At 35.5% G+C, this 101,647-nt stretch overlaps 9 protein-coding genes and 3 pseudogenes across 9 annotated transcripts; 4 read left to right on the top strand and 8 right to left on the bottom strand.

The window, feature by feature from the left end:
• Positions 1-9,058: 9,058 nt before the first annotated feature.
• On the top strand, positions 9,059-10,003 carry LOC125362204 (olfactory receptor 5I1). The gene has a single exon (XM_048360912.1). It carries the CDS (start codon positions 9,059-9,061, stop codon positions 10,001-10,003), a length of 945 nt encoding a protein of 314 aa, XP_048216869.1.
• Positions 10,004-14,639: 4,636 nt separating this feature from the next.
• On the top strand, positions 14,640-15,572 carry LOC125361711 (olfactory receptor 5W2-like). Its single transcript, XM_048360290.1, has one exon. It carries the CDS (start codon positions 14,640-14,642, stop codon positions 15,570-15,572), a length of 933 nt encoding a protein of 310 aa, XP_048216247.1.
• Positions 15,573-20,129: 4,557 nt separating this feature from the next.
• On the top strand, positions 20,130-21,068 carry LOC125361817 (olfactory receptor-like protein OLF2). Its single transcript, XM_048360420.1, has one exon. The coding sequence runs from the start codon at positions 20,130-20,132 to the stop codon at positions 21,066-21,068; it is 939 nt and encodes a 312-aa protein (XP_048216377.1).
• Positions 21,069-26,925: 5,857 nt separating this feature from the next.
• LOC125361695 lies at positions 26,926-30,358 on the top strand (annotated as a pseudogene).
• A 4,578-nt stretch (positions 30,359-34,936) lies between these two features.
• Positions 34,937-36,800, bottom strand: LOC125362532 (olfactory receptor 10AG1-like). The gene is made up of 2 exons (XM_048361357.1): positions 35,838-36,800; positions 34,937-35,035 (listed from the first exon to the last, which is right to left on the bottom strand). Exons 1-2 carry the CDS (start codon positions 36,798-36,800, stop codon positions 34,937-34,939), a joined length of 1,062 nt encoding a protein of 353 aa, XP_048217314.1.
• A 10,536-nt stretch (positions 36,801-47,336) lies between these two features.
• Positions 47,337-48,275, bottom strand: LOC125361893 (olfactory receptor 10AG1-like). The gene has a single exon (XM_048360503.1). The coding sequence runs from the start codon at positions 48,234-48,236 to the stop codon at positions 47,337-47,339; it is 900 nt and encodes a 299-aa protein (XP_048216460.1). The 5' UTR covers positions 48,237-48,275.
• A 4,743-nt stretch (positions 48,276-53,018) lies between these two features.
• LOC125361777 (olfactory receptor 10AG1-like) lies at positions 53,019-56,714 on the bottom strand. The gene is made up of 2 exons (XM_048360380.1): positions 55,788-56,714; positions 53,019-53,036 (listed from the first exon to the last, which is right to left on the bottom strand). The coding sequence occupies exons 1-2, from the start codon at positions 56,670-56,672 to the stop codon at positions 53,019-53,021; spliced, it is 903 nt and encodes a 300-aa protein (XP_048216337.1). The 5' UTR covers positions 56,673-56,714.
• A 5,483-nt stretch (positions 56,715-62,197) lies between these two features.
• On the bottom strand, positions 62,198-63,157 carry LOC125361743 (olfactory receptor 10AG1-like). Its single transcript, XM_048360322.1, has one exon. The coding sequence runs from the start codon at positions 63,137-63,139 to the stop codon at positions 62,198-62,200; it is 942 nt and encodes a 313-aa protein (XP_048216279.1). The 5' UTR covers positions 63,140-63,157.
• Positions 63,158-70,385: 7,228 nt separating this feature from the next.
• Positions 70,386-71,356, bottom strand: LOC125362533 (annotated as a pseudogene).
• A 5,602-nt stretch (positions 71,357-76,958) lies between these two features.
• LOC125362534 (olfactory receptor 10AG1-like) lies at positions 76,959-77,927 on the bottom strand. The gene has a single exon (XM_048361359.1). The coding sequence runs from the start codon at positions 77,925-77,927 to the stop codon at positions 76,959-76,961; it is 969 nt and encodes a 322-aa protein (XP_048217316.1).
• A 4,979-nt stretch (positions 77,928-82,906) lies between these two features.
• On the bottom strand, positions 82,907-83,863 carry LOC125361787 (annotated as a pseudogene).
• Positions 83,864-91,192: 7,329 nt separating this feature from the next.
• On the bottom strand, positions 91,193-92,149 carry LOC125362535 (olfactory receptor 10AG1-like). The gene has a single exon (XM_048361360.1). It carries the CDS (start codon positions 92,147-92,149, stop codon positions 91,193-91,195), a length of 957 nt encoding a protein of 318 aa, XP_048217317.1.
• Between the last annotated feature and the right edge of the window lie 9,498 nt (positions 92,150-101,647).

The raw sequence follows: 101,647 nt of genomic DNA on the forward strand, positions 1-101,647 counted from the left end.
TGCATTCAGAGATATAAATTTTCCTCTGCCTTTGCTGTGTCCCAAAGGAGCTGATACTTTGTGTCCTCAACGTGGTTGAGTTCCATAAACATTTGAATTTCCATTTTAATTTCTTCAATGACCCACTGATGGTTCAGCAGTGTGTTGTTTAGTCTCCATGAACTGTAGGATTTTCTGTGGTGGCTGTTTGAGTTGAGCTTTAATTTTATTCCATTGTGGTCTGAGAGAATGCAGGGAATGGTTTTGATACTTCTGAATTTGTGCAGATTTTCTTTCTGACCTAAGATGTGATCTATTTTGGAGAATGTTCCATGTGCTGCTGAGAAGAATGTGTATTCTGTCCTTGCTGGGTGGAATATTCTGTAGATGTCAATTAACTCTAGTTGGTCTATGCAATTGTTTTAACAATTTTTGGCATGTTGATCTATCCAGAGGCGATAGTGGAGTGTTAAAGTCCCCAACTATCAATGTGTTTGGGTCTATGAGTGTTTTTAGAGTCAGTAGTGTTTGTTTGATGAAGTTGGGTGCTCCTGTATTTGGTGTGTAGATATTTAGGATGGTTATATATTCCTGTAGGAGAGATCCCTTACTAGTATGTAGTAACCTTCTTTGTCTCTTCTTACCTTTTTTAATTTGAAGTCGATTTTGTCTGATACTAGGATTGCAACTCCAGCCTGCTTATGGGGGCCATTTGCTTGATAGATTTGATTCCAGCCTTTCACTTTTAGAAGATGTTTACTTTTGCTGGATAGATGAGTCTCTTGGAGGCAGCAGAAAGATGGGTCTTGATTTTTGATCCAACTTATGAGCCTATGTGATTTGATTGGCGAATTAAGTCCATTAATGTTGAGAGTTAGGATTGAGAGCTGACCATTTGTTCCTTTCATTATCCCTATCTTGTTAAAGGCTGAGTCTTCCCATTTGGTGATCTGATGTTCTGGTTTACTATTTAGGGTTCATTTCTCTGTCTGCATTGGCATCTTGATTCTTTTCCCTGTATATTACATCTTTAAGGATATTTTGTTACACTGGTTTGGTGGAGGTATATTGTTTCATTTTTTCCTTACTATGGAAGACTTTTATTTGACCTTTGGCTATGAATGAGAGTTTAGCTGGGTACAATATTCTTGGTTGGTAGTTATTTTTATTTAGGGTGTGGCATACCTCATTTCAGGCTCTCCTTGCTTTCATGGTTTCTGCTGAGAAGTCTGGGGTAATTCTGATGGATTTTCCTTTCATGTGATTGTTTTCTTCTCCCTAACAGCTTTAAGGATTCTTTCCTTGGACTCTACTGATCCTGTTTTGATCACAATGTGTCAGTGGGATGTCCTATTCTGGTCTGGTCGGTTTGGGTTTCAAATGCTTCTTGTATCTGTATAGGCCTACCCTTCTGGATATTTGGGAAGTTCTCGGCTGATATTCTGTTAAATAGGGTGCCTATTCCATTAACTTCCTTCTCCAGGTTTTCCTCAACACCTATTATCTTTAAATTGGACTTTCTGATTGTATCTTGAATCTCCTGGAGCGATCTGTTTTGTTGATTGGACTAGATTTGTATTGATTTTTGATCTTTCTCCATAGAATCTAAGGAATCTTCAGCTCCAGAGATTCGATCCTCTGCTTCAGTTAGTCGAGACTGTAGGCTAGCTACTTGATTTCGAATCTCTTTTCCTTCTGACTGGTCTTTCCTTATGATTTCCATGTCCTTGCTATAATTATGTCTTAGGTCCTGTATGGACTTCTTTACTTCATTAACTTCATTAATTTGGTTTTGAATGCTGTCTCTCAAATCTTTTAGCTGGGTAGCTATCTTTTCATTTGACTCTTGAAGTTCATTTATCTTTCTATTTGTGGAGGTCATGAAATTCTCCATTAATTTTTGCTTTGCCTCCACACGCTCTAGAATAATTGACTGAAGAGATTCAAACTTTTCATTTATCATGTTTATCAGTAATCTTTGTAGAGCATTTTGAGGGTTCTCTTCTATGTCTTTGATTGACTGCTCTGCTTCCTGCTTGTTTTGAGTGAGAGATAATACTCCATTGTTTGCCATCTTTCTTGTGTTTCTTCTGCCCATTTGGATTGGAAATGCCAACTTACAAGCACCTGTGAGCACCATTTAAGACCCAAAGCAGACCTTACCAAGCACTGTTGTGTAAATCTTAGAAGTTCACAATTATATATGGATACCTTTTATACGTGTGTATAAAATTAGATTTGTTGTTCCTAAAGAATACAATTTCAATATAACAACCAATCCTGAGCCCTGTATTCAGTAGTTACTTATTTACTGTTACAACCCTATGAGCAATTCTTGCTCTTAGAATAAGTTCTTTTAGGACTGGCTTTCTCTAGGAACCCCTTTGATTCACCTGGAATAAGCAGGGATACCCTCTATCCAGTAACCAGGGGTCAATGGAATCTGGAGGTCCTAGAAGTAAGTCAGGAGGGTAAGTTAGAGGTAGTAAAGAGAATAGAGTAAAACATATGGGGGGTTGATGATTTTGGTTTAGTTTCAGTGATGTGGAAATGTGGAGGAGAGTAGAATCAGTAGAAAGAACAAGGTTAAAATGATAGACAATGGAGAGTTAGCAGTAAAGAGAGGAGGTGTTATTCATAGGATAGTAATTTTTAAACAAGGAGAATGAAAAGAGAGAAATAAAGAAAAAATACTGGAAGACAGATGCACATAACAGAGAAAAATTATATTAAAAAATAAAAAGGAAAAAAGAAAAAAATCAGAAAAAAACAAACAACAAAAAACAAACAAACAAAAAACAAAAAAGAACTTGATAGAACCAACAGGTAAAAATGAAAAACAAAAACCAACCAATGACGTTTCAGAAATGAAAAAAAAAAAAAAAAAATATATATATATATATATATATATATATATATATATATATATATATATATATAAAAGAAAGCTTAAAAAATGTTTGAGAAAAAAAAAAACAAGCAAAAGGATTCCTTGTTTGGGTGGGCTTTCTATAGTCTCTGGTTTCCTTGCGATGATCTGCAGTCTATTCTGCCACTTGGCTGGTTTGACTTGCTTTCAGTTTGCAGGGGTTGGATCTGCTCTGACCCTCCTCCCCTGTTATTCTGTGGTCCCCATAGCTGGCAGGTAAGACTTGGGCGTCCTCTGCAGGTGGCAGACGTGAACAGTCTTGGGAACTGTGGCTCCTCCCATCTGCTGTAGGGCTGGCTGCTGCCTTTAAAGCCTGGCTTTGAATAGCCTGTGGACTCAGCAGGAGTCTGATTTGACCTCTGGTCTGGTTTACCCAGCTGAGAGTTGCTCTCTTGGGGGAGGTTCCTCCCTCCTGGGCGGGGTGGCCTCCTGGGTAGAGCAGGGTATAGAATTCAGCTCCGTTTCAGGCTGGGAATTGGGCTTCTAAACGGGACTGTTCTCTGTCTCAGGAAGTGTTTGTTCTCCCGTGTGGCTGTTCTGTGCTGCTGGTATGGTAGCTGCTCACCACTTTTGCTTTTAATTGAGGAATTCTGGCGGTCTGGGCAGGCCACCTCTAGCTGAGCCTAGGCCCAGGACAAGCCCTCTCCTCCCCCACATCTCCCCGCCTGGGCAGGGGTCATACTCCTAGGTTGAGCTGGCTCTCACTGGTCGGTCCCTCTTGCCCTTCTCAAAGATGGCCGCTTTTCCCTCACTTTCCCCAGGCGGGCTTTAACTCCAGTTTGGTCTGACCCTATGCCAGTGTCACAGATGGCACTTTGCTCTGGCGGTGGGGGAGGAGCTGCTCTGTGGGCACAAGTGAGAGTGTCTTTTGTGGGAGTACTCATGCTTTCTCTGTGATTTTGGCCCATCCGTGCTTAGCTTGCAATCTGTCTGTATGCCGTCTGGAGGATTTCTCACCGGTCTCTGTTGAGTGCTTTAGCTGCAGGGAGAGCTGGGCGCTGTGCCAGCCCTGGCACTGGTGTGGCGGCAGGATGCTGCCTGGAGCTCAAATCTGTGTTTTCAGACCAGCAAAGTCAATTTTTCCTTCCTGGCCAGAATCCATGTACTGTTATAACTTACTTTTGCTATCTTTCTAGGGGGAAAAGTTTCTCTGGGATGGGAAAACTGTGATGTCGGAGGGAGCTCAGCTAGGGCTCTGCTGCTCCTCTGCTGTCTTCCCAGAATTCAGTGTGTACATTTCTTATCCAACTTGTTACCTCCTACCTCATTTTCCACTGCCTTCCACCCTTCCCATATCCACCCCCCCATGAGCTGTGCAATTGGTTTATACCACACAGTTTTGTAAGTATTGCTGTTACATTAGTTTGTCTTTTTATCCTGTGTCTCTCAATTTTGACATTCCCTTTTCCTTCCCTAGTTTCAGTACATGTATATACAATATCCACAGTACCAAAATCAGTTACAGTAAAACCACAGGAAAGAAAGACAAAAGAAAAAGGAATAATTTCACATGGTATATTGAAAATAACAGCAACAATGATAAACCACTATTTCATATTGAACTGTTATGTTGTTTCTGTTTTCTGTCTCATCCTATCTCTTCTTTCATTCTTTGTATTTGGCATCTCTTAGATTTGGCATATTTTGAAATCACTCATTGCTAAAATATTTAGAAATCTTGATAGAAATGCTCAGAAGTGGCAACCCATTTGTGAGTATCTTAGGATACACTCTTTGAATACTAAAGCAACTATTCTGAATTTTAAAATTGCATTTTTTAAACCTATAATTCTAATGTTATTTTGAATCCCTTGTTTAGTATTTAGATATCCTTCATTTTTAATGATTCTCTTAAGGCTGCATTGTGATTTTATAGTTGATAATATTCTTTTCCTTACTATAAGTTTTGACAAATAGTCAAATCAAACAGATGCCTCTTGCTTTGACAGTTTCTTCAGTACTGGCTTATGGTTATCATTAATTTCACTTGTTTGACACATCTAGAAACTAATTTCAATTGTAATTCAATTATATTTTGTCTGGACCATCTATCAGTCCAATCTATAGTACAATTAATTTCAGAACTGTGGAAGTATAGCCTCAGAGTTTTGTATATGGTTTCTTGAAAACTGAAAATAAGGGATAAAAATAATATGGGCAAGGGGAATGGGATCAAATTAATAAACTGAGAGAAGCAGCAATGATTCCTCCATAGATACATATTATATGTATAATGTGCAGTATACACATAAACTATCGGTGCAATATATAGCATATGTATAATGAGAAACAGAATGCTCTGTCAAGTCTAAGTAAAGATTCATTACCAAGAGGATTTCTAAGAATTCATAAAGACTAGGGTGTTCTTCAGAATGCAGACTTGCTTATTAAGTAATTATGTGATTGCCTCTAGATCCACCTAGCATTTGGAACATCTAAGAGAAATGGAGTTCCTTTGTTCCTTCCTTCCTCTCCTCCTTCTTTCCTCCCTCTCTCCCTCCCTCCTTCCTTCCCCCAGTTCCTTCCTTCCTTCCTTCCTTCCTTCCTTCCTTCTTTCCTTCCTTCTTTCCTTCCTTCCTTCCTTCCTTCCTTCCTTCCTTCCTTCCTTCCTTCCTTCCTTCCTTCCTTCTTCTTTCCTTCTTTTCTTTTTCTTGAGCTGGTACTTGGGACTAATCTCAGGGCCTGGGCACTGTCTCTTAGCTTTCTCGATCATGGCAAGCACTTTGCCGCTTGAGGTATAGTTCCATTTCCACCTTTTTGCTAGTTAACTTGAGATAAGAATATCATGGACTTTGCTGGCCTGTTTGGCATTGAGCTGCAATCCTCAGATTTCAGCCTCTTAAAGTAGGTAGGATTACAGACATAAGCCCTCAGGGCCAGGCTTTTATTTTTTAATTGTAGTTTCTCTAGTAAACAAAAAACACTTCACAGTACTTCATGATCAAGCAGTACCAATTTGTAAGAACATTTGCTAGAAAGGCTAATTTCATTTTCTTTTTATTTCCATATATTAAATTGTGTACCCTAGAAGTTTCATTATGACGTTCCTACACATGCATGACATAACACATTTGTTGCCTTTTATTTTATCTTCATACTTCTTCCTCTCACCTTTTCTCTTCCCATTTTCTTCCCACTTTCCACAAATGCGAAAACATATATGATACTTGTCTCATGGAAGTGATTTATTTCACTTGATGTGAAAATATGTAGCACCATCTATTTTCCTACACATGACATATTCTTATGGGCAAATTCCAATTCTTTATGGGTGAATAAAACTCTACTAGGTATATATTCTGCATTTTTCTCTATGTGTGCAACCATAGATGAGCACCAAGGATGATTCTGTATTTTGATTGCTACAAATGGTAAACAAAACCTAATTACGTCCAGGTGGTCACTTTAGGGATATGAACTGCATTATCTTTCAAAAAGAATTTCCTGACAACCTTCTATTTCACAGTAGTTCGAAATATGAACATCCACAATACAAATCACCAAACTATTATTTGCCTTTTGACGTTGTGCTGCAATAGTGAATGAGCTGCTAAATTCATTTGATGATTGCCTTTCTTTTCAAATTCTACTATTTCTGGTTCTCAATGCTTCTGTTCTATGCTGCAGTCTGATATTATGCATTGAAGCAGAAGTTCTTGCTTGGTCTGAGTTTCCTCCTCACTCTGCTTTAGACATGATCATACTATGCAACTGCTCACTCTCCACAACTCTCCATAGCTCCACAGACTGTCTTTCATTCTTATGCCTGTAGGTCTTAGAATCACCTCTGAATGGCCATGTCTTTTCTTTTTCTGTACACATCGTAGTCTCTACAGATGAATATAAAAAGGGAGAAACTTTCATTCATAATATCATCAAAATAAGGATTTGACAAGACCAACCAGAGTTATAATTTAGGTAGCTAAATGAGCATGGCATTGCAAAAAGCTTTGGCAATGGAGGTAAAGGGAAGAAAATAGTAATTATCACAACAGTGGTTTGAGATGGGTCTCTGAAGCAGAGAATTGTTTGGGATTAAGCTAATTTACTAAGTGGGATAGCCTTGTTGTTGTTGGAATATTCTGGTGTAGGGTGCTTATGTGTTAAGTCCTCTCTTCTCTGGAAACAATTGCTGATGTCAAGTTTTACTTAAGGTTTCAGTGAATCTACTTGTCAGCATTACTGAAATAATTTATAAGTACTCAGTGCTAAAAGTAAAACGTAACATTTTAAACTTCTGTGCACTTTACAAAATTAATTTGGGTATAAAGGGTCACATCCTTACATATGATTGAACTATTTACAAAGAATTAGTTGAACCATTTACAAATAACCCCCCAAACATGAAGAGTCATTGTCAGACTTGAAGCGTGATTAATAGCAGCCCCAATATTACTGAAAGTGAAAATTACCTCTTGAAATTAACACTGACAGTACAAAAACAAAAATTACTAATGAGCCCATGAAAAGATATCCCAATGGGAACACCTCTGCTCACTATTCCCTGGGTAATCCTTGAAAGGAGTATGTCTGTAGTCTCAATTATTAAGTCCCCAGTGACAGAAGAATGTAGGTAAAAGCCCTTAGTTCTTCTGATAAAATCATCCTAGGCAAATGGAAATCAGTTTCTTCATTGGTAAGTAACCTCTGTGGGAGTCAGATGGTTTTCATGGTATGAAGAATATGTGTTGTGAATCTTAGAGCAAGAATTATGGCTTTAGTTCAAAATAGCTGATGAACACATTTATCATTTAGTTTGGCATCTACAAGGCAATGCATCCTTTATTATTCTTTCTAATAGAGATTGCACTGTAATCTTGGGTATATTTCTTGAAATATGCTGTCTGTCACAGATAAGAAGGTTCACAGGGTTGATAACTTGGTAGTTTGGATTAAATTAATTTATAATGTTATTCTCTTTTATATTTAGGAAGAATTTAGTGAAACACAGTTTGAAGTAGATCTGTGGTTAATACCCCCCTTTAAAATAAGAGACTTGTGTTCTCTTCTGTCTTCTCTTCCTTTTATCGTCTCTCTTCTTAGACTGTCACAGTTTTAAGTTTGCAAGAGTGAATATCCTGAATATTTTCAGGAAACATGGAAGTCCTTTCTTCATGCCATCACGAACTGAGAGTGGTCACACTATTAATATTATAACATCCTTAGACTTTTTCCATTTCTGTTTGACTCAGGACACATCTGACATTGGGTCACAACCTGTGCACTACTACCTTGAAGGGCTTTGAATATGAATCCTAAGGAATTCATAGTAAGATTGCTCATTGAAAACCTGAAGTTTTGAAGTCAAGCTTGGATTCTAAGCTTCTTTCCAGAACATTCTACATGTGTCCAATGCTATATTTCTTATTATCCTCATCTGTAAGGAAAAAGTGATAATGATTACAACACTATCAAAATGTTGTTGTTACCTGCTCTGGTGAGAGCTAAATGAATTGCAAGGAATCTGTATAGAACACTGTGTTACACATACTAAGGATCATGTAAGGGGTAGCTACCATTAATACAGCTTTGACAGATGACTCCAATTGTAAGGTAAAATCTTCAACAATTGAAACTAATGTTTTTTATTTATATACTACATAGCATTCTTTCCATGAAATGATTTATGGAAAAACAAACAGTCAAGTAAGTGAACTTATAATTAACTTGATTTACTTAAACCATGCACACAGTGATCTATCTGATGTCACTGTTTTCATATACATACTTTTCATTCAATTATACAAACAAAGGGAATACTAACTCTAAAGAATACACACACAAAGACACACACACAAACAAAAACACACACATATCTTCTATGTCAGGTAATGTTTGTGTTTGTAGTACAAAAATGTTGCCCACATTATTAATTTCCCCAAGCTACAATCCAGCACAGCCATTCAATGAGAGAAATAGTTATTAGTCAAATAAATAAATCAAACCATGAAACTGGATTGCCACCATCTTCTAAACTCTCTTTCTCTCTCAGGTATTTGAATGAAGTTAGAGCATTGGGGTCTTTGTATCCGTGATTATTTATTTACATTTCCAAACAACGCAATAACCTTCGGTTTCATCATTTCCTTTTTATCAACCACATAACATTTTAGGGTGCCAGAATTCTCCTGAAGGAAAACTATGCATGGCATGAAATTTGCAGATGGAAACTCTACCTTGGTCACGGAATTTATCCTCTTAGGCTTTCCATCTCGCCCTGAGCTTCAGATTGTGTTCTTCCTGGTGTTCCTGACCCTGTACGGCATGATTCTCGTGGGGAACCTGGGGCTCATGTTCCTCATTAGAACCGACCCTCGCCTCCAGACTCCCATGTATTTTTTCCTCAGCAACCTCTCCTTCGTCGACCTTTGCTATTCTTCGGTCATTGTCCCCAAGATGCTCGCCAATTTCCTCTCGAACACCAAATCGATCTCCTATTACGGATGTGCCTTGCAGTTTTACTTTTTCTGCACGTTCGCAGACACCGAGTCCTTTATCTTAGCTGCCATGGCGTACGACCGCTATGTGGCCATCTGCAACCCTTTACTGTACACAGTCGTGATGTCCCGGGGCCTCTGCATCCGGCTGATTGCTTTATCCTACCTGGGAGGCAACATGAGTTCCCTGGTGCACACATCCTTTGCCTTTATCTTGGAATACTGCGATAAAAATGTGATTAATCATTTCTTCTGTGACCTCCCTCCCCTGCTGAAGTTGTCCTGCTCAGACACCTCGGTGAACGAGTGGCTTCTCTCCACCTATGGCAGCTCCGTGGAAATCACCTGCTTCATCATCATCATCATCTCCTACACCTTCATTCTGCTCTCAGTCCTCAGGATCCGCTCTACCAGCGGGAGGAAGAAAACCTTCTCCACCTGTGCCTCGCACCTGACTTCTGTGGCCATCTATCAGGGGACCTTGCTCTTCATTTACTCGAGGCCCAGCTCCCTGTATTCCCCCAACACTGATAAAATCATCTCGGTCTTCTATACAATTATCATCCCAGTGCTGAATCCGTTGATTTACAGCTTGCGAAATAGAGACGTGAAAGACGCAGCTAAGAAGGCTCTAAAATCTAAAGTAGAATCTTCATGAGAAATTACCACGTGGGGTTCCATCGAACTCTCCAATGACTAACTCTTAGAACCAGATTTTATAACAACTTGACCAAACACATAGCTACCCAAACCAGACAGTGTATAGAACACTGTTGTTGTTTTAATGCACACAAATATGCTTTATTTTGTCAACACATAGGTAAACATTAAAAATGTCAAAAAAAAAAGGTAACTAAAGAATTAGTAGTATTTGGTAGTTCTTTGCTAGCTGGGAGAGATGTGTGTCAAAAGGGATTAGATCATGTTATCTTAAGGGACAAGTAAATATTTTATAAAATGTTCAAGTGTTCATATATATGTAGAATGTCTCTATCTAGATGTACATTACAAGATATAGTTTGTATGCTCTATATTTACCTGGGTGATGAGTGTCACAGTAAAGACATTTCTTATTTTTTTAATATTTTAACTCAATCTATAAATGAATAGAGAGTATCCATCTACATATTGAACTATGGAAGTGTTCACAGGGTCAATACAATCAAGTACTAGATACCTTATTATACACATTTTATAACATTGTACATTATTAAAAAGACACAGTGCACAATAATTTGGTGACAGGCAAGGGTGTTAAGAAAAATAATTTTTAAAACTGGTATACTTTCTAAGGTTGGTTTAATAACTTTTGATTATTGTATAATTACTCTACCCTCAATTTTTTTTTTACAAAACTCTCTCTAAAAAAGAGTTTAGCAATACAAGTTAATTTCAATGAAAGGCAAATGTATCTTTTCATCTTATTTTCACATATCCAAGTATTTCTGAAAATAGGGGACATCCTTTCCAGCATGCAGAAACAGAAGGAGCTGCTAATGTACTACAGTATTCTACTTGTGCCTTCACAGTCCAAGCTATGGTTTCACATTACACAGGGACTAGTACTGGAGGACTTACTTTGGAGTTTTATAGTCATGTAAAATGTACTCCCCAGAAGAAATACATTTGGGGTACATAATTATTCTTTCATTATCATACATCTTTAAAAGCTATTTGTTGGAAATGTCAGGATAAATGTATCTAATTTGCAATTGTTTAAAAAAAAAGTCTATATGGGGCTGGGGAGATGTCCTAGTGGCAAGAATGCTTGCCTCCTATACATGAGGCCATGAGTTCAATTCCCCAGCACCACATATACAGAAAATGGCCAGAAGGGGCACTGTGGCTCAAGTGGCAGAGTGTTAGCCTTGAGCAAAAAGAAGCCAGGGACAGTGCTCAGGCCCTGAGCCCAGGTCCCAGGACTGGCCAAAAAAAAAAGTCTATGAAATACAACAAAGATCACTTTTGTGTCACTTTTACTTTTTTATTTTATTAAATTGTTATTGTAAATGTGATGTACAGAGGGGTTACAGTTACATGTCAGGTAGTGAGTACGGTTTTATTTAACAGTACCACATCTTCCCTGTGTCACTTTTAAATGAACTGCAGAATCTTTTTTGGAAATTTCTGACACTGCTTCCTTTGCCAGAAAATGAGCATCATCCCTATGAGCTACAAAAGCAAGCAAAATACCCAATCTATGAAATTTAATTTCATCCTTCTCAACCCAGGATTTACACAATATTACAGGGCATTTAGTTGTAATCTATCTGAATGCAGTTCTATTCCCCTTTATCTATACATAGTACAGATCTGTCCACATCTGTTCACCAATACATGGAAATCTTAACCTTTTGCTTTTCTATGTTACTGCCATTTGGTACTTAAACTATCATATCACTAAATGTTAGAGACCTATCAGAAAATAGAACTATTTCCAAGTTAAGAAATTAGTCTATCATGTGCCAGTGTTTTTATGAAGGTCAATATGTGATTCTAAGAAGCAATTTGGAAAAAGTTATACTAAGTGAAGTGAGCCAGACCCAAAGAAACATGGACTCTATGGCCTCCCTTATCGGGAATAATTAGTACAGGTTTAGGCAAGCCATAGCAGAGCATCACAAGGCCCAATAGCTATACCCTTAGAAACACATAAGATGATGCTAATTGAAATGAACTCCATGTTATGGAAACAAGTGATATATCACAGTTGTAACTACTTTCAACGTCCTATGTGTATGTGTAGTTTCTATTATTGATAATGTTTTGTATCACCTTCCTATGTTTGTACCTACACTATCTCTGTAATCTTATCTGAGTATATTGGAAACCGTGTTTACTGGTATTGGAAGTAGGAAATTCAAAGGGAATACCAAATTCGAGAGACACAGGGTAAAAAGAGAGAAATAACTACAAAAGCAATACTTGCAAAACTGTTTGGTGTAAGTGAACTGAACACCTGGGGGGGGAGGGAAAGGGGGGAAGGGAGGGGGGCATGAGGGACAAGGCAACAAACAGTACAAGAAATGTATCCAATGCTCAACGTATGATACTGTAACCTCTCTGTACGTCAGTTTGATAATAAAAATTTGAGAAAAAAAAAAAAAGAAGCAATTTGGACTTAGTTTAGACCAATGGTCTATGCAGTGTTTGCTCTGCTTTCTTACTAGATTTCCTGAGGGTTGCTATAATCTGATGAGCTGCTAGATGTCTTGAAATACTAATTCAGTAGAGAATAATCTGCACTTATAACCTCAAATACACGAGGCTAGTAAAGTTCCCCTGGAGCTACTGCAACCAGTAAAGCTAAATTTATGGTATATATTTCATGCTATCAGAATTTTCTGAAGCCATGACTTTACCTGCAATTATCATGCTTTAATAAGTGGGAATGGTACAAAAAAAAGTAAAAAAGAAAGATTAATATTTGCTGAACATGCTCTACTATTCACAAGAGAAATGTAATCATATTCCCATAACAACAAAGCCTGAGGGAAGTTGAAAGTAGTTAATTGTGTTTCTGTAACAGAGGAAATGTTGGTGTTAAAAAAAAATTAAGTCCCAATAGTCATCATTTGAAAATAAATGTGACCTATGTTTGTTCATTTTCCCAAGTATGGACAAAAGTATCATGTCAGGTAAGATTAAAGAGAGCTGTAGGCAAAGAAGGACAAACACAAAATCTTATGTTGCCTCTTTGAAATGTAAGAAATCAACTTGAGAAAGAAATAAATTAATAGTTTCTTCTTGTCTAGTTTGCTAAATCTGACATTCACTGATATTACTGACCAGTGATCCTTTTCCTTTAGCCCTTCTGAATTTGAATGTCTTTCTTGTTGGATCGTAAATATATAATTATTCTAATTTTAATAAAATCCTCAAACTGTTTTTTAAAAAGTATTATTCATGCATTATCTGAAAATGTAATTGTTTTTGTTTTATTTAAATTTATGTATAATAGACACTGCACATTGCAGAAATTGATATAAGGAATTTCCAGTCCACATAGACTACACATCATAATTTACTGTAATAATAGATGACCACAGGCATTCCAGTTCTCTAGAATAATCACAAATCACAGTCCAGTTTCTAATAATAGTGAAGTGACATGTAGATTCCCATCTTCCCACACAGGATGGAAATACAAGAACAAAAGACAAAGTAACTCCAAAATATTTACCATCTCCTCCATTTTCAATTAAGCAAAACATTCAAGTCAGTAATATGAAAATATATTCATTTTAATCTGTTTTCCTTACATTTTATTTCTTCTCCTTTGTTTGGTTATTTGGAACCAGGTGAGTTAAATCAAAGGATTATATATATTACATAAACACTGATGGCTGACAGAGCAGTTCAATAAAACATGTTTTGTTTTACAGTAATCCCTAGGAACACTGCAACAAGAACTATAATATTTTTCACTTACTAACTGATACATAAGTGAAGGTAAGTAATAAAATTGTTTTAAAATACATAGTGAATAATTCAGGGAATATACTGCAATAAAAACAAATTATGTAATAAAGATTTTTTTGTTTTGCTAAGGATAAAAAGTGTTCAGTCTTAAATCTTCTGGTTTGCTTCTATAAGTCTGATATTGTCTTCCTATGGTTTGTGATCTGAAGCTCATCTACCTAACTATCAATGGTAGTGAGTAAATACAATCAATCGTAGAGATACTCAAAAGTCACATATTTAAGGAATAGTGTGCACATTTCAGTTCAGAGAATGTAAACTTCATGTATTAGAACATTTTGCATTGATATTGTCGCTTTTTCCATAATTTATTAACGTCAACTAATTTTGCAAATGGGTTTCATTTTGGTATGTCCATACCTGCATAAAATGTACCTTCTTTGATACCTTCCTTTCTCTCCCACCCTTTCTTAAGCCAGTTTCAGCAAGTGTTTTATCTTCACTCATACATGATGCATTTGGACCATATTCATTTCTCCCTCATGCAGGAGAAATAATTGATAAGTCACCCATTTCACTTTTAATTCTTATTTTACTTTTTCTTAACATAGTTGTCCATTTACAACATGTACAATGCATTTCAATCAGCCTCCAAATCTTCCCTCATTCAGTCCCTTCCAAATGATTATTCCCCCCACAGTTCTTTGCTCAAATGATCATTGGTCTCTGGTTTGGGCTGTTTTCTGAGTGTATAAACATGTAATTTATAGGATGAAATTAGGTTCTGATTGATGAGTAATAATTTTTTTGTACCTAGGAATCTATCCTTGTTTGGAAGATTTTGTGAACATTCAGACCCAGAAGGAAGCAGAATGGATAACGGAAATTGCACATATTTACGTGAATTCCTTCTCCTGGGAATTACCAGTCACCCTGAAATGAAACTAGTTCTCTTCACTGTGTTCTGCCTGGTTTATTTCCTCACCCTGTTGACAAACCTCGGCATGATCTCGTTAATCAGGATGGACGCCCAGCTTCGCACACCCATGTATATTTTCCTCAGCCACCTCTCATTCTCTGACCTCTGCTATTCCACTGCAGTTGGGCCCAAGATGCTGGTGGATCTCCTTGTCAAGGATGCCTCAATTCCATTTGTTGCCTGTGCCCTGCAGTTGTTGCTTGTCTGTATCTTCATAGATGCAGAGTGCATGCTGCTGGCAGTGATGGCCTTTGACCGGTACAAGGCCATCAGCAACCCCCTGCTCTATGCAGCCGAAATGTCCAGCAAGGTGCGCTCCCGGCTTCTGGTTGGAGTCTACATGGTGGGAACAACAGATGGTTTGATACATACAGTGCTGGCGTTCCGTTTGTGTTTCTGTGATTCTAATGTGATTAATCATTTCTTCTGTGATTTGCCTCCACTGTTACTCCTTTCCTGTTCTGACACACAAGTCAATGAGCTGGTTTTATTCTCTCTTTTTGGTTTCATTGAACTGAGCACCATCTCGGGAGTCCTCATCTCTTACTGTTATATCATCTTATCAGTCTTGAAGATCCGCTCTGCTGAGGGCAGGTTCAAAGCTTTCTCCACCTGCGCCTCCCACTTGACAGCAGTGGCGATTTTCCAGGGAACCATGCTCTTCATGTATTTCCGGCCAAGTTCTTCCTACTCCCTAGATCAGGACAAAATGACCTCTCTGTTTTACATCCTTGTGATCCCCATGCTCAACCCTCTCATCTATAGCCTAAGGAACAAGGACGTAAAAGAGGCCCTGGGCAAGCTGAGACATAAGAAGTGGCTTTAAAATAAATCTGTGATGTGAGCAGGACAGATATTTATGTTGGTGTTTGTTTTGCAAAATTTTATATGACACATGTAACTCGCATGTCACATCTTTTTAACTGTCTGAGATGATATTTGCTAGCATAATAATGCTTCAACATTATAACTCTTGTTTGTTGATTGTCCTCTGACTCTTAACAATAGCAAATATTGAACAATGAATATTTTCTTCAACTATACCTCTTTCTCAGACAACTGTTCTTTCACTACATTTGGTTCCTAAGATGATGTTGGATGGATTTCCTCTGATCAAATCAATACCTTTTGTTTGTTTTTCTCTATACACAGACATCTGGATATTTAAAGTTGTCCAGTGCTTGTCAATGGCAGCGTCAGCCTTTGATGGACTTTGGTTCATCTATGTAGTAGAGTAGTTAGTATATTCCTGCCTACTGGCTGGAGTTTACATGTGAGGACCACCTGATCCTTGATGCTTGTGATGTTGTCTTTCTTTTTGTTTCTGTGACAAGTCACCTCCTCGGTGAAAGCCTTGTGATAGTCTTGCTCAGATTTACAAGTCAATGAGTTAGAGATGCTCAATAAATTTTGTTTTCTTGGCTCACATATCATTTCAGGAGCTTTTGTCTCTTATTGCTATCTAATCTTAAGAGTCTTAACACCAAGAGAAGGAAGCAGGAGGATTTTATTGTTGTCATTAGGTTTAATGTACTAGATAAACTTTCTTTGGCGTACCCCATGTGGTTACTGTATATGACTTTGGTACACTGGATATTGTATATATGCTTACCTGAACTAGGGAAGGGAAAGAAAAATGAGGGAGGGTGTAATAAATGACAAGAAATGTACTCATTACCTAATTATGTAACTGTACCCCCTCTGTACATCACCTTGTCAATAAAATTTAATTTAAAAAGAGTCTTATTCTACTAGCTGAGAGGAAGTTCAATGCTTTTGACTCTCACTAAACTCTAGTTTGCAAAATTTCATAGAATTATAATATTTTAGCCATGTTCTTCCTACTCTTTAGAACAAGAAAAAATGAATTCATTTGTGCTTCTCAGGCTGAATGCAATGATTTATAGCTTATAAAATTAGGGTGAAAAAAAGCCCTACAAAAATTGAAAAAGATCTTTGTTTTAAATGGCTTAATTCTCAGAAATATATACATGCATGCATACATACATACACACTCATTTCCTATTGTTTCCTTCAAGTTATTTAGAATTGTCTCAGATAGTTTTAGTAATGAGTGTGTTAAAAAATAAATTACCACATGCCATTATCCTACAGTTTTCTAAAAATTCCACATGTCACTATGTGTCTTCTATGTAAATAAGCTCTTTGTTTTTGAAAAATGCTCAGTATCTACATAGCATGACTTTATGTCTTTTTGAATGCATAATATTGCACTGATTTTTATTATATTTTTCTGAGTTGTAAATGTATAGAATGTGCCTTTTCCATAGCTATGTTTCTGTATTTTATGGGATAACTTCTCTGGTAATGAGTGGCATAATATATTGCTTAATAGATATTACTTATAAATTAATTAGAAACTTCAAACTAAAGCTAAGTTAAAAGGGAAAGTATCTAAAGTTCTATGACAATATTCAAATCTAGATAGCAAAGAGGGAAATAATTATTTGAAATAAGGACTTTTTTATCAGATCCAAAGAGATCTCCCAATCTGTGGGCTTTCTATTTATCTGGCAAGCTATGTTCTTTGCTGTGCAGAAGCTCTGCAGTTTGATGCAGTCCCACTTGTCCAAGCTTTCTTTGATTTGTTGCATTTCTGGGCCTTTATTAAGTAAGTTTTGTTCCATTCCCAAATCTTTTGAAAAGCACCTACTCAAGTTATCTCATTTTTTACATGTTTAATAAAAATATATGCTTTGTGTGCTGGTAGTCTTTTCTACTGACTTGGTCGAATTCAGTAAGAGACATAAATACTTGTATTCCATTGCCTAACTAAAATAGTTGATAAAATAAATGAATAAATAATTATAATAGAGTATCCTGAACATTTTACCACAGAGAAATAATACATGCTTGAGTTAATTAGCAATGTCATAAATTGATGACTTCATCATGCACACAATTCATAACATTTTCACCACTAATTTGTTGAATTTTATGTCACTTAATATCATAAAGCAAAATTCCAAAGTGAAGGGGACCTGTAAATTTATCTTTTCTTTACTACGGTCAACTCAGACTTATCCAAAATATTTGCTTCTTTTCCTATAACATCGCATCTCTGGCTCAATGTTCATCTTGGTGACTCATGAATAATACTCTTATAAGGAAATTATTCTATCCTTTGCTCTGTTTTTGAAGCCATCACTCCTGCATGACACTACAGCATACTTAGTTCAAGAAAAGTAATTTTTCTATCTAAATTGGTATTGTGGAAAAACTAAATGGAAAACAGACAAATAATAAGTTTCAATCCACGCAATAATATTTTGCTTTCCTATTAGATACCATTACTTAAGGGTGTGGTATGTGCTTTGAGAAATTTTTTGTAGCCTCTAGAAGAGTAAACATGCATATATACATTTTCTAAGATAAGGTAGCTGTTAAGACATACAAATTAATTACAAGGGATAAAGAGCATTCACATAGATTCCTATTTAATGTACACCCACTCCATCCAAAAACAGTGATAGACATAAAAGAAAACAAACTGAGTGATTTAACTTCTGTGTACATTTTGGCCCTGTAACTAATCAATCACACTGCATGTGAATTATGTTAATGCATTGTGCAATGTCTGAAATGTTTTCTATATTTTATTTTTGGTCCAGACTTTGGGCGCAAGAATGTTTGTATGTTAAAATTTGTATTCTACCAAAACATAGGGTTACTTGAGGAAATGAAGCAATCCCAGAGGCAGAGAAATCAGAATAATTTTCTACTTCATATGTGACATATTTGGGGAAAGTAGAATGCACTGGAATATAAAATAAAATTAAAAGGTCTTCATTTCATTCTCAATTCCCATCCTTGTAGGAAATACCACATATTAAGTCATGCAATTATATATGTTACTTATTCCTGAGAGACTATTTGTTCCATCACCAGGGACTAGGCAAAGAGGTCAATATAAACCAGGTGATTCAGGAAACAATGCTGAGCCTTCATGTAGATAGAGAACTGCATTAGATAAAGATATCTTAACTACCAGATCAGGTACTACTACTCTGTTTTTCTGATTGAGATTAAATATTCCTTTATGTCTCTTATTGTTTTGCTTTCATTGGAAATGGATTCATTACCTGATCTATGTAATTGTAAACTCTCTGAACTTCATCATTACATTAAAATGTTTTTTTGTAATTTGTATGGTAAAGTTACATGAGATTACAAATTATAGTTCACTCGCTTTTAAAAATTTCTTTAGTATTTAAAATGAAAAACATTAGAGTTTAAGAAGTTAAATAAATTAAATAATAATTTAAAATGAAAAATAGAATGGATATAGTAAGCAATATGTCTTTGGGTGGTGGTTAAAGATCTTTTACCATCTATAATATTTTAACTGTAATTTTATGTACTTAAAATTCCAATATTGTTCAAGAAAATATTATTTTTGTGAAGCTGGACAGATATTTGAATACATTTACCCAAAGTTTGGAAGATCTGTACTTTAATCAGCATATTGTTAATTTGATTTTTTATTCTTTCGTTTCTTATCTTTCCTCTCTATATTTTTCATAAATCCATAGATCTGAGAGGCACATGTATGATGTGTGTGTGTGTGTGTGTGTGTGTGTGTGTGTGTGTGTGTGTGTATGTCTTTCATAGAGTTAGATGGACATGGTAAATTCTGGCACAATCCTGTCTGTCTGTATGCATTAATTATTCCCAAACACTTTTCTATCTCCATGTGCAGCCAGTACTAACTTCCTTCTCACAACAGCTTCTGCATCACCCGTTATCTTCACTCTAGTCTTGCAGAGCTCACAGATGCTTTACAGGGGTAAACCATGCTTTATATAAATGTGGTAGCAACAAATAGCTAAGCTATAGCTTGTCTACTTCACTGTTTTAGATGGGGGGAGTGGATAGCAAGAGATGTATTGATTATTGATACTTTTTAAACCATGCTCTTACAAGATGTGACAAGCATTTCTGCAAAATGGAAACTAAAAATCAATGAAGTTGTCTGAAGAGAATGTCAACATAGGTTTTTTGAATCCACTAACTAAACGATTTCCTTGGTCTCCAGTGCATCCAAAATCAAAATAAATAACAAAAATGGCAGGTTTCCAATTTTACATAGGAGCGGCAATAAAAAGATTGAATGAATGGAGGCTAAAATACCTGTACACAGCTAAGTAAATGTAAGAAATATCAGCTTCATCATATTTATTAATATTAAATTTAACATATTTACAGTAGAAACAGTTTGGTTTAAACAATGACAGTCTTCTCTATCTTAAAATAGCATCAGTTACAAAAAAGAAAAACCTGAATTCAACTATGAATTGAACAAAATTGTAACCTATGATTTCCCTTTTCTTGTTTCACTTCCAGGGAATTCCACCTCTCAGCAATGATTGTTAAGAATCATACTATGTTTACAGACTTCGTGTTTTTAGGACTTTCTGGCAAACAGGATGTTCAGCAAGGGCTCTTTGTGTTTTTTCTCCTTGTTTATGGTGTCACTGTGATTGCCAATCTAGGAATGATACTGCTGATTCAGAGGGACTCCAGACTTCACACACCTATGTATTATTTCCTGAGCAACCTGTCTTTCTCTGATGTCTGCTACTCCTCTACTGTGTCTCCTAAGATGCTGGCTGATTTCTTATCTGAACAAAAGAGGATACCATATAATTTATGTGCCATTCAGATGTATTTTTTTGGAGCCTTTGCAGACGTAGAATGTCTCATGTTAGCTGTCATGGCCTATGATCGATATGCTGCCATTTGCAATCCACTTCGATACACAGTTACAATGTCCAGAAGGATCTGTACCCAGCTGGTAGGTGCTGCTTACATTGTAGGCTTGGTGGACTCAGCCATCCACACTTGCTGCACGTTTCGATTGTCCTTCTGCAAGTCCAATGTGATCAACCACTTCTTCTGTGATATCCCACCTTTGCTAGCTCTCTCTTGCTCAGATACCTCCATCAATGAGATAGTGATGTTCACATTCATTGGCTGTGTTGTGGGATGCAGTATAGTCACCGTCCTCTTCTCCTACATCTACATCCTAGCTACCATTTTCAGGATGAAGTCTTCCCAGGGCAGATACAAAGCCTTCTCTACATGTGGCTCACACCTAATAGCAGTGGCTATATTTCATGGCACACTCCTATTCATGTATTTCCGACCTAGCTCAAGTTACTCAATGGATACAGACAAAATGGCATCTGTGTTCTATACAGTCATGATCCCTATGTTGAACCCATTGATCTATAGCTTAAGAAATAAGGATGTGAAAGGAGCTCTCAAAAAAGCAATTCACAACGAATTGTGCCCCAGGTGATATTTTCTTCTTATCCCAAATGCGTTGAAGGTTTCTTAGAATACATTCTTGTACATTGCAATAGGTTCAGCCTGTTCAACCTTTCAAATATTACTGTCTATTTTCAGTGTCCCTAAATTTGGTAAGCAGAAAAGCAGTTACAGGTATTAATAGTTGCTCCAAAAGAACAATAACATTAGAGAGAGTTTCTTTTTACACTTTTGAGGAGTGTTCTCCTCTGCCTCCCTTCTTTCATGGGCAAACAAGTTCCAGTGATAAATAATGGGATATAGCAAACCCTTGCACATAACTCAACTTATACTCATTTATGCTCCAGTAAACATGGGTTTCATAAGCATACTTATTGTGGGGGAAGCTAACTTTTAATAGTCAAAGTAATTCTTGTTTCTTTCCTTCCTATGCAATAATACCACCTATGCATGTCCAGAAAAAACTTAGAAGGAAACAACCAGCAAATAAGTTAAAATTAATAGAGAATACCCTTTTGTATAGTCTCAGTTTATAAATGTTTAACATTCTTTCTTGTCTTTTAAAAATGATTTTTGGGTTTGTTACTTATAATCTTCAAATTCAGCATGTCACTTGAAATAGTTATTGAGTAAACAAAGCAAGAACCCTTACCAAACTGAACTTACAGGGAGGATTTGTAAATTTAACAGTAAAAATCATACTCTTTTCTCTTAGTTTCATAATAATAGGTTTATCTTGAATAAAATTTGTCTCTATAGCCTAGAATGAAATAAAATATTAGAAACAAGATGTATATGATGTTAATAATTTCCTGGACCCCTAATCATTCACCATTCTGTTGAAAAAGAAGATCAATAGCACCAATAGAAATCAATAGGGTCAAGAAGTTCTGATGTCTAGCAGCTTCAGTGTAATTGAACCGTGAACGCTGAGAAGTATTCTGGGGACTTTCCATACTTTTCCCTCCCACTGGAGAGGAGATATGATGCCATCCATGTCTAGGTAGCATCTACACAAATAGAAACTAGCATCTGCACAAACAGAAACACGTCCACACCATTCTTGAAAAGTTCATAGCATTGTATTTCTTGTATTATTGTTTCAAGATAGTAAAAATACAAGCAAGTGAAATGCTCAAACTGCACAGTTTCAGTAGTAAAGAAAACATTTTACACATACAGTCCATGGTACAAACAGAATAAAATATTTTCAACAGAATTTCATTTATATGGTTCTCTGTGTATCTGGAAAATGAACAAAAACAACTAAACACAATGGTAATCTCTTATGTTTGAGTAACTGAAATATTCTTAGTGCTACATAGTATATTACAATCTCTGAATTAGTTAATGTATTTCTTATTATCATTAAAATAACATTTTGATTAAGCCATTTCTCTTATCTAGAGCTTAAGATGCTGGGAGAATATAGACAATAACTAAAGACAATGTGTAAGATGCAAGTTTTATTGACATTACCTAACAGGAGTACAAAGATAATCTTACTAACAGAGAGACTAATGTGAGAACTAAAATATAATAGGCAGTGTCCATCAGGAGAAAATAGAGGAATATCACTGCTCAGAAGATCCTCTGATGGTCCAGCAGTAGCTACATGGACATGGATTTGTGATTCTGTCTCTCTGTCTCTCTGTCTCTCTGTCTCTCTCTGTCTCTCTGTCTCTGTCTCTCTCTGTCTCTGTCTGTCTGTCTGTCTGTCTCTCTCTCTCTCTCTCCTCCCCTCCTCCCCCCATTGTGGGGCTTGAACTCTGGGCCTGGGCACTGTTTCTGAGCTCTTCAGCTCAAGGCTAATGCTTTACCACTTGAACCAAAGCACCACTTTCTTGAACCACAGAACCACGTCTGGTTTTCTGGTGGTTCATTGGAGACCAGAGTCTCACAGCCTTTCCTGCCTGGGCTGGCTTTGAGCCATGATCCTCAGATCTCAGCCTCCTGAATAGCTAGGATTACAGGTGTGAGACACTGAGGCTCGGCATTTTTTTTTTGATATTTTAAAACATATTAATTTGGTTTATAAAAACTGCTGCATATCAGCAGAGCTCTAGTCAAGTTCTTTAGAAGATATTCCAGGATAATTCAATATAATTAGTGATGACACTTCATGCATCTTGTAGGTCCATCTGATAAGAATGAAATGTGGCATTTAATGTAAAGAATTTCTGCACTTAGTCTCTCAACTCACCATTGGTCTTTAATGTATCTCAGACTCTGAGCATGAGTAGCCGTTGTCTGACTCCATAGAAATATTATATGCATGCTACTTTGGTAACAAAGATGTGATTTTTGATGATGCTTAGATAGTAGAACAGTGTTTTGTAAACTCTAATAAAAAATTTTAAGACCTAAAACTCTACATGAAGTTATGGATCCTTGAGCATGGTATATGCCTGTAGTCCTAACTATTCCAAGAGGTGGTGACTGGATAAAATTAGCTAATGATCAGTACAAGCCAATATTAGTTACATCTGGTCTCAAAGCTGGACCTGGAAGCAAACAGTCATTCTAGATTCTTAAGGTTCTAAGGTAGTAGAACAGTTTTTTCAAGGCTAGTGAGGGCACAGTTCGTACCAAATCCTATCTGAAAATAACCTAATGGCAAATGATTAGGGATATGGCTTAGGGTAGAAGTGTTTCCTATGTAGTGTGAGTCTGTGAATCCTATCATCAATATTGCAAAATAACAATATTAAAACAAACAGATAAAATAATGGGCAGAAGTGGCATTTGATTTTAAAGCAGGATGTTTCTTATTTTTCATCTTATCAATAAAGAAGCATTGGATATAACTTGTTACTAATTTTTTACCAGCTGTTAAAAGAATTATTTTGATTTCTGAAATGTGCTTATACAATAATAGCATAATTGTGGAACACAGAATTCATCTTTCATTGTATAAACCTCTATTCCATCACTGGGACCATAGACAGACCCAGGGATGTCAACTCAAAGGAATAAATATTTATCTTGTTTGATGTTACCCAAGGTTTCAGTACATAGGTGAGAGGTTTCTAGGTTTGTGGTGACATAAATACCACAATGAGATGAGTCTGGTCAACCAAAGCTACTCAAGTCATGGCTGCCATAAAGTGGAGGTGGATGATAGATGTGTATGTATGTATGTATGTATGTAGCTCAATAGATAGATGATAGACACTTGTAAGTATGCAGTTTCCTTAGCATTATATGTTTCATGTATTTTCCTTTTTGCCTGTGCCCAAACTGATAAAAGCTATTGAATAGCACACATGTAGAAGAGTGACTGACATTTCTGTTAGGATATTATGGAAGAGTTATGTCTACATCTGTGGGAGAATGCTTTCTCTGACCTGTGGTGGACTCGGCCTCAGCACAATCTTGCCTAGCCTATTGGAAGGCCATAGGCACACAGACAGATGTGTTTGCTAAGGCATTTTCTGTGTTTGCTGGCTAAAAGAAACCACTTAGTCATGATACTTTCTCTCCTGATCAGAGAGTCACAGAGCCCTGGGGAGACTTGTTTACCCAGATGCTCTGGGGACTTGTCTTCACAGTAGGTGAGAAAACCTAGTACCAAGATAGTTAGCATATGGATGCAGTAGCTAGAGGATAATTGTAACTTGGCCTTGATCCTTTGTTGTAGTGGTAAATACAGCCATGCCTTGGTATGTATATATCCTTCTGTTTGATTTCTACTCTTGATGTCTTATAATCCTATTTCTGAAACAGTATAAAAACCCTGGTTCTCCTAAAATAAAGTGTGCATTGGTTCACTGGCCTCTGCACACACACCCCCCACCCCATCCTGACTTTCAGTTGCAATTACCCGGGTCCAAAATAAAATACATCCATTTACAGTAGTCAAATAACAGAAGACACAAAGCTGGTAGACCAATGTTCAAAGAATCTGGAGAATTTCATGGCATTTGATATCTATTGTATGAAAAAAAGGAATAAACCTTCCAGTATGTCTCAATTTTTCAACAAAACTGCATCACTTGCCAAATAAAGGTATATATATATATATTACCTTGAGATTTCCACTGCTGGAAAGTTTAAGTTTCATATGGAATCATTCTTAAAGATACTGCTTACATGAACAGAAAATATCCTGAAAACTAATGTACTTCTACCTTTAGTTAATACTCTCTGTTTTTTAACAGATAAGATCAAACCTTCAATAAACAAGTCTGAAATTGTCTTGATTAGAGATAATCAATGGTGACCTTCATTCTTAGACTTAAATGTACTGCATTACTGTAAGGTACGTCCCTGGAAGGCTCCATGTAGATACCCCCCACCTCATTAAGTCTCCACCCAGTTACCACCTGGGTAACCAGCAGACCTGGAGGCAGTTACCTCTCCTTTCCCTGAGGTCACATCCTAATCCACTTGGCCACACCCCCTGTCCTAGATAAGGCCAGGCTGGGTGGGGATGTCCCTTCTCTCCTTATTACCTATCCCTTAAATTCTAATTCTCTTGCATCATTAGAGCCAAACAACATGAAAAAGCATGAAAACACAGAGCAATATATATATATATACATATATATATGTATATATATATATGAAGAAAAACAACCTACACATGTCTGGATCATCTATCTTTATACTGGTTCCATTTTTTAAAAGAGAAAATTACTTTAAAATCTGATACTACAATTTGCATTTTAATATATGAGGGATTTAACTACTTCTCATGATAATTTTTCTTTGATCAGGAGCCCCAGGCTTCAGCCCCAGAGTTCCACAGCAAATAGGTGGCAAAATCACAATTCATTTCTAGGACTAAAAATAATGAGTAAGTGGTTCCTATCTTATGAAATACTAAAGAGAAGATGGGTCAATGGCAATACAAATGATGTTCATGACTATTGTCCCTTGATAGGCTCAATGTGTTTAGAACTAATCAGCCCTGTAAGACAATCATAATTTTTAAATAGTAACAAAAATGCAATAATTACTTAGGTTCCCATGAATATCTTTAAGCTTCAGTATTTTATCTGTAGGATAGTCTCTACATAATCAGTATTTATTTTATATTAGTTTAAAGATATATTGCAATGCTAGTAAAATTTAAAAAATCCTCGTGACACAGGTAAAAAGTTATGGCAGGGAAAAATTAAAGAAATTGTAGAAAATCACATTACTCTGAAGTGGAATTTAATTCTATATTATTCTCTGAAACACTTTTTGGACTTTTTTTTCCTTTTCATTCTCAGAAAAAGATGCAATCCATTTTTTTTTCTATTGGGGCTTGAATTCAGGGCCTGGGCACTTTCTATTAGATGTTTTGCTGAATTTTGGCATTCTACCACTTAAGCCACAACTCCACTTTCAAATGTTTGGTGGTTTATTGGGTGTAAAATTTTCATAGTCTTTCCTGCTTGGTGAAGTTATGATCCCCAGATCTCAGTCTCCTAAGTAGATAGGTTTACAAGAATGAGCCACCTGCACCTGGTACAATACATTTTTAAAGACAGATATTTTTGAGAAATTATGCATTTTTCTTTTGTCTTTCTTCCCCATGATTATACCCCCTGATGGCACTGTAACTTATTTTGGTAACCTGGGTATTGTATACACCTTTATGGAACTAGGGAAGAGAAGGGATACATCAAAATGGAGAGACAAAGGGTCAAAGGTGAACCAATGCAACAACAACGCTTACAATACAATATGCTGTAAATCAAATGTACAACACTGGGTGGGGAAGGAATTGGGGAGGGGGCTAAGGTGGGTGGTAAGAAACACGTATAAAATGGTAGCCCCTCTGTACATCACTTTGATGATTAATTAATCAATTAATTAAAATCCCATTATATAACCAGATTGGACTACTCATCCATCTAAACTTATTTTCCCCCCAAATATTTAGGCAAGAACAAAGAGGAATGGATAGGGGAAATTGCTCCTCATGGAATGAATTGCTTTTCTTGGGGATTACTAATACTCCTGAGATGAAAGTGCTGCTGTTCGCTACCTTCATACTTGTCTATATCATTAATAGTCTGGCAAATCTTGGAATGATCACTTTAATCCGAGTGGACTCCCGGCTTCGCACCCCCATGTACTTCTTCCTCAGCCAACTTTCTTTCTGTGACCTCTGTTATTCCACCTCAGTAGGACCCAAGATGCTGGTGAACCTCCTTACTAAGAAAAAAATCAATTCATTTCCTGGGCTGTGCTCTGCAGTTCTTGATCTTCTGCACCTTTGCAGATGCTAAGTGCATGTTGCTGGCAGTGATGACTTTGATTGGTACAAGGCTATCAGCAACCCTTTGCGCTACACAGTGAACATGTCCAGTAGGATGTGCACCCTGCTCCTGGCTGAGATTTACCTGGTGGGAATGGCAGATGCCTTGATCCACACCACACTGGCATTCCACTTATGTTTCTGTGGGTCTAATGAGATCAATCATTTCTTCTGTGATTTGCATCCAACTTACCTTCTTTCTTGTTTTGACATCGAAGTCAATGAACTGGTATTATTCATCATTTTTTGTTTCATTGAAGCCAGCACCATTTCAGGAATCCTTGTCTCTTACTATTATATGACTTTATCAGTCTTAAAAATTAGCTCTGCTGCCACAGTCTTCTACTCTGCAGACCAAACATGCCGGGCCTGAATGTGTTCCTCTCTAGAGCTGGGCAGTTCCAGGTATGCTACAGGCTAGGGAAAGAGGAAAGAAAGCAACTTGTTTCACTATGGTCTCACTATGTAGCCTGGGGCTGGCCTTCAACTCAAAATCCAAGGGTTACCCTCTCTCCTCTCTCCTCTCTCCCCTCTCCTCTTCTCTCTCTTTCTTTTTTCCAGTTCAGATCCTCTGCCTTGTAATGGCCTATCTACTCAATCCAGGAGATAAGTGTCTCATGGGAAACCGAGAGTATTACACAAAAAGCTTGAAATCTGAGGATCCTGGTGCAAACCAGCCTGGGCAGGAAAGTCCATGAGACTCTTATCTCTAATTAACCACCAGTAAGCCAAAAGTAATAGAGCTATAGCCATTAGAAAAACACCTCAAGTTCAAACCTATGACTGGAACTCATGAAAACAAACCACGTGGCCTGGCTACCATGCCCCAGCTCCTGGGCAGCTCCTCCCGCAGGTCATCTGAGGCAGTTTCCCCGGAACCCAACCCCAGATCTCTGTCTTCAGAGACCCAGGACCATCTATGGCTTGGCCAAGGTGCACGTGGAGCTCATGGGAAAATATTATCATTACCGGTATGGCCTAGATTTCCGGTGTCTGCGATACCCTGGGATCATTTCAGCCAATTCCCAACCTGGAGGAGGAACGACAGACCAGGCAGTTCAGTTCAAATTCTCCACACTGCCGCAAAGAGTGGCATGTCGAATGTAACAAATGAGGAAATTCTTTCACCTAGAAATCGGACAGACATTCATGTTCATTAGAGAACACACAGGAGAGAAACCTTATGAATACAACAAATGACTTGGCATGAATAATAGAATTTACACAGGTGAGAAACCTTGTAAACATAGAAAGTCTTTCAAACAAAATTCACACTTTAGCAGGCCTAAGAGAATTCACACATGTGAGAAACATTAGGAATGTAATAGATATGCAATGTCTTTCACCTGGAAGAAAACTCAGTTTGCATTGGAGAACACAAACAGGATAAAAGCCTTGTGAATGTAAATCCATTTTTTAAAAACAACTTTTAAAACAGGCTTAGATTGTGTGGTGAGCAGCAACCAGAGTAAAGAGAGCTAACAAAGAATATTGTTCATAAAGTTTACTTGCACATATGAAAATACAATGTACTCATTGAAATGGCTTTGAGAGAGCAGAGAGGAGAGTAAGAGTAAGATGTTGATCAGGATACATTGTTTGCATGTGTGTAAATGTCACAACTAATGTACTACTAATGTTAGTATCAGTAAATAATCTCTTAGTTAAAAAAAAAAAGAAAAACAAAAACAGTAGCCTCCTGGGACAAATATCTGCACAACTGTGGGGCCAGGACCACATGTTTCATTTACACAGACTTAGATACAAATTGTTTTTGATGTCAAGAATTTCTAAAACTTCCTCATTGCTACTTTTGTTTCTTGACTGTATCATTTAACATCTTTAAACTTTAGGCTCTATTCTGATAACTGAAAGCACACATGCACACATACATATAGCAACTACATAATAAAAACTTAATTATGTTATTAATATGGAGAAGATAACATGACATCCTACATAATTTCATAGAAAAGTCCATTCTGTGCATATTAGGTAACATAATGAATTTTACTGAATAATCAACAAAAATATTGTCTCTAAAGTAAACATAATTGTCTGCCTACTGAAAAAATAATCAATATGTTTAATGAAATTAACAGCAAGATAAACTTAGAAATCAGACTACTCAGTAAATTTATAATTTGTCATTGAAATCAGTTATTTTAGACTATGTCTCTTTCCAAAGTGTTACATTTGATTTTAGATAATCAATCTCTTGTTTAATGTGTACTTAAAATAAAGGTAATCTTAATAGCAAAAAATGAAATGATAAAATAATGGCATTCACAGGGAAATGGTCAGATCTTGAACGAATAATTTTGAGCGAAACAAGCCTAGAGCACAGAGGACAAAGGTGCATGGTCTCCCTGATATGTGGTTGTTGCAGAGGGAGGGGAGAACAGTAGAGATCATGTCTGTAAAATAACAAAATGATTTTCAAATGGTATTTCTACATGTTTTGGTCAGCGACTTTACATCATGTCTCTAAAACCAAACAATTACTAAATAAACATAAAAAGGTCTAGGAAAGACCTGCCAGGAGCACAATAGCTCAACAGCTACATACATATGATTATATAAGATGAGGCTAAGCAAAATGAACTCCAAGAGATGGAAACAGGAGAATTTTACTGTTATCATTATGTTTAATGTACTAAGGGAATTTCCTTTGACGTACCCCTGTGGTCACTGTATATGATTCTGGTACACTGGATATTGTATATATGCTTATCTGAACTGGGGAAGGGAAAGAAAAAAGAAGGAGGGTGTAACAAATATGACAAGATATGTACTCACTACCTTATTATGTAACTATACCCTCTCTGTACATCACCTTATCAATAAAATTTAATTAAAAAAATTAGCTTTGCTGAGGGCAGGTTCAAAGCTTTCTCCACTTGCACCTCTCACTTGACTGCAGTGGCAATTTTTCAGGGAACCAGGAAAAAATGACCTCTCTGTTTTATACCCTCGTGATCCCCATGCTGAACCCTCTGATTTTTAGCCTAAGGAACAAGGACATGAAAGAGGCTCTGATAAAGGTGAGAAATAAAAGGTGCCTTTAAAATACTGTATTTAACATAGTATGCTGTATTTAACATATTGTAATACATGGTGTATTTAAGTTATTATAGCATACGTACAGAAATGCATGTGTATTAATCACCTACCTTGGATTTTTTTGTAAATTTTAAAATTACATTTAAGTAGTTGGGGCTTTAATTCAACCTGTCAGTTTATAAGTACAATGTATCTTGATCAATGTACTCCCTTTCCTTCACTTTGCCCATCTCTCTCATCCCTACCTATCCCTTAAACTTCCTGGATCGATTTTCCAATATGTACATTGAACATTATGCATATATCTGTCCATCCTTCTTCTCTCTACCTGTTTGTCCCCTACTCCCCTTCCCTTGACTTTCTTTGCCTCTCCACATGTGTTCCAACTTCCTTGTATTCATTCATTTTGTTAAACTGCCAGTTGGTGGTTTGAAAAATCTATGCTATTACAGTTTTCTCCTGTGTATACCACATGATGACATGTTTGTATACATATCCCCTCTCTATATGTTTTCATATCTGCTTTTTTATTTTTGACATTTCATTGTTCTTTCTTTTACTTAAATATGATTTCAGTTGAACTAAGATGTAATGAGGGTTTTTAATGCTCTTGGACAAACTTAAGTGCTTCATGCTTCATAGATAGAAATTAATTACTCAAATGAACACAGTAAACTCATTTTTACCAATTTTAACTTCTCAGATTTACAAGTCAGAAATTGTAATATCTGGAATAATTTTTCAGTAACTCTTGAATCAAATGATGACTAAATCAGATGATAGTGACTTTTCTTTCTTTTTTAAAAAAATACTAAACTTTCTTTGTTATTTAATTTTATTGTCAAGGTGATGTGCAGAGGTTTTACAGTTACATACATAAGATAGTGAGTACATTTATTGTCAAACTTGTTACCACTCCCTCATTTTTCTTTTTTTTTTATTATTGCAGAAACTCATACTTTTTATTGTCAAAGTAATGCACAGAGGGATTACAGTTTCATACATTAGGCCTTGGGTACATTTCTTGTACTGTTTGTTACCTCCTCCCTCATTCCCTCCTCCCCTGTCCCCCTTTCCCTCTCCCCTCATGAGTTGTTCAGTTGGTTTACACCAAATGGTTTTGCAATTATTGCTTTTGGAGTCGTTTGTCTTTTTATCCTTTGTCTCTCAGTTTTGTGAATGCATAAAATGATGCTAAGTTAATTGAACTCCATTTTATGGAAACGAGTGTAAGATCACTGTTGTAATTACTTTCAACATGCCAGGTGAAACCATAGCTTCTTTTGTTGATGATCCTCTTGTATCCCTTCCTGTGGTATAGCCGCGCTATCACTGTATTTCATCTGAATACATTGGGTACTGTATATAATGGTATTAGAACTAGGGAAGTGATAGTGACTTTTCTATCTTGAGATTCTTTAGAATTATGGGACAAAATGACAAGAAATAGACTGTCTAATTATATCCTTACTATTTCTTTTCCTATAGTCTGTCAAATTACAACTTAATACACCAGCAGCAAATATTATTTACCCAATTATAATACCATCAATGACTGTGTAGAGATATTGGCTCTCACGCCCCCCCCCCTCGCTCTCCTGACCTGCAGGAGAGATGGGGAAACATGCCCCGACCCTGCGAGCCAAGAAGAAGAAAGGGTCGTTGGACCACCCACACCCAGACCTCCCTCACCAGAGGACAAACAGAGGGCCAGTGGGCTAAGTCAGTGCAAAGTCTTGTTTATTGAGGTTGAACCCACTCTTAAATAAGGCACAGGAGCCAATCAGGTCAAAGATCGGCAGGAAGGGGAGGGCTGAACGTGAACCTATCTAGGGACTGTGAGAGGTGGCCTGAGCTGTCAGTCAAGGGTGGAGGGCCAAGGGACCAATCCTAAGAGGCAGCCTTATTTTACGTCACAGCCCACAGGACCGCCTCCGTGTTCATCACCAGGCACCATCTTGGCCACACGTGGTCCCAAGGCTGGGAGGCGGGCCCAGGTAGAACTGCCTTTCTGGGTTCAGAGTAGTAGCCACAAGTGACCAGAAGAAAGGCGGGGCCAACTAGGACCGCCCTTCCAGGTTGCAGCATAACAGCCACACATGACTCCAGGGCTGGGAAACAGGCGGGGCCAGCAAATTGCCTCTTAATGATGCAAAGGCATCAGGGCATGCCCCACATAGAGAGAGTATATATTACATATCACAGTTGTAACTACTTTAACGTGCCATATGTAACTGTAGCCTCTATTATTGATGATATTTCTGTATCACCTTCCTGTGATTGTACCTACACTATCTCTGTATCTTATCTTAGTATATTGGAAACCAGGGATACTGGTATTAGAACTAGGAAATTGGAAGGGAATACCAAAATCGAGAGACACAGGGTAAAAAAAGACAAAAAACTACAAAAGCAATACTCACAAACTGTTTGGTGAAAATATACTCAACAACTGAACAACTCATGGGGGGGGGGAAGGGAAAGGGGGAGCGGGGAGGGGAGAATGAGGGATGAGGTAACAAATAGTACAAGAAATATATCCAATGCCTAATGTATGAAACTGTAACCTCTCTGTAATTCAGTTGGATAATAAAAATATAAAAAAAGAAAGAAAGAAAGAAAGAAAGAAAGAAAGAAAGAAAGAAAGAAAGAAAGAAAGAGTATATATTACAATGTGTCTGTCTCAACACTTTCCTTCATACTGGCTGGTAAACTTCCATAATGTCAAAGAAAAAACATTTTATATGTAGAAAACAATCTAAGTCTTTTTCTACACAAAAGAAGTAAATAATCAAAACCATAGTCATTATCAGCTCACTCTAGTAACAAGAGCTATTTTTCTCAAAATGAGGAGCTGTCAAAATTTACTTGTGATGATGTAGGAAAAAGGGATGCCTTGCCTAATGTTGACTATTGTGTAAAACAATTTGATGTTTCCTAAAAATCTCCAATAGATGTAGCTTATGATCAAGTAATATTATTATGGAGTATATATTCCAGAATTTTTTTTATTACTATGGCTTTGTAATAAAGCTTGAAGTTTGGTATTTATATTCTTCCAGCACTGCTCTTTCTGCTAAGGATAATTTGCTATTCTGGTCTTTTATTATTCCATATGAATTTTTGGATTTATTTCTCTATTTCTTGGAAGAAAGTTGTTGGGATTTTGATGGATATTGCATTGATTTTGCATATTGCTCTGAGCAGTATTGCAATTCACATCTTTGGTTTCGTTAATTCATGTATATATAATTTATCTTATATATACACACATGCATGTGCACACACATACACATACACTAGAACATGCTAAGTTATGTAGGATTCTACACATTCACACACTGAGGCCAACAGAGGATATGAATAGGAGTGGATGCAAAGGTTCAATAATTATGTGCATATGATCACATAAAATGTTTTATGAAATGAACTCCAAGAAAAAGAAACAAGATGTTTTGTAGTTCTTATTGTTGCTGCTTCTGTTTTCATTTACCTTTTTATTGTTTGTTAGTCTGTTTGTATTTGGGAGGGCAAGGGGGAGTACAGAAAAGTGGAACAAAGGGTGAACAAATGTACCAGTGACAATCCTCTCTCCGTGCATATTAAAGCCACAATTACACTTCCTGTCTGATTTTTAAAAATATTTTTAGATTGTACTTGTATGATAGTGTGTTTATCTTTTTATTTCTGGCTTGTGTTCTTAGTGACATGTTCCTTAGGATCTCATATGCTTCCCCAAATGACAGGGATTTTGTTTTTCAAGGACAAATAGTTTTTCAACCTGTCTATGCCACACTGACTTTCTTTACTCAGTTGTTGCCTGCATGCTAAATGTTTTCGATAGGACTATATAACATTATTATTACAGTAGTTTCAACAAAATTATTACCTATGTCTATCCATAAAGAAAATGCCAGAAAAACCTAGCTGTGGAACATTCCATAAAATAGCTGTGCTGAATATTTTAAAATAAAAGGTGAAAATTCATAAATAGAGAGGGTAGTATTTCTGCTATGATAAGAAACAGATAAGAAGACCTGTTCTTAATAACAATAAGGGAAAGAGAGACTAGCAGAGCTTTATTTTCTTCTGGAATCAAATTAATTGGTTGATTCACATGGAGAAAAACTCTTTTCCTTGATGATGAGGAACAAAGATCTTGGTTTTTATAGCGAATGCCAGGAAAAAAGTTATTTGTTGATGATTTCTTGATATTACCATCAAAATTATGGCCCAATCAGACTTCATAGTTGGAAATGGCAAACTGAATTCTTCTACTGACTTCTTTTCATTGCCTTATTTGTCACTATAAGTCTATAACACACCTTTCTTCTTTATATTTTATTGGTTTAATGGAACAGAGAATGACAGACTACCTGAATCACCAATTCATCTCTAAACTTATACTAAAATAATTATTACATTCATATGTCCCATGAAAAAGACTTGGAGATATTTGGAGGATAGTTAGGGTGACTATTGCAAAACTCCAGTGAAATAAGAGGTCCAGTTTAAGTGATGTTTATTTAGCCAGATTTCCAACTACCACCAATCTTCTATTGCACTGATAGTAATTGATGGGTTTAGATGTGAATTTGATTGAAGATATTTTCTGGTATCCTGTGCTTTAAGAAGCCAATCATTAGAACTAAAATAAATCCATATCCACTTTTCTTATGGTACTGTGAATGAAGCACACAAAAATCACAATTTTAATACAAACATTCAAAGCATGTTTATTGATATAAAACCTTTAGGCTTTTTTATGAATGATGGGCACAGCCATATTTGTGAACCAGTTCACTCATTTAATCAATCACTTAAAACATTTGATACTCAGTGTTCAGTATTGTATTGCAGAACTTAAGACATAGTAAATGTAAGTACAAAGATGCTTGAAATTATTCAGTAAATATTCTAGTATTTTTAAGTTACAAATCACTCCTAACTGAATTCTGCTTGTATATTTTTACATGGGATAAATCACACATAATATAAATTTATTTATAACTTCTTGCATTAACAAAGAGTATTGGTTATAGTTTAATTTGTTGAGTAAATTTCAGGCTAGTATTCAAAATTAACAAAAATATGCAATAAACTGGGAATGAACACCATCTCAACTGGTAAAAGTAAAATTTACAATGTTTCCTTCTGGTGCTTGTGACTACAAGTTCAGCCATGCATGAACCCGTGTGTGTGTGTACATATATATTTCTATCTCTATCTATCTATAATCTACACACACACACACATAATTTTTGTCAGTAATGAGGCTTGAACTCACAGCCTTAGGTGCTATCCCTGAGCTTTTCTGCTCAAGCCTAGCTAGCTCTCTAACACTTTGAGCCACAACCCCACTACTGGTTTTCTGGTGGTTAATTGGAGGTAAGAGTCTCACAGACTTTCCTGTCCAGGTTGGCCTTGAACCACGATCCTCAGATCTCAGCCTCCTTAGTAGCTGGGATTACAGGCATGAGCCACCAGCATCCGCCCTTGGCATTGTATTTTAAGTAATAATTTTCTCAGAGCTGCAATCACATCCTTGTTCCTAAGGGTGTATATCAAAGGATTGAAGATGGGTGTCACGATGGTGTAGAAAAGAGACAGCAATCTGTCAGTCCCACCAGAATGGTTGGATTTGGGCCTAAAGTAGGTAATGGTAGCAGATCCATAAAATAGAATTACAACCAGCAGATGGGAAGAGCAGGTGGAGAAGGCCTTAGCTCGCCCAGTGGTGGTCGGCAACCTCAAAATAGTGGCGATAATTTCGCCGTAAGAGGCAGTTATCAGTGTGAAAGGGACTGCAACGAACAGCGTGGCTACAGCGTAAACAGATAGCTCGTGCACCCAAGTGTCCCCACAGGCTAGCTTGAGTATGGGAGGTATGTCACAGAAGAAGTGGTCAATGTGGTTAGAACTACAGAAACGCAGGGAGAATATTTGGCAGGTCTGTCCTATCTGGACTGGGATTCCTCCCAGCCAGGCTCCGGCTGCTAGCTGGACACACTTCTTTGGGTTCATGACTAGAGGATAGTGGAGGGGGTTGCAAACGGCCACGTAGCGGTCATAGGACATCACAGCCAGGAGAAAGCACTCTGTGGCTGCCAGCATAAGGAAGAAACACATTTGGGTGGCACAGTCCAACAGAGAAATGCTTCTATTCTGAGTCCAAAGGTTGACCAGAATTCTGGGGAGAATTACAGACACATAAAAGATTTCCAAGGTAGAAAAATTTGCCAGGAAAAAATACATGGGTTTCTGCAGCACAGGGTCAAACCTAGTGATTATGATGATGAGGCTGTTTGCAAATAAGATAACCACATAAACTATGAAAAATGCCCCAAACAGAAACCCCTGGAGGTTTGGAAGGTCAGAGAATCCCAGAAGGACAAATTGTTTTACTGAAGAAACATTGTCTTCTTCTTTGAAATCTCCCAGCGTCATCTGTGGTAGTGAAGGAATCAAATGTAGGAATTACATACTTGTCTTGGCTGTGGTTTTCTTATGTATAAATAGATGTCCGTCACCTTTCCAAACTTCCCAGTTCTCTACCATAACAAAGTCTGAGTTTAGGGATTCTAAGGAGATGATTTATTACTATTATTATTCTGAAGTAGTTGTACCAATTCATTGCCATTTAACAAAAGTTTATTAATATGGTGCATCTCCGTGAATGTCACCCCTTTCAGTATTCTCACCCCTTTCTTCCCTTCCCTCCTTTGTCCTCATTATACATAATTTTGTGGGATATGCATTGAATTCTTGACTGCATGCTTCCTCTCTTGTATACTTTCTTCCGCTATCCTTTTTCGTTTGACCTCAACCTCCAAACACCGACTTCCTCTTGTTTATTTTATTCAACTTTTATTGACTTTGCCTTTCAATGGAATTGATCTAGTTGAGTTGCTATTCGAATCTACCATATTTCAATTAATACACTAGTGCATACTTACATACCACCCAGAGTATTTTACTTACGAATTTAGAAGCTACATATAGCTTCTGTCTATAAGGGTAAACATGCATTCTTTGTGTCTGTGTGCCTGACTTATTTCACTAAGTAAGTCTATCACAAAGAAATTACTTTTCTTTTCTGCTGAGTGTCATTTAATATCTTTGTCCATAGAATGAGACATGCCACCATATATTTTCACTTGAAAAAAATAAAATGAAATCCAATTTTATGTTTAATTATGGAAATATTGTAGCCAGAAGCTAGTGGATCATGCCTGTAATACTAGCTACACAGAAGGTTGAGAGCTGAGCATTGTAGTTCAAAGCTAGACTGGCAGGAAAGTCCAAGAGACTCTTTTATATCCTGTTAACTACTGTAAGTCCAGATGTGGAGCTGTGGCTCAAGTGGTAGAGCACTAACCTTGAGCAAAAAACCTCGATGGCAGTGCTCATGCCATGATTTCAAGCCCCATTACCAGCACACACACCTACAAATTATTTGTGTATGTATATGTATATATAACATGTTTTATATATACATATACATATGTACATACACATATATACTTACAGCTATATGTATATACATATATACTTGAGTCTCTAATATTAAAATATATTAAAATGACTATGGCATTATTGAGTTATGGTTTTAAGGCGTGGAGTATTTTTAATCACCTATACAATATTAAATTTTTAACATGGTTCCTCAATCTAGAGCTTAGCACATGGAGGAAGATGAAACTCTCCACTTGGTCTGTTTTGTCTGTCAATTCTTTGTGGACTGGCATCCATCAAGTCCCTACATTTGATTAACTAAGCCATAGTCTCTAACTCCGTCACTGCTTTTTTCTGTCACTATTATATTGAATCTGCAATGTTCAGGCTTTTTGCCCATTGCAATTTCCATATGCCATGTCCCAGTGTTTAAGGAAAGCATACATTTCGAAAGTGAGCTAAACCAAGTGTCCAAACATTAATAACAAAGTCTAAGCTACATCAATACAACTTTCTCTTCTCTATACTCCAGAACCTTTTGTTTATCTCCTGTTTTTATTTTTTTGATTGACAATGTCAAACATTCTTTTATTCAATAGAACTACAACTTTACGAATATTAGTGGGATTCTTCATATAAAATGTTATGCAAAGTAAGAAAAGCTGTAATTACACAAATGTATCCCAACAGAAATCATATTCAAATCATGATTTTGTGAAAATGCTTTCTGTTGGCGTGTGACTTTTGGAAACTTTTCTACATAATACTAAGAAACAAATCCACTAGGTCATTCAACAAAATATAGTCACTTTTGTTTTTATTCAAATACAACATATTTACTTTTTTGTATTTACTTTGAAAGAACGATTTTGGTATAGTTATTGTGGTATTAATTAAAATGGTTGTGTACAATGTTTATGCTGCTTATGCTGTTTATGAAGAGTATGTTTGTGAAATAAAATTTAAGGCATGCAGCAAAACAAACACAGATTTATGCATTCACAAGCTTTTTCATGTTGTCAAATATATTTATGAAAAATACTAAAACATGATTAGTTTTCTCTTATGTTTTCAGGTTTATTAATCATAAATCCTAAATCTAACCAAAAGAAACCCATTTAATAGGAGGGGCTGGCTGATTTATCTTAATAATATCTCATTTTGTATTTTTCTCATATATTTCATACAATTGGATAATTATGAGAGATGATTATCAGTTACTATGTATGTAAATCTCTTATATCTATTCATAACACATAATTATCATGAAATAAGTATTAGCATATAGAATGACAAAGATGCTCCATACAAATTTTAATTTATTAGCCTGGATGATAATTAAGACATTACATTATATTTTCAAATGATCAAGAATATTGAATATCAATACTGCAACAGAGTATCTAAAACAAAAAATGAATTAACACAACAAAGAATCCTTTTAATATTTTTCTGTAATTTCTTATTATTAGTGCTGTTAAAGATAAATTACAATGTACATGTAAAATTATATGCAAATTATTTCTGATATTTGTAAAAATATTTATGCCCTTGTCTTTGGAATAAAGTGCATTTTAATTCTTACCCTTACTGGTTGGTTAAACACAGATATTAATAAGTAGGTTGATTTTGTTTCCTAAGTTTAGGGTTTTCCCTTTATTTGAAGCAAAAATAACTACCCTCTAATATATACTCTGTAGTCGGAAGAAACAGTTCTTTAAGTAGAAAGTGTTCTCTACCCTAGGGATAAGTTCCTATCCCACATCATTTTCTAATTGCAAAAGGAATCATCCTTCTTCTGCCATTCAAGGAGCTTGGCACAACAAATACTAATGATGATGCTGTCTGAACATAACATTGCCTTTACATTTCTCCTTTTTTTCCTTTTGGTGATTATTAAGAATATAAGATATTAAACATCAGATATTTATAGCCATATTTTCTATGTTATATTCATAAATTTTGATAAAATCTCAAATGTATAGTTTCCTCAATCAGAAATCTGTCATTAGATATTAATAGGACATCCAGGGCTCTTTGTTACAACTCTTCTTATTAAATATGAATCTTCCTTTGCTAGGTCTGCAGTTCATCACACTCCAGACTAGAGGAAAAGAAAGAAATATTCTCTTTTCCTTCTTAGCTGTAGCAAACAAAGAAAAGAGCACAGCACTTCCAGGAACTATCTCTCACATGACAGTAACAAGCCTGAACCAAGTTGGATAAAAGGCTACTACTAGACACAATTTTTGCCCAGAGTGCCATGTGGCCCCACCTAAGATTCTGCATTTTTGTCATTAATCTGTAGTTTTCCAGACCTAAAATTCTACCTAGTTACTTCTTGAATTCCCTGTCAAGCACCTCCTATGATTAAATATAAAATAATAAAATAAATTTGCATAATAGCTTCAGACAAACACACACACACATACACACACACACATACACACACACAAAAGCAAGGGAAGATAATATTAATCAAAGCCAAGTAAACTTGGAATGTATATAGGTGTTTGCATTTTACATATGTATAATTCTTTTATTATCCATTACATTCCTGCTTGGAAAATGGCAGTCACTGACACGCATCTGTGTGGCTCACACTTGTAATCCCAGCTACTTAGGAGGCTGAGATGTGAGGACTGAGGTTCGAAACCAGCCCAGGCAGGAAAAGTCAATTAAATTCATTTCCAGTTAACCACAAAAAGCCAGAAGTGAAACTGTGGCTCAAGTAGTAGAGAGCTAGCCTTAATCAAAAGAACTCAAGAAGTAAGAGGCCAGGGTCCCAATTTAAGACCCTGTGCTGGCATTAAGAAAGATGGCTATCACAAGGTTATATTGTACTGTATTCAAGCCTACCCATTACACGCTTTGGGTTCAACTCATATCAGTGTATATTCATCAAAACTTAGATGGCTGTAACTGTGTGTGCTTATCTCACGATCTTCTGTTCCACTGGTCTTTGTATTTGTTTTTGTACTGGTGTCATGATTATTGTTATTATTATTGTTGTGTTATATAATTTGAAATCAACTAATACAATGCACTGCTCTTTTTGCTCCAAATTATTTGGATATTTGGGGTCTTTTGAGTTTCCCTATGTTTTTCTAAAATCTTTTCTTTTATATATGCAAAGAATATCTTTGGAAGTTTCATGGGAATTACAATGAATTTATAGATTCTTTCAGAGGAAAAAAAGACATTTCCGTAATATTAATTCTCGTGGTAGATGATCATGATGGAATTTTCCATTTTCTAGAATCTTTGATTTCAGTATAGAGTTGTTTTACCTAAGTTTACTTTATTCATCATAAATTTATACACAGAAGTATATGAATAAGTTAATGAATAACAAATCCATATATACTAATATATGTATAAATTTATATATAATATAAATGACAGTGATAATGTACATAGAAACATTACAAATATATTATAACACTGATTTCTGTATGTTGGTTTTGTATTCTGGTACTTTGATGAAAGTGTTTTCTAGTGGTGTCTTCAGTGTCTATTAATGCCAGATCACATCACTTGCAACTGGGTGTAATTTTACTTCCTTTCCTAAAATATTTCTCAAATTATAATATGCGTGTTGTAATTACTAGAAAATTACTAGAATATGTACCATGTGCTCATTTATTAGCTATTTATGTCCTGATTTTGGAAAGAATATTTATCCCTTGAAATCTGTGCGGAATTAGTTTCTGAACATTCATGGACTGAGATAAAATTTCTCAATTTATAAAATGCAAGGAAACATCCTATGCCATCATATTGCATAATTCATTTATTATTTATTGCTTATTATTTATCATTTGTGTTTTCTATGCAACCCTGCGTGGCTTCAAATCTGTGATCCTACTATCTCAGCTTCATAAACGCTGAGAGTACAGGTCTGCCACACCATACAAAGCTACTACACAGGCGGGGAATATGGCCTAGTGGCAAGAGTGCTTGCCTCCCATACATGAAGCCCTGGGTTCAATTCCCCAGCACCCCATATACAGAAAACAGCCAGAAGTGGCGCTGTGACTCAAGTGGCAGAGTGCTAGCCTTGAGCAAAAAGAAGCCAGGGACAGTGCTCAGGCCCTGAGTCCAAGCCCCAGGACTGGCAAAATAAATAAATAAATAAATAAATAAATAAATAAATAAATAAATAAATAAATAATTAAACAAAACAAAATAAACAAAGTTACTACATATCAAGTATTCCCTAGGTCACTTCTACTTCAGGATGCAATATACAGATTATATGAATACTTTTTATATTCCATTTTTAGAGAAATAAGACAGAGAAAATACTTGTACATGAGTGTTTAGAATATTATACAACTATTGCTCTTTCAATATTCTCAGTCCTTGGTTGAATATACAGTTTCAAAACTCATGAATTGTTTTTTGTTTTTTGTTTTTTGTTTTTTTGGCCAGTCCTGGGGCTTGGACTCAGGGCCTGAGCACTGTCCCTGGCTTCTTTTTGCTCAAGGCTAGCACTCTGCCACTTGAGCCACAGCGCCACTTCTGGCCATTTTCTGTATATGTGGTGCTGGGGAATCGAACCCAGGGCCTCATGTATATGAGGCAGGCACTCTTGCCACTAGGCCATATCCCCAGCCCCATCATGAATTGTTTTTGATGTCATAAAATGTGGCTAGCTTATATAATTTGTTTTTACTTTATCAATTTTAATAATTTCATAGTAAATATTGAGTATGTTTTATATTATTATAAATTATCTACCGGTAGGAATATATCTTAAATTCCTAGACTCATACTTCTCTTTCTTTTAAATGGCATAATCCCTCTAATTGCTGATGAAATTTTGCATAACTACTGTAAAAAGAGCATCTTTTTCTTTGCTGAAAATGTGAAAAGTATATTTACATTCTGTTATATAAAAGTGGTATTAATAGATCACAATATGATAATCACTTGAGTATTTTCACACATACGTACTATGCACTCTACAGAATGTGAATTTGAAAACACCTCTGTGGCCTCATTATTTTCTTAGTCTCATTTTAGATTTTTAAAAAAATTTTCAGTCGTGGGTCTTGAACTGAGGATCTGGCACTCTTTTTGCACAAAGGTAGTCCTCTATCACTTTGAACCACAAGTCCACTTACCTTTTGAGCAGTTAACTGGAGATAAGAATCTCATGGGTACTTTTCTGCTCAGGCAGGCTTTGAACCACAATCCTCATATCTCAGCCTCCTGAGTAGCTAAGATTACAGGCACAAGCCACTGGCACTGACTAGATTGCAAAGATTACAGGCACCAGCCACTGGCACTGACTAAATTGTTTTAAATTATGAAATGGCAACATTAAAATATTTAATGTCTACAACCATTTAATACCATAAATCTTTATGGGCATTCAACTATTATCTCCTAACCATCTAAAGCATTATATATGTGTATATATGTGTACATATATACTTATATTGATTACCTGTCAGATATATTCAGAATACATGTCTATATATACCATACATAATTTTTAGTACATATGTGTAAATTTAAATATGTGCATACCAAAATATAAACTATATCATAAAACACAATCAATATTACATACATTTACATATATGATCATTTTGTTGTTATTTGTAAAATTAATTATAGCCAGTTTCTTAATTCTGACTAATGTGGAATTTATTTCCTATTTTCTCATATTCCCAAACTCTATCATAGCTTGGCAGAAACATGAATGCCATTGAGAAAGTAAGCCTCTTATTTATATGCTAAAAATGACTGGAGAAATAGTCAAACTCAAAGTAGTTGATTTTAAACACTTTCTTGCCCCTACATTTCATTAAAAAAAAATTGCTAATTATTCTACCTGGGCATTGGACTGTAGGAAAATCAGCTTTTTGTTATCATTTTATAATCTGCACTTTATTTATTATGATCTATTTCCTTTTCATCCAAACTATCTTGGACAAAGATTTATTTTTACCCAGGCCACCTGGACCACTGACACTATTTCAAATTTGTATCCATTTTGATGAAAGTATTTTACATTTGAAATATTTCAAAGAACAATCTCCAAAGGCCTGTAGTCATTCTTAATGTATTTCTTTTTTCTGTGTGAACAACATTTGTTAGATATACATGAGATTTTTGAATTGAAACTCCTTTGAACCATTATTTAAAGGTATGAATAATTAATTTTCAGAAAATAACCTATAAAATTTTTTCATCATACGTAAACTGGTTTGCACACAATATTAGCTGATATTTATTCCTAGTAGCCTAGAGACACTAAAGCAGGATTAAAATAGAGATAATGTGAGAAAATGAGTTTTTAATGTACTAAATTGCTTGTTGGCCATGTCTTATATTGAGCAGTGGAAAACCACTGAATAACAAACATGTTAAGATTCCAATTACACATTATAGTGGATAGTACACTTTGATAGAAGAATAGAATTCAATATTTGTATGGCTATGATTGTTTTATATTTTGCCTGAAAAAGTTCTATCTTTATCTCTAGGAATGCCTAGATTTCTAATTTTCATCCCTTTTTTTTTTTCATTTCTTATTGTCAAAGTGATTTACAGAAGGGTTACAGTTTCATAAATAAGGCAGTGAGCACATTTCTTATCCAATTTGTTACATCCTCCCTCATTTTCCCCCGCCTTCCTCCTCCCCATTTCCCTCTCCCCCCTATGAGTTGTACAGTTGGTTTACACTTTATAGTTTTATAAGTATTGCTGTTGCATTGGTTTGTCTTTTTATCCTTTAGCTCTCGATTTTGGTATTTGCTTTCCCTTCCCTCATTCCAATACACGTGTATACACTATCCAGGGTACTAAAATCAGTTACAGTGATATCAGGGATAAAACCACAGGAAAGAAATACAAAAGAAAAAGGGCATAATTTCACGTAGCATGTTGAAAATAACAACAACAATGATATACCACTTGTTTCTACAACTTGGAGTTCATTTCCCTTAGCATCATCTTTTTCTTTTTTTTTTTTTTTTTTTTCTGGCCAGTCCTGGGGCTTGGACTCAGGGCCTGAGCACCGTCCCTGGCTTTTTCTTGCTCGAGGCTAGCGCTCTACCACTTGAGCCACAGCACCACTTCTGGCCATTTTCTGTATATGTGTTGCTGAGGAATCGAACCCAGGGCCTCATGTATAGGAGGCAAGCACTCTTGCCACTAGGCCATATCCCCAGCCCCCCTTAGCATCATATTATGTGTTCATATGGACATAGCTATTAAGCTATTGTGATCTGCTAGCCACACGCAAAGAAACACAGACTCTATGGTTTCCCTTATTGGGAATAATTAGTACATGTTTAGGATAGCCCTAGTTTTCATTCTTTATTTTATTATCTTGTAGTAGTTGTACAAAGGAGTTGCCAATTTAACAGATCAGTTTATGTATACAATATAACTTGATCAATGTCACCTCTTTCAACATTCTCAATCACCCATCCCTTACCCAGCCCTTACTTCACTATTCTTAATTTTGTAATACATATGTGTACATATATATATGATTCTTAACTGCTTTTTCTTTTCTTGTCCTCTTCATTTGCATACCCTTTACCCTTTCCCCCACCCCTTTCCAGTACCCACTTCCTAGTATTTATTTTGTTGAACTTTGTCTTTGCATTTCTAAATAATGATACTATTTGAGTTCTCCCTTGAATTTTACTATATTTTAGTTAATATTTTTACTTACATACCACCTACCATATGTACTTATATAAGTCTCATGTAGATAAGGCTTAAGGGGGTTTACCATACTCTATAAAGTGTGATTCAAACATTATGAACCAAGGCACTTCATTTATTAGTGACTATCAATTGTACTGATGAGTGTGTGCTTTTATGTGGACATAAAAAAGGAATGCTGTAATTATTCTGGTGCTGAGAGTTTTCCAGACCTCTGAAACTTGTAGCTATGTTTATTTATTCCAAGGAGCACTATGTTTTGCCTGTAAATAAGATTCTGTGTGAATATAATCTTTAAAGTTAATTGAATCCTTCAAATTTAACTACAGAGTACCCTACCAGAGTATTTTTCTTCATGTTTATTATGACACACATACTAATTAATTCATTTAAGCAAAGGTTTGACAAGTATCTGAGAAGTTCATTGTCTTAAGTTGATTTGATATTTTTTGACTTACATTGTCTCTAGTACTTTAGGTAAGTGGGGATTTCCTACATGTAACTAGTTGTCTTCATTTCTGAGTATTATTATCCACAATCCATGAGCCTTATTGTCCTATCTCAATTCATTCTCTCTGAGTCAAAGTGACTTTTTATTGTTATACAAATAAAAATAAGAACCTTTAATAAACACTCTAGACCTAATGTGCATGAAAACAATTTTAGGGAAACAATGTTTCTACCAGATGAGATTACAGTGATTCAGTTTGTAAGGTTAAAAAAAAAAGTATTTAATTTTAAATTAAAACATTTCATATATTTTTTGAGAGAGGCAATAATTAAAGTGATATATTGAATAATATATCAGTATCAGCCAGGTAGGAAACTGAATTAATTTCTCATTACTTAAAGAATGTTAATCAAAGAAAAAAAATTTTTTTTTTTTTTTTTTGCCAGTCCTGGGCCTTGGCCTGAGCACTGTCCCTGGCTTCTTTTTTGCTCAATGCTAGCACTCTGCCACTTGAGCCACAGTGCCACTTCTGGCCATTTTCTGTATATGTGGTGCTGAGGAATCGGGCCTCATGTATATGAGGCAAGCACTCTTGACACTAGGCCATATTCCCAGCCCAGAAAAATTTATATAGTTACTATTTTCCTTGTTTTCCATGAACAAACTCCCACAAATAAACATTACATAATAGTAGGAAATCACTCTTGGTGATTCTTGAGGATATACGATTTTAACATCTCAGAAAGTGAAGTTTTTTGGGTTATAATGGCATGTGCTATTTCTAAGTTGTGGCTTTATCATCCTAACCTCTACAGTCTCTTTGACATGACATCCTCTGTGTTTGTTTTCTAAACCTTGGCCTTTGTCTTTGGAAGTCATTATTCATTTGTTATAGTGACTGTAATAACTTGGTATTTAGTTTATTTTAAAACAGTCAAATTTGAAGATTTCAAATAGGTATATATTTTGGAAGGCTAGCATGAATGTAGATGATAGATACAGACAGACGTATACATATAAATATATATAGATGCATAAGTACATAAGGGGTCTCCAAAGTAACTAGCTGAAAAACTAGCTCACATGATAGAACCACGCTAGCAAACCAAGTGAAAGTGATACTCTGAGTTCAAACCCTATTACTGCCCAAACGTGTTTTAAAATGGTCTGTAATTGAATTAAAAACTTTAAACTGGTTGCACTTAGCCTTTAAACAAACTATATGACTCAAAAGCCCATTAGTGTAATATGCTTTGTTAATTGTGATTTATCAGTGTTGAAGTATATGAGAAAGAACTTGAATGGTTTTGTCCTACTTTTCCTACATTAAAAAAAAAAGTAAGACTTTTATTTCATCCAGTTGAATGAAGTTTCAGCTACTCACATTATATTAATAGCAGGAGTTTTCTCAGGGATGAGTTGATATCCTTGTTCCTCAGAGTGTAAATGATGGGATTTAAGGTTGGGATAAGAATGGTGTAGAAAAGAGACAGCAGCTTTCCAATCCCTTTGCATGGGTCTGCTTTCTGATGTAAATAAGTGATACTGGCTGTTCCATAGAATAAGACCACAACTATCAAGTGAGATGAGCAGGTGGAGAAGGCTTTCACCCTCCCTCTGCCTGAAGCTATTTTCAGAATGCTGGAGATAATTTTTCCATAGGAAACAATGATCAAGAAGAAAGGAACCACAACAAAGAGCACTACAATAAAGTAGGCTTCTATCTCATTGTTAAAAGTGTTGCCACAAGCAAGCTTGAAGATTGGGGGGAAATCACAAAAGAAGTCATTTATTTCATTAGACCCACAAAAAGGTAAAGAGAAAATCTGGTATATTTGCACAATTTGGACTGGAATCCCACTGATCCAGGACACAGCCACCAGCTGCAGGCAGACATTGTGGTTCATGATCAGAGTGTAGAGTAGAGGTTGACAGATGGCCACATAGCGGTCATAGGCCATGGCTGTCAGCAGGAGACACTCAGTGCTTCCCAGGGTAAGGACAAAGAACATCTGTGCTGCACAAGCCAAAAAAGAAATATTTCCTTTTTGAGTACAAAGGTCCATGAGCATTCTTGGGATAGTGGCTGTGACATAACAGATTTCCAAAAATGAAAAATTGCTAAGGAAAAAATACATGGGCGTGTGGAGAGCAACATCAGCTTTGGTTAGTAGTATGATAACACTGTTGCACATCAGAGTGGTCAAATACAAAAATAAAAATATCCCGAAGAGAATCCATTGGAGATCAGGTCTATCGGAGAAACCCAAGAGAATAAATTCCATGGATATAGTGGCATTTGATTTTTCTGCTTTGATTGTCTCTCCATCTGCAGATGTGGTAAGTACAAGATTGTTAATTGTATCACCTCAAGAATGACACTGATGTCTGTTACCTGAAATGGAGGCACAAGTAAACTGACATTACCTCTTATTTGTCTTCTCTCTATCTAAGATAAGATTTGAAACTTCAAGAATGAACTAAAACACAGTGAATACCAATTCAAAAAACAGAATCTAATATTTTAATTAGGCTTAAAATTATATGAAGGATATCACATTAATTGGAGCATATTATGGAGACATAATTTTTAATCTATTCAGCCCTAAGAAAAGAATTGTGTCTAAGGAATTTTCTATTGTCTTTCTGGTTCCTGTTGTTTTTTCTGTGTTGTGATTAGTTGTATTCTATCTGCTTGCATTGAAATATTTTTCCTTGAAGCATCAATTTGATTCTTATTTATAATGAGACTTAAGTCCTAAGACTTAAACTCCAATAAAATCAGCATTTTTAACTATTCTTATAGCTTTATTGAAATAAAACTATAATGTTTTCTAACAAAGCTCTGCACATTTTTTAAAAATTTATCATGCTATGTACTCAGGTCCTGAGAAAGTGATATATATCAGACTGAACACACAGGCAACCTCAAAATTATATTTTCCCCATGATTATTTACAACGGAAATTTCTCTGAAGGTCTTTTTCCTAATTTAGCCACTTCCACGTATGTGGAGAGATAAGAATCACAGCCCAATGACAGTAGCCCTGAATCTATATCTATCTATAATCTCATTTCTGTCTACCTTTTTAGGGTTCGATGACTATTTAGTTGTTTTTAAAATGACATTTCCTTCATCATTGATGAAACAGTTCTTTTCATTACTGCTCTATTTTATACATTTCTTCCATAGAAATTCTAAATATGTAAACCATTAATTATAGCATGCCTATTACATTTTCTACTCAACTCCTAGTTTCCAAGGTGCTAAAGCTATTAATTTACATGGGAATATAGCTCACTAGCAGATATTCCCTGGCATATGTGACAACTTGGAATTAATTTCCAGAACAACAAACATGTTAGCACACAGTATGAACAATAAATGTAACTATTCATGACATTAATCTTCATAACTTTGTCATCTGACTCCCTTATAACCAAATGCAGCTCTTTTCTCTAGTTTCCCACCAATATAATTTAAGGTGATTATGCCAGTGTTCAGTGAATACAATGAAACTAATAACATGAAGTTAATATTACATTTCTGTGACTCTTCATAAAAACATTATTCAAAATTAGCAACTTAACACTTATACACAATCACCAAAATACACTATTAATCTCTTTTCTCCAAAATTCTAAAGCAAATATTAATTTATTTTCCTATCATCTGAAACTCTATGACACCTGCCCGCCATCTAGCCCCATCTGCTGATGCTTTTGGATTAGTAATGTGATTAATAAAAACTAACCAAAATTTTCATAATTCTACATTTTCAATTACTACTAATATAAAATTATTAGTAATATCATCATATAGATGAAATTTCAGTTAGTTTTGTAGCTAAGAATGCAATTAAATAAAATGATTATATTAAATGCTTAGATTTTTCTAATTGTTGATTGATTTTGATTCTTGAGTTTAGAAATATCCCAAAGTAAAGTAGTTCTACTGCAGAATTATATGTTACCATGACACATTTCCATGAAAATGTCTTTGTTTCCCCTATAATTTTTTAAAGCTCCTCTCAGGAAGTCACTCAGACCATACAATAATTACGTTTGCTTCTAACATCAACTTCTCTTAAAATAGGACAAACCACACTCACTCTGGGGATTTTGCCTCCTGTTCCAATTTATTTTCTAGAATGAAGGTTGCAATGGCAATTATTCTGGTTAATTTCCTTTTTGTTCTCCCATAACTTTTTAAATTATCATTACTTATTTGTATTCACTTACAGGAGTTGTACAAAGGGATTCCCATTAATCATGTCAGTTGTTGTTTTGTTTTGTTTTTTGTTGTTGTTGTTGTTTTTTACAGCAAGCAGGAGAGCAAGGAACTTTCATGTCAGTTTGGGAGAAAAAAAAATGTATCCTGATCAATGTCACTCCATCCATCATTCTCCCCCATCTCTCCCAACCCCTCCCATCCCCTCGAGTTACTTGGTTTCATTGTCACATGTGTTCATTGAATATTAGGACATTTACTAACACTCTGTTTTTCTATTCAAACAAGGTCTTTCGATGGATCCATCTTTTTCTTCAGCACTCATTGAGTTCTAGATAAATACTATGATTAATTATTTTCTAATACTGCTTATGAGAAAACATTTTAAAAAATCTTTCTAGCTGTAACAGTGTAGGCCCTTACATTTACTTGTTGTTCCTTTCTGATTACTTTTTTAAAATACACACAGATAGAGATCATGCAGATTTGTGGAAGAATGGCCTACATGTTGAGGTACACATATGTGCTATGTTCTCACCTTTAATCTTTAGAGTGCTGAATGCCCTGCACAAAATTAGTACTTTTTATTCCTAAGTTAGATTTTATTGAAATAAAACGATAATGTTTTCTGACAAAGCTCTGCACATTTTTCAAAAATTCATCATGCTATGTACTCAGGTCCTGAGAAAGTGATATGTATCAGACTGAACACAGAGGCAACCTCAAAATTATATTTTCCCCATGATTATTTACAACGGAAATATTTCTCTGAATGTCTTTTTCCTAATTTAGCCACTTCCACGTATGTGAAGAGATAAAAATCACAGCCCAATGACAGTAGCCCTGAATCTATATCTATCTATAGTCTCATTTCTGTCTACCTTTTTAGGGTTCAATGACTATTTAGTTGCTTTTAAAATGACATTTCCTTTATTTTATAATACAGTTACCACAGCATGCTTCAGTAGACATTGGCATTATGAAATCCTAAGTATCCTTGTTTTGCTATGTTATGTGATGTTATGTTTCCAAATGAGATTTTGTCCAGACTTTGTCACATTATTTTCCATTGCATACAGACTAAAATAATTCTAACAATATTCATCAAGATAAACAGGTCTAGTTTTCATGCTCTTACCACTGGAAAGAATATATCAGATAGTTTACCAGTCAATTCAGTATCACCATCACCAAAATCTATAATGCTCAAATTTGTGATATAAAATGGTATAGTATGCATGTGTCATCTTTGTATATCCTCCCTCTACTTATTTTTAAATATATTTTGTTTCATTTAAAAATGTATTGTCTGTAAATAGTTGCATGAAGGAATTGCCATTTAACAGAATAGTTTATAAATACAGTATATCTTGATCAGTGTCACTCTTTCAACAATCTCCTCACCCCTATTACACTCCCCTCACTTTTCTTAATTTTGTAGATTATACACTGGATTCTAGACTGTATACCCCCCTTCTGCACTTTGTTTTTCTACCCCTTTTCCCATTCACCATATACAAACCCTTTTTTGTTTGTTCTCTACCCCCCCCCCCCCCCCGCCGCCACTGCCTCCAAGGATAGCATTGATCCTCTCTAGCATCAAATTTCTGCCTGAATGACAGTAATTATCACATACTATCATGCCTGGATCATTTACTTTAAGTTATTCCTTCAATAGTAGTAATTCTTTATGAAATACAAATATTATGTAAATAGTTGTTAGGCTTCATTGTTAAAATGTGATGTAAAGAAGTATCTATATGTGCACAAACTGATGTTTCAAATTATTTTTTACTTAAGATGAACAGAGCAAAACAAAACCCATCATATGAAAGGCTATTTATATTTTAGTACCTGAATCATTCTTAATCTGAAAGAAAATTGTCATTTGTCTATTGCCCTTTTATCTACCAGATATATTATACTGATTTATGAACATTAATAAATTCATTTTTTACTCTTATATACTTATTTCATGTATAAATACATGACCTTATTTCTAGTCTTGTCTGCTTATGTGTCTTCTTTTAAAAACACATTATCATTTTATTAGTAAAAGCCAAACATGGCACTTGCTGATAAATGATTGGATGTTTGTGCAGGTGTGGGACTTGAATTTGGGACCTGAGCGCTGTCCCTGAGCTCTTTTGCTCAAGACTAGTGCTCTACCACTTTGAGCCACAACTCCATTTGTGGTTTTCTGGTGGTTAATTGGAAATGAGAGGTTCATGGACTTTCATGTCTGGGCAGAATCCTAAGTATTTAGAATTACAGGAGTAAGCCACAGGTGCTCAGCTGAATAATATTTTAAAAATATTAAGTATATGATGTTTACCAGCATAGTACTATGGTTTAATATACTGTTTAGGGAAACCATGAATCATCGATTTATTGTAATCTTAAAAAATCACATAATCTTTTATCCCTTGTTAATAAAAACTAGAATCCCCTTCCTGTTGATGTTACAGAAGTATACCTATGAGCATTGTGTCACAAAAGTGTAATGTCATAGCCTACATAATAAAACAGCTCTTCCATAACCCACATACACATGATGCATTACAATTTATAATTGAGAGTATTTGATCTCTTCTATAGTGATTCTATTAATATTATTATTATACAAACATAATATTTAAATCACAAAACATCTATGTACTTAACATCAATGTACTTAACATGAACAATGTATAAACGTGCACCTATTGTCACTCTACAAATTTTCTCCACAAACTAAACATACATAGAATTATTGCCAGTTGACATGTTCATATTTCACATAAGTACATCAAGATATTTTCAGCATAAGAAAATAAAAAAAAAAGCAGCCTGGCTTTTATGTGGACAAGAGAATCTAGACTTCCCCTTATTCTTTCTTATTCTCAGATCATTCCTTGAGATTTTATCAACGGATTCAGGCTTGCATGTGGGAACAAAGGAAACACTTCAGTATTGTGGTGTTGAGATGAACTCTAACCCCTAACGTTCGGCTGCAGCTTTGCTTTGTCTCCCTGAATTGTATCTCTTGTTTTAAAAAAAACATTTCATGAATACACTTTTAGTCTGGTTTATTCCTTCAGATGAGGACACCACAGCTTACTTTGTACTGTGATTATTTTTCTTCCAATTTAATGACACCTATACACATATAGTAAAATGTGTCTGATTAAGTACCAGTAACATTCTGTGAAATGTATTCTCTTAATTATACTGATATTATTATGGGTTGATATTTTTTCTTAGCTTTGGGGACAATGTAAATTTCCCTAGTAATGCTAAAAATCATTTTTCCTGGGTGGATGGAAAGTTTGGGAAGGTGTTCAAGAACTGGAGTATTTCACCATGTAGTCACTTCGATTGCTTCAAATTTATTTATCTTTTTTTTTTTTTTTTTTGCCAGTCCTGGGCCTTGGACTCAGGGCCTGAGCACTGTCCCCAGCTTCTTGTTGCTCAAGGCTAGCACTCTGCCACTTGAGCCACAGTGCCACTTCTGGCCTTTTCTATATATGTGGTGCTAGGGAATTGAACCCAGGGCTTCATGTATACGAGACAAATGCTCTTGCCACTAGGTCATATCCCCAGCCCAATTTATTTATCTTTTTAAAAATAGAAAAAAAAACCTCTAACAAACTTCCTGAAACAAGAAATATGAATTTAATGTTGCATATTTCTGTAAGAAAAATGCATTAAAAATTAATCTATACAATACATGAATTTTGTTTTGCATCAGAAGAAACAAATGTCATATACATGTATTGGAACTAGGGAAAGGGAATAACAAAATCGAGAGACAAAACACAAACCATTGCAATAGTGATACTTACAAAACTAATTGATGTAAACCAACCATACAACACATGGGGGTGATGGAATTGGAGAGGGGGCAATGCGGGAAAAAAGGGGGGAAGAGGTAACAAGTTGGATAAGAAATGTAGTTGCCTTACATATGAAACTTTAACCCCTCTGTACTTCACTTTGACAATAAAGAAGAAAAAAGTATACCTCAAAAAAGAAAAAAAGAAACAAATGTCAAATTATCAGTCCAAATGGAAACAAATAGCAAAGCTTGATATGTGAACTTAGTCAAGCATGATACCAAATTTATTATGAACCATTGGAATCCAATGGATTTTTATGAGGGGAAATTTTCCATGCTTAATTATTTTTTACTGCACCTGTGTTAACTAATCACAAATTGGATTAATTAACCTCATTGAAGATAATCAGTGGGCCAGTGTTAAAATCATGGTATCAAGGAAGCCGCACACATATTGATGGCTTTACAGCAGTATAGATCCTTCCCACTTTTTCTCACTTGTTGGCTGTTAGTTTTCTTTTGTCTGTGTTAGAATCACCCCACTTTTGCCTACAGTTTTAAAAATGCCTATTTCATGAAATGTTTCTGTTTCATTATCAGTAAAAAGACCACACCAGGCGTTGATGAACTCTTCATTCCAAAATCGCACTTAATGTCATTACAAAGATATTATCTTTCTTTCAAATATTGCATTTCTATGTTCAGGATGTAGATTATATTATGCTATATTTTATTATATTAGAAGAACCAGTATTTAATCAACTAACCAGTTATTTACATGGTTTATTGTCAAACCTGTGGATTTCAAAGGCTAAAGAGATATTACCAAAGCAAGACCAAACAGTGCATATTGGAGGTTTGAAGTGGCAAGAAAATGATGAGAGCAGCAATAATAGAAGATCAAACACACTCAGGATTTATAGCTTTATGTGGATATGAGTAAAGACAGAGGTGGAAATTAGAAAATACAAAACAGAAAAGAAAAGAAAAAGAAAGTAAAAAGGAACAGGACATTTAAGAAAGAAAAGTAAAACAAGTCTTGCCTGTTATCCTTACGTTACCTAACTACACGTCACACTTTTTTAATGGCTAAATTCAAACACAGGATCTAAGTTAATTCTAGGAAGAAAGAGGAAGTATAGCAAGCCCTTACCATTCACTATGCACTTGTTGCTTGAGCAAACTCATTACCCAACAGTTAACCAGTGTGGAAAGACTTATAATAGATGGTTGAAGCTGGGAGCTGGTGCTCACACCTGTAATCCTAGCTATTCAGGAAGCTGAGACCTGAGGATTGCACTTCAAAGCCAGCCCAGGAAGAAAAGTCTCGGTGAGACTCTTACCTTCAAGTAATCACTCAAAAAACAGAAATGGTGCTGTAGCTCAAGTGGTGGAATGCTAGCCTTGAGCAAAAGACCTCAGGGAAAGCAAGGAGGCCACAACATAAAAACAAAAAGGTTGAAAACTTTGGGGAAGAACATTGGAGTGGCATTGATAAGGTTGAATTGTGCTGATAAACTGATTTTTTACAAAGAAACTCCTTTGAAACAATGACTTAAAAATAATAATTTAAAAAAAGATTTAATTTGCATTCTGACTACACTGGGAGCCTTTAACTATGCTCTATAAGCAATACTCTGTTCAGATGATCTTGGTTGTGAACCTATTGTGATTAACTTTCTTGAAGACTGTAGGAACTCCACTATATTTTCTGCTTGACCTACATGAGAAACCTTGAGGTAAATTGAGCTTCAAATGTCAGTCCTGTCTTTTTAACTTTTCCAGTACTTTTCTCAGTGCCTGCATGATCTCCTTGTTCCTCAGGGTGTAAATAACGGGATTCAAAGTTGGGGTCAAAATGGTGTAAAAAAGAGACAGCAACTTTCCTATCCCTTCAGATTGATTCTTTTTGGGTTGTAAGTAAGTGATACTGGCTGTCCCGTAGAATAAGACCACAACTATCAAGTGAGACGAGCAAGTGGAGAAGGCTTTTGCCCTCCCTCTGGCTGAGGAAAGTTTCAAGATGTTGGAGATGATTTTAGTGTAGGAGGCAGTGATGAGCAGAAAGGGTAGCATGACAAACACTACAGCCACGATGTAGACTGCGATCTCATTCAGCCGTGTGTCCCCACAAGCAAGACTGAGTAGCGGAGGGATGTCACAGAAGAAGTGATTGATCCTGTTAGACCCGCAGAAGGGCAAGGAGAAAATCTGGTAGGTCTGTCCTATTTCAACTGGGATTCCACTGACCCAGGAAGCGGCCACCAGCTGCACGCACACCTTGTGGTTCATGACCAGAGCATAATTCAGAGGGTGGCAGATGGCCACGTAGCGGTCATAGGCCATGGCTGTCAGCAGGAGGCACTCGGTACCCCCAAGCACAAGGACAAAGAACATTTGTGTAGCGCAGGAAAGCAAAGAGATATTTCCTTTTTGGGAAAAAATATCCATGAGCATCCTTGGGATGGTAACGGTCACATAACAGATATCTAAAAAGGAAAAATGGCTCAGGAAAAAGTACATGGGTGTCTGAATGTGAGGGTCATATCTGATTAGTAGAATGATGATACTGTTGCATACCAAAATGGTCACATACATGAGGAAAAACACCGCAAAGAGAACCCACTGGAGACGGGGACTATCAGAAAACCCCACGAGAATGAATTCCATCATTGTGGTAGTATTAGATCTTTCTGTTTTAGATTTCTCTTCATCTGCAAGTGTGGTGAATTCAAAATTGAAGATTAATTCAACTTTAAAATTATATGGGCCTATTATAGTATCAGAATAAGGTGTGTGGATACATCTGCATTACCTTTTCAGTGATGTTTATCACTGTATATATCTGAACTCATTATGTAAGTAAAATATTTATTATATGGTATAATTTTATTATATACAATATTCATTATATTTAAAAAGTTATAATGCTGTTAAAATATGGAGAAATACAAATTCTTGTTTTTTATTTCCATGTACATTTGGATATAATAACAACTGATCATTTCAATTATTATGTTACATAAAATCATGTTATCAGCGTTTCTTTCATCATACTCTGCTATTGTCCTCTTCATTGATAACCAGTATCATTCTTTTAAAATACTGAGCCTTTCCCCTTTCAACTTCCTTTCATTTGGGAAATAAATTTTAAGTTCTCTTTTTGATATTCCAGATGAGAATAAAATCCCTAGATCAATTTGCTGTTTGTGAGGAAATAGGTAGAGTAAATATTATTGTTATATCTCCTAGACATCTCCCATAACTCATGATGGATATGAAAACATGAATCCCAGGATGCTGACATTTACCTTTTCTATTAAATTCACATGGGCACAGCATAGGTACAGGACTAAAATTTAAACCAAATCAAAAACCCTGTCCAGTTTATTCTCTCTCTCTCTCTCTCTCTCTCTCTCTCTCTCTCTCTCTCTCTCTCTCTCTCTCATTTCTTTTTCTTTTAGTTTCTTCCAATTTGTAGAAGTAAGGCCTGCATGACATTTTATAACAATTTCTCAATGCTAGTTCCCCACTTCCCAAATTGGATGTGTGTTTTCTTGTCTTTTTTGTGTTTCCAGGTCTTCTATCCTATTTAGCCCATGCTTGTAACTTACTATCTGCATTGATGAATACTTTTAAGTTCCCCTATTTCCAAATTTCTAGCATTATTTTTAAATTTATCATAAATTATTGCCATCATTGCTGTCATTATCATTCTTTGATACAAGACAAGTGGTAGATAACTTTCTAGTTCAAAATGCTAAGAGCAGGTAAATTATAGCTATTCACTCATTTTCAGGTAAAGGACAGAGTTTTGTGATTTCTTTGCAATCTTTTAAAGATCAGCCAAACAGCATCATTTTAGCTTACCTTCATAAATTTGCATGAAACAGTCCAAAATAGTGTCAGTCACGTGGGTTAAAAGATTTAATCCTATAGGTTAAATTTCTTGGACTCCAGTAGCTCACACTTTTTCTACTGGGTTTTTATTTGCTTCATATATGAGTGGCTCTTGAGTCATCATGTTCCCCTCGATCCCCCCCCCACCCAGCCCCCCGAGACAGTCATCTCCTGTGTATCAATTCAGTGATGAGGACATTGCTTATATTGGGTAAACCTTTCGTGTCAGTTCTCAAACGTGTATTCTTTCTGCAGTCCTGTCATTTTCTCTAATCTCTCAATGACATCAATGCCCACTCACAGTCAGAGAGATTGCAGTATAGTTCCACCCACAAGTCTTAGCTTTTTTTCTGGAGCAGAAAAGTCCGACTCTGTCCAACTCTTATATTTAAGATGCTTAAATTGATGCAGATTGCTTTCTCTTGTTTATTTTTCTTAATTCACACTGACCCATACCATCTAGATATCAGACAAAGTGATGGTGGTATTTGAACTCAGGGTCATATGATTGGTCCACAAATGATCTACCACTTAAGCGACGCATGTGGGTCATTTTCTTCTTTACTTTCAGCAAGGGAGTTTTAGCTTTTGATTCATAAAATTGAACGCCTAATGTAATAAATATTAAATAGTGTAAAGATTACATATGAATGTTATTGCAGCTAATAATGAGAAACTAAATGCAAAATAGTAACATCATTAGTTCTTTATTCTATGTTCATTTTTCTTACATTCTCAACACAATATTGTTGTAAGTTTTCTCATTTCTTTTAGCAACACTAGCAGTTTACTTAAACTTTATGATTTTTGGAAAGTGTTGTAAATGTTACTTTGCATCTCTAAGCAGGAAAATTGCTGAATAATTCAGCTAAATATAACAAGTTTTGTTATTATTCAAATATTTAATGCTTTTCAAGAGGTATCCCAGGGCTGGGAATATGGCCTAGTGGCAAGAACGCTTGCCTCCTACATATGAAGCTCTTGGTTCGATTTCCCAGCACCACATATATGGAAAACGGCCAGAAGGGGCACTGTGGCTCAGGTGGCAGAGTGCTAGCCTTGAGCGGGAAGAAGCCAGGGACAGTGCTCAGGCCCTGAGTCCAAGGCCCAGGACTGGCCAAAAAAAAAAAAAAAAAAGGTATCCCAAAAAATGATTTAGAGTAAATAATGTGATATTAATTAAAGCAGCTATCATCAAATAGACATATAATTGATATTCATAATAAATATCAGAAATAATACTGAACATAGAAAACTAAAGAAGATAGTGTGACTGTTAAATCTTACAAGGGATGTCACCAAAGAAAAAGTGAAAATTTTAACATTTTAAAATGGTAATATGAAAAGGACAAAGGAGGAACCAATCCAATAGCAATACAAGACACTATGTTGGAGAATTAACTGGATAATGTGGGGGTAGGAGACTGAGGGGTGGGAAAGTGTGAGAAAAACATACTCTGTTATGTAAATACGTTCATCATGCCTAACCCTTAATACTATGCATATATCATCATACTATGCATATATCATACACCTAAATACCCCCAGATGAGGCCCTTTATTAATGACACCACCTCATTCATATGAGATGGGAAGACTTGGAAAAACATCATACTAACTGAAGTAAGCCAGACCCAAAGAAACATGGACTCTGTGGTTCCCCTCATAGGGGACATCTAGGACAGTCGTTGAAGAAGATTACAATAGCTTAAGAGCTATGCCAGTATTAACATATAAGATGCTCCTAAGTGAAATGAACTTCAAGTTATAAAAACATGTGTATATCACTGTTGTGGTTATTTTCAACATGCCATGTGAAACTGTGCACTTCTTTTATTTCCTTCTTCTTCTTTTGCTGTATTCCTTTCATGTGGTTTTACCCCTGATAGCACTGTAATTGATTTTAATACACTGAATATTGTATATATGTGTATTGGAATTAGGAAAGGTAAAGGGAACAACAAAATTGAGATAAAAAGCATAAAAGACAAACCAGTGCAACAACAATATTTACAAAACCTTATGGTGTGAACCAACTATACAGCTCATAGGGGTAAGGGAAATGGGAAAGAGGGTGGTGGGGTAAACTGAGGGAAGAAGAAACAAGTTGGATAAGAAATGTACTCACTGTATTACGGATGAAACTGTAACCCCTCTGTACTTCACTTTCACAAATAAATAAATAAATACGTTATCTATGGATTGTTATTGTTTAACCAAAATGTATTTCTATGTATTTTAGTTGTTTCTGTTGCTTACCTACTTTTGAGTATGGACACCTTTATTTTTCATTTTTTTTGAATAATTACTTATTTATTGTCAAAGTGTTGTACAGAGGGGTTACAGTTTCATACATAAGGCAGTGGGAACATTTCTTGTACAATTTGTTACCTCCTCCCTCATTTCCCCCTCCTCCTTTCCCTCTTCCCCATTAGTTGTTCAGTTGGTTTACACCAAATGGTTTTGTAAGAAATGCATTTGGAGTTGTTTGTCTTTTTATCCGTTATCCGTTGTCTCTTGATTTTGATAGCCCTTTCCCTTCCCTTGTTCTAATACCAGTATATACAGTATCCAGGGTACTCAGATGAGTTACAGTGATAGAACAGGGACAAACACAGGAAGGGGATACAAGAGGATCATCAACAGAAAAAAGCTAGGGTTTCACATGGCATGTTGAAAGTAATTACAACAGTGATATAACACTCGTTTCCATAACATGGAGTTCATTTCACTTAGCATTATCTTATGCATTCATAGGGGCATAGCTATTAGGCTCTTGTGATTCTCTGCTGTAACTAGCCTAAACCTGTGCTAATTTTTCCCTATGAGAGAGTCCATGTTTCTTTGGTCTGGCTCACTTCACTTAGTATAATTTTTTCCAAGTCTTTGCATTTCCTTAAGAATGGGGCAAAGCCATTCTTTCTGATAGGGGCATAAAATTCCATTGTGTATATGTACCACATTTTCCTGATCCATTCATCTACTGAGGGGCATCTGGGTTGGTTCCATATTTTAGCAATGACAAATTGTGCTGAGATGAACATTGTTGAGCTGGTGACTTTAGTGTGTTCTTGTTTGTAATCTTTTGGGTAGATGCCCAAGAGTGGGGCTGCTGGGTCTTAGGGGAGCTCTATGTTTAGCCTTCTGAGGAATCTCCATACCACTTTCCAGAGTGGTTGAACCAGTTTACAATCCCACCAACAATGTAGTAGGGTTCCCTTTTGGCCATATCCCCTCCAACATTTGTTAGTGTTAGTTTTCCAGATAATGGACATTCTTACTAGGGTGAAGTGGACTCTCAGTGTTGTTTTGATTTGCATTTCTTTTATGGCCAGTGATGTAGAGCACTTCTTCATGTGTCTCTTGGCCATTCTCATTTCCTTTCCAGAGAAGTCTCTTTTTAGGTCTTTAGCCCACTTGTTGAGGTTCTTTGAGGTTGTTGGTTCTTTGAGGTTTTGTTTTGGAAGAATTTAATTTTTCTACATATATTTTAGATATAAGGCCTTTGACCATTGTATGGCTGGTAAAGATTTTCTCCCAATCTGTTGGCTTTCTATTTATCTTGCAAGTTATGTCCTTTGCCCTGCAGAAGCTCTGCAGTTTGATGCAGTCCCATTTGTCCAACCTTCCTTTGATTTGTTGCATTTCTAGACCTTTGTTAAGGAAGTTTTGTCCTGTGCCAAGGAGCCCAAGTGTTTCTCCTACTACTTCTTGTTTTTTTCAGGGCATCTGTTTTTATTTCGAGGTCTTTAATCCATCTGGAATTGATTTTGGTGCAGGGTGATATATAAGGATCTAGTTTTAATTTGTTGCAGGTGTTGAACCAGTTTTGCCAGCACCATTTGTTAAAGAGGCTATCTTTCTTCCATCCTATTTTTTTAGCTCCCTTATGAAAGATTAAGTAGGCATAGTTCTGCAGGTTCATCACCTTTAATCTATAAAAATTAATACATAATGTTCAATAAATTATATGTTTGCATCTTTCTTACTAATGAGTCAGTTATTATGGGCCTGTTCAAAAGTTCTCTTGAGATTGGTCTTTCATTGAAATATTACATAAGAGCCAATGAAATGAGCATCTACTTAGTCAAATGTCCATCTTTTTTCTAATTTACTTTGCATTAACTTAATATAAATTAATTTAATTCTCATTAATTTCGATGACTTTCAACAGCATAAATTGTTTAATCTGAAAATTAAATTGAGTAGACAGTTAAAATATAGCAATAGAACATAGGTTTCTCATACTTTCATTAGTTGCATATGAATATAAGATGTGTATGCAACATTCAAATAAATTATTTACTAAATAATTTTTTCAGTGCCATTATGACATCTTTGTTCCTTAAGGTATATATAATGGGATTGAACATGGGAGTCACAATGGTATAGAACAGAGAAAGCACTTTGTCCTTTTCTGCTGAGTGATCACTCTTAGGTCTTAAATAGGTAATAATGCTTGACCCAAAGAATAACCCGACCACGGCAAGATGAGATGAACAGGTAGAGAAGGCCTTGGCCCGACCTGTTGTTGATGGCAATTTAAGAACTGTAGTGATGATTTTGCTATAGGAGACAAGAATGAACAGAAGTGGAACAAAAAGAAATAGTATAGCCCCTAGGTAGACCATCATTTTGTTCACAAGGATTTCTCCACAGGCAAGACCAAGTATTGGAGGGATATCACAGAAAAAGTGGTTGATTTGGTTAGAGCCACAGAATGGCACAGAGAAAACCTGGATTGTCTGTCCTATTTGGACTGGAATCCCACTAACCCAGGACCCAGCCACCAGTTTAGTGCAGACCTTAGGGTTCATAATTAGAGGGTAGTGTAGAGGTTGACAAATGGCCACATGGCGGTCATAGGCCATGACAGCCAGAAGGAAACACTCTGTAGCTCCCAGGATCAGAACAAAGCACATTTGTGTAGCACAGGCAACTAAAGAGAGGTTTCTTCTTTGGGTCGCAAGGTTCAGGAGCATTCTAGGGAGGGTTGCTGATACATAACAGATTTCCAAAAAGGAAAAATTCCCAAGGAAATAATACATGGGTGTTTGGAGAGTCGGATCCACTTTTGTTATTATTAATATGGTGCCATTACCCCACAGGATAATCGTATAGATGGCAAAGAATAACCCAAATAGAAACCACCGCAGATGAGGGACATCAGCAAATCCCAACAGAACAAACTCTACTGGTGTAGTTACATTTTCTTCTGGTGGTTTTGGATGGTGCATCATCTGAGGAAAGGGAACATGAAACACATTTGTGAACTTACCTCTAGGGATATGAGTCTATTTCCTCAATGCCATACAGATGAACTGAGCATATGATTTCTGAAATAAGAATGTCCCTACTTACATATTCCACATTTTCTGATTGTTACTGTATATATTCCCTAACATTTCTTAAAACTTTCCAGTATTTTTTTCCAGTGGCATAGGCAAGGTCAGAAGAGGTCAAGCTATATCTAACTCAATGGCTATACTTCCCTGATTCCCAACTCCTGGGAATAAATACATTTTGTATTTTATTTATATATTTTTTCTTACATAGTATTATTCTACACTAGAATATAACCTTGCTTTAATATCTTAAGGTGCACTGTAGGTAAGCCATGATGCCATTTGTTACCAGGAAAACAAATTCCCCAGCCAGTGACCAGAGGGGTAGGAGAACCCATAAGCTCAAATTTTCAGGGCAAGTAAAGCTGATATTTATAGTGTCTCTACTAAGAATAAGCCTGGTGCCTATTTCAATGTCTACAATGATGTTGCCATATCTCTTACTTGGGTGCTCAAAATACCCCAAAGCATGTCTAATCTCATGGTTTCTGGTATCCTCCAACAAGTTTTGTTGATAATACTCAAGCAAGTAGAAGTCAACAGTGTTATCTAACCTATGCCTTCCCAGTGCTGGATCTTAGCAGTAAAACAAAATTATAAAACATTTCCTAGTAGACCTTGTATTTTACTCTTGTTAATATGTCTGTTGTGCTGTATTTGTTCCTGAGATTTATTGCATATCTTCTATCTCAGATTCGTTGCATCATTTTGGTTCATTTAGTTGCATTCCCCTTAAAAATTCATACTGTACTTCTCTGAATTTTATCTCTATTTTCCCTTTTGTGGAATTTCTGTAATACACTCTAGAGACACTTTATTATAGAACTGCTTCTCACATGCATTTAAAGCTATTTCAACTGCTTTATATTGTAGATTCATATTTATACTAAATAGTCTTTAAATTAGATTACATATAATGATTCCTTCAAACACATCAGTAAAAAAAATAGATGTTTACATTGTTACAATATTTACATTTCATAATCTTTAAAATAGATTGAATGTTATTACTGCTTTAAATATTTATCATTGTTTTAAAATACAGGATTGGAGACATTTATGTAATGACAAAGTGAAAGCTGTAATTGGCGAAACTAGTTCTAAGTAGTAGGTTTTGATTAGAAGGCAAATAAAAAACAAAATACCAACACAATAATTTCTTTCCAGTAATGAAATATTCTTTCCTTGGTTTTCTATGTTATTTTAAAGACAATTACTTCTGAGACAATCAACCAAAACTAAAAAGAGATAAGTATTAAATGCCTAATTTGCTATTTCCAGCCAAGCCAAGTACCCAGCAGTTAGTGTCAGTAACCCAAAGCCTAAAAGAGACAAGAATAGTCCAGGTAAAGGTGGAACACTTTTCTTTCTTTTTTCCCATAGGAATATCTTTTATCCAGCTCTTTCCTCGAGGGTTGATGCTTAGTATCTAGTTGTATTTAATGGAACTCTGTTAATATTCACTGGCCCATTAGGAAAATACAGCCAGCAACTTTGATTTTGCATTGTCATATAAAGGAACTGTTTTAAATTTATTTATCACGCAAGTCACAAAAGAAATCAAGTACTTCTACAATAAAAACACTACTGAATAATTCACTGAGGTTTTTTCCCTGACTTTTGTTCATTTTCTATTATCACTGATAATGTGTTCATTTTCATAGATTTGCTGGAGATCATTTTTTCTCATAAAGAAATCCCTATTAGTATACACTCTGTTCTCTTACACTGTACTTTGTCTTCAAAGATTTCTGCAGAGATGGAATTGCTTACAAAGCTAAACTATCCTAAAATAAATCTAGAGAGCCATCACTATTCTTTATTTTTGATGAAGCTCCCAAAGTTTAACAAAATATTACAACCATATTGAGGCTCAATATTCTCGGTCATTTTCCTCTTTCCACAGTATTATGACTCTGGGGATACTTTATTCTAATAACAATGAGAAAATAACTTCAATTTCTTTCTCTTTCATAAGCAAATAAATCTGAGAAAGGATTGTTTTATTAGGACTATAAGAGATAAGGCTTCCCCTTGAAGTATATGTCAGGTACCACCAAAGATCATTTCTTCTTAAGAAAAATTTTCAATCCTTCAAATATTATAAATGCTAGAATTTTGAAATATATAGTAAAATATCTTTGTATATTTTAACTCCTCATTTCCTCCTACCACTCATTTGGAACAAAACAGGGCTTTTTCCTGTGGAGGTAATAATTATTAGAGCAATTAAAAAATAAAGAGACTAATTTGTGAGTAGTGAAGAGTGAAAATGTCTGTTTTGGTAAAATATTATATGGAAAATAAAGGAGGGTATTATTTGGTAAAAGTACCCTAGAAATACGAATCTAGAAAGAAATAAGAAGATCGTAGAAGAAGAGCATTGACCAGTAAGTAATAAGTTTCTATTATGTTAAATTCTGGGCAAAACTATGAACTTTGTTTTTCCTCACAAACCAACACTTCAACCATTTCTAACCATTGGTTTTTCAGATAAAAAACCATATTGAGACCTCATAACCACATAAAATTTTATTTGGACACAGTCTTCTTATTTTAATTCAATGCATATTTTGTCCATATTGGACTTGGGTTTGAAGCCTAACTCTATTCTTTATTATTTATAATAAATAAACATTCAATGTTTCTAAGTTTCCTTTTTTGTGAGAATTCAGGTAATGGTGATAAAACATCTGACCAATTTCATAGTTAGGATTTAGTAACAATGATCCTATAGCTATAATTATATAGACAATACAGATACTCCACTATGTTCATTAGCTTTCCCATTACTATAACTTTTCCATTTTGTAAATAAAATCCATTTATTTAATGGATTAACTTGTTTAAAAATTGATTTTTTCCCTATTTTCTTTTTTTTTTACACCCTATTTTCTTATATTGGGTTTCACGATATAGTGTGTTGAGTGAGACACCTACCTTCAGTGAATTAAGGACTCAACAATACTCAAGAACTTTCACATGCCTAGATATGAAGCTCTTCAGCTCTTGCACCTAAGCTGTTTGGGGTCTGATTATTAATTTCAGGCTTGACTTGCATTTTTCAACCTGATGACTTGGAACTCATGCAATGAATGCAATCGATGAACAGTGCTGTAGAGTTCTACTAAAATGGGCTAAAATTCAATTGGAGCTCCACTTAGGCTATTGTGAAAATTACCCAACCTTGTCTAACAATTCATTCAATCTCAGTAAGGTGATGATCTTATCACGAATCAAGCAAAATAAAAAAAACAAGTTTGTAAAATGTATTGCAGTCTACATAAAAGTTGCTTTTTTTTTTCCTTTATGCCAGTACTTGAACTCAGAGACTGCGTGCTATCCCTGAGTTGGTATTGTCCAACTCCAGCTTTTAATGGTGAAATTCCTGGTATATAAACAGAGATTTATTCCATTTTTAATGGCATACTTGAAACAGGTACAAAGAACTTAAATTCACTCAATGTGTTCTTTAAAATTATCTGTGTTCTACTTGGTATTCTGAATGTTTATGTCTTATTAATGGAAAGTAATAAAACTTAATGCTATGATATTTTTTATTCTGAATCAAAGTCTTTGCTCTCTCAAACTCTCCAAATTTTTAGGGGAAAGTGAAATAATCTTCAAGTTCATTTAAATATTGGAAGCTATCTATACTTCAGTCCTGTATCTATGTTTGGCATATAACAGCATGAGCCTTAAAATTGTTTTGAACTTACTATTACATTACATATAAAAAGTATGAATACTATTCATAAAAACATTCTACTACATCTTAAATAGTAATTTTAATTAAAATATATTATCAATGCAAAACAGCTCATATTTACCAGTCTTATATGGTTTAATGTTGGCTATTTCCTTCTTGTAGAGGGGTTCTGTACATAGATATTTTGACTTCCTTAAATGAAAGCACTTGTGCCAGCAATGGTACTGGGCCTACTTTTAAAGACATTTCTGACTTCTCTAGGGAACCTTTTCCACCTACACAATGGATCTTGCAATTAAAAATATCACTTTGGGGGCTGGGGATCTGGCTCAGCGGAAGAGTGCCTGCCTGGCAAGCACAAGGCCCCGAGTTCGGTCCTCAGCTCTGGAAAAAAAAACAACAACTATAAAAATATCACTTTGACGTCTGTTGATTTGTTCTTTATAAAAGCAACATAGCACTTATTCTGCTTAAGATATTCTTTCTTAAGGATCTCTGTGAAATAAAGTGCACATCATGAATTACTATACAGGATGAATTGTTGAGAAATACATTTGTTTGTTTGTTTTGTTGGTCCTAGGGTTTGAACACGGGGCCTTGGGCTCTGTCACTGAGCCTCTTTGTGCTCAAGACTAGTGCTCTCTACCACTTGAGCCACTGTGCCATTTTTGGCTTTCTCTGGTTATGTGCTACTGAGAAATAGAACCCAGGGCTTCATACATGCTAATACATATATATTGCATAATATATTTGTATTACATATATATAATTAATGTTCTAAATCTGTTTGTATTAAACTATTTACTTTGTACTTTTTAAATATATATTTGTCTGCACACTGGGTCCCTTGGTGTAAATTCATGGGATTTCCTGTGTCACAATTTTAACCAACTCTTGCAATACACTATACTTAGAATAAAATAAGAATCTGAAATAAATCAATCTGAGGTATGAAAAAGGAAACCCCAAAGAAGACGGTCTCCTCTAGGCTTTAATTTAATCAATGTCCATTGCTTTCAGCATTTAGGGATTTTTATCTTTATTTCAATTGAGGCCAGTGCTCATATCCCTGATGGGATAGTCACTTTGCATTATTTCTAAAGTAGAATTGTTAGTAAGAAAACCATATTGTGATATTGGCTTGCAATTAGATGAGTTCAACGGAGTTTCAGGAGGCATGAACCAGGTAACATGGAAGAAAAACAGGTGTAGGTTGTCAAGTCTCTCATGGAAAATGAGTGGGGTGCAGAAAAAGCAGTCAGGAATGAGCTGTTGTTGGTACACCAAGAAGAAACCAAGCTAGAAAGATATCTAAAGCCTCAACATGAATGCAGTATAGCAATAGCATGGACAGATTGCTCTTCTCATGCTCTAGTCTTTGAAAGACCAGGGAATAGATTCAAATACACCTTGAGCATCATATAATAAAGAGGATACACAATAGGGGTATTGAAAGGGAGTGTAAATTGAACAGCTGAAGTTTTGAGTAAAACACACATTGCCTAGCCACGATCTAAGGACTTGTACTTGTAGTCCAAACTACTCAGGTTACTGAGATATAAGGATGATAGTTCAAAGGTAGCCTAAGAAGGAAAGTCCATGAGACTCATATCTCTAATTAGCCAGCAAAAAGTAAAAAGCAGAGCTGTGACTCAAGTGGTAGAGTACTAGCCTTAAGCAAAGCAGCTCAAGGATAGTGCTGAGGCTCTGAGTTCAAGTCCCAAGATGAGCGCACGCAGATGCACGTGTGCACACACAGACACACACACAATTTGTATGCTCAAGCGTTGTATTGATCCTCAAACCAGCTTTTGATTGTCTTACCCATTATTGCATGTCATAAATAATGAAGTGAGACTTCTTTATCTTTTGTTTTTCATTATGATGTCATGTTACCCACTTGGTTTTCAGGGTTTCCTTTTTTAGTTTTCTTTTTATTATTGGAAACAAATTTTTTCTTGGTCATTTGTAAAACATTAACTGAAGTTTTCTTGTTAATTTTTCAGTAGAAGTTGTGTGTGTGTTTCTTCATGTGTTGCAAGATACCATGTGGATTTTTTTGGAAGAAGTTCAACTATGGCAAATGGCTACATTAAAATATATTACTTTTACCATGTTTGTGATCATAATAAGCAGTACTTCCAGAGGATTTGGTTTCCATTTTATATTTGGGATTCCAAACTGCCTGGAAATAATTCATTTTACAAGGTGTGTGAAATTTCTACTAAGGAATCTCTAGTTTTCTCTCCTTCTGAACATGTTCTGTTGTTAATCTCTAGAAGTGCTTAGATGAACCATGGCTCAAGTGGTAGAGTGTTTTGTTGTTATTTTGATTCTTTTTCTGTGGTACTGTTTGTTGATGACTTTGGCCATCCTAGCCTTGGTTGGTCAAGCCTTCAACACTTAAATTATGCCCTTCCTCTTCACGTTAAATATTTTATATTGTTTTATTTTATCTTGTTTGTTTTGTTTCAGAGGAAGTAACTCACTATCTTTTCCCAGGCTGACCTTAAACACCCAGTTTTCCTTCTTTCATCTCCAGAGTAGCTCACACTACACGAAAGCACCGCTATGCCCAGCTAGAGAATGAAAATCTTTTCCCTCTTATATGAGACCAGTGAGCTTTAGTACATCAATACTGTATAAAATTCAAGAGACTCTGGTGACAATGGTAAGATTCTTCCTGGAAAACTTGCAGTGTTTTAAGGGTCTTACTGCAGCTTAATGATGTGACAAAGACATTAGACTCTATCTTTTCTCTCGCTGCTCTGAGCCTTTTAGTCATGGAGATGCTTTGCACGTGGCAACAGATTTAAACCAAGACTGCAGCCTGTACTTAGAAGAAAGGAAAGTGCTGGGAATTCACTGAGATTGAGTTTTTTCCACTCATATTTTTCTGCTTTTTTGTTTTGCTTTGTTTTGCTGTGCAAGTACACTTTATAGTGTGGTGAACCCTTTGAAAGAAATCAACATGTGAAACACACTGTACAGCTGTGTTTAATTTCCTTCAGTCTTTACAATGACAACTTTAGAACCAAGCAGTATCTTAATTCAATATTTAGTAATAAAATATTGATTGTATAACAGATAGAAGCTTCTGATTTTATATGTAGTCTGATGTAAAGCAACTAAATTCCTTTTCTCTTTTACTCTTTCTTTCTGTCTCTTACTCTCCTTTCCCTCTTTTTCTCTTTTTCATTCCCCTTTGTCTCCCCATGTCTCCATCTTGTGCAGACTGCAGTTTGCTCTTCCCCCAATAAACTCTTTTCTGTCTAAAAGAAAAATACAACAACACAGAGATCTCTTTACCTAAGGTTGTTGGTGGAAAAAAATACTGTTTCTGAAGCATGTAAGAAGGAACTAAGTTTTCTTTTTCAGCTATATAACAAACACAGAATACAATACAAAATGAAATTCTGAATATCAAATAGCTTACTCGTGTAATAATTTAGTTAGTAGTTTTCTTAGCGACACCATGATATCCTTGTTCCTCAGAGTGTATATGATGGGGTTCACTGTAGGAGTCAAGATAGTGTAGAAAAGTGACAGCAGCTTTCCAATTGCTTCAGACTGGTTTGGTTTGGGCTGTAAATACGTGATGCTAGCAGTACCATAGAATAAAACAACCACTATCAAGTGAGAGGAGCAAGTGGAGAAGGCTTTAGTCCTCCCTTTGGCTGAGGACAGTCTCAAGATGTTGGAGATGATTTTGCCATATGACACAATGATCAACAGAAAGGGAACAGTGACAAACACCATTGCGACCACGTAGACTGCTATCTCATTCACAAAAGTGTCGCCACAGGCGAGCTTGAGGATAGGGGGAATGTCACAGATGAAATGATTGATTCGATGAGACCTACAGAATGGCAAAGAGAAGATCTGGCAAGTTTGACCAATCACAACCGGAATGACACTGACCCAAGAGGCAGCCACCAGCTGTATGCAGACTTTGTGGTTCATGACTAGAGCATAGTTCAGAGGGTTGCAGATGGCCACGTAGCGGTCATAGGCCATGGCTGTCAAGAGCAGGCACTCGGTGCCCCCAAGCATAAGGATAAAGCACATTTGGGTAGCACAGGCGAGTAATGAGATGTTACCCCTTTGGGTACAGAGATCCATGAGCATGCGTGGGACAGTGACATTTACATAACAGATTTCCAAAAAGGAAAAATGACTAAGGAAAAAATACATGGGTGTCTGAAGGGTGGCATCTGTTGTTGTAAGTACAATGATGACACTGTTGCATAACAAAATTGTCAAGTACATCAGTAAAAATATCCCAAAAAGTATCCATTGGAGATGAGGAGTATCAGAAAAGCCCACAAGAACAAATTCCATCATGGAAGTGTTGCTTGATTTTTCAGTCCTATCTTGCTCTCCATCTGCAGATTTGGTAAATTCAAGATGGTTAGTAGTTCGCATTTGAATTACATTGGCTTTGTGTGTTATCTGAATTGGGTGCACAATGCCTTTATATAATGTATTCTTTCCAGCACTGACTGTGTGTCCCTGATTTTAAACCTCAGACATAAAATGGTATGAAATTAAACTCAATCAATTAAAAACAATTCTAATAGCCTTTATTAGGGTCCATTTCAATTATACTAAGCATATTGCAAAAGGAATGTTATTAGTCCAAACACATGATAAAGAAATATCATTCCATTTTCCACCCTAATTATATTAGAAGCTTTCCCTTGTTTTGTCTTTGTATAAATAAGGTTTTGTTCTTCCTTGGTCATCATATTTAATCTTCTTTTAATTCAGCGTTTGTTTTCTTTGAGCTTTTCTTTCTTATTCTTACTGAGTATTAATTTCTCCTTTTATATTCCAAATGATTCAATTTTCTTAATTCATTGTTTTGAGGAATCAAATAGATCCATTATTATTCCTTTACCTTTTGCAATCCTCCCATCTCTTTATAAAATAATAAATTTGATAATTACTAGTCAGTATGCTACTTTTTCTTTTGCCTGTCTTGGGTCTTGAACTCTTTCTGGGCTCAAGGCTAGAGCTCTACCACTTGAGCCACAGCTTCCCTTGTAGCTTTTTGTGATTAATTGTAATATAAGTGTCTCACAAGACTTTTTCTGCTTGGGCTAGCTTCAAACAGCCAGGGTCAGATCTTAGCTTTCTGAGTAGCTAGGATTACAGGTGTGAGCCACAGGCACTGGGTAGGTATGCAACTATTTCATGCTGGTTCTGCAGCTTCATGAACCTAGGGGCAGAGCAACTTCCACTGAAGATGGGGACTATCAAAAAAGCCCATGAAAACAAATTCCATCGTGGAAGTGTTGCTTGATTTTTCAGTTCTAATTGGCTCTCTATTCGCAGCATTTTTTCAAGGCTGGCTCCTTACCACTTGAGCAAAAGGTGTGCTTCAGTATATTCTTCTTTAATTGTTCCTATGCAGATCTCCTCTCTTGTGCATGATAAATATTAACTTTAAACTTAACCACAAAATATGGCCAATTCTTACCAAATTTTTCATATTTTCTTTCTTCTTAATGTAAGATTTTCCATTCACATATAGTACCTTCACTACTAAATGCCACTCATTTTCTCTATTTTTCCGTCATAATGACTTGTTAAAAATAAATTTGATTAAACAACACTGTAACTTACACTGACACCACCAAAGCATTAAATGGGACTAAAACCTCAAACAAAAAAATAAAATCAAACTCTTTTGCTCCTTTAGTTAACATTATCCAATAATAAGTCAGACTTGCTTGAAAATTTGTTATATTTCATATTGCTTGGTCCCAAAAATCTAAATAAGTATTTTCTACTCTTTTTATAGCCACCATTGCTATGGACTTTGTAGCTAAATTACCTCATATTTTTTCTATATATTTGGTGAGCAAAAATTTTAATATTTTAATTATATTAGTTCCCAAGATTATTTTCATTGTTCATAATATCATTATCCTTATTTGGCAATAACTCTTTAATTTCAAGAAAGTAAAGAGATATGAATTATATAAGTAACTTATTTCAGCCAAGTTAGACAAAATGTGTGATTTTTTTCTGTTTATAATTTAGCACTGATTTAGATCCATTCGTCAGACAGATCTTTTTAGAGCTTACCTTCATAGAAATGCATGTGGTCTTACAGGGTGTAGTAATGCTTAACTTATAAAATTTTAAGCTCTTTTATCTCAGGCAGTCAGACAGACTCTATCATGTTTTGCTTGATTTAAACAGCAAATATCCTTATATATGCATCATTGAGCTTACCCTGGGGATCATTTTCTCTCATCATATCTTAATATTTAGAAGACTGCTACTGTTGGCAATCATTCTGTTTTCTTTCTTAATGTTATATCTTTATTTAGACCCATATTCCTCAGCCGTCCATTCTTGGCATAAAGCCAGCCCACAACAAGGGTGTCTAATTACTGTAAAATATCACATATTTAGCTAATATAATTTTACAAAAAAAAGATAAGGCTGTTCCAGACATTGCACTAGGCCCTTAAGTTTGTGTAGATGTGCCTTCCTACTATATTTTCTTTAATGTGTATAGGTCTAGATCAGGCAGACAATGTGTCACATGCTTTCTCACTCATTAAAGGCTGTGTTTGATATTTTCAATACTTTAGTGAATGAACACAAAATAGATGAAAATAGTTTGCCCTAAATTATCTCTAATGGAGAGTAGAGAATGTCATACATGCGACAAACAAAAGACCCTAGAATTTTTTTCAGATTATGCTCTGTTTTCAGTTTTGAGGGAATCAATCTAATCGAATATACAAGCCAGCCCCAAAATAAGCATCTGAAGGAAAGATTAATATATTACAAATGCACACTTAAATAACTGAAGTACTTTTGTTTGCCAGTCCTGGGGCTTGAACTTAGGGCCTGAGCACTGTGTCTGGCTTCCTTTTGCTCAAGGCTAGCACTCTACCTCTTGAGCCTCAGCACCACTTCTGGCTTTTCCTGTTTATGTGGTGCTGAGCAATCAAACCCAGGGCTTCATGCATGCTAGCCAAGCACTCTACGGCGAAGCCACATTCCCAGCCCACAATGAAGCACTTTTATGCAATAATTTTTTGCTAATAAAATTGTTTGCTAATAACAATTTATAAAGATATTTATGTTGGCAAAGAAGAGTATGAGGGAAAGAGAATAAAAAGAACTTTCCTGTCAAAACCTTTTCCCTAATTTCACTAACTTTAGCCTTTTATGGAGAATTCCACACGCAATGCCTGCCTTTTTCTTTTCTCTCTCTCTTTGTCTCTCTCCTCTCTCTGTCTCTCTCCTTTCTCTTCTGTCCTCTCTCTCTTCTGTCCTCTCTCTCTCTCTCTCCCCTCCCCTCCCTCTCCCGCACCTTATGTTGGTCCATTGAGTTCTTTCTTTTTTTTTTTTTTTTTTTTTGCAACCCTAGCCTATGCTCACTGTAAGGCAGTATCCTCTACTCATGAACTACAAAGACTGTGCAATTGCCCAAGCAGTGGTCCATCAACGTTCTTATCATTGCTGGAATCATAAGTACATGTCAGAGCACCTAGCTTCCTTGAGCTGAGATAGAGCATTCTGAACCATTCTACCTAGGCAGGGTTTAGAGCCCATGACACGCACAGTCATCCCAATCACAGTTTTCTTCCATGGAGATGGGATCCCATGAGCACTGTGGGTAGTGAGTCCCATAAAAGGTTCTTCCTGGGCTGGCTTTGAACCACCATCCTTCCAATCTCAGCCTCCCAAGTGGCTAAAAGCACAAGTGTGATGCACCAGCAACTGACTACTTTCTCTATATCCTGAAAAATGCCTATGTACACCCTTTATCTATTTGTAATTAGATGGGTCTATTTAAAACCCTTATTGTCTTTTATGAAATAGTTGGAATATATATTGAGTATATATGTAATTTAGATACAATTAAAAAAAGTTCAAGTGTTCACATTGAACACTTCTAGGAAATGTGTGCAAATTAAAATGCTATATATGGGGCTGGGGATACGGCCTAGTGGCAAGAGTGCTTGCCTCATATACATGAGGCCCTGGGTTCGATTCCCCAGCACTACATATACAGAAAACGACCAGAAGTGGCGCTGTGGCTCAAGTGGCAGAGTGCTAGCGTTGAGCAAAAAGAAGCCAGGGACAGTGCTCAGGCCCTGAGTTCAAGCCCCAGGACTGGCAAAAAAAAAAAAAAGACTAAAATGCTATATAGTCATTATGGTTTACCCATGAATTTCATCTGAGAATCATGTTTCTTCAGCTTCATTTAATTAAATAATTTTTGATATCTTTTAGAGATCAAGTATGCATGCAAACTCTCCTATTTAGTTTTGTTGGATGTCCCTGCATTTCAAATTTGATTCTTCGTGAGGGTGGCAGTTCTGGGGTTTGATCTCATGGCCTTATTATTATAATGAGAATTAAAGTCAGGGCTCTGTGCTGGCTTGGCAAGTTTGTAATCATTTTAGCCATGCCCCAGTCTTGGAAAAAGACTTTAGTTGTATAATTTTTGTCTATTCTTGATGAATATCTTTCTCAACATTTGCATAAGTTATTGGTTTGGGTAATGTATTTAAAGAAATGTTAGGTCATAGTATTTAGTCATTCACCCTATCAATATCTCATTATATTGTCATCATTTTAATTATTAATAAATTCCTTTGCAAAGATAAGTATCTTCCTTGTTCAGCACATGAATATTTATTTCAAAAGAAAGTGTTTCATTTTTTTGAAACAAAATTTCAAACCATGACACTTATAGGCATTTCTAAAAATGATGGAATCACAGCTAGGCATTGTGAATCATACTTGTAATCCTAGTTGTTGAGGAGCAAAAGGCAAGAGAAGGACAAATTTGAGGCTAGCTTAGGTAATGGTAGCCAGATCTTCTCTTAAGCACAGCAATAACAATAAAGGCACTCAGGTATAGTTTAAATGACCAATTGCTTGCTATGAATGTACAATGCCAAGGGTAATACTCAGCACTAAAAAAGAGTGAATTACACATTTTCATATCTTGTAAAGAACTAGTAAATTTCTTGGCAAATAGTTTTTAAATTAGGAATATATCCTAAATCTGTTCTGATTTTATTAGTGTATGTTGAAAATGTGACATGGTTCTTTTATAATAGATCAAATATTCTTTTTGTTGTTTGTTTGTATGCCAGAACTGGAGTTTATATTCAGTGCCTGGGTGCTGTCCTTTGGCTTTTTTGCTCAAGGCTAGATCTACCACCTACCTCCTACAGCTCCATTTTTGTCTTTTTCTAGTAATTAATTGCAATGAGTGTTTCAATCTTTTCCTGTCTTAGTTGGACTTGAAGTATGATCATCAGATATCAGAAACCAGAGTAATATGGGTTTTTTTACATAAATAGTGTTAAGGTTTATATTCTCAAGTCAAAATGCCCAGTTATCATTCATATTTGATAATGTCCAATTGGCAAAAGCCATTTCCAAGGCTAACCCAAGAGACAACCTGGAGGGAAAATAATTGTACGATGTAAGAAGTGATTTACTATGAACATTAATATGTGTGTTTGATGTTATCTTTCTAAAGCTTACATAATACTTATGCATCATAATTATTAAAAACATCTCAGTATCAGTAGCCAGTTCTACTCTTTTGTTTAGAAAAATGGTGTTATCGTAAACATTACAGTAATCATTATATAATAATATGCATATAAGCTCTTGTGAATATAATCTTGAGTTTACACTTTCATAGCATATTTTGTCTCTCCAATATACAATGTTCATTTAGAAGAAAAGGCTAGATTACAGCATGATATATAACACATCATCTTGTGTGGCATTATACCTCTCTTAATCCATTTACAGTGAGGACAAAGGCTGACTTAAAAAATAGAACATTGTACAATTAATTAACACAATCATGTTAAAAATAAATACATCAACCAAAGAAATAGTTCCAGCAACTTATTTACACATAGGAAACAAGACTGAATTATACTCTAGTCATAAACACATATACAAATGAGACATATAAAAATAAACTTTGTGACTTGAATGGCCTCACCATGCTGCCAGCTTGAGTAAGAACTTTCTCAAAGCCTCTGTCACATCTTTGTTACGTAGACTGTATATCATGGGATTGAACATGGGGGTCAAAATCGTATAGAAAAGAGAAAGCAGTTTGTCTGTCCCCTCATACTGATTCGATTTTGGTTTCAAATAGGTGACACTGGCAGATCCGTAGAATAAAAACACGACAATAAGGTGAGATGAGCAAGTGGAAAAAGCTTTGGACCTTCCGGTGTTCGATGGCAGCTTCAAAATAGTTGAGATAATCCTAACATAGGACACTAAGATCCACATAAAGGGAAGGGTGACAATCAGTACTGCAAAAATAAAGACCACCAGCTCATTCAGGAAGATATCCCCACAAGCAAGTTTGAGCATGGGGGGAATGTCACAGAAAAAGTGATTGATCTGATGGGATTCACAGAAAGGCAGAGAGAAAATCTGGATTGTTTGTCCTACTTGCAATGGAATTCCACTGACCCAGGAGGCAACAACCAACTGTGTATACATTTTGTGACTCATGATGAGAGGGTAGTGCAGAGGTTGGCAAATGGCCACATAGCGGTCATAGGCCATCACAGCTAGGAGGAAACACTCGGTGGCTCCCAACATAAGGAAGAAGCACATTTGTGTGGCACAGGCATAAAAAGAAATATTTCCCTGCTGGGTCCAAAGGTCCATGAGCATTCTGGGAAGAGTGATGGACACATAGCAGATCTCTAGGAAAGAGAAATTGCTGATAAAGAAATACATGGGTGTCTGAAGAGCTGGCTCCAGTCTGGTTACCATGATAATGGTTCCATTGCCTAACAAGATAATCAGATAGATGACTAAAAATATTCCGAAGAGAAATTCATGCAGTTTGGATATATCAGAAAAGCCCAAGAGAACAAATTCTGTCGTCACAGTCGAATTTATTTTGGTAACTTCCAATTGGACTTTTACATTTCCGGACTGCATTTCTCTGTAGGCAAAGTGGATTGGAATGTGAGTCTTGGTCTTTAATTTTTTTTAGCTTTCGTTTGAATCATAAGGTCTTTATTCTGGGATATTTTAAATGAAACCAGGTGTGATAAACATATCTAAATAAAAATAGTGGATCAATATAAAAATAATGGATGAATATCATCAAGAAAAAGTTTTAAAATATGTTTAAAATGTTTGATTAATAATAATACTATTACCTTAGGTTATGTATTGATTTTTGCCCTTTAACTGTATTTTTTTTTTGTCTTTTCTATTTTGGTACTGGGGATCGGACCCAGGACGTTGCACTTGCTAAGCAAGCTCTTAGTCACTTAGCTACATCCCAGCCCAATTTTTGTCCTTTAACAAAGCAATTCATGTGTACAGTGCACCTGGGTCTGTGTCATCTCTTCAACATTTTCATACAGCCCCTTCAACCTACCATTTCTCTTCTTTTTCTCAGTTGTGTGGCATACACAATGCATTCTTGCCTGCGTTCTACTCTTTCCCCATTCATCCTTCTAAACCTCAATTTGTGCTGCCCCCCAAACCTCACCCATCCTCCCGCAAGTACCCATTTCCTAGTACTAATTTTGTTGAGCTTTGACTTAGTCTTTGTAGAGAATTACACTGTTTGCAGCTATTTTGTCTTTTGTTGGTTAATTAGAAAAAGAATTCCCATGGACTTTCTTTCCAAGCAGGCTTCAAACTATGATCTTCAGATCTTAGGCTCCTGAGAAGCTATGATTATAGGCATGAGCCACCAGCACCTCACCAGGTTTTGAATTTTATAAATGAAAAAAATATATACATATCTATTGTCGTTATTGACCATAGACAAATTGTTTAGACATTTATATGTTGCTGTTTCTGAAAAGATGTTAACTTTTTAACTAAATAGATTAGAAAATTATGGTAGAAAATTGTTTTTAAAACATAACGTTAAATATCATGGTTTGGATAGCTGATATTTAATTGTATTATGATTCTCAAGTTTATTAATAGTTCAAAAAATATTAACATATTTGGTGTTACCTTTTAATTCCAGTTTTGCTCATATTGTTTCTTTCTCATTCAAGTTTCTCTTTTTTAAATATTAAAATAGAAATTCACATGGTTTTTAAACAACAAATCTACTTGATTTGGGAAAAGGTAGTGATCTTTATAGAGGAAATACATTTTTCCAGTGGGGATATTTCTTTTCCCTTGTCATATCAAAATTGCTTACCTCACTCTCTGTGTTCCCAATTAGTTTGTTTTTACAATCAAGTCTGTATAACAGGCAAGGTTTTCTGAATTCTCTCCATGGAATATAGTTTATTCATTCCCTTTTTTAAAAAATAAGGTCAGATAACCTGGATATACCAGAATAATAAACATTGTTTTTGCTTAGTATACAATGTGAAGTGACATTCAAACATTTTACTCCTTTACATATCTTATAAATATGCTTTTTTATTGAATTGAATTTCTTGTTGTTATCACTTGAATATTTGGAATTTGTTTTCTTGTCTCTGAGGAGTATTTGTTTTCTTCAATACAGGATATATTTTTCCACCTCCAAGGAACCAGTGAACACAGTGAATTGTTGGATAATCTACAGGATGGAAGAAAATCATTCCCAGCTATTCATCTGACAAAGGATGAGAATCCAAAATATATACTAAACTCAAAACTTAACCAAACACCAAAAGAGCAATTAGTCCAATCAAAAACTGTACAAGTCAAGTGAATGTTTTTTAAAGAAAGCACAAATGATCTTCTAATACATGCAAATTGTATTCCAAATATATACCAACTAAAGAACTGTAAATCAAAACTACACTGAGATTCCATTTCAGTCTAGTCATAATGAATATCAAGAGACAAACCAGTAATAATGTTGGAGAGGATATAAGACAAAGAAATCCTTATATGCTGCTAATAGAGACAGAAGTTAATCTGTTCACTACTATAGAGGTGATAAAAAAAAATTAAAGATAGCCCTATCATAGGATCCAGCTGTCACCTGGTTATATAATGTATGAATCAAAGTCAAAACAGCAGAGACTTCCATACCCATGTTTGTGGTGATATTGTTCATACAGAGTTTGGTAATCAGGCTAGAAGCCTTTCAATGGACAAATGAACAAAATATTATATATATACATATGTGCATATATTTATATGTATATGTACACACACCGACACACACAGTAAATAAATAAATAGTACAATTCTGATATTTATTCTTTATGAATGAATTTCCCACTTTTCTTCTCCCTCTTTCCCCTTCATCTTTCACACCTCTATCTTCAAGAAGGAAGGATTTTTATGGCTTGGATATAAAAAGTCTCCTACATACATGGCCCAAACTCAAATGCTCATGCTTCTGTGTCTCGTGCAATAGTCAGACATACGGAGTTTGGGAAATGATTGAATAATGTGCCAAGTACTTTGCATAGCTAATATATAATAATTAATAATAATAATAATATCAACTTAATGTTGATTGCTGAGTACTCTGAAGAAAGTGTGAGAACTATCTGTTGGAAAGGAAAGGGTTCATTTTAGTTGTTGGGCCAATTATATAGACAACTCTGTTAGTTCCCATGACCATTCTTTTCCCCTCAATAGTTCTATAACCAAAAATGGATTTACACATAAAATTATTGTCTTGAGAAAGATAAATTATGAGTTTCTTATGTCAATTTATATTCACTCATTAGGAATGTGGCTCTATATATGACAGCACATTAATTATACTGATTTTTTAATAGGTAATTCTGTGTGTGTGTGTGTGTGTGTGTGTGTGTGTGTGTGTGTTGGAATAGAGAAATTAGAGATATAAGAATATGGAAGTGAAGCAATAAAATATATGTTTTATTTTTAAAGCATTCTATAATTCAGAGTTGAACTATTTGCTTAGATTGTTGTCAATTCTACTACAATAAAATACCATAAACCAGGTCGCTCAGAAAACACAGTGATTTATTTTTCCAATGTATAGTGGTAGGAAATCTGAAGTTTCATTCTTTCCTGTCTTTGAGATGGACTTGTGGCAGGCTACATGGATTCATATGCATGCACATGCATGCACATTTGTCTCCAAATGTTCCATGCGACCTTAACTGCATCTCAAAGAAATTATAACAAGCCTAGGAAGAAACCCATAGAATCATCTATATTAAAGAGATTTAAGGAGTGCCGTGATCACTGACTGCCTTTAATTCATGCTTGGGTCTTTTAATGCCAGACTCAGCTCAAGAATGAGAGAGAAGCAAATATCTATGTCAGTTGTAGCTCTTTGTTAAGTACATGAAACTAGGACCCAGTCCTTTCTGAGGCCTACTGAAAGTGTTTTCTCTATGTACTCAGGCATTGTGTCTACCCATTATGTAATTGGTAGCATCCTAACCTACTCAAGAAAGTGATGAAAGTGAGCATGAAGGGGGAAATTCATTTCTTGTATCTCCACAGGCCTTAATGTCTTGAGTACTTCCTATCCACCAAACACTACCATCCTCTGAAACAGAATGCTATAGGAGTCAAAAGAAACAGAGAAATCTTTACAATACTATGTTTTCTGTGTGTACACCCCCCTCCATAGAGTATGGTCAGATTTGGTTCTGATAATTTAGTCATTCTGAAGTCATCTTTTACTAGGCTTATCCTAAAATACCTAATGGCTCCCTCTTGTGTTTACCCAATATTTTAACTTCTTCCTTGTCAAAGAAGAAGAAAACCTTAGGTGTCTAAGCTAAGTTCTACCCTTCTCTCTTGAGAGCTACTTGCAGAGCGTTTCAATGGCTTGTGGTCTGCTAGCTGCAAAAGGGTCCATTAAAACTTCCTATAAAATGTTATGAAATATCTAGCACATAAAATGTTTGAAGAGTCAAGAACACTTAGTACTCTGTTTAGTCACTACACATGATGTATGTTGTTATAATGCCCCTTATAAACTATACATAGAATTATTGTGTCTCCATAAAAATATATACTGTGAGGAAGATTTACAAAGTCTCCAAATTGCTACTACATGGATTGGCATATCTGCCTCACCAGGTATGATAGACTTCAATAACATACTTGCTTCAAACAGAATTCCTGGGCTTCAGTTATGAGAGCTCAACAATTAATTTTAATTTTAATAGGTACAATGTCAATATTTATAACACTAAACATATTATTGACACTGGAAACAGATCCCTTGTTCTATACCTTTTGTGTGGGTCATTGGGCTTGAACTCTGGGCCTGAGAGCTCTCCCTGAACTCTTCAGCACAAGGTGAGCGCTCTACCACTTGAGCCACAGTGCCACTTCCAACAAATCCCTCTTCTACATGATTTTACCTAACAACAAACAAATTATTAACTAGTAACTGAAAATAATAATGCTTAATACTTAAGTATTTTATTATCACTATTTCACTCTACATATGTCAAGTAAACTATTTTATAAGTTATGAAGTCATAAAGTCAATTAAATTATACATTTTTAGGTTTGCTGGAGACATAAAGATGAATGACCTTGGGGTAAGATTTCCTATCACATGAAAGATCATTAGTACAAACCCCAGTATGGCAAAACAATAAAATAATTAAATACATAGATATAAACAAATAATTTCTTACAATGACATTTGAGGATGTGGTGTGCTGTTTCAGACACTTCATTTTCATATATGAAGTTTCATGAATTATTGCTTTATATCCATATCAATTTACTAATGTTCAGGGTTAATCTAGTATTAGACAAAAAAACAAGTATTCAGATACTAAAGTACTTATATCTCTGTTGTAAAACTCATTTTTAGTATTTGCAGGGCTCTGGGTTTGACCCTCCCCAATGAAAAGAAACTAAAGAAAACAAAGCTCATTTCTTTCTTTTCAGATAAGAAATATATTCAAATGAAAATATTCATTAAGAAATAAAATTACGTTATGCAGTCTGTGATAAAAAAAAAAAACTATTGATAAAGTCAGGTGTTTGAATCAGAACACAATCCATTTCAGAAGGATTTTTTTCAATGCCACCATCACATCTTTGTTTCGCAAACAATGTATCATGGGATTAAACATCGGAGTCACAATGGTATAAAACAAAGAAAGAAATTTGTCCATTCTTGCAGAATGACTGGATTTGGGTCTCAAATAAGTTATGATGCCTGACCCAAAGAATAAAGCCACAACCATGAGGTGGGAAGAGCAGGTAGAGAAGGCCTTGGATCTCCCACTGGCGGAAGGCAGCTTCACAATGGTGAAGATTATTTTCAGATAAGAACCAAGGATCAACATGAAAGGAATAGTGACAACTATGAGAGCAATTACATAAACCACCATCTCAATCATGAAAGTGTTCCCACATACCAGAGCCAGAACTGGAGGTATGTCGCAGAAAAAATGATTCAACTGCTTATGCCCACAGAAAGGCAGAGAGAATATCCAGTAGGTGAAACCCATGTGTACTGGAATCCCACTGGTCCAACAGCCCACAGCCAGTTGGAGGCAGAGTCTGCTGTTCATGATGAGTGGGTAGAGCAGTGGATTACAAATGGCCACATACCTATCATAAGCCATTGCAGTCAGAATGAAACACTCAGTAACTCCAAAAATTAAAAAGAAATACATTTGAATAGAACAGGCCATAAAGGAAATTTTTCTGTCTTGTCGACATAGATCTCTTAATAGTCTAGGGATGACAACTGACACTTAACATATTTCCAAGAAAGAAAAGTTTCCAAGGAAAAAGTACATGGGGGTCTGAAGGGTAGGATCAATCTTAGTTATTGTGATAATGAGGCTATTTCCCATCAGAATAAGGATGTAGATTATCAAAAACATTCCAAAAAGTAACCCTTGCAAGTTTGGAACATCAGAAAATCCAATCAAAATGAATTCTACCAACAAAGTATGATTCTCCTGTAGGGGGCATTGTCTTGTAGACTCCATGGGTGAACAAAATTGTTCCAAGATTTGGATCCCTGTATTCAGTTGCAAAATGGGATGATTTACTGGTGTTCAAACCTCTGATGACACATCCATGACCAGCTGTATTTGATGGCTTGCTTTACACTTTTAGTGAAGCATTTCAAATCCCTCATTGTAAATTGCTAGGAAGTTAAAAAAAAAATCTTAAAATCTATTCTTTGGGCTCACAGTAAAGTGTATGTGTGTGTATGTATGTGGTGGGTGAGAGTTTGAGTGTGTGTGTGTGTGTGTGTGTGTGCATCTTTGTGTGTTTTCAATACAGTGATAAGTTTTTATTACATAAGCAATCAAAACAGAAAATAAGAGCATACACTATAATAAATCACTTTTCACTTGAAGTTGATAATGTGAAATAAAGTTATTTTTTCTTAACTGTATCACCTACCGCAATAATCTTTGAAAAGTGTACTTATATTCTGAATTTTAGGTCTTGAAGCCATTGATAGAAAGGGTTAGAGCAATAGAGTTAGACAACAGTATGAAATATGTGTTGCTTAGGAGAATATAATTGATTTGAATCAGGATATGAGCCAAAATGTATGTATAACACACATACACACACGCATATGTATTCTAAGTATTTATTTCTGGATAGGCATTAGAAAGCATAATGCTTACTAGAGTGTTGACTAAGCCTTACACATAAACATTTTAGACAAGAGTTCTCAGTATCTTCTCTACCATACTAGATCTTATTTACGGCATTTAATATCTATTTGTTTGTTTCCTTTACTTATTAAAAATTGTGACTTCTATCCAAGTAGTCCCAATGTCATGAGTTTTGTACTTTCTGTAATTTCCTAGATTGCAAATCCAAAATAACTCCCTACCTAAAAATCCTCTCCTCATCTCAAATCCCAAATTACAAGCAACCAAAACCGCTCATAATTTCGACTTCACTATCTTGAGTGGTTTTATTTTTTTATTAGTTTAGTTTTCTGTTCTTGCTACTCACATGTATCTCAGTCCAGTGAGTATCCCTCACAGCAACTCAAAGCAATTTCCACCTCAGCTTTGCTCACAGTTGAGGGCCATCAACAGGAGGGTTCAAACTCCTGCAAGGTTTTTAATTCACACAGTTCATTCTGGCTGGGAATATAGCCTAATGGTAAAGTGCTTGCCTCGTATACATGAAGCCCTGGGTTCAATTCCTCAGCACCACATATATAGAAAAAGCCAAAAGTGGCACTATGGCTCAAGTGGAAGAATGCTATCCTTGAGCAAAAAGAAGCCAGGGACAATGCTCAGGCCCTGAGTTCAAGCCCCAGGACTGGCCAAAAAAAAAAAAAATCATTCTATCAGTGGAAACTTGTGTATTGACTAAAATCATTGCTTGCCATTTCTGACATGGGTCTTTCTTTTCTCCCCTCCTTGTTCTTTCCTTCTCATTTTCATGCCTTGGTAAGTAACTTTCTCATTTTACATCTTATTACAACTTTACATAATGTTCCACATACAAATAAATATGTTGACACATACATACATACATACATACATACATACATTCTTTTTCAGACGTCTTTCCTTTGGAAAAGCAACTATGATTTTTTACAATAGAATGCAAATAATGCAGAGATAGCTGACTGAATAAGATTGTTAATAAAACTGTAGCCAGTTTGTTATTTACCATCTTTGCTTTAAATACTAAAGTTATTAATGATTGGACAAGTTATATGGTCACAGTTTCTGTATTTGCCAATCTTAAGGACTACTGAAGAAGTCAGATGCTTTTCAGATATAGCATTACGTATGTATTCCTTTATAGAGAGAAACTACTAGTGTTTTTAGAGTGTCCACACCATTGCTTAACAAAGTTCCAGCTAATGTGAGAGATTTGTTGATGGATATAAGTCATTTTATTTTTACTTTTCAGAAAATAAAATACATTCTAAGGGGAAAAAATAACAGGACTTCAAAATCTCACTCAGATTTCTATTCTGGTAAGTAGTGAGATGGCATCACAGGTGAGTGGTTTGTGAATATTTATGACAGAATAATGGCAGGATTGCGATGTCTCATCTATCTCAATGATCAAAATCAACAAGTGGATTTTTCAAGCACTCATAGTCCAGAAAACTTAACAATGAGTGACCAAAAATGGAAATTAGATTCAGTAGCCTAATGTACCCTTAGTGAAGTTAGTAGAGCAAATGTATGTGTGTGTGTTAGATTGTGTGCCAGTATTGGGGGGTTATTTGTTCAACTTGTGCTGTCATTACATTAAAATATTGTTCATCTTTCATACTACCTCAGAGTAGCCTTTTCTCAATCTATAGAAAGAGATACTGTAAGGTAGTATTTTCATAGATTACACTGGTAGATTAAAATAATAACAGGACAAGCAGAGCTGTGGAGAACCATCTATAACAGTAGGTGAGCTATCCTGAACATCTCTTACATTCCAGACACTGTGGTAATGGCTTCACTCGATTCCTCACAATTAATGCATTCTGAAAGAACTAGGTACTGTCATTATATTCACTTTTTACATGGTGAGCAGGAGCCCTGATGTGCACAAGCCAGCACTTGGCCTAGACAAATTTAAGCACTGCCATGTGGTGGCAGACAACGTATTCAGAATAAAAACTCCATCCATGTCATTAAAATGTCAATAGAATTGATATTTCCAACAATATATAAAAACTTTAAAGCATATCAAACTACATATGAAAAGAAATTGCACCATATTATACATATGGATTATCATGACATAAGGGGAAAGAAATTATTTTATTATTAATTGATTATGTTTTTAAGTTAAAAACATTCATACCATAAACAAATGTGAGTTGAAAGAAGATATTTCCTTCAATGGCCTTATTTCTTAAGATTAAAAATAAACTTTAGTCAGAGTCAATAAATACAACTAACCGACTTTACATTGGGAAGATATTACTACATGGTTCCACTCTTATATAGTACTATCTTATGAAATGTGACATTTAGTTTATTTAAATGAATCCAGTGCTCTTTGTCCTTGAAACACAATACTTACTTTTAAGTTAACTATGGTGAATTTTAGGTAGGAAATTTCCTCTTTTTCATTGTGAGGGCAATTTCTCCTCAGGAAATGCTCCATTTTAAAGTGGAATAACCTGTTTATGGAGTTATAACTTAGCAAATAATCAAAGTTGCCTTTGATTGGATTAGTGCTTCATTGCCATCTGTGTCTCTGAGGACCCTGGCCTCTTAGCCATGCCTCCCTACCTACCTTCTCCCCACCCTCTCTGGCCTTTGGAGAATGCGTTAGAAAACATTGGAAAACATTGCTGAAGCAACTCACAATGACTAAAGTGTTCTGAATCTGTGTATGAAATGTGAGGATGTTAAATTTGAAATAACTAAACAAGAAATCAAAATGTTTATTTTTGACAAAATATGTGTATTCATTCTGGTCATAACAGTATTTTGAAATATCTGTGCATCATAGAAAGATAAAACTGAACAAATTAATTTTTAATTGTGAGAACATTTAACACATATACTCACTATTAGAAATAGATTCCTTGAATGTCTTCCTCATCTCAATCTCAGGCTGAATATCAATTTTTCAAATAGCTCTCAAACTTCCAATCCCCTGAACCTGGTAACTACCATTCTAAAATGTCATATATTAACTGCAAAGATTGCAATTTAGAAATTAAGGGTTCATATATAATCTGGGGTGTTTGTGTATTAAAATCCCATATTCATTCCTTGGGAAGACATTATTTACAGGTACTAATTATGGGAAATATGCATGAGTTTAGGGAAAAGCATAGAATGTTGAGTCTATGTTTTTTATAGATAGTGGGAGAGAAAGTAAATGAATACGAGTAGTCTGACACACACTTGTCATCCTGGCCCTTAGGTGGTTGATAAAGGAGGACCACAGGAAAGTCCAACCAGTTCTACATGCATAGCAAGCTGGAGGCTAGTCTAAATTACCCAACAAGGCCCAATCTCAAAAAGTAGATTGGCTTTTTCAGATTAATGGGTAGAGCTGGTGATAATCATGGTATGAGAAATAAGCCAGGTTCGCTAAAAGGGCTGTGATCTGAGTTCTACAATTTAAATCCACCACAGAAAGAAAAGTCTTAAGACTCTTCTTAAGACTCTTAGGACTCTTTTCTTCAATTCAGTAGCAAAACTCTGGCACTGGAGATATAGTTGAAGTGATAGGGCAGCAATCTTCAGGGGAAAAAAAAGCCAAAGAAGAGTACAAGGAGGCCCTGAGTTCGAACCTAGTACCAGAACAAGTTAAAAAAAGATGCATTATTAGAAAAACAATCTTACTATGAAATGATGTGATTATTATATGCAATTATTATACAAATCATTATATAAATGATTATTGTATAAATTATTGTATTGTATGAATTATTGTAGAAAATGATTATATAAATCATTATATAAAATAGTTCAATAAATCACTGTATAAAGTGATTCTTAGATAAAATTATGCACATTATCCTTAAATGTGTTTATAAAATGATGTTTACCTAAAAATGATGTGTTATTCAGCTCATAAAGAATCATAAATTTATCAGACTTAGTGTCTCAAGCTTCTAATCCTAGGTACTTGGGACATAGAATCATGGTTTGATGCCATCCTGGGAAAATCAATAAGTCTATGGTATTTTATCCAAATAGGTAGGAAGATGCAGTAAAGAGCAACTAATCCAGCTACAGGGAAGGTAAAAGGTTACATTTGGCAATCAAAACCTGATCACCTCTAGCAAAAGAGGGAAACAAAGGCAGGGGGGATCATGCACACCAGGCTAAGCATAAAGTGAGAATCTACTCTGAAAATAACCTATGCAAACAGGAACTGGAGGCATGGCTCTCATGGTACAGTATCTGGCTAAGTATGAGGCCTTGAGTTCTGCAGCACCCAGAAGGAAAAGGAGTAGGGATAAGGAGAAGAGGAGAAGGAGAAGGATAAAAAAGAGAATGAGGAAGTAAAGGGGAGGTAGTGATGGTGGTTTCTAAGTAAGTTGTAGAAAAATGAAAGGAGAGGGAAATTACTGTGTTAAACCAGTTTTAGAAAGACAACTGTCAAATGTTCTCTGTCCTAAGCAGAATATAGACTTGACAACAACAACAACAACAAAAATGATTGGGCTAAGGAAAAAAAAAAATGTTTGGGCTAAGAATTAGTGGGAAGTAGGTGGAGAAGAGAGAGAGAAAAGGTCTGAGAGTATGATCAAAATATTTTGTAGACTTAAAAAGAGAATAATAATATCCATTAAAATCATTTTAAAGCTGGGGGCTGATGACTCCATTCTGTAATCCTAGCTACCAAGGTCTGAAGATCACAGTTCAAAGACAGTACCAAGAAGGATTCTCCATGACACATTAATCCCCAATTAACCAGAAAAACCCCAGAAGTGGAGCTGTAGTTATGGGGTAGAGGCCTATACTTAAGCAAAAGGGCAGCATCCAGGCCCCAGTAATGGTATAAAATAAAATTATTTTAAAAAGAGGAGAATGGAAATAAGAGGCAGTGAATTTAATCAAAGTATGTTATGTGAATATATATATATTCATATCACCATGTTGCCTCTGTTTTTATTATAATATGTATATTATATTATTGTTATATATTATTAATACATTATATTATTGTTATATATTATTATACACTATAATATATATTATTATTATATAATAGTAACAAAAAAGAAAGAAAAGGCTATTAAGCTCTAATGCCCCTGAGAACTAATCTTTAGTGGTGGAACTTAGGGTGGGAAAATATAATGCTGTAGAGAGTTTGTGGGTGCAGAAGAAAGGGCATGGTCTCAATAGCCCAGTTGATAGTTGTGTAGGTACTTATATACAGGATGTGAGGAGGAGAACATGGGAAACTGGCTTTTGCTGCAGAGATATTCTTAAGTGTATTTACATAGGGGTAAAGGGAAAGGGCCCCATTTGCTTTTCAATTTTGGAAAAGGTTCTATTTCTCAATTTCCAAGAGGCATTTCCTTTGCCCATGCTCAAGTTACCAGTGGCTGAGATTGGAGGATATGGAGGAATCCTGGTGAGCCATGAGAAGTTTTATTATGGAAAAGGAATAAATCTGTAGATTTAATTAAAGTAGGATAATTATACTATATTACTACTACTGTATACCAAGCATCTGCTGAGTAGATTGAGTACTCACTCACAGGCAAATAGTGGTGTGATTTCTCTCATTGTTCTTTTTTGAATATAATTAAAATGGTATCTTTATTGTGTGCTGGTTTGAACTGGATTTCCAAATCTTGCTGTTATGTTCTCAGATTCAAAATATTAGTGATGTTCAGCATTCTTTCACTTTTATTTTTTAAGTAATTATTAATTCTAGGCATTAAGTTTATAAACATTGCACTTGTTTGTAAAATATATCAATTGTGAATAAAGCTTCTCTTTGCTTTACTACATTCACTTAATGATGACAATAAATAAAATATTGTATATTAAACATGTATTATGTGATGATTTGATAAATGTAGGTATGATTCAACCCTATTAACATATTCATTGCTATAAATATTTTCATTCTAATGACTCAATCCTAATAGATTCATATTACTTAACCTCCTAATAATTAACATATGCATTTCTTCAAACCATTATCATTTTGGGTATGAACAGCAAAATCATTCAGTATCTACAGATTTAGCTAATTTCAAGTGCATAAAATTATTCTGTGAATTAATAAACGTGCTGTGAATTAAGTGGTCCACTCTTATTGATCTGTATCTGAACATTTGAGGCATCTGTTTCAGTAATTATTAAGCAAAGAAAGACAAGAGTAAATGGAAAAAAAACCCAGAATTAGAAAATACAGGGAATTAGAGGACAAAGCAAACAACCTGAGTTGTATTCCAGAAAGGACAGCATCACTGAAAGTAGCAGTTAATGAACTAGAGAAATATCTAATTTAAAGTAAATGTCTAATTTGAAATAATAGAGTGTTCTATGAAAAACCCATTGTGTCATGTACCAAACTTCAGTATTATAGGTTGGGTTCCATAAATAATTGTGTTTTACCTGTAGGACTATATTGATGTTCAGAAAAACAATATGGGAAATTGAAAAAAAGTTTTCAGGGACTAAGAAACAGCTCAGTGCTAGGACAAATTTCTAGCATGTTCAGGACTCTGAAAATAAGCTAAACAAACAAACAAACATGGTATTGTACTACATAAAAATATGAGAATATTGAATCTGAATTAAAGTACTAAAAACATTGACTAAGCACCCAAACTAACTCATGGGGGCTGTGACCACAAAGAAAATATTATTGATTAAGTCATGTGTTTTGAATCAGAACACAATCCATTTCAGAAGGATTTTTTTCAATGCCACCATCACATCTTTGTTTCGCAAACAATATATCATGGGATTAAACATCGGAGTCACAATGGTATAAAACAGAGAAAGGAATTTGTCCATTCTTGCAGAATGACTGGATTTGGGTCTCAAATAAGTTATGATGCCTGACCCAAAGAATAAAGCCACAACCATGAGGTGGGAAGAGCAGGTAGAGAAGGCCTTGGATCTCCCACTGGCGGAAGGCAGCTTCACAATGGTGAAGATTATTCTCAGATAAGAGCCAAGGATCAGCATAAAAGGAATAGTGACAACTATGAGAGCAATTACATAAACCACCATCTCAATCATGAAAGTGTTCCCACATACCAGAGCCAGAACTGGAGGTATGTCGCAGAAAAAGTGATTCAACTGCTTATGCCCACAGAAAGGCAGAGAGAATATCCAGTAGGTGAAACCCAAGTGTACTGGAATCCCACTGGTCCAACAGCCCACAGCCAGTTGGAGGCAGAGTCTGCTGTTCATGATGAGTGGGTAGAGCAGTGGATTACAAATGGCCACATACCTATCATAAGCCATTGCAGTCAGGATGAAGCACTCAGTAACTCCCAGAATTAAAAAGAAATACATTTGAGTAGCACAGGCCATAAAGGAAATTCTTTTGTCTTGTCGACATAGATCTCTTAATAGTCTAGGGATGACAACTGACACATAACATATTTCTGAGAAGGAAAAGTTTCCAAGGAAAAAATACATTGGGGTTTGAAGGGAAGGATCAATCTTAGTTATTATGATAATGAGGCTATTTCCTATCAGAATAATGATGTAGATGATCAAAAAGACAACAAAGAGAAACCCTTGAAAATGGTGCAAATCTGAAAAGCCAAGTAATATAAATTCCACCAATGATGTATGATTCTGGCCTAGGAGATTTTGTACTATAGACTCCATCTACAAACAAGATTTACGATTGATTTTGATTTCCTTTGATTTTTTGATTTCTTTGGAATTAGTTGCAAAATAGGGTGCATTGGTGATGTCTAATTCTTGGATACAGCACATATTCAGGTGTATTTATTGGCTTCTTTTATATTTTTTGTATTACATTTCAGATTCAATATCCTAAATTCCTAGGATGTCCAAAAGAGAGTCATCTTAAAAGCTATGCTTTTGGCTCACAGTTAAGTATGTGAGTGTATCTCTGTGTGTGTGTGTGTGTGTGTGTGTGTGTGTGTGTGTTAACAAAACAGGATAATTGACAGCACCAAAATAAGAGTCAATTCTTAAAAAATAAAAATAAAAATAAAAGAGTCAATTCTTTCAAGTAGTTTAGTCTAAGAATAACACAAGGGGCTGTTCCTGTCATTCCATGTAAGTCTATAATGAGAAATAATGCTCTATCCTAATCAAAACATAATCAGTTGCTTTTGTTGACATTTATAATTTTGTTATAATTCATGTTTTGCTTGATGTATTTCCTGGGATCTGATACTCAGATAATCATTCCAATGTTCATTCAGAATGCCTTCCGTGCCCAGTTCCAGAAATGTGGGTCATTCACTTTCTTCTGATAAAGACTTAGATACTGAAAAAAATTGTAAACAATAGTACCTTGTTTCCAACACAGACATATATTCTATTTAATAAGTTATACAAATATAAAGTAAAAGTATCCATCATATTTAAGCCATACACTTACTGGAAGATCAAAATGAGAATTAAAGAAAATTTACCGGTAATATGCTCGTAACTGCATTAATTCTACCAATAATCTTCTACAACTCTATTTATAATTTGAATTTTAGTCCTTAAAAGTATCTTTAGAAATGGTAAGGACTTTACAAATTTAGGTAACAGAAAAGAGGATATAATTTGAATTCAAGAGAATTCTATCATCAAACTCATCTGTACACCAGCCAAAATATAAGATATATTTTTGTGTACCACACAATTTGTAACTAATTTTCTCATTTATATATCTTCTCAAACTTTTACATATCTTGCATATAGAGAAAAAATATAAAGAAATAAATTGACACAAACATACATAATGCAGCTTTAAATGCAAGATTTTTTTTCCTCCATAAGGTATTCCTTTGGAATACCAACTATAAAATTTTTAAAATTAAATTTAAGTAACCCAGAGTTGTTCTTCTGAATAAGATAGTTAATCAATATGTCATTTATAGTTCATTATTGATCACTGTGATTTAAATAGCAACACTACTGTTATAGGATACAATATATGGTCTCAGTTTCTGTCTTTCCTAATCTTAAAGATGTGTGAAGTCAGAGGAGTTTCAGATATTCTAGCCAATATGTACTATTCTATAGAGAAAAATTACACAGCATCCTTAGGGTTGGACTTTTGCTTTAAAATTACAGCTAATGTAAAAATTGGTTAAAATTTGAGATATGACAGGCATTTTAATTTTACTATACTACATGCTATATCTTATATAATGTATAATAGCAATGCATTATAAATTATATGACATATGATATATAATGTATATGTTATACAAATTATGCATATTAGATATTAGATAGATAGAGTATATAGGTAAATAGTGCTAGTAATCTGGCTTGAACTCAGAGCCTGGCACTCTATTTCTTGAGCCACAACTTCACTTAATGCTGTTATCTGGTTAATTTGTTTGCCTTGTCTGTCTGCAAATATGGATGCTCACTTTGATACTTTTGTGTAGCTAGGATTATAGGAGTGGGCCACTAATGTTGGGCTTAATTTTTCTTATTTACAAACATTTGGAATAATAATAATATATTTCAATAAATCACTTTGAGAAATGAATAGCATAATCAATGTTGTTTCACTAAAAAATAGGTATTTGTTGACTTAGGAAACATTTTCCTGATGATTATACTAATTATAGTCATCATTATTATTTCAGTCTTGGGTGTTTTTATCTTGCAACCTTGTCCTGTCCTGGTATAGCCTTTTCTTAAATACAAAAGGAGAAAACGTACAGGTAGTATTTGGACAGAGACACTGAGATGGATGAAAGTAGCTTACTCTGTATTGGTAGACTAAAATCTGCAGGTATTACAGAGGAAAACCACTGTCCTAAATATCTGAATTCCTTTTGTTTACACTTCTGTTAGTATACATAGTTATGTTCAGGTCAGAAGAAAAGTACATTTGCAATATAAATGGAAACAAAATTTAAAAAAAAACCATTTCATATCTTTAATGTTAAAAAAAGGATTCTTAGAACTATCAATGTTGAATCATTTTTTTAACTCAGTCTAATCTCTCCATTAACATTTAATAGTACTTGAGCTGTTCTTACATGGAAAATTTAGTTTGTAGCATAGAAAACTTCAGTTTACTAACAGAAAAGTATTTTTCTCCATTAAGGATCCTTTATTCTTATTGCTTTCTGCCTCAGCATAGACACACATAGCTGTGAAGGATCTTCATTGGTTCTGATCAGTGGAACTAAGCATCTCTTATTTTCAAGACACTGTATTAGTGATTTTATTTCTATCATAAAAACTAATTCACTCTGAGAGAAGTATTGTTCTTACTTTCATATTCTCTAGAGAAGCCTTAGGCATGGAGAATTCAGTCACTTGCCCAATTTGAAGAAGCCAGAATATGACTCCGATGAATCCCAGGTCAGCAGTATAGCTATAGAGTACATATTCCAGATGGAAGTGAAACAGAGTTCAGAGAAAATTCAAGGAAAAGTGTTATTTGGGAGTTGATATTCACAATAATATTAATAAAAAATTAAGAAATAATCACAACTGAAAAAAATTCCACAACATTGTACATCGCTACTATCATTATAAAGTGGAAAGATATTTTATAAGCACAGTATATATATATATGTGTGTGTATATATATATATACATATATATAACTCAAAAAGTTTGCTGCCTAAATGAAAGTGGCTGAAAGAATTTTCATCGATGGCTTTAAGATAAAAAAATACACTTTAGTAAAATAATCTAAGGAAATAAACACAACTTACCTATTATATGTTGTAAGCTAGTTTTTACTTTATGATTCCACTTTCATCAAGAACAGCCTTACATAAGCTAACACTTAACTATTTCAAATACATCCAGTCATTTTCCTTTGCTGTTAAAATATATTATTTACTTTTGGGTCAACACTGGTGAATTTTAGGTAGGAGAAGCCCTCTTTCATTGTGAGGACAACTTTTCTTCTGGAATAGTTCCGTTCTTAAGCTGATTAGCCTGTTTCTGGAGTTATGAGTTGTCTTTGATTGGATTGTTTCTTCATTGTCACCTGGGTCTCTGAGGGCTAATGTCTGAGGTCACTGGCCTCCTGACCAGGCTCCTGTGTTTCTCCCAATCCATTTTGCCTTTGGAGACTACAGTAGATTCCCCTGTTGCAAAATGTGGAAGCAAGTCAAAGTGACGAAGCTGGTTTATATTTGTCGATGAAACTGAGGGTGCTCAATTTGAAAAAACTAAGTATAATACATAGAGCATATTTATCTTAGTATTCTTTCCTAAGTGATTCTCTATAAAACATTATATTTTTGGAATATTGCTCTGTCTCATTTGTATATCTTCATTTAGTTCTTCATTAAATGTGCTGAGCATCTGAGCTCTTATCCTCCTTGAGGCTAGCAGTCACAAAAAGACCTTCCATTGGAGAGATCAGAGAAATAAGAAAATATCTTTCTTTCATAGCCACCTTGGGTGTATTCACCGAGAATCCTTTTTTTAAAAGTCTATCATGTCCTATACAGGTTATGTGGCTTTGTAGGGAAGCTCAGGTCAGAATGGATAAAGGTAATTTCCTTATTGGTGGGTGCAGGTAAGATAACTGTTGCCTTTCCCCCTCCTCACCTTCAAACTTCCCTGCATGGCTTCTGGCTGTAATGTTCCAAAAGATCCACTATTTCCATGGGATCTTGGACTATCCAGAGGAAGTCCAGAACTTTAGGGGTCTATTTAATGTGAGGTTTTATAAGCTAAAACTTCTCATTTCCTCCAGATGTAGCCACATGAGCAGATAGCCATATAGTTGTGGAAGACATATTCACAGACACTATAAACATGAACTTTTTGGACCTTTAACAACCTCGAATAAAAGCACTGAGTTCTATTTTGGGAGTTCTATTTCCTGGTGTTAAAGGTACTCATTTTTTTTTTTACCTCCCAACATGATTCAAAAATTGGAAGGACACTGCTTGGCATGAAACTGAAATAAAGCAAAAGTGAATCACATATGCTAAGGAAATGTGTAAGTTTATGGCACAAAGACAAGTCACCTATGGCTTCTTTGTGATGGGAGATGGTCACAGAGGAGACTACAGTGGGCTTTGGTAGCCTCATTCATACAGTGTTGTCATTTACTCTTTAGAATTTAATCCCAGTTCTCTGAAAACTTGGTGGTTGCTGTCCTGCAGGAAATTTTATCCAATGTTTTGATAGGGGTTGACGAAAAATAACTGCATTTAGAGGACATAGTATTGTTTGGTGCCTTTTGATAAGGTCTAGCCTTCTTACATGGAGATATAAAGGATTTTATAGAGGTTTCAAAGTTTTTCCTGCTATTGTTTTTATTTTGTTGTTTTTTCCGTTCCATATGCCTCTTTTCTTCTTTCTCTCAATGGTCCCTATTAATTGACAAACAGAAATACTATCTCCACTCATTAATTTGAAGGCATATGAAGACTCATAGCCAACTTTTAGAACTTCCTGTGCATATCTGTAGCTGACTGAGTAATAAAGTATGTTCTCAGAATTATTTGGCCTTTTGGAGGCTCAAGTGGTATGTTGGTGGAGGCAGAGCAAAGGTGGAATTCTATTTTATGAGCTTAATCAAAGATGTCTCCAATTTCTTTATGACCATAAGTTCCAAAATGGTTTTGCAGGTGGTCTCTATTGGCATCAGCCATTTTCTCAAGGTGAAAAATGTCAAAGATTTTTGTTTTATCTGGGGCTAGGGATGTGGCTTAATTGTAGAGTGCTTGCCTAGCATGCGTGAAGCCCTGGGTTCAATTCTTCAGCACCACATAAACAGAAAAAGCCAGAAGTGGCACTGTGACTCAAGAGGTAGAGTGCTAGCCTTGAGCAAAAAGAAGCCAGACACAGTGCTCAGGACCTGAGTTCAAGCCCCAGGACTGGCAACAACAAGAAAGATTTTGGTTTATCCAAAAAGGTTTGAATATTGAGAACTTCAGACAACTTTCTTTCTGTAACTTCTCTAAACTAAGTAAATCTTGAAGAAGGTTTTTCAATGGAAAAATCAGTTTTCAGGTCAAATTTCTTCATCATCTAATTTATAATGAGCCAAGCACCATTATGCATTGAACTGAGAATATCCTATCAAAGGACATTATACATAATATTTTCAATGTTTAAGAATACTTTCCCTGGGCTGGAAATATGGCCCAGTGGTAGAGTTCTCGCCTCCTATACATGAAGCCCTGGGTTGGATTCCTCAGAACCATATATAGAGAAAAAGCCAGCAGCAACACTGTGGCTCAAGTGTTGAGCAAAAAGAAGCCAGGGACAGTGCTCAGGCCCTGAGTTCAAGTCCTGGGACTGGCAAAGAAAAAAAAAAGAATACTTTCCAGCCAGGATCTCTTGGTTTGTGAGAGTAATTCTAGCTACTCAGGAGGTCAAGATCTGAGGATTGTGGCTCAAATCCACCCTGAGCAGGATGGTGCATGAATCTCTTACCTCTAATTAACCACCAAAAAGCCAGAAATGTGGCAGACTGCTAGCCTTAAGCAAAAATAGACAGACAGACAGACAGACAGACAGACAGACAGACAGACAGATAGATAGATAGATAGATAGATAGATAGATAGATAGATAGATAGATAGATAGATATAGATAGATAGGCAAGCAAGTAAGCAAAGGAACAGTGCTCAGGCTTCGGACTGGCATACAAATAAAAGAAATGAACGTATTCCAGAGGAGAGCCAAGTATGATTGACTAAGAGCTTCACATGATGTGTAAAAAGAAAGAAATAGAAATGACAGTGGAGACGCCGTAATTTCTGCTAGAGAAATCATATACAGGGCTGGGGATATGGCCTAGTGGCAAGAGCGCTTGCCTCCTACACATGAAGCTCTGGGTTCGATTCCCCAGCACCACATATATGGAAAACGGCCAGAAGGGGCGGGAAGAAGCCAGGGAAGGTGCTCAGGCCCTGAGTCCAAGGCCCAGGACTGGCAAAAAAAAAAAAAAAGAGAGAGAGAGAGAGAAATCATATACAGTTTTAGTAGTATCTTCCCACATATCTCATTGTTTCCAACAAATGCCTGGTTTTCAACAAATAAACATTGACAGACAGGCAGGGAGACAGACAGACAGATAGACATATGAAGGAGATTTATTATTGAAGCAGATCCCAAGTTGGGGATGCTGTGAAACCCCATGATAAACTGTCTGCATGATGAAGAGCTAAGAAGCTGATACATGGTTCAGTACCTGTCTGAAAGATTCCAAACTATGGAAGACGCATTAATTCTCAGTCCAATCCAAATGATATGAGAAATGCATGTTTACAGAGAAAGCCTTTGTGTATCACTTTCCAAAAAAACAAAGAACCTAGATAAGAAGGATGTCACATTCCAGAGAGAGGGGAGGGAGTAATCTTTTTCTCTTTTGTGTTTCATCTGAGAATCCATGCATTAATGGTGTCCACCTGTATTCTCAACAGATCTTCACTGATTGCTTATCTTCATATATCAATTGACTTCTGAAACACCCTAGGAGATACAATGAGAAATACTGTTTTATCAGCTATCTGGGAATAATTGAATCCAGTCAAACTGATATATACAAGTAATTGCCACCACATTGAAGTTTATGAAGCCATATCATTTTTCTCTTTGAGACTAGCATTTGTGAATAAAGTTATTTTATTAAATATTGTCATAGATTATAAAAATGATATACTTACCATTTGCACATAACAGGTTTATTTGTTCATTTTGGTCAATGCTAATCATATGAGCCATCCTAGATGAATTTAAAGGATATACAATCTGTGCATACTAACTTGTACAATGAAATACAACTTTTTTTATTACCATTTTGTAATGTGATAGAAATGTTTGGATTTTAGTGTTTAATTTAAATAGGCCTACTCTCTAGCCTTCTCTCCGTCTATGTTTTTAATTTTCATGCTTTGCTTACCAGAATATAATTGAATGTGACCTGACTCAATACATAAGTAGGGAATTGCAATTTATTTACTTTTAGTAGTCATGCATTATAGTCATAACTATACTTGCTTTAGCATATAGGATAGTAGGCAAATGAGTGAATATATAACTCAAAAAGCCCCCATTGCCTCGTGAATGATAGCAAAAGAAGAGACAAGAAACTGAGAACAAGAATAAGAGCCCGCAAGAAGATTCACAATGAAGGTTGACCAGTTGCTTTAGGAGACCTCTGTATGGTGCATCAAAAGTTTAAGAATATCCTTTGTACATTGTGTACTTATAAGCAAAGTTACAGTACAAAAGAGAAGTATGCCAAGAACAATTGCGTGAATCTATTCCTATCCAGTTAAACCTGCTGAAAGAAGAGCCTCAATCAGGTCCTTGGGCTGGGAGACTGAAGAAGACATTGCCACCATAAGAAATGACAGCCCCAAAGACCTTCCAACAAAACAGAATGTGGAGGTAAATGACAGTGATTTTCATCATTTTGACACTGGTGTTGTCTGGGTCAATGTATTTATTTCTGCCTTAGGTTTTAATAAAAATCTTTATAAATAAATTTAAATTACAAAGTGGTTACAGATTAAATTAGAAAAGTGGCTCCAGATTAGGTATATGAAACTATTTTTACACCCAACATGATGTGTCTGTTTTATGCCAATTGTTACTACACAGTCAAAACGATTTTTTCAAAAACAAATATATCTGGCTCATTTCATTTAGTGTGATATTTTTTAAGTCCTTTCATTTCCTTATAAATGGGGCAGTATCATTCTTTCTGATAGAGGCATAGAATTCCATTGTCTATATGTACCACATTTTCTCGATCCACTCGTCTACCTAGAGGCTGGTTCCATATTTTAGCAATGACATAGCTGTGCTGGTGGCTTTAGTGTGGTCTTGCTTGTAATCTTTTTGGGTAGATGCCCAAAAGTGAGACTGTGTCTTCTTCATAGGGAATAATTAGCATATTTCTAGGGTAGACATAACAGAAGACCACAATAGCTATGCCCGTATGAACACACAAGATAATGCTAAGCAAAATGAACTCCATGTTATGGGAATAAGTGGTATATCATTGTTGTAGTTAATTTCAACATGCCTTGTGATACCAAATTGTTTTTCCTCTCATATTCCCTTCCTGTGGTTTTACTCCTGCTATTATTATAATTGATCTTAATACCACGGATACTGTAAATATGTGTATGGGAACTAGGGAAGGGAAAGGGAATACCAAAATTGAGAGGCAAAGGACAAAAAGACTAATCATTGCAATAGTGACATTCACAAAACCAATTGGTATTAACCAGTGGTAGAACTCGTGGCCGGGGTGGGGGGGGAAAGGCCTGGGGAGGGAGGGAAAGGAGGAAAAATGAAGGAAGGTAACAAGTTGGAAAAGAAATGTACTTTCCTTACATACAAAACTATATATCATTTTTTTTTTTTTTGCCAGTTCTGGGCCTTGGACTCAGGGCCTGAGCACTGTCCCTGGCTTCTTTTTGCTCAAGGCTAGCAGCACTCTGCCACTTGAGCCACAGCGCCACTTCTGGCCATTTTCTATATATGTGACGCTGGAGAATCGAACCCAGGGCTTCATGTATACGAGGCAAGCACTCTTGCTACTAGGCCCTATCCCCAGCCCTATATATCACTTTGACAATAGAAAAGAAGAATAAAAAAAAAGCTAATAGAGTATAAAATGTAAAATACATTAAATTTAATGAAATATTAATGGAAAAGTATGTCATAAATTTAATGTAACCTAATTTTTTTTTTTTTTAACTCAGGGCCTGGGCTCTGTCTCTGGGCTCTTTTACTCAAGGCTGGTGCTTCTCTGAGCCACAGCTCCACTTCTGGTTTTTGCATAATTAATTGGGGATAAGAGTCTCATGGGGACTTTCGAGGTTTCCTTTGAACTGCAACCCTCAGATCCCAGCCTCCTAATTAGCTAGGATTACAGGTGTGACCCACTGCCACCAAGCTTGTGTAGTGATTTAGTAGTGAACAGTAGATTCCAGGGCTTCTTAATTATGTCCTATAAACTCTAATAATAATAAGTGCTTTATACAGATGTAGCACTTTTTAACTTTTAATTTTACCACTGTGAATAATTTTGAATAAACAAAATATGAGTTCACAAGTTTTATATACCAATGAGAATGATGTATATATCAATTTTAGTTTGAAAGCATTGATCTAAAATTACTTTTTTTATAGTTATCAAACCATTTCTGTGGATTATTGCTGAATGAGGGCTTTA

Source organism: Perognathus longimembris, chromosome 13 (genome assembly GCF_023159225.1).
Source record: "Perognathus longimembris pacificus isolate PPM17 chromosome 13, ASM2315922v1, whole genome shotgun sequence".
NCBI classification, from domain to species: Eukaryota; Metazoa; Chordata; class Mammalia; order Rodentia; family Heteromyidae; genus Perognathus; species Perognathus longimembris.

What these genes read in the sequence shown, in the direction of transcription:
- LOC125362204 (XM_048360912.1), top strand. Translation starts at nt 9,059, where the DNA reads ATGAAATTTGCAGATGGAAACTCTACCTTGGTCACGGAATTTATCCTC.
- LOC125361711 (XM_048360290.1), top strand. Translation starts at nt 14,640, where the DNA reads ATGGATAACGGAAATTGCACATATTTACGTGAATTCCTTCTCCTGGGA.
- LOC125361817 (XM_048360420.1), top strand. Translation starts at nt 20,130, where the DNA reads ATGATTGTTAAGAATCATACTATGTTTACAGACTTCGTGTTTTTAGGA.
- LOC125362532 (XM_048361357.1), bottom strand. Translation starts at nt 36,800, where the DNA reads ATGACGCTGGGAGATTTCAAAGAAGAAGACAATGTTTCTTCAGTAAAA. An exon ending in AATGCCAAGGGCGGATGCTG is followed by an intron (nt 35,036 to 35,837) that starts GTGGCTCATGCC and finishes CTTCATTCACAG; the next exon opens with TACCATAAGAAAAGTGGATA.
- LOC125361893 (XM_048360503.1), bottom strand. Translation starts at nt 48,236, where the DNA reads ATGGAATTTATTCTCTTGGGTTTCTCCGATAGACCTGATCTCCAATGG.
- LOC125361777 (XM_048360380.1), bottom strand. Translation starts at nt 56,672, where the DNA reads ATGATGGAATTCATTCTCGTGGGGTTTTCTGATAGTCCCCGTCTCCAG.
- LOC125361743 (XM_048360322.1), bottom strand. Translation starts at nt 63,139, where the DNA reads ATGATGCACCATCCAAAACCACCAGAAGAAAATGTAACTACACCAGTA.
- LOC125362534 (XM_048361359.1), bottom strand. Translation starts at nt 77,927, where the DNA reads ATGCAGTCCGGAAATGTAAAAGTCCAATTGGAAGTTACCAAAATAAAT.
- LOC125362535 (XM_048361360.1), bottom strand. Translation starts at nt 92,149, where the DNA reads ATGGAGTCTATAGTACAAAATCTCCTAGGCCAGAATCATACATCATTG.